Below are 144,179 nucleotides of genomic sequence, written 5' to 3'. Positions count from 1 at the left end.
ATTGCCTTTTTTTAAGGGTATGCTCATATGCTCACACAATTTTTTATTTTTTTTTTTGCTGCTGCTGCTGCTGAAAGACCTGTAAATCAGCACTGCACATTTACAATAACACATATTCAAAGCCCACGGTTATAACAGGTTAAAGTATTGCTGTCAATTTATTAATGTTACACAGTGCTGAGACCCCTCCAATTGGTCTAATTAAAGTCATTTAAGTTACTTTTGCAACAGTACAAGCGACATTAAAAAACTCTGTAATAGATTTTATTAAGCAAAAGAGTTTCCTTCTGTACTCAGAAAGCTGTTTTCCTACATCTGCCCCTCACTTGTCATCTGTTCATTATCAAGGCAAAGTTGTCTACACTACAGGGGAGCAAAGTGAAGATAGGTTTGCTCAATCCATTATAACCTATGGAGGGGGATGAGTGAGCAGGAAGAGAAGAAAAACTGCCTGTGCAGTTTGCAGACTTTCTAGCCACATAAAACTCTCAATCCACAGGTCACACGGCTCAGTGCTGTTCTGGGAACTTGGTGAGAGAAGATTGCAGGATGTTGTGCTGTGCAGGGCTGCCTTATCACCTCTCTGTGCTCACTCATCCCCCTCGCCCCCTCCCCTCTCCATAGACCATAATAGATAAAGAAAACCTTCTTCTTCTGAAGTGGGGGGGGGGGGGTTGCAAAACTGCTTTTTGAGTACAAAAGAAAACTCTTTTAAATTAATGTTACACTTTAAATATAGCCAGGTGAAGCATGCAACAGTGCACTTCACTCCGTAACTTTCTGCTCAATCCAACTGATAGCAAGAGACAGGGTACATGATAGGTCTATGGAGCCCGTCTTATGCAAACACTCAGCACATCTATTTCTAACAAGCGGAGGACGTGTCTGCAACCAATCGAGCTAAACTTTTCTTTGCCACATGTTTAAAGAGTCACTGGGGAGATTTATCAAACATGGTGTAAAGTGAAACAGGCTCAGTTGCCCCTAGCAACCAATCAGATTCCACCTTTCATTCCTCACAGACTCTTTGGAAAATGAAAGATGGAATCTGATTGGTTGCTAGGGGCAACTGAGCCAGTTTCACTTTACAACATGTTTGATAAATCTCCCCCACTGTCTTTAAAAATAATTTTTGCCATTTCATCAGGCAGGTAATACTTTAAGCTGTATTAAAACAGTTATCAAAGCAAAATGGAATACTAACGCAATATTGATGCAATGCAATCTGTAATATGGCCATATTGCATATCTGTTTTAAGAACATTAACCAATATGCTTGTGAGAAAGAGACATTATTTGATTACCATATGAACAATTTTCTACTGCTACAACTATTTTGTCCCCTTATGCTTTACCTCTTAGAAAATGACTAGGCTGTAGAGATGAGTGAACTGAACATAACAAATCAAAATGTATTACAAACTTTGTAAAACATTCCATTTGTTATCAAACTGAATTTTTTTGCAATGTTCAAAACCAGTCCGCAAAGATGGCAGCTGTACAATTTAATACACATAAAACATTTAAAAAAGAGCCTATACTTACCCATCCACACTCCCCCTGTGCCGTTCTAGGGGGCTCTGGTGTTCCCCGCTAACTTGTTTTGTGTATTTTTACTTATCACAGCATGTTTTCATTCCAATATTGCCGTTGAAAAACAAAGAACAGCAACATTGGAACGAAAACATGGTGTAAAAAGTAAATATACAGAAAACAAGTTGATGGGTAGAATGCAATACACGGGAATCACATCTATTGCTTTTTACCCTGCCAGCTTGTTTTTTGTATATTTACTGTTCCAATGTTGCTGTTTTTTGCTTCCAACCGCAACATAGGAATAAAAACACAATGTCATAAGTGAATATACACAAAACAAGCTGGCGGGCTAGAAGGCATTCGGCAAACAGTTGCATACTAATTAACTCTCTAAATTAATATAAATTCTATTATTTTAGGGCATCAAAAAAAATTTGGTTCATCCGTTCAAAGTTCAGTGAACTTTCCAGACCGAACTTTTGTTAAGTTTGCTCATCTCTAGGCTGCAAAGTTTCACAGTTTCTTTTTATAATGTGAATTTGTTTCCATTGCACGTTTTTCTGTGAAATGATTAAAAGTAAATGAACCTAATTTTTTTTTCCTGGAGACGATATAGCCTTCGGCTAGTCTGTGCCTTTGAAATGATACATGTATTGATTAAGTTGATTTGTTAAGGAAAGTTATGTAATGGAAATGTGATGATTCTTCTACTATCTATAGTTATTAACAAGATTACAGATGCATTGCAAATGGAGATTGCAGATTAATAAGGTGGATATGATTTTGCTTCATATGAAAACACAGTATGTATTTCATTCATTCAGTCATGACATATGCCTCCAGGTCTATAATATATTATTGTGACAGATTTTCCTTCGGGTTTTGTATTCAGCATTAGCCTGTTTTATTGAACATTATATTGCTGGCTCAGTGAAATATGTTTCTATGTAAAAAGTATAAGCATTAAAGCCTCTGCATTATATTTGCCACTTAAAAGGGCAGTTTTATGGGACATCAATATTGCGATGCTTTCACTTGACTTGACTTTACGTGTCATATAACAGCTAGTTTTACGACGTCTGGATTAAAGCAAGAAAATGTTTTACGGATACATGCACGTATGATGTTAGTGCGCTCAACAGGCTTAGTCATAAAGGAAAAGGAAGCTTATTCCGTATTTTTTCTCTTATAATGGATTTGCACTCTAGTTTTTCTCATGATTCCAAGAGTCAAAAAGATATTCCCATGTAACAATATTATGGGGTTCCCCTTAGATATGCCATACATTGTGAAGGTCAAAAATCTGGTCTGTATGGTAGTTCAGCAGAGCAGGTGTCCAGAAGTACCAATGTGCTATGTTCACCCACAGTCAAAATGATATTATTGGACAGTTGGTAATTGTAGAATAACGGCTGCTGGTTTTCTGCAAACGAACCTGCTGAGATTGCGGAGAGTCCAACATCCATACCCCCTGGTAATCTCCATATTGGCTCCATTGTTAGAGCTGATACAGCGCGTAACCTGTGGCTCTATTCATTTCTGCTGAAGAGAGCAGAGTACAACACTCGGCTCAATAGGAGTGAATAGAGCCGCGGGTCACATGCTGTACCAGTTGTATTCAAAACAAAGGATCCGTGGGCCGATATGGAAATCGCCGGGAGGTACAGAGTTCAAACACACACACACACACCGTGATCTCTTACGTGTCCCCTACCCTGTGTATAGGGGACAATTTATATTATCTTGGAATAACCCTTAAATTCAAATGAAACATGTAAATTAGCTCGTTAGGTGCACAGGGGACATTACTTGGCCCCCTAGTGCACCATTCGGCCCACCCGCTGCCTCCTTTGGTCACATCTATCTATGCATATTCAATTATACATAAGCAGGCCGGTTCTTAGGTAGGCATGATGGAAAGAGGAGGTGGTAGGTCGAGGAACATCCCTTTCAAAAGTTACAAAGTCATAGCACTTTTTTCCAAGTTCACTTTATAAATAATTATAGATGAGCGAAGCGAATCAAGATTTCCTGAGAATGGCGCCGTCAATTTGCTTTGTTCTGTAAAGAAAATTCCTGACGATTTGTTAAGAAGATTCACCAAAAACTAAATGTCGGGTGCACATGCTGTCTGGTGCATCACTGGGCCGGAGAAATGGATTAACCATAATCTCTAGCGGCCGTCCAATCAGCTGCAGGCCCCTCTGTGATGTCAGCACCTCCCCCTCTATATATAAGGAGGCTTGGTAATGGAGGCGGCCAGTCGGCTGTGTGTGGAGGAGAGAGCAGGATGGCAGCAGGCAGTTACAGCAGAGCAGGGAGAGACTAACAGAGGGATATAGGGACAGAGAGGAGAGGAATGGCAGAATTTTGATGAAAATTGTGATTTCCGATTTTTTACACTTTGAGAGAAGTCCGGCGAAAATTTTTATTAAAGTATTGTATTGCCCTCCAAAAGTTATACAAATCACCAATATACACTTATTACAGGAAATGCTTATAAACTACTTTTTTTCCTTCACTTAGTACTTGATCAAGGCTTTACTTCCTGGATAAGATGGTGATGTCACGACCCAACTCCCAGAGCTGTGCGGGCTGTGGCTGCTGGAGAGGATGATGGCAGAGGGATGCTCAGTGTCCCTCCAGTGCCCTGTGTCCCTCAGTGTCCCTCAGCTCCCTGCCATCATCCTCTCCAGCAGCCACAGCCCGCACAGATCTGGAAGTCGGGTCGTGACATCACCATTTGATGCAGTAGTAAGTGCAGGGGAAAAAGCACTTTATAAGCTTTTCCTGTAATAAGTGTATATTGGTGATTTGTATAAGTTTTGGGGGCAATACAATACTTTAATAAAAATTTTCACCGGACTTCTCCTTTAAGGCTATGTTCACACTGCGTACGAGTCCGGCCGCATTTCGTACGCCGTTGTACATGTGCGGCTGAAACTGCTGGTGTGGGAAAAATCGACATGCGTCCGGATGCGAACGAACCGCGAACATACGCCCGTAGTACAGTTATGCTTACCTAGCTTATTTCGAAGCGATCTGAGGCAGGTCATTTACTTGGAAATCTTTGCCCAGCCCCGTAAACCAAGCAGAACCTTTTGGATCGAAAAATCAAGTTCAATTTGGCTGAAATAAGTACTTCGTACGGGACCGCATGGAAATCCATGGCCGTGAGTTTCAACATTTCCGTCCTCAAACAATAGTCTTGTTAATTTTTCACGACGCCGTATACGATCTGGCCGTAAGCTCATACGTAGTGTGCACTGTGCGGCCGTATATCGTATACTTTCAAGCGAACGCATCAACCTCAAAACTACGTGCGTATATACGCGGTTCGCACTACGGCCGGAAACATACGTAGTGTGAACATAGCCTTAGAAGAACATACTTTAACAAATTCCTCCCTCTGTAATAGTCCCATTATTGTAGCTACTATAGTTTTGGTTGTTTTAATTAAATTCATTGAGAAGTTTGACAGAAAATTCTCAAAGCTCTCAAAAAAAATTCCAGCTGTTTCCCTCATCCCTATAAATAATATTTTTTGTGGTAGATTGAAATGAGCCATTACAAAGTACACTTCTTCCTGCAAAAAAAACAACCTTTACATGGCCCTGTAAATGGAGGGATAAAAGCACTATAGCTCTTAGAAGATGAGGAGGAAAAGACAAAAAAGCAAAAATGAAAATTGGCCTTTTGGGTAATTTTGTGATTGGTCATGAAGGGGTTAAAACACATAGCCTTAATTTACCTCCACCTTTCCGATGGACGATCCATTTTGTATAGGGGTCATCCAATAGTAGATATGCCATTGACTACAGCTACACTATGGAACACTGTATAATTTCTAATTATTAATCCCCATCTTCCTTCAAGACCTACTGGGACAATTGAACTTCCTTCCGGCACCTTTATAGATTTTTTTTTTTCTTTTTAGTTTATTGGATTTATTTTTCAAGCTGTATGCAGAGTTTCACAGCCTAAGCGACAAAGTTTGATTCCGTTTACAATTATTGTAATACGATCAATATACCACTATAGCACTCAGTTATATGAGTCACATTAGGTCACCTTCTCTGCTCTGTATGGTTTTGACAACCCTTCTCAATTTACACATACCGGTATGAATATATGCAATGTATTTTCATGGTAATGGCTGTATCTCGGCCAACCACCACCGGAGTGGAGTCACACCTCACCACCTAGCAAGTGACCAGTCGCTCCTCTGACACAACATCTCAGGGGGTCACCACAGAACGGCGCCAGTGCAGAGAAGCCGATGCCGCAGTCCTTTTTTAAAACACGGCCTGGTTACCGCATACGGCGTTGTTCTACTCTATTCACTGGATGGGGGGAAAGAGCGCCCCCAGTAGGAGAAAAACCCCACCTCTCTATGACATGGCTCCATTACAGGGAATCCTACAGACAAGGCTGAAAGACATTGGAGAAGCCTGGCCAGTTAAGTAATAGTGCAACAGCAACCCCCAGGTGCAAGGGCTTACCGTACATACTCCCCCCAGTGTAGACATGATAAAAACCTGCTCTGTAGATATTGAAATATGAGGATCTTAGCTATTTGATCAAACAGAGTGTACCATGTCACCACGTTAAGGTGTTCTCAGAGACATGGTCCTATTCTAACATTCTCACACTAGCAATGGCTTGTCCTGGGCTGAACAAGCCTACAACAGGGCAGATAGGATCCAAAAGATCTCTTTTATAGCACCCTTGGGGCATGGGTGGAGTGCAAGCCCACAGGAGGTAGCCACACCCCCCACATTCCACAGGAAAAAAAAGGGGAAACATTGGCAGCACCTCTATGCCTCTGTTCACGCTGCAGGTTGCATGCTGCATGTGGCAAAAAGTGCATAGGGGTGCTGCCAATTTTTCCTTTTTTCTGTTGAATGGGGAGGTGGGGGCTACCTCCTTTTGGCTTGCACTCCACCCATGTTCAAGGGGGCTATAAAAAGAGATCATTTGGATCCTATCTGCCCAGTTGTAGGCTTGTTCAGCCCAGAAGAGGCCATTGCTAGTGTGAAAATGCTAGAGTAGGGACCATGCCTCTGAGGACACCTTACGTGGTGACATGGTACAGTACACTCTGTCTGATCAAATAGTTTGCTAAAATCCTCATTTTTCAATATCTACAGAGCAGTTGTTTATTGTGTGAACACCGGGGGGAGTATGTACGGTAAGCCCTTGCACCTGTGGGTTGCTGTTGCACTTTTTGTATTTTTGTTTATTCTTTAGCCACATGCAGCGTGCAACCTGCAGTGTGAACAGAGTGATAGAGGTGCTGCCAATTTTTTGCTTTTTTTTCAGCTTTATTATTTTATGCACACAATCTTCAGCCATCTGCCATTATTAAACTTGCCAAAAGACAACAATGACCTGAGAAACATGGGACTTCTCGTGTTTAGACTCATTGGTGAAAAAAAGAGTCAGAACACAGGAAGTGGTGTGTCTTTCATGATAACTAAAAAATAAATAAATAAATAATGTACATTTCAAACTTGCTTTTTATCACATCTACTGTTGATTTAGGTTTTAAACGTTACTAGAAAATGTACCCGGCGCTGCCCGGGTATAAAGTGTCAGTGTGTTAATTAGATTTGTTCTAAGGTGCCCAGGAGGCCAAGCTAAAGGTATTGTTTCATCTGAGTTAATCAGTGGAATTAGTGTATACCTGTAGTGCATAGTTGGAGGGGTTCTGTATAACCAGAATGTATAGTTTTTAGGGGTCTCGCATATCTGTAGTGCATAGTTGGGGGGGCTCTAAACCTATAGTGTATAGTTGGGGGGTCCTGTATACCTGTAGTGTGTAGTTGGGGGGGCTGTATACCTGTAGTGTATAGTTGAGGGAGGTCCTGTATACCTGCAGTGTACAGTTGGTGAAGGTCCTGTATACCTGTACTGTATAGTTCGGGGGTCCTGTATACCTGTAGTATATAGTTGGTGCTGTATACCTGTATTGTATAGTTGGTGGAGGTCTTGTATACCTGTAGTTTATAGTTTGAGGGTCCTGGATACCTGTAGTGTATAATTGGTGGAGGTCTTGTATACCTAAAGTATATAGTTCGGGGGTCCTGTATACCTGTAGTGCATAGTTTGAGGGTCCTGTATAACTGTAGTATAGAGTTGGTGGAGGTCCTGTATACCTGTAGTGTATAGTTTGGGGTCCTGTATACTTGTAGTGTATAGTTTGGGGTCCTATATACCTGTAGTATATAGTTGGTGGAGTTCCTGTATTCCTGTAGTGTATAGTTTTGGGGTCCTGTATACCTGTAGTGTATAGTTTGGGGTCCTGTATACCTGTAGTATATAGTTGGTGGAGGTCCTGTATACCTGAAGTATATAGTTGGTGGAGGTCCTGTATACCTGTAGTGTATAGTTTTGTGGTCCTGTATACCTGTAGTGTAAAGTTTGGGGTCCTGTATACCTGTAGTATATAGTTGGTGGAGGTCCTGTATACCTGAAGTATATAGTTGGTGGAGGTCCTGTATACCTGTAGTGTATAGTTTTGTGGTCCTGTATACCTGTAGTGTATAGTTTTGGGGTCCTGTATACCTGTAGTGTCCTGTATATCTGCAGGGTCGTATTTACCATTAGGCACCCATGGTCTGGTGCGTAGGGTAGCACCTTGCAGAGGGGCAGTACCCTCCCATTCAGACTTGCCAGAAAATCTGGTGTCTTTTCGAGGGGGGTATGGCGGTATTGGTCAGGTCTGGTGTAGCGGTGTTATCTAGTCACAGTATGTCGGTATTGGTCAGATCTGGTGAAGCAGTGTTATTCAGTCACAGTGTGTTGGTATTGGTCATGTCTGGTATGGCGGTGTTATCCAGTCACAGTGTGGCGGTATTGGTCAGGTCTGGTGAAGCAGTGTTATTCAGTCACAGTGTGTTGGTATTGGTCATGTCTGGTATGGCGGTGTTATCCAGTCACAGTGTGGCGGTATTGGTCAGGTCTGGTATAGTGGTGTTATCCAGTCACAGTATGGCGGTATTGGTCAGGTGTGGTATGGCAGTGTTATCCAGTCACAGTATGGTGGTATTGGTCAGGTCTGGTATGGCAGTGTTATCCCGTCACAGAATGGCGGTATTGGTAAGGTGTGGTATGGCAGTGTTATCCAGTCACAGTATGGTGGTATTGGTCAGGTGTGGTATGACAGTGTTATTCAGTTACAGTATGGCGGTATTGGTCAGGTCTGGTATAGCAGTTTTTTCCAGTCATAGTATGGTGGTGTTGGTCAGGTGTGTTATGACAGTGTTACCCAGTCATGGTATGGTAGTATTGGTAAGGTCTGGTGTGGCGGTGTTATCCAGTCACAGTATGGCGGTATTGATCAGGTCTGATATGGTGTTATCCAGTCACAGTATGGTGGTTTGGTATACCTGTAGTGTCCTGTATATACATGTACTGTATAGATGGAGTAGGGGGTCCTGTATACATGTACTGTATAGATGGAGTAGGGGGCCCTGTATACATGTACGGTATAGATGGAGTAGGGGGTCCTGTATATATGTACTGTACAGATGGAGTAGGGGGTCCTGTATACATGTACTGTACAGATGGAGTAGGGGGTCCTGTATACATGTACTGTATAGATGGAGTAGGGGGTCCTGTATACATGTACTGTATAGATGGAGTAGGGGGTCCTGTATACATGTACTGTATAGATGGAGTAGGGGGTCCTGTATACATGTACTGTATAGATGGAGTAGGGGGTCTACGAGTTATTACTGTGGATGTTGTGAGGCAGCTGCCCTAGCAACCATTGCTCCATGTGAAAATGAAAGCAGTAATCCTATTGGTTGCTAAGGCTCCCAACTGCCGTTTACTGCTGGAGACATGCAGCTAATTATATCACCTGTGTATGCAGTGAGGAGATTTTCCTATTCATCTCTATGGGGCGCCTCTCTTTCCCCTCCCCCTCCCCTCCTGTACATCTGGCGGGGACAGGACCTTCGCAATAACCTTCCCGGGCACCCAATGTATCTGTGGGCCAAATTTGGGGTCAAACGGTTCAGGCGTTTGGAAGTCTATACAGGACAGACAGACAGACTTTCATTTTTATTATATAGATAACGACAGGGACACTTAAACCTTTCCAGTTATTTGTGCTACAATAGCTATTTTGTGGGATCAGACCAGATAAGCCAGCCTTCTTTCCCCACATGCATCAATAATTCTTGGGTAGCCATGATCATGTTACCGGCCAACTATCGTCCTTTCTTAGACCACTTCTGGGTAGGTACTAAGCACTGCATACACCCCACATGACCGGCGGTTTTGGAGATGTCCCGGCCCAGTAGTCTAGACATTACAACTGCTTTCTTACCCTAATTTCTCAGATCCTTACACATCAGATCCATCTCCTAACACATCGAGAACTGGCGTAATATCTCCAAACCATTGACATGTGTCATGAGATAATCAATGTTATTTACTTCACCTGTCAGTGGTCTCAGTGTTTACTGTATATCACAATGTCATTTTTATACCACAACAAGCATTTGATCTATTGCTGGATATCCTTCATGTCAATGGGTTTTCCGCTGTTTAATTATTGACACCAGTTTCTATAACTTCCAATGGAACTTCACTATGTTAGTTAAAATCTACATATATGTTTAGGTTAGTAATTCCTTAACCCTTAGAGGACCCGGCCAATTTAAGTTTTCGATTTTTCCTCCTTGTGCTTAAAAGGCCATAGCACTTGCATTTTTTCATCTAGAAACCCATATGAGCCCTTATTTTTTGTGCCAATAATTGTACTTTGTAATGACAGGCTGAATTTGTTGATAAAGTACACTGCAAAAGGAGAAAAAAAATTAATGTGTGGTGAAATTGGAAAAAAAAATGCATTTCTTTTATTTGTTATTTGCTTTTACGCCATTTTCCTGGGGTAACTGACTTGTTATATATGTTTCTCAAATTGTTACAATTACAAGGATATGTAACATGTATAAGTTTTATTTTATTTGATGGCTTGTAAAAAATTCAAACCATTGTTAACAAATATATTTTCCTTAAAATCGCTCCATTCCCAGGCTTATAGCGCTTTTATCTTTTGGTCTATGGGGCTGTGTGAGGTGAGGTCATTTTATGCGCCATAATGTGTTCTTTCTATCGGTACCTTGATTGAGCATATACGACTTTTTGATCGCTTTTTATTACAATTTTTCTGGATTTGATGTGACCAAAAATGCAGAATTTTGCACTTTGGGATTTTTTTGCGCTTACGCCATTTACCGTGCGAGATCAGGAATGAAATAAATTAATAGTTTGGGCGATTACGCACGCGGCGATACCAAACATGTTTATTTATTTTTTTTTTATTTATAACGTTTAAAAAAGGGGGGTGATTCAAACTTTTATTAGGGGAGGGGGCTTTTTATTAATAAAAACACTTTTCTTTTTTTTTACACTTATACTAGAAGCCCCCCTGGGGTTAGGGTAATTCCCCCTGGTTTTAGGGTTATTCCTCCTGGGGTTAGGGTTATTCCCCCTGGGGTTAGGGTTATTCCCCCTGGGGTTAGGGTTATTCCCCCTGGGGGACTTCTAGTATAAGCACTCTGATTTCTCATTGAGATCTATGCAGTATAGATATCCTGCACAGATCCATGAGATCGTCTCTCAATTCCTTTTGGTTGCACGGCGATCGCCGTGCCGCTAATCAAGTAATAGCCACGGTCCCGGGCTACATGCGGCAACCGGGACTCATAGCGGGGCCGCGCGTTTGCTCTGAACACACGCAAAGGATCCTGGACGTACCTGTACGCCCAGGGTCGTCTATGGGTTAAAGGGGAAGTCCAGCTAGACCCTTTTTCTAGCGAGTGCTGGGCAGGATAAAAGAAATAAAATGTTCTTACTTCTTCCGCTCTAACGCTGGTGGCTACATACCGACACTCCGGCCGGGTCCTTGTCTGAGCCGGGACCCAGGTTGTGACGTGTGAGGTCCACTCAGCAAGTAGACGGCTAAGGCGGGACCCCACTACGGACGCTGAGCAGGCTGTACAGACCTCACACATCACGACTTGGGTCCCCACTCAGACAAGGACTTGGGGACCGGAGTGTTGGTATCCCGCCACCAGCACTGGAGCCGGGGGGGGGGGGGGGGGGGGGGTGTAAGAGGGTGTTATTTCTTTTATCCTCCCTCTCCTGAGCACTTCCTAAAAAATAAGTCTGGCTGGACTTTTAACTAGAGCATAATGCCCTTAAAACTGATACCAATCACATGATTACAGTATTCACAAGAAGATACAATATAGAAGGGCAACGTTCTTGTGCACTTCAGCAATTCCTTCTAGCCTCTCACAGCAATATTGTACAATGAGGTCTTCTGGGAGGCCGTGTAATGGTATTCCCGGCTAACAACCAGAACAGCCTGTCCTACAATGATGCCCCATTTACCCAATTATAATTTTTCAAGAAAAAAAAATCTTTTGTTAACCAGCTTTACTGGTAATGATGACTGAAATCATATTGAACTTAGAAACCTAATAACCCTGGTTTATAGTTGTCTCATCTTTGGATGAGACCCTTAAGCTATGGTGAAACTGAGATTATTTACAACATGCCTGAAGCAAGACAACAGATCTATGGCTAGGAATGGCTGACGCTCACATCTACAGTTATTGTGTTATAACAACATTTAAACACTGTGATAGATGATGAGAAGTAATCTAAAAGGATATATTTCTATATGAATAATGGTGCAGATGTAAAAGAATAGAATTGTAGGCTCTAGTGAGCAGGCCATGACCCTGACTGTATGTGTTAACCATTGAATCTGATGGATATGTATTGATGAGGTGTACCTGGCACTTATTAAAACTTTTGACATGTCTTAGGAACATGTTAAAAAATATATATTGTTAACGGTTTCACTGTTCAGTCCCTGACAGAGCGGTAGAACAAGCGGGAAGATGATCCCACTGTCATGCCCTCCTGTCCCTACTTCCTGTCTATGAGACTTAGATAGCCCTATAGACTTGCATTGGGAATCCATCCAGGTTGCGTGACCCGGGAATAGGGAAAAAATATGTTAAAGGTGTACTCTGGGCAAAGGTAAAAAAAATACAGGGTGGGTAGGGGTTGGCGGGAACATAACAAAGAAGCTATACTTACCTGTCCCTGTGCCCCTGCAGTGCAGTGTCACTGCTCACAGTCAACTGCCGGGCTCCTGAAGCTCCTGATTCTGTGATGTTACTGCCTGCTCAGCCAATCAAAGACTGATACAGGAAACAGATAACACTGTCAACTGCTGGTTAAAGCGCTCAATACAGTGAAATACTAGGTGCATTGCTCCCTGGGAAATATAAATATGCAAAAGAGAGTCCGTGGAGTCTGTGAAGTCTTTAAACATGGGACTAGCCAGATATCCCTCCGGGAAGGACCCAGCCAAGGGGTGGCTCCTGTAGGGAAACCACCAAAACCATCATATCATATTCCAGGTTTAACTCCTTCAAGACAGAGCCCTTTGATGCACAAAAGTCTGGGTCAAATTAATGCAACGTTTCTCCTCGTCTTCTAAGAGCCATAGCGCTTTTATTTTTCCACCCACAGGGCTTGTTGAAGTGTCATTTTTTGCGTCAAAATCTCTAGTTTTTATTAATAACATACTGGTGCAACAGAATTTTTTTTATCGCTTTTTATTATTTTTTTCTGATGTATAATTTTAAAAAATCAGCAATCCGGTGTTTGTTTGTTTTTTTTGTTTTTTACACCGTCCACCTTGTGGGAACAATAATGTAATATCTTAATAGATCGGCAATCTATGCATAGATAGCCGAACCGACAGGACGGAGATAAGAGGCTTACCCCCACCCGTTGGTACATGCGACCAGGACCCCCGTAGCATGGCTGTGGGCTGATGGCAGCTGCCTCTCATTATCCTCAGCTCCTGGGACACTGTGTGGGGCCACTCTCACTGTAGCGGTCCCGCACTCATCAAACCCCTTCAGTGTCAGAAACGTATATCTACATATTGCTGACGTGAAGGGGTTAAGTAGCCTTGTCAGCCTAATGACTAATAAGTCACTTAATCAGAGGATGTTACAAATTAGCTGAAAGGTCTGGCCATGAAAAGTTTCAAGTGTTAGATTATTCCATTACATGTATCATGTATCTACTCCTGTATGCTTATTAATAAGACATTGTCCTTCAATGACAGAACGTGCGGCGGCTGCTAGGTGAATGAATGCGCATCCATGGCTGTGCTCCTCATTACAGATGCAAGGTTTGATTAAACGTCCTACATGAGATTGGGTTTTGCATATTTCCATTTTCATAAATAATAAAAATCCAATATGCAAAAAAATAGAAAAGTTGCAGTGATTAAAGAATACAATAAGTTACGCCATGTGCCGTATCCCATCGCTAGAAGACATGGAAGTACATAATGTCGATTTGTAAATCAGATACTAGTACGGAGAGGAGCTGAGAAGGCAACACTTCTTTTTGCAGAGTCAGCTGTCACCGGAGTCTGGTCTGTAATATTATCTGCAGATAAATGGGGGCTGGAAAAGATTGATTATTGATTGCCTGCCGCCCTATAACATCAAAAAGAGCGTGGCCAGTAGCTTCCGCATTACATGCAAATCTCTTGCCACACAATTAATATATATATATTTGGTAATAAACAAGACATATTGTCTCCCCAGAAGGTCTGATCTCCAATGCCAAGTTTACAATATTTTCTGGTCTAATCTAAAAGGTCGACACGTATGAAGTTTTCTGTAAGTTTCTCAACATGTTTTACGTATCAGTAAGTGTAGTTTTAAAGTGTCCCTTTTGTTTTATTTTATTTTTATTTTTTTTTGCAGAAATCAATAGTACAGGTGATTTTAAGAAACTTTGTAATTGGGTTTATTAGCCGAAAAATGCATTTTTATCATGAAAAAGCAGTTTGAAGCTCTCCCCCCTGTCTTCATGGTTTTCTATGGAGAGGGGAGGGGTGGAGGGAGATGAGGCCCCAAAACATGACAACAAAGAGTTAATTTACAGCTATCTCCTCTGAAGTCAGCACTGAACCATGATGGAGGGGGTACATAAGGGAGTGAGTAGGGTACCATCATTGCTATGATTACATAGGAAAGGATACTGCAGGGACAACTGAACTAAGGGCAGCCCTGCCAGGGGCGTAGCTAGGATTCATGGGGCCCAATAGCAAATATTTTTAAAGGGGCCCCCCTTCCCCTACACACAACACAAAGCACTACGCATATATATATATATATATATATATATATATATATATATATATATATATAGAGAGAGAGAGAGAGAGAGAGAGAGAGAGAGAGAGATTAATCAAACATGGTGTAAAGTGAAACTGGCTCAGTCGCCCCTAGCATCCAATCAGATTCCACCTTTCATTCCTCACAGACTCTTTGGAAAATGAAAGGTGGAATCTGATTGGTTGCTAGGGGCAGCTGAGCCAGTTTCACAATATACCATGTTTCATAAATGTCTCCCAAAGTGTATGCTCTGTAATGGTACTGGTACTGCTTAAAGTGACCCAAAGTTCAGAAGACAAAGTGATATTTGCTTTACTGCTCGTGCACTGATAACCCCCTGACCAATGCATGGAGCTCTGCACATTTTCCTTTCCTACTTTGTAGCTGGAGAACACAGGTCAGAGGTTATCAGTGCAGTGAAGCAGAGATCTCTGTCCTCTGCTTGTTAACCCTTTTTTTGTGTTGCAGCATAAGACATTACATATTACACAAACATTGGGTCACTTACACACTGCAGTACATAAGGGGTTAAGCAGAAGGACACAAGCTCTTACCTTCTCCCCTGGGCCCAGGCCCCATAGCAACTGCCTACTCTGCCTCTATGGTAGCTACGCCACTGAGACCTGCTATTAATGCTATTAAAGAAGTACTGCGGAGGGATTGAGATCAACTGGTGTCAGAAATTTATACAGATTTGTAAATGACTTCCATTTAAAAATCTCCCTTCATCCAGTACTTATCAGCTGCCGTATGTCCTGCAGGAAATGGTGTATTTTTTTTCTGTCTGACACAGTGCTCTCTGCCACCACCTCTGTCCATGTCAGGAATTGTCCAAAGCAGCAGCAAATCCCCATAGAGAATCTCTCCTGCTCTGGCGAGCATATAGATGACGAGGTCTCCAGATTCAAAGGCCTCCAGGGCTGCTATGGATATCTGGGTGCCAAGTGTCTGCAGCATATTGCACACATATCTTCTATAAAACAAACTTTTTTCCTTACCCTTTTATTTTTCTAAATAAAACATAACAAATAAAGTAGAAAATAAATAAAAACCTGAAATGTTCTGCCAGGGATGGCGTCTATGCTAAGCTAGCATACAGAAAACGAACTGTATGCAATTGCTTAAAGGGATTGTTCATCAAAAATATTTTATTTCAAATTAACTGGCACCAGGAAGTGCAAGAGATGTGTAATTTACTTCTATTTAAAAACAAATCTCAGTTCTTCCAGTACTTATCAGCTGCTGTATGTCCTGCAGGAAGTGGTATTTTTTTCCATACTGGAGAGCAGTAGAGGGTTTTTTATGGGGATTTGCTACAGCTCTGGATAGTTATGGCAGCAGAGAGCACTGTGTCAGACTCGAGAGAATGCATCTGTTACTGCAGGACATACAGCAGCTGATAAGTACTGGAAAACTTGAGATTTTTTTTATAGAAGTAAATGACAAATCTCTGGCACTTGCTGGGAGTCGGGACCAGTTGATTTGAAAGATTTTTCCTCTAAAATAATATGAATTATATTATTTTTAGAGGATTATAAAAAGTTCAGGTTCATCTGAGTCAAACTTCAATTTTGCTTCAAAGTTCGGAGAACCTGCCAAACTGAACCAAAAGTTTGCTCATCTCTAATAATTATAATTAAAATAAATAAACATATATATATATATATATATATATATATATATATATATATATATTTTTATTTTTTTTATAATTATTATATGTATATAATATATAGTCACCTATACTTGTAGTTTCTTTTTAGGAAACACAAGTTTTTTGGATTTCATATAACTCACAAATGTAAAAGCAGAAGGATTCCGTATTCCTGCTCTTTCAGGGTATTGCCATAGCTACTGATGTGGTTACTAAGAGTTTTCTATTTTCGTGCTGTCATTCTCCAGCATCCCAAGCAGTCTGCATAGTAGATTCTGTATTGTATTTTTTTCCTGCTTTATATTCCTTGTGTTATTCATTAGGAAAAACATTCTTTGAAGGTTGAACAAAAGACTTGTGGGTACTGGACAGTAATGAAGTTCAAGTCTTTCTCTTTGGCACCTTTGAAATGATCTCTTTGGAGCTACAAAATAATGGACATTTAGCCACTCGATAACATAAGCGCAAAAAAGATAAAGAAATGGTAAAAGATCACAGGTACAGGAGTCAAACCATTTACACCCCGTGTGAATAAAGAAATCTTTTTGATCAGCAACCATTCTTAAGCCTTTAAATAACTCTAAAATGTCACCAGTCTTTGTTAAAGGCCATCCGGCTGTCCTGTTTTATACGCGGACACAAAATAATATTCGTTGTCTGTATTTCTGTTGTTTAGATATATATGTATATACAGTGGTACCTCGGTTTAAGAGTAACTTGGATTAAGAGCGTTTTGCAAGAAGAGCTCATAGTTTTTTCAAAATTGTAACTTGGTGTAAGAGCATTGCTTTGGTGTAAGAGCTCCCTGTACTGGGAGGGAGGGGAGTCTGGGAGTGGTCTACAGCCCTGTACTCTGACCCAGGAAATCTCCCTCACCTTCCAAATCATAGTAGATCCACTTCAGGCTGGGGCTTGCATCAGGGGACAGGACTGTGGAGGTAATCTATTTATAGCTGTAACCCCTCTCTCCCTGGACAGAGAGCGCTGCATGTATGTGCCCACATCTGCCCTGCTCATTTCTTCATGCTCCCTGCAGTCTCTGTCCGCCCTTGTGTTTTCCATCCTCTTCATTCCTGCTATAATGTGCGCTCAGACTCAGCCATACACACTGCTGCTATAATGTGCCTGCACTTACACTCAGCCATTCACACTGCTGTATAGAAAAGTTTCTGTCACAGTCCTCCTGCACGGCTCTGTGATTCTTGCTTCCTGATTGGTCCATACTGAACACACCCCTTCCCCAGTGCTGTCATGTGACCCCACAGACCTCTGACAGCAGCCCTGCTTCCCTGCTGCTGTGTTTTCAGGTTTATGCACATACTACACATTATACTCCACATGCTGATAGTATACTGTACAGTAACTTATATATCACATATCAAGCTGATTCTTTTTAACAAACTACCCCTTTGAACCTAGATTGGCATTGTATTTGTTACACATGATTCATGAATTATGGATTTTCTTTGCAACAATAACAGTTATTGCAGGATAATAATCTAAGGGCTGAGCTACTCTACTGTATTCCAGCTCTGTACAACTTCCAACTGGCAGGGAACTGTAATACAACAGACATGGCAGGAGTCTTACAGACATATGCATACGTGTCTATTGTATCTTGGCATCCAACCGACTGTGACATACAGTATTCCAAGAGATGCATTTTTATGAAGGAGCTCTCCATTATTCTAGTTCCATAATCAGGTACCATACATTAGAGCCATACAGCAGCACATAGAAAGCTAGAGACTACATAGGTTGGAGTTACAGGGACTGCTACTGTATGCCTTGATACTGGTAGAGTAATGAGCAAAATTTCTTAGAAATCCCTTAAAGTGTTGTTGTCATATTGCACAGACATGTCAAAATTTAAGTTCAGTCGGAGTCTCAGTGTTAGTATTGTTCAGATTCACAGAAAGTCTGTAGACTTTCTATGTTTCCTTAAAACTTTCTAGTTTCTACTTTTTTCTACCTTTAACAAAGGTTTACACACTGATTCAAGGATTTCTTTTGCTGCCTGATTGATTTTACAATTTTTCAATTATTAAGCAAAATCCAACAATGTAAACTAGTAAGTTTACATCAATAGTCCTAGGTGTCTGCGGACAACCACAGAGACGGTCCCTTCTTGCAATAAGGTGACGAGGACAAGACAAACTAACATACAAGTGAAGGTAAACAGGGCAGGGTCAAAACCAAACAGGCAGCAAGGTACAAATTTAGGATCCAAGGGAATAGTCAGGTTACAGAGCTGAGGTCGGGATAAGCCAGGAATAGCAAACAGAGAGAGTACACAAGATATGCTAGCACACTTTACAAAGAAGACTAATAGCTGGCAAAGGGTTAACAGACTGATGAAGTATATGTAGGAGGTCAGAGGTCTGGTCCTGAATGTGATTAGAACAGAGTTCCAGAACTTAGCAAGAGTGATTGAAAAGACAGTGTCAATCAGAGGTCAACAGAGGGTAAAGGCCCTATTCCACCAACAGATCTGACGACAGATTATCTTCCAAAGATTTGAAGCCAAACCCAGGAGTGGATTTGAAAAGAGGAGAAATTCAGTCTTTCCTTTATGACCTATTCTCTGTTTATAGTCTGTTCCTGGGTTTGGCTTCAAATCTTTGGCAGATAATCTGTCGTCAGATCTGTTGGTGGAATAGGGCCTTTACTGTGAAGTGGCCATAAGGAACTCAGCAGGGAAGAGACGGGTGTGGCAGATAATTCAATCAGCAGAGAAAAAGGAGTAGGGCAGTGTTCAAACAGAGCTCAGACAAATGCAAAAACAAATAATTCATACACAAAACACGACTACAGGTGCAGTCTTGGCTGCATACCATGATCCGAGGGCTGCACCAAGCTCCAAACAGGCACGGGCATGACATTGGTGTTGCAAATTCAATGTTGAGGAGAATATTTATATAGGGTTTTTTTTCTCACATATATGTATCACGTAATATACACGCATGTTTAGAAGTGCTAAATTTTAATAATAAATTAAGCACTAATATATCTGTAGTTTGGCCATAAACATTTACATGATTGGGGTGTATATCCAGCTCAGAACATTGTGTTATGTAAAGGGTAAATTAGTTCCACAGTACACTTATCCAATATTCCATTGCATTTTCACATTTTACAAATCCGCAACTGGGTGAGCTTATCCATTCTAAGCTCTAACCAACTGTTCACTGTACTGTGAGTTCCTTCTTACACATCATAATGGAAATGTGCAGAAGTGGTTCGATAGCTCAAAAAAAAGCAATTTTTTACCCAGTAGGGAATGAAATATCCACAGCAGTGTTATATGAGATGGAAGTCAGGGGTGTTCATACGTTAAAATATGAATTATTTATTTACTGTTAAAATGATTAAAACTTCTTATCTGCCCTTACATAACAAATAGGTAACGTCAGTCATGGTAAAGGCTATGGACACCTTTGCACTGAACTTTTTTTATTTTGATTATTTTTACCTCCTGTCAGAATGTAACTCTCTCAAGTGCTTTTAGCAGTGATTTCCCCTCCAGCCACTAGGTGTCTCACTCTCCTCTGGGAACAGATGCAGAGTAAAGGTTTGGTTATGTTGTTCAACCAATCACAGGTGCCTCCACTCTACCCTTCTTACACTCTCTTACCCTGTTCTTGTTGCTTAGTTAGTTAGTGGTAGAGTTGTGAACTAGACGGAGAGGAGAGAGGACTGTTTAATCTAGGCTAGACTAACAGCCAGTATGCAGTGCTAAACCCTAGAGGACTTTATCTATGCCATGGATCTTCCTCAGTCAGGACAGTCACTCCCTAAGGAGAGGAATAGGGACTGATCCACAGTAAAGCAAAGATGCACTAAGCCAAAGTACTTTACTGACACTAGACTAGTTGGGGAAATTTCATTACTACCACACTTGGTGGTCTCCGAACTAGTGTAGGCAGAAGGCAGTCAGATATCTACAGACATATCTAAACATTTGTAAGAGGATTCTCCTTTAAAGTATCCTATTCAGCACACATCTCAGTAGGGTACTGTTAAACCTATACAAGGGCTGCTATACGGCCCCTATACTACCCTTGCACAAAAGTTTCTTTCTTTTCTTTTCAAGTCTACCTCAAGTTTCTATTGTATTATTGACTTTTTGCACTAAGGCTAGGTTCACACTGCGTTTTTAGCATCCGTTTAACGGATCCGTTTTTTGCAAAACAGATCAGTTTTTTGGTGTTTTTTTACGCACAATAAAGTACTGTTGACACTACCTTTTTAGCCATTAAAAAAAACTGATCCGTTAAACGGATGCTGAAAACGCAGTGTAAACCCAGCCTAAGCACTTGTGAGCAGTATTGTCCATACCTTGTATTGCACTGAAGTTTTTAAGTAAAGTTAAACCACTGTTTAAGTCGGGACTCGCTATAGGTGCGTTTCCCATAATAAGTGTCTATTAGTAATTTTCATAACATTTGTTGGGCGATAATAATCTTAAAATTGTTTCGCCTGGACTTCCCCTTTAAGTACATACAGGCTGGAAAGAGAGGAGAGAAGGAACAAGGCAACCTGCCGGTGAGAACCATATATGCTGTGTACAAATACTGAGATAAAATACAGCTTATACAGCACACTGTTACTAATAAGATAGACCCTGAAATTCTTTACATTACTTTTTTATTTAGTTATTTACTATTAATGAGAGTGGGGAATCAATGTCTCAAGAGATGGTATGTGACAACAAAGAAATTGCACTCTGCATAGCCACGTTAATATCTAAGAAAGTCTTGCATTCACGTGGGAGGGAAGTACAGAACTGGATGATCTTCTCTAAAAGGACTGTGAAAACATTATACTATAATACTGGGAAATACTATGTAGAAAAATGTATAAAGTAACATTCAAGTATTGGAGCAAAGAGCAATGGTCCGATTGTACGCTGTGGTTATTCGTGACTCAAATCTTTTCTTGTACCTGTTGCCCAAATAGCAACCAATCTCTGATGTATAACAGTGACATGGCTTAGTAGCAGTGTCGCTTTAGCAATGTCATATTTTATATGCAACTTCTCCTGAGAGTCATTGAAGAAGACGGAGCCTATTAGCAGGACAGGTTTCCTATAGATATGGCCTTCTTTTTCCCCCAAGGTCTAATTATTGAACCAACAAAAGCGAGGTTCTTCCCCGACCTCTAACATATGGTAAGGCTGCCTCTGCTCCATTACTGAGAAGGGTTGTATTGGCTTAGAAAGACATGATTACTTTCTTCCAGAAATCGCACCACCCCTGTCTATGGGCCATGTGTTAGGGTCACGGCGGCGTCCCGTGCTCCGGACCGCTGCCGCACCCTCTCTCCTACATCTGCAGCAGCCAGTGTCCGCAGGCAGGGACCCGGCGCTGCTGTTGCTTCGGCCCCGGGGGGCGCCTCACCTCACCACGCTCCTGTCCGTCGCTGTGCCGGCCGGCCCGCGCGTCCCCGCCTTCTAGGGCGCGCACGCGCCGGCTGTCTCAGATTTAAAGGGGCAGTGCGCTCCTAATTGGTCTGTTTGTCAATCACTCCCCTATAAGTTCCAGCCCTGCCCCCTTCCAGGTGTTGGAGCCTCTACATGCTTCCCATAGCGTTTGGCCCAGCTCCCTGTTGTTCCTGTTTCCTATCCGCTACCTGTTCCCTAGTCCTTGTTCCTGGTTCCTGCTCCCCTGTCACACCATTGCTCCTGTGTTCAGCCTGACTCCTGCGGTTACGCCTACAGACCTCTGCCTGCACTATCTCCTGCCTACTGCTCCTGCCACGCCTCGCCCGCCGTCACTAGCAACCAAGCCAGGGGTAGCGACCTGGGGGTCGCCTGCCGCAGCAAGTCTATCCCACCTTGCGGCGGGCTCTGGGGAAAACCAGCGGCCCCTTAGACTCCGCTCCCTGGTGAGGTTAGTGCCATCGCTGGTGACGGTCCAGTGGATCCACTACTCCAGGCGTTACACCATGTCAGCTATGGTATCTCAGCCCCATTAAATAATGATGTGATACACAGTTTGTGGTCAGGTTTAACACAGTTTTTTCCTTCAAGGAACTACTCATAGTTATGGTATTTTGTACAATGGGGACATTTATCAAGACTGGCAAACTTGTTTCCTCGGACGGTTTTACTGAAATAAAGCCGGCCGGCCCTGTGCCTGGTGGAGGCATAGCGGTACGAATCTCCAACTGCTCAGGAACAGGTGTAGATTTGTATCATGATTTAAGCCTCCATGATAAATCTGGCAAGGGGAGAGGCCACGCCTCCTTCCCACCTTGCCGCACCCTTTGCCCACCCTTCAGGGGAGCGGGGGGATACAGCTGGTGAATCTGCCCCTTCTCCGCGGTGTACGCCAGGGGCGCATCTTGATCGATCTCCCCCATTAAGTTTAATATAACAATTCATTTCACGGTACAACAATAACAGTAAATGCCTCTAACTTAGTAACTGGCTTCCCCAAATTAAGTACATATCAAACATTACTTTCCATTTTATCTTTCTTCTTTTAATGTGTGTAAATTAAGACTAACATCTAATTATTAGAGATGAGCGAACCGGGTTCAGGTTCGGGTCGATCCGAACTGGATCGTTTGGCATTTGATTAGCTGCGGCTGCTGAACTTGGATAAAGCTCTAAGGCTGTCTGGAAAACATGGATACAGCCAATGACTATATCCATGATTTCCACATAGCCTTAGGGCTTTATCCAACTTCAGCAGCCACCGCTAATCAAATGCCGAAAGTTCGGGTTCGGATCGACTCGAGCATGCTCCAGGTTCTCTCATCTCTACTGATTATCCATAATAGATACATTAATTTTATGTAAATTCATTAGAGAAACTGTAAGATTTAAAGGGGTACTCCAACATCAGAAATATATATATATATATATATATATATATATATATATTCAGAAGCATATAGCATTGTTTATCTTTGTGCTCCAGTTCTGAAACCACAAAAATCAGTTTGTTTTAGTTCTGTATTACAACAGTGGTTCCTGGTTGAACAGTTTCTCAGTCACAGTCCTCTCACCCTGCCTATTTCCCTCCCACAGCACCCCTGCCATTCCTTCAGATATGTAAGAAAATAGAGATGGCACTCACCAACGTTCAGTAGACCTTTATTCATCAAAAATCTCTAAAATCTAATTCAGGCTGCGTTCACACTACGTATATTTCAGTCAGTATATTTCAGTGAGTATTGCAACCAAAACCAGGAGTGGATTAAAAACACAGAAAGGATCTGTTCACACAATGTTGAAATTGAGTGGATGGCCGCCATTTAATGGCAAATATTTGCTGTTATTTTAAAACAACGGCTGTTATATTGAAATAATGGCAGTTATTTACTGTTATATGGCGGCCATCTACTCAATTTCAACATTGTGTGAACAGATCCTTTCTGTGTTTTTAATCCACTCCTGGTTTTGGTTGCAATACTGACTGAAATATACTGACTGAAATATACTGACTGAAATATACGTAGTGTAAACGCAGGCTCAAATTGCATAAGGCGGCAGGAACCCCAACACCCTCATAATCACTGTGACAGTGGTTTCATGCGTAACTGCACTTCTTCAGACCCTGGAGTCTGAAGAAGTGCAGTTGCACACCAAACAGCTGTCAATACGAGAGTGTTGCAGTTCCTGCTGCCTGATGCAGTCTGAATTGGATAGATAGATGAATTGGAAGATATCTAAAAAATAAAGGTCTACTGAATGTTGGTGAGAGCCATCTCTATTTTCTTTACCCCCGTTTGTAACTCCTGCCATTTAACTATTGACTTTTGAAGTGAGGGTGCAGCACCTGGTGCACTTATTCTCTGTTTGCTCTTTGTCAGTGGCATCTTTCAGCACAAGGCAGCATTCTCTAAAGGCAACTCGCACTCTATAATGTCCCAACAAAGATACGTGTGTGTATGTGTGTGTGTGTGTGTGTGTATGTGTGTGTGTGTGTGTGTGTGTGTTAAAAGGCACTAAAATCTAATATTACATTGTAACTGCTTAAGGGACTATGCTTAGTAAAAAGTCTACATGTTTAACATACCCATTATAAATGTTCTTCTGAACAATGTATTAAAAATAAAGTCTAAAGCCTCCCAAGCATCACCAGTAATACAACCTGTAAAAAAAAAAAAAAAAATAAGCAGGAAAACTGAAGTCATTTTCGCCTCGCCAAAAAGAAAATCAGAAGTCAGTTTTCATCAATGTTATTTTCACGGGAAGTGGCAGATGATGTCTAAGTCTGGAGGGAACATACAGCTCAGTGTCCACTGTATTAATCAAGTCATGTCACATATATTATTAATCGAGTCATGTCACATATATACATGTATACATTTTGCATGTATTATCAGCTTAAACAAAGATGAAACCACAAGGGACAGAGCTGCTAATGGCTATAGGGATGATCTCTCACACAATTACAATTACTTTTAGTAGGATGAGAGGAAAATAAAAAACAATGTTTAAAGACTCTTTCCGTTGCTAAAATAATGACATTTAAAGGCCTTTTACACAGGCAGATTATTGGCCAGGATTGTTTCTAGAAACGCAGTGACAGTGACAGTGATTAGCTAAAGAGCTGGAAAATGCCCAATCCTCTGCTGATTGGATCTACAAAATGTATTGTTTTCGGCCGCACATCTTCCTATGTAAACAGGGTTATGTGCGGCCGATAGCGATAAAAGGAAACTGACAGCACAGCTATGTATATATTGGGGTCTGGGATATATATATATATATATATATATCTGTGCTGTCAGTTTTCAGAACACAGGCAGCAGTGTATACTTACCTTCAGTGCTGCTTGTGATCCGGCATCCAGGTCTCCAGTCCTCCAGCTACCTTTAGGCCTCACCTCCTCAAGAATGATTGACAGCCAGAGGAGGCGGGGCCTGAAAATACAGATAGTGGCAGGAAAACTGGACACCCAGATACCAGTTCAGAAGCAGAATGCCTGGTAAGTATGGCCTGCTGCTTCTGATCTGGAAACTGACAGCACAGATATATACAGTATTTATCTTAGAACCTAATATATACATATCTGTGCTGTCAGTTTCAAGGGCTTCACGAATGATACAGGGATCGTTTGTACAGCCCAGCCATGCCGTGTAAAGGCACTGCAAATGATCATTTGTCTAAACAGACTCTTAGTTAGGGCCATGGTCATGGTGACCTGAACCCTGGGAGCCCCCAATGCAGCCCCGTTCAGCCATTTGTGAAGGGGGCAGATATTTACTGTAAGGAATGTCTATGGTCAGAAATGCTGGGAAAAAGAGAATGCAGGGACATACTAAAACATTATCAGCCATGCTTGTGTTTTGTATCAGCCTGGTGCCATATTAAGGATGGTTTTAAAGGGTGTTATCCAGCATTAGAAAAGCATAGCTACATTCTACCAGAAGAGAAACAGATCAGCAATCTGTTTCTCTTATGGCTCTACTAGACATTGCTCCCAACTAGCCAGAATCCTGCTCCACACTGATGAGGGGCAACACCACGAAACAGCTGTATGTGGATGGTTACCTGGCCTTGGTTTTTCCCTTGTCATTACACTGACTCACACTCACCGGCCACTTTATTAGGTACACCATGCTAGTAACGGGTTGGACCCCCTTTTGCCTTCAGAACTGCCTCAATTCTTCGTGGCATAGATACAACAAGGTGCTGGAAGCTTCCTCCGAGATTTTGGTCCATATTGACATGATGGCATCACACAGTTGCTGCAGATTTGTCGGCTGCACATCCATGATGCGAATCTCCCGTTCCACCACATCCCAAAGATGCTCTATTGGATTGAGATCTGGTGACTGTGGAGGCCATTGGAGTACAGTGAACTCATTGTCATGTTCAAGAAACCAGTCTGAGATGATTCTAGCTTTATGACATGGCGCATTATCCTGCTGAAAGTAGCCATCAGATTTTGGGTACATTGTGGTCATAAAGGGATGGACATGGTCAGCAACAATACTCAGGTAGGCTGTGGCGTTGCAACGATGCTCAATTGGTACCAAGGGGCCGAAAGAGTACCAAGAAAATATTCCCCACACCATGACACCACCACCACCAGCCTGAACCGTTGATACAAGGCAGGATGGATCCATGCTTTCATGTTGTTGACGCCAAATTCTGACCCTACCATCCGAATGTCGCAGCAGAAATCAAGACTCATCAGACCAGGCAACGTTTTTCCAATCTTCTACTGTCCAATTTCGATGAGCTTGTGCAAATTGTAGCCTCAGTTTCCTGTTCTTAGCTGAAAGGAGTGGCACCCGGTGTGGTGTTCTGCTGCTGTAGCCCATCTGCCTCAAAGTTCGACGTACTGTGCGTTTAGAGATGCTCTTCTGCCTACCTTGGTTGTAACGGTTGGCTATTTGAGTCACTGTTGCCTTTCTATCAGCATGAACCAGTCTGCCCATTCTCCTCTGACCTCTGGCATCAACAAGGCATTTCCGCCCACAGAACTGCCGCTCACTGGATGTTTTTTCTTTTTCGGACCATTCTCTGTAAACCCCAGAGATGGTTGTGCGTGAAAATCCCAGTAGATCAGCAGTTTCTGAAATACTCAGACCAGCCCTTCTGGCACCAACAACCATGCCACGTTCAAAGGCCCTCAAATCCCCTTTCTTCCCCATACTGATGCTCGGTTTGAACTGCAGGAGATTGTCTTGACCATGTCTACATGCCTAAATGCACTGAGTTGCCGCCATGTGATTGGCTGATTAGAAATTAAGTGGTAACGTGCAGTTGGACAGGTGTACTTAATAAAGTGGCCGGTGAGTGTATAGGGCCATTTAATATGGTGGTTTCCTGATGGAGGCTCCTCGGGCTCTTCTTTTGCACTTTCTACCAGAGACAGCACGACTCTTGTCTCTTGTTTGGGTGCAGGTTTTGCAGCTCAGTTCCATTGAATTGAACCTGACCAACTTGACCTGGAGACAAGAGCGGTGCTGTCTCTGGTAGAAAGTGGCCATGTTTTTCTAGCACTAGATAATCCCTTTAATCCTGATCTTAACCTAACTGAAATAAGTTAGGGAGAACTGAAAACATAGAAACGGTGCAAATTTTTTATATTAGTTTTGGCCATGACCACACATCTTTTCTTGGCTGTTTGACGGCCATTTTTGGGGAATGCCATGTTGCTTGTGAACAGGAGGCATTTCATAGCCCAATGAAAACAGTTTTTAAAAAATTAGTTGGAAATGGTGCATTGAATGATTTTATTTTTTTCCTAAGAAAGAAAATAAACTTTCACAAGACTCATCTTTTTTGTTCAGTGGTTTGTTTCTTTCTGCTTCTAAAAATTATGAGACAAATAACTAGAAGTGCACACATAGGTGGCGGCATGTAATGGAGGAAAATGTTTTTTTAAAGTAAATTGCAGAACCAGGCACAAAAAAAAAATTGATAAATGACCATGATGTTCAATCTTAAGGGTGAAGAAGGTGACATCTCCACAATATAACACGCAGTTAAGAAGCATATACTCCGGCAAAGCAATTCTTCCGAGAGAAATCACTTAAAACCAGTATAAGTTCAGACAGGTATTTTGCTGTAGAGATGACGTGTGCAATTTTCTCTGGGGCCGTGTAATTGAGTGCAGAAGACGGTATTAATTTTGTTACTATAATTATATGTAGATACAATAAACAGAAGGTTTTGGACCTCATTAAAGCTACTCTATTATCTTAGGGGAGAAATATATTTTTTAAAAAGTCAATATTAACCAACTTGAGTGGTGAATATATTTTAAAACTTCCAAGTTTTATGTTTCTATGTAATAAAGTTATAAATGACAGCAAACAGAGGTCTTTAAAACTAGAAAAAATTGATGCAGAACGTATACTGAAAAATGTTATATGATGAATAGTCTTTCTTAGCTCAAATAATAATACTCCTTTTAATATATGTGTATGCACAGAGGGTCGTAGTAAAGATGAAGAAAACATTAATATGTGCCGTTTTTGTGGTGGTCGTGTTCCTAGTTAATAAAGTTTTTGGAACTGCTTCTATGATTCTAGGATTAACCACATTGTGGTACAGCAATGTAAAAGAGTTCAAACTTCTCAGAAATCCATGGGGGGTAGTCTAGTCTAATATCCGGCTTTTGTCAGTGTAAGTAAAACCCAGAGAAAGTGTTCCCTACTGAAGGACTTCCAAAAATCTGTCCTGGAGGCCAGGACCCACCTTTGGGGTTCAATGCTGATTCCTGATTCCTCTTCAAGTGTTCCTGTACTAGCCATGCTGAGATAGTAGCTACTGCAGTGAGGCTACTGTAAATGGGGCTAATGAGTTATATATGCTGGGGGAGTTATTGTCCTCTTTTCTACTTCAAGAGCTCTGATAAATGAGACAGGAGCTTAAGAGTCAGCAGTTAGTTAAGAGAAACTAAAGCCGAGAACTCTGCTGATCAAACTTGCTAGATCCTATAGGGGTCGCCTCGACGGCTAACTTTACCCACAAGGTGGGGTCTGTGTTCTTGGATTTGTGTCACTCTGTGCCCTGGACCAGCAATAGGCAGAACTTCATAGCCATGGATACAGCTACTTCTCAAGTTTACAGCCACTGACTCAAGTTGATTAGAACTCCTTCCAGCTGAGTACCACATGTCTGGATAGGTCCCCCCTTAAGGAAACCCACTGTCTTTTCAGTGAAGTCAAGTCTCTTCAAGTGTCTTGAGTGTATCTGCTGCAGCAGTGATTTAAAAAGTCTTATTCCCCAAAATATACGCCTACAGCAGTGATCTATATTCATTCCAAAGTATTCTTCAGTACACCTGCAAGAAACAGTCAAGACTAAATTATTATAAGTACTAAAAGGGATCTCAGTCAGCAAACTCTCAATCTATGTATATTGCACCTTTATTGGAAAGAACTGTGATTACCGTGTACTGTGCCTTTAAGAAGTAATACCAGTAAAAGTTCCTACTGCTTAAGGAGAATTCTAGGCATTGTCATTAAAAAAAAAAACTGCCAAGGAGAGAGTGGGTAAAAAAAAACAAAAAAAAAACATGCATGGCTCCAGCACTGGTGTCCACTGTCCTCCGCTCTGGTTCCCATTCCCTAGCCACTTCCTGGTCAAGAGAGGGGACTTGGGACTTACTTTCCATGCCCACTCAGCCAGTCAGTGTCCGTAGCAGTGTCCCGCCTAACTGGCTAAGCGGGCCTGACATGTCTTGTCCTGGGTCCCCACTCAGACCTACATACGACTGGGGAAGGGGTGGGGAAAAAAAAAAACATGCATGACTCAAGTGCTGGTGTCCACTGTCCTCCGCTGCAGTTCCCGGTCCCTAGCCACTTCCTAGTCAATAGAGGGGACGTTATGTTCCAAGACAACTCAGCCAGTTAGTGGCTGTAGCGGTGTTCCACCTAACTGGCTAAGCGGGACTGGCTAAGCGGGACTGACATGTCGCGTTCCTGGTCCCCACTCAGACCAAGATACGATTGGGGACCAGAGAGGAGGACAGTGGACACCAGCACTGGAGCCACGGAGGTAGGTGCGTGTTGTTTTTTTCACACAGACAAATCAATGTTGAGGGTCTGTGGGGGCAGGGCCGATTCTGGGTTCTCTGCCGCCTGAGGCAAAACTATCTATCAAGTGGTCCTGTGTGGGGGCCACATCATCACCTCCAGGATTCCTCATTCTTATGATGATAGTTCATAGTCACACTGGCTGGATGTTGGGGGATGTCTGGGGATGTGGGGGGATGCTGGGGGTTGTTGTTCGGCTGCAGAATACCTTTGGAGCCAATCAGATTCCTCGCTGATGGGTGACCTTCTACTTTGCAGCATTTTTTTCACACCTTTCTCACAGTTTTGCACTGTACAGAGGTAAATGTGAGGATAAGGAGGGAATCCTGTTGCTTAGGGAAGGGATGCCAGTTTGTATATCTTGTGAATAGTTGAAAATGAACTTCAAGCTGTTTTTCCCTCACAAAGCTGTCACATACAGTCTGTTTTATTTTTGCATGTTTTTGTCATGACACGGCCAAGTCATGCACAGTTAATACCTTCCCCCTACATTATTATCACCATGTAAAGCAAGTATTTAGTGAAGGGAACATTACTGACTGGTTACTGTTACTAAGCACAAAGGGATGGAAAACTGCAGTGTTTAAGTGCCTTCTTGTGGTGGTAGTAGGTACTGCAGACTGTACAGCTGCCTTCTCTCCATGCATTTACTGAAAGCCTCATTACAGCAGGGAAATGAAGACAGCCATATGAGAGATATATATGCAGAAAGAACGATAGATAGATAGATAGATAGATAGATAGATAGATAGATAGATAGATAGGAGATAGATAGATAGATACAGAAAGAATGATAGATAGATAGATAGATAGATAGATAGATAGATAGGAGATAGATAGATAGATAGATAGATAGATAGATAGATAGATAGGAGATAGATAGATAGATAGATAGATAGATAGATAGATAGGAGATAGATAGATAGTAGATAGATAGATAGAAGATAGATAGATAGGAGATAGATAGGAGATAGATAGATAGATAGGAGATAGATAGATAGATAGATAGATAGATAGATGATAGATAGATAGATAAATAGATTTATTTCATACATATGACATAGATAGCAGATAGATAGATTAATATAGACAGATGATAGAGTGATTAATTAATTGATTGATTGATTGATAGAAAGATAGATAGATAGATAGATAGATAGATAGATAGGAGATAGATAGATAGATAGATAGATAGATAGATAGATAGATAGATAGATAGGAGATAGATAGATAGATAGATAGATAGTAGATAGATAGGAGATAGATAGATAGGAGATTAGATAGATAGGAGATTAGATAGATAGATAGATAGATAGATAGATAGATAGATAGATAAATAGGAGATAGATAGATAGATAGATAGATAGGAGATAGATAGATAGATAGATAGATAGATAGATAGGAGATAGATAGATAGATAGATAGATAGATCGCTATAGATAGATAATAGATAGTGATAGATAGATAGATAGATAGATAGATAGGAGATAGATAGATAGACAGATGGAAGGATAGATAGATAGATAGATAGATAGATAGATAGATAGATAGGAGATAGATAGATAGATAGATAGATAGATAGATAGATAGGAGATAGATAGATAGATAGATAGATAGATAGATAGATAGGAGATAGATAGATAGATAGATAGATAGATCGCTATAGATAGATAATAGATAGTGATAGATAGATAGATAGATAGATAGATAGATAGGAGATAGATAGATAGACAGATGGAAGGATAGATAGATAGATAGATAGATAGATAGATAGATAGATAGAGTGATATATAGAAAGATAGGAGTTAGGGTCCATTTACACAGAAAGATTATCTGCCAAATATTTGAAGCCAAAGCCAGGAACAGGCTATAAACAGAGATCAGGTCATAAAGGAAAGACTGCAAAAGGACGCTGGTTGACCTCAGGGAGATCAACCAAAACACAGCAGAGACACCATCACGTGTCTCGACGTCAGTGAACTAGCCAGACCTTCCTCCCTGAGGTCAACCAGCGTCCTTTTGCATGCACTTACTAGTCATTGCTCCCACTAGCCAGAAACCTACTCCACACTGATGAGGGGCAAACCTTGGATGGATACCTTGCTTAGGTGGTTTCCTTAATTGGAGACATTCCTTGGCTTGGTTGTTCCTTCCCGGAGGAAGGTCTGGCTAGTTCACTGACGTCAAGACATGTGATGGTGTCTCTGCAGTGTTCTTTTGCATAAAGGAAAGACTGAGATTTTTCCTCTTTTCAAATCCATTCCTGGCTTTGGCTTCAAATCTTTGGCAGATAATCTGTCAGATAATCTTTCTGTTTAAATGGACCCATAGACAGATGGATGGATAGATACTCAATATTCTCATGAACTCTTGAGGTATGTAGACATATAAGTGTGTAACCTACTGAAACAATCGTGTTCCACCACTGCATGTCATACACTCTGCATGTACCTGTGTAAATATGTATACCAAGGAAATATCAATTGTGTACATTTTTGTATGGTGCCAATTCACTTGGATGGGACTGAGTTGATAAAAGATACAAGTGTAGAGAATCAGCCAACACTTGCAAATCCTGGACAACCAATTCAATCTGTAATACATTAGTTACATATATCCATAGGCAGTGCCATTGTCCTGCTATTTATACTGCGCAGCAGCAGTGTACAACAATGGTAAGGATTCCAGCCCGCCCCGCAGCCATCATTTGCAGCCTGTAGCTGTTAATCTGCTGCTGTTTGCCTGAATTATAGCAGGAAACCTATGAGCTAACCTTCAGGCTATTTTCCCACAACATCCTTTAAGTTTAAAATAAAAACGGCAGGTTTTTTTTATAACTTCTTTTTAGTTAAAAAAGGCAGTTTTTTTTTTTTTTTAATAATAAAGGCCGTTAATAAAGATCATGATTATAAGGTCATCATTTAAAGGGGCTGTACCATCAGGCCTGGGCTCAAGCACTGGAGGCAGGCCAACCTACCCTCAGTGGGAAGAAACAGCTGCCCCTCTATGACACTACTCCTTAAGAATCAATGGTGCTGAATCATAGAGGGGCGGGGGTTTCCTTCCACTGGGGATGGGTTGGCCCGCCTTCAGTGCTTGACCCCAGGCCTGATGGTACATTCCCTTTATTAAAAAAAAAAAAAAAAAAGTTTTTTTTTTTTTTTTTTACGTAAAATAGATGTTGTGAGAACATAGCATTACTGCCTTTTTTTTGGTGGGGAGGGCTGTTTTGCGGATGTTTTTTTTTTTTTTACGATCATCAGTTTGCCAACAAAACGCGGTTGTTTTATCAACCGTAATTTGCACTAAACTAACTTATTTTAACCCCCAAATGAAAGATGTCCAAATAAACAGTCATAAAACGCCCCAAAATCCCGAGCACACGGAGCCCGTCCACGTGAAAATTTTGAAACTTACGTCAGCTCAGAGCTGGCATATTTTTCCGTATGATTTTTCCACCAGAAAAATTATAAATGCGGCGCACGCAGAGGCCGCACCCCCTCTGCATGCTGCCGCACCCCCCGTAACGCCCACTCTCCGCCCAACTGGCGAAGGTGGCACAGATGGGGCAGATGCGAAAAAAATATTAGCAAAAATACCATTTGCGAATATTTTTACGCCAATTTGCCCCATCTGCGCCTAAAAAAGGCATTTACGACTTTTCATACATGACCCCCTATGCGTGAACATGGCCATTTATATGACCCTTATCCAGGACTATTTCCCTACAAGAATATCTAAAGTTAAAAAAGCTCTGCCCAGTGTCCAGTGTATTATTACTGAAGGTGATGAATCCATATAATTAAAAGAATAAAAAAAAGTAGACGGCATCGATCTGCCTTTGCCATTAGCTCCTAAGTCCAGGGTAATAAATTACTTTCTGGCAGACGTTCTACCGACGCCAATAGGATGGCGCTTTAAATAAAACCCAATGGCATAATAAATTCATAGCGATTGCTGGACGTACTATATCCCCTTACACAAGATGTCACATCGAGATGCCTGTGTCTGAATGGATCAGTTAGAGAAAATCTCTAACCGGTCTCCTGTATCTATTCCTCTCTTGGCTGCCGTATTACCTAGTATACAGAATCAAGCAATCATGCCGCTACTATGCTTACGAGACTGGAAAACACTGCCATTAAATGACACTTCAGTAATACAATTCCAAGAAAACGAGCAGAACATGTGCCGTGTGTGAATATAAGAGCTTCATTTCTGAATCATCTAATACTCTGAACTAGATTCAGGGCAGCCGAATCACAACAGCAGCAAATAATAGGAGGAAATAAGAGTTGGGCGACATTCACATTAAGCCTTTTGTGCCTCTTTGACCTTAATTGTGAGAGTTTAATACGAAAAATAGGCAGACGAGTGCATAACATTCAATAACAAACCATAACAAAGAAAACGTCAATATTTATCTGCAAGTGAAGCAATTTCCTGTTCTATATAAACAAAATATACTCTATATACTAAGGGTACATTCACAAGTATGGTGTTTGCGGTGGATTTCCTCTGCCATACTGATTACTATTAAAGGGATATTCCGAACATAACTTTTGATATGTTTCTGCCTATGGTGAGACTAACAATTCTTTCCATACTTGTTATTATCTATTCAGTCTCCTTCCCCCAGTTCTCAGCTGCTGCTTTCTGCTGAAGACACAAAAATCTGTGTGTGAGCTTTTCTCTCCGTCTCCACCCCCTCCCCCCTCCTCACTCAGTTACAGAGTGCCGATTTCGCCGATCAATGCTATGTAGTGATGAGCGAATAGTGAAATATTTAAATATTCGATATTCGTACGAATATCTCCGAAATATTAGAATACTCGATTGAATATTCAATCCCATTAAAGTCAATGGGAACAAGTATTAGATTATTGAAAGACATCTATTCGACCACTTGGAGGTAAAAACCGGAAACTGAGGGATTTGAATGCTTAGCGAATATTTATCGAATAGTTGGCGAACTATTCGATAATATTCAATAGACCGAATACCTTACTATTCGATCGAATATCTATTAGATCGAACAGTATTCGCTCATCACTAATGCTATACAATAGCGTAGCATTGATCAGTTTAAGTAATCTAATGATTGCATGTAATAGTCCCCTATAGGGACCCAAAAAGTGTATAAAAAATTGCTTTGGAAAATATAACAAAGCCCCTCCCCCAATAAAAGTTGACATTACCCCCCTTTCCCATTTTAAAAGTAAAAATATGTCAAACAAGAAAAAAAAAAGAAAATAAAATAAAAAATAGGCTACGTTCACACAACGTCAAAAATAGAGAAATGGCGGACGATTTTGCAATTTAAAATAACATCAGTTTTTGCCGCGATTTAACTGACTGCAATGGCAATGCACTAAGGTCAATGGAAAGACAGACGTCCAATGCACACAATGCATTGAATAACGGCCGTTTTTACTGCGGACGTCAAAATAATGAACATGATCATTATTTTCGGACGTCTTTAGCAAACAGCGGACATTTTTTATTAGTTGTGCACACAGTTTTTCTTTTGTCACCGTTCTTTCTCCGTTTTTACTATTAAATTCAATAAACTTTTCTATTAAGCCGCCTCCAAAGGCCAATTAGTAACCAAACTAGAATAATGTGCAAACACCAGTCATTGCACTAAGGGCAGGCTGCTAAATAACGCCCGTTATTTTAGACTCAAAATGCCGGACGTCATTTTAAACGGAGCCGAAAAAACGTTGTGTGAACATAGCCATAAACATATTTGGTATTTTAGTGTGTGGAATTATCCAAAGTATTCAAATATAATAATATTGTTCCTGCATGATGAACAGCTTAAACAAAAAGAGGAAGGTATGGGCACAGGGTCCCAAAGTAGGGATATCAAAGAAGTTCAGTTCTAGAGATGAGAGAACTTGGAGTATGTTTGGGCTCGTCCAAACCCAAACTCTCTGCATTTGATTTCCGGTGGCTGAAGAAGTAGGATGCAGCCCTAAGACGGCCTGGAAACATGAATACAACCATAGGCCGTAGCCTTTTCCACATTTTCCAGGACTCCCTAGGGCTTCATCCAACTTTTTCAGCTACCGGAAATCAAATGCTGAGAGTTCGGGTTTGGAAGAGGCCAAAGATACTCAAAGTTCTTTCATCTCCACTCAGTTCCTGTAGAGCGAATGAGTCAAGGAACTGAGATGACAACATAGTCCCCTGATCATGAGTCTACAGACCATGAGTCTGCGAGGTTGAGATCAATCTATTATTGATTACGAATCTCATCTTTTTGAGAGATAAAGAAAGAAATACAATGAACTGGTGGGGGATGTAAAGAAAAATATATAGTAAAGTCCACACCGACCATACAACTTTGGCTGTAATTACAACTTGAAATAATCTTCTCGGGTTTTCTAATTGAAGGTAAAGTGCAGGATGTGGGAATGGTAAATGTGTTTGTTACCCATATTATAGAATTGAATAATTCATCGTAAAACATAGTTAATTATGGTTTTTAACAGGATATAACAGATGTAAAAGGCCAAATTATTATAAGAGCTCCTCTTATTCATACTGTTAATGACAGCAAAAACTCATAATGCATAAAACATCACTTACAAAAACATTAAAGTAACGCTAGCATTAAATCACACTTACATTTAGGCGGCTGGAACCGAGATAATTATTAGAGAGGAGTAAACTTTTTAAAAGTTCAGTTCGTCAGGTTCGCCAAACTTTAATGTAAAGTTCGTTCATAATGAACAGTAGTGATGAGCGAATAGTGAAATATTCGAATATTCGATATTCATACGAATATCTCCCAGATATTCGAACTTTTGATCAAATATTCGATCCCATTAAAGTCTATGGGAACAAGTATTCGATTATTGAAAAACATCTATTTGACCACTTGGAGTCCACAATGACACCTCAGGAAAAGGGAAGGGGGATTTGAACCCTTATCGAATATTTGGCGTACTATTCGATAATATTCAATACTATGGAATACTTTACTATTAGTGATGAGCGAATACTGTTCGATCAAATAGATATTCGATCAAACAGTATTCGCTCATCACTAATGAACAGCATTAAAAAAGCTAAATGACTGTAAATTTTTAACTGTTTTAATATGGTTTTTAACAGCCACTGCTTATACTTACATGTCCGCGTTCCCTAGGGGTCCTTCTAGTGTCCTTCTGCCTCTCTCCCCCTCAGCCAACCACATGCCATGGTGCTGCCCCATCCTAGTAAGCCTCCCCACGCTCCCCGGTGTCCTTCTGCCTCTCTCCCCCTCAGCCAATTACAGGCCATGGTGCTGCCCCATCCTAGTAAGCTTCTCCACGCTCCCCGGTGTCCTTCTGCCTTTCTCCCCCTCAGCCAATTACAGGCCATGGTGCTGCCCCATCCTAGTAAGCCTCCCCGCGCTCCCCGGTGTCCTTCTGCCTCTCTCCCCCTCAGCCAATTACAGGCCATGGTGCTGCCCCATCCTAGTAAGCTTCTCCATGCTCACCGGTGTCCTTCTGCCTCTCTTCCCCTCAGCCAACCACAGGTCATGGTGCTGCCCCATCCTAGTAAGCCTCTCCATACTCCCAGTGTCCTTCTGCCTTTCTCCCACTCAGCCAATTACAGGCCATGGTGCTGCCCCATCCTATTAAGCTTCTCCACGCTCCCTGGTGTCCTTCTGCCTCTCTCCCCCTCAGCCAATTACAGGCCATGGTGCTGCCCCATCATAGTTAGCTTCTCCACGCTCCCCGGTGTCCTTCTGCCTCTCTCCCCCTCAGCCAACCACAGGTCATGGTGCTGCCCCATCCTAGTAAGCCTCTCTATACTCCTCAGTGTCCCTCTGCTTTTCTCCCCCTCAGCCAATTACAGGCCATGGTGCTACCCCATCCTAGTAAGCTTCTCCATGCTCCCCGGTGTCTTTCTGCCTCTCTTCCCCTCAGCCAACCACAGGCCATGGTGCTGCACCATCCTAGTAAGCCTCTCCATACTCCCCGGTGTCCTTCTGCCTTTCTCCCATCAGCCAATACAGGACATGGTGCTGCCCCATCCTAGTAAGCCTCTCCATACTCCCCGGTGTCCTTCTGCCTCTCTCCCCCTCAGCCAATTACAGGCCATGGTGCTGCCCCATCCTAGTAAGCCTCTCCATACTCCCCGGTGTCCTTCTGCCTCTCTCCCCCTCAGCCAATTACAGGCCATGGTGCTGCCCCATCCTAGTAAGCTTCTCCACGCTCCCCGGTGTCCTTCTACCTCTCTCCCCCTCAGCCAACCACAGGTCATGGTGCTGCCCCATCCTAGTAAGCCTCTCCATACTCCCCAGTGTCCTTCTGCCTTTCTCCCCCTCAGCCAATTACAGGCAATGGTGCTGCCCCATCCTAGTAAGCTTCTCCATGCTCCCCGGTGTCCTTCTGCCTCTCTTCCCCTCAGCCAACCACAGGCCATGGTGCTGCCCCATCCTAGTAAGCCTCTCCATACTCCCCGGTGTTCTTCTGCCTTTCTCCCATTAGCAAATACAGGCCATGGTGCTGCCCCATCCTAGTAAGCCTCTCCATACTCCCCGGTGTCCTTCTGCCTTTCTCCCATCAGCCAATACAGGCCATGGTGCTGCCCCATCCTAGTAAGCTTCTCCACGCTCCCCGGTGTCCTTCTGCCTCTCTCTCCCTCGGCCAATCACAGATGAGACAGAAACTACCGTGCATAACAGAAATTCTGGATTTTAAACTTCACACTTATGTTTTAACATTTAGAAAATAAATCCAAGCCTTTTGTACTTCTTTGTATTATATGTCAGCAGTCAGAGTTTCCATGAGTTTACCGATATAAGGTAGTGTCAAGCACTGCACTACAAGCATAGTGAATTAATGATAACAATAGATGTTCTGCTTGGTTTGGAGCACATCAATATTACATTTAGGGTACAAACCCACTTGACGTATTTGCTGCGTGAATCAGTCTTAAAAATAAGCAGGCAAAACGCAGGTTGGCTTTATACGATTGTTCTGCGTTAAAATACGCAATTGCGTATTTTTGAAGCGTGAAGCTTGTTGTTAGCAAAGCATCAGTTGTTAACAACCTGTGCGAAAAACGCATGTAGCTTCACGCTTCAAAAATACGCAATTGCGTATTTTAACACAGAACAATTGTATAAAGCCAACCTGCGTTTTGCCTGCTTATTTTTAAGACTGATTCACGCAGCAAATACGTCAAGTGGGTTTGTACCCTTAGTCAGTTGTCTTAGTATCTTTCCTCACAGCTAAAAGAAACATCCGTCGGTGGTCGCGTATCATCAATAGTGCTATACAAAGTTCTACTGGTTCACGAGGTACTTCTGATTTTAGGAAGGGAGAATTTAACGATGACTGATTAACTCGTTTTCAGCGGAGTCAGCAGAAAGCTTAGGATGGGACCGTTGTTCCTTCACAAAACAAATACTTGTTTCTTCTTAACTAACTTACTTAACTAACTTAACTTGCTATGGTTATTGGACATAAGACTTAAAATAACATTTCTGTATAGTCATATACTATGCATAGTTGTTCAGGTACAAAGCACCAATGATTTGTTACATTACGCTACATTAGCTAAAGTGAGTGTAGCCAGATATCCCTCCTGTAAGGATACCACCAAAACCACCATATTAAGTGGCCCTTTCAGTCGATATCCAACTTAACTTACAAGTCTAAGGAAGTGACAAGGGATACACCAAAGCCAGGTATTCATCCACAGACAGTTGTTTCAGGGTGTTGCCCCTCATCAGTATAGAATAGGATTCTGGCTAGGCGGAAGCAATGCCTAATAGACCACTACGATAAAATGATAAAGGCTGCTAGTGAAAACGCTCAACATAGTGAAAACCTAGGCGTTCTGTCCCCTGGAAAATATAAATATGCACATATAATAGTGTCAGATTCCATGGAGCCTCATTTAAGAGTCTCAAAACACGAGACTCGCCAGATTTACCTTCAAGGAAAGACCTAGCCAAGGTCGGCTCCTGTACGGAGACCACCCAAACCACCATAATACGTGTCCCTTTCAGTCAATATCCAACTCAATTTAGGAGTCTACAGACAGATGGATGAAGCACTGTAGGTAAAGCATGTGGGTACCACCAGAGCTGTAGATAGGTTGTCTTAGGCTGTATCCACTATGCCGTTGCATCTCTCTGCACTTGGTGTCAGATTGGGCAGGACAATACATCTGGGCAGGGAGAAAAAATAACGTCACATCCTGACCACTTATTACTGCCACTTTATGACTCAAAAATACCACCAGTACTGCTACTGACTACCGTACAGAGTCCAACATAAGCCCCATGCAGTCACAGTATTATATTCTTATTATTTTCTTCTCTGTTTGCTCCGGGCCATCATGAAGACTTCTTTTAGCCATAACTTGTCTCCATGGCATCTATCAGGCACCTCACTTTTCTAGCAGCCTACTTACCTCTATAGAAACTCCCCATTCATAGTGTCCCATTGAATAATCCAGTAGCTTCCCGATGTTGCTGTGACATCGATTCCATAAGGCAGCTATTGAGCACTGCCCTCACTTTGTTCCCACTTGTTCCAGATATCACCTTTAAGTAAAAAATGTAACTTGATTCACATGTATTGTTTTAATCTATTATATGTAACTATGGTTTGATGCTAGTTAAAGGGGTATTCCGATCAAACATAACTTTTCATATGTTGTTCTCCATTGTGAGACTAACAATTCTTTCCATACTTGTTATTATCTTTACATTCTTCTTTCCCCAGTTCTCAGCTGCTGCTTTCTGCTGAAGACACAAAAATCTGCGTATGAGCCTTTTTCTCCCCCGCTCCTCCCCCCTCCCTTCTGAGATGGCTGGTGTAAACAAATCCCTATCTGCAACTTTGTAGCAATTCTGTGAGGATTAATCACAGTGAGTTCACCAGCAACTTGACCTCAGTTTAACCCTCTCAGCATTACAAAGAAGCTACAATGTTGCAGATTGTTTACTTCAGCTGTCTCAGAAGGGAAGGGGGAGACAGAGAGAAAGACTCTGGCACAGATTTTTATGTCTTCAGCAAAAAGCAGCAGCTTATAACTATGGGAAGGAGAATAGAGAATAGAATAGATAATAACAAGTATGAAAGGAATTGTTCTCACCAGCAACATATCAAACGCTATGTTTGAGTGGAAACTCCCTTAAACTAAGGTGTGAAGTGTAAGCATAGCCATACACCTTCAATAGCTGTTATCTCCCCCATCCTCCCCATACAGATGAACGTTCAGCAGAGCGGGACATTCCTGTGTTCTCTTGTAGGAGGGATAGGCCACAGCCAGACTGCACTTTTATACAACAATGGCGTCAGTTAGTGGCGGATTCAGCCGTCATAAGTATGAAGTATATGGGGACCTTTAGGGTATGTTTACATACACAAAAACAAGCTGGTGTGGATGTGGAACTCAAGTCACTTTCTGCTTCCAAAACAGCACAGTGCCAATGCCCAAAATCCCATCTCATTGACTTTAATGGGAGGAGCAGAAATGCAATAAATAGAATGCATGAATAGTAATGAATAGAAGTGACATGTCGCTTCTTTTTAACATTGTTCAATGCTGCAGCTCCAAACAAAGTCAACAGGAGCTTCAGGACCCCCACACTGCCCACACTGCCTCGGGCCTTCCCTGGTCTCTGCATCTCTTCCTTCCATTCCAGTCTCTACATTGACTCTTCCTTCCATTCCAGTCTCTACATTGACTCTTCCTTCCATTCCAGTTTCTACATTGACTCTTCTTCCGTTTCAGTCTCTACATCTGATTGTTCTCTCTATTACACGGAGGGATAATCGGCCTACTTTGGACAAATATCGCTTCGTGTAATAGGGTCCTAAGTTAAGGTCTCTGACTTTTTCAGGACTCTCTTGTGTGTGTTTTCACCATTCTATTGTGGTCTTGTTCTTCAGCTTTAATTATTTCTGCCTCGCGCAGCAATCAAATCAGTATCAGCTCGAGTTTTCGATTAATTAAAACGTTTTTCATCAGTGTTGGCACAAGTCTGTTACATGTGCGGAGTAATAATTAATAAGCTGGATAAACACCAGTCCTATTGTCACTCCTGTCTACTCGCTGAGCTAACACAAACAAAAAGAAAATGCAAAAATCATTTTATGAACCTGCAGAGATTTGGAACATCTGACAATCCCAGAAAGCGTGAGGTTAATCATTAATAGTTCATGCCTCAATTAATGTCAATATACTTAGGGTCTAAGCTCAAAAACATAAGCGACATGATAAAGTTAGAAGAAGAAGGACATGTGCCAGTGATGGCTATGACTGGGCTGATGGGGTTGTCCCAGAATTAGATGTTTTTTCCAAAAACGCAGTTACTGTAGATTTACCAACCAATTGGTTCCAAGTAGGGATGGTCCGAACCGAGTTCGGTTCGGGTTCGTACGAACCCGAACCCTCGGTAATGATTCACGCTGTCTGCCCGCTCTGTGCAGCGGGCGGATCCAGCGGGAGGACTGCCTGGAAAACTGGGATACAGCCATAGGCTGTATCCCAGTTTTCCAGGCGTTCCTCCCACTGTATCCGCTCCACGGAGCGGGCAGACAGCGGGAATATGCTGCTGAGCGTTCGAGTTCATACGAACCCGAACCTCGGCAGGTTCGGACCATCCCTAGATCCAAGCATCTACCACTGTCAGTAAGATAATATTTTCTCAGGTTGCTGTGATCCTTTCCTCCAATCAACCTTACATTGTGTCTTTGTTCTTCTGGCCAGTTTATTATTTCAAATATTTCTTTCTGGAACTTTTTCCTCTTTTAACATATTTAAAGGTTTCAATTATGTCTCTTTCCTCCAGACTATCCAGCATGAGAATGTACCCGGAACACACAACTAAGAAGCGACTCTGTAGGAAACATTTCAAGGTCCTGGAATGGCGCAGTCAGTCTCCACACCTGGACCCAATAGAAAATTTTTGGAGGGAGCTGAAACTTAAAGGGGTTGTTCACAAAAAAAATTACTTTCAAATTAACTGATGACAGAAAGTGTCAGAGATTTGTAATTTACTTCTATTAAAAAATATTTAGTCTTTTACTTCTTATCAGCTGCTGTATGTCTTGCAGAAAGTGGTGTATTCTCTCTCTATAAATAAGGAAACAATAGGGTTGGTTTGGGTCAAAGTCCAACTTAAGGTGCGAGTATTGTGACATGACAAGGGCTTGCCAAGGCAGGCATCCATCCAGAGACAGCTGTTTTGGGGTATTTGCCCCTCGTCAGTGTGGAGCAGGATTCTGGCTAGTTGGGGAAATGACAAATCAACCAACAAAACACAGTAATCAGTGAGCTCAAGGAGATCAGTGAAAAAATTGCAATGAAGTACTCAATCAAGAGGCTCCACTGATACCCTCTAAAATTTGAATATGCAAATAAGGAGTCTGTGGAGCCTCAGTTAAGAGTCTCAAAACATAGAAATAGCCAGATATCTCTAGCCTGTTGCCACGGGGTGTCTCCAGATGCGGAGAGCATCACACCACCCTTATAGGTAGCCCCTTAAGTATTGGAACATAAATAAGGAAACAACAGAGTGGAGACTCTTGAATGAGTACTTCATTGGAGGGGAACACAATCCCTGCTGCAGTGTCTGCAAAATGGGTCAAGAATTACAGGAAACGTCTGACCTCTGTAACTCCAAACAAAGGCCTCTTAACTTACCGTATTTTCCGGCGTATAAGGCGACTGGGCATATAAGACGATCCTGACTTTTAAGAACGTTGTCAGGGATTCGCCTTATACGCCGGAAAATGTTAACCCTTGCCTGACCGTAGCCCTGCCTGACCATACCCGGCGTATAAGACGACCCCCGACTTCTAAGAAGATTTTTCAGGGTTTCTGTGTCTCACAGGTGAGGTGTACCTACGATAAAGGTTTCACTTCTCTCCATTCTTTGTAGGTGGGAAAACTTGCAAGAGTATCAAATCCTTTTTTTTCTCACTGTAGATTTTTTTGCCTTTAGTCATTTTTATAGCAAAAATTACTTTGATTAAAATATTTTTAAATGGAGGATCTTTCTGACATGGGTGTTTTTAAGTAAATCGTTGTATTCTCCATGAAATAACACTGAAGCACCTTTTTTTTTACCCTTTCACAATGCATGACATAGATGTACATCATGGTGCCTCTAAGGGGGTTCAGAAAGGTGCCACATTGTGTGATCACTGATTTTAGAGAGACCAGTAAAAGAAAGCGCCGTCAGCCGCTGGTCAAAGCACTCAATATAATGAATTCCTAGGTTCATTGCCCCTTGGGAAATAAATTATGCAAAAAAAGTCTGTGGAGCCTAAGAGTCTCGAGTCTCGAAACACAGGACTAGCCAGATATCCCTTCCAGGGAAGAACCTAGACAAAGGGTGGCTCCTGTAAGGAGACCATCAAAACCATCATATTAAGTGGCCCTATCAGTCAATATCCAGCTCATTTTACAAGTCTAATGCCCCTATTCCACGAGTCGTTTGAAGGAGCAAACGAGCGCTATTAGCGCTCGTTTGCTCCTCGTTCCCCGCTTGCTGCCGCCGCTATTCAACGCGGCGTCAGCGAGCGGGTGAGTACGGGAGGGGCGGCGGGGAGCTGCTGGGGGGGCTGCCCGGGGGATCGCTGATCGTCCGGGCAGCCCATAGGATACAGCAGCGCCTGCTGCCGATGCTCCTATTCAACGGAGCGACGGCAGCAGATCGCTGCTATATCAGTCGCTTGTTTTTCAACATGTTGAAAAACAAGCGACTGCAACGATCAGCCGACATGAACGATGTCGGCTGATCATTGCACTCTATTCCACGGGACGAATATCGTTCGTAGCGGTCGATATCGGCCGAATACGAACGATATTGCTCCTCTAAACGACCCGTGGAATAGGGCCTTTAGGGCATGACTAGGGAAAACCAAAGCCAAAGGCATCTGTCTGTAAATATTGACTGAAATTGGCCATCTAATATGGTAGTTTTGGTGGCCTCCTACTAGGAGCCACTTCTTGGCTAGGTTCTTCCTTGGAGGGATATCTGGCTAGTCCCATGTTTCGAGACTCTTACATGAGGCTCCACTGTATCTTTTTGCATATTATGTTCCAGCCTCTTTTATGCAGACAGGTACCGATACAATACTTCAAGTCTATCAAAGCCTATCCCTTTTTTAACTGGCTCATTTCCATGGGTCTACACTTCCCCAGGTCAGCTGATAATTGATAATTAATTAATATTCATGTAGCTATCACAAAAATATCTTCTTTTGATCTCCAGAATTTTACAAAGAGTAGAAATAGAATTTTTGTTTTCTCCAGTATGCAAAAAAAAAAGTAAAAATCATTCAAATTTTACTTCAAGCATGGTAAAACCCTACCAATATACTGTACATCTCCAAGCCAACTTCACTTACACATTGTAACACATTACTTTCTATTTCTTTTAGATGACTAAGAACAAACAAAGGTTTGAAACATATAAGTAAATTCTGTTTGGAGATATAAATTATCCAGGAAATGGAATGGAATCAGAAAATTACTTATTCTTTTAATATTTATGTACATTTTTTATGTGAAGGAAGTAATCCCACAATATTCTTATATCCATTATGCTGCTGGTTAGCCAATAGACCTCAGCTAGTATTACCTCATTTAGTTGTTCTTGTCTAGCTGAGAATTCTTGAATCCCTTCCTTCTGTTGGGTCATGTGACTCACTTGGCAACAAATGTGTTTCTGTGCTCTTAAAGGGGAACTATCAGCAGGTTAGAAGAATATAATCTGTTGATATGTCCCTATTGCACAGGAAATGCCGAGGAGGAGGGTATGTCTCTTACCTAGCAGCCACTAAGCTTAACAATAGACTGTGACCATTATATGGATTAGATGGGATAATGGCATTCACAATAGGTGATGTTCAGAGCTCAACCTCTCCAGCTCCTTGCACAAAGACCTCTGGACAGATCACAGAATATGCTTAGAAAACTCTCCGAAACAAGTGGATAGGTTCAGTCCAGTGGCAAAGCTACCATGGGGGCAGGGTAGGCAGCTACAATGGGGCCCCTGCCAGAGGGGGGATCGGGGGAGAAGGTAAGAGCTGTCCTGTGTCCTTCTGCTTAACCTTATGTACTGAAGTGTGTAAGTGACCCAATGTTTACTTACATGCTGCAACACAAAAAAGGGTTAACAAGCAGAAGACAAAGAGATCTCTGCTTCACTGCACTGATAACCCCTGACTTCTGTTCTCCAGCTGCTGCAATCAAGTAGAAGAATGTGCAGCGGTCAGGGGTTATCAGTGCACCAGCAGTAATGCAGAGATCTCCTTGTCTTCTGAACATTTGGTCACTTACACACTGCAATACATAAGGGGGTAAGCAAAGGGTCTGCTCCTGCACCTATGTATTTAACCATAAGGCTCCTAATAGGCCCTTATAGTTATATACAGTGGGCTGACAGAGCAAGCAGCCAGGTAGGATTTTGCCTCTGGTCTCAAGAGATTTTATTTATTTAGAGGGGGCTTACGATTTTTTGCTATGGGCCCCCATGACTCCTAGCTACGCCCCTGGTTCAATCCACTATTGCCAATGGGGCTTGATGTAAACTATTTCTTCAAATGCTGTTAACAGCAGCTCAGACAAGATGGAAGCCCCTATTATAATGTATATAATAAAATCTAGGTGACACATTCCCTTCAATCATATATAATTGTATAAGTCCTCTCTTGTCTTACACTTTCAGCTTATGCAATTGACATTGAACTTTCACAGACCCAAAGGAACCGCTTCGCTATGGATGGAAGGAGAGAATAGTTATCCATGTTATTAGCAGGCAGTGAGTTGGTTTCTGTATGGATGACCTTGAGTCAGCAGGGAAAGGTCGCCATCTGACAACCAGCTAAGAAAGGTTTGAAAATGTTATAATGGGAAACCATCATTTTGCAGGGACCCTGCTGAAAAGAACAATCCAAATAGTACAGGATAGCAAACTTAATATGGGAAACTAACATCAGGTTAAAAGACTCATTGTTATGTTTCCACCTGGCTGGGAAGCTGAGAATGAAGGAAATTATCTTATCTTCATCCTCTGTTTTCAGTAAACCTTCACTTTAATCAATATGTAAATTAGGTGGTTTGGTGCACTGGGGGCGGGACTACTGTCCTCAGTGCACAGATCTGCCTTTGCCAGCCCGCCCTTCTCCTAAATGATCATCCAACTTTCTGCAGTTATGAGTGCTGGAGGGACATCACTGCAGAGCATCACCTCAATATTCATAGGGTGGGGCAGATCTGTGCACTGAGAGGGGTAATAGCATCCTCGGCCCTATAGGAACATAACAGCAGGGTAGTCTTTTAACCTGCTGTTAGTTTCCCTTTAACCAGTTGACAACACAGGATAAGCTTGTTCTGGTGCCATCAACATTGTATAAAGCAACCTCTATACATGGTGCCCCCCGACTGCTATCAGCCACCACTAATAGCCGGAACAGAGCGATCCTCCATGTTGGCTATTTATTTAAAAGCCGCTGCCAAAACTATTACCTTCCTATAGGCCACTTTAAAGAGAGTCTGTCAGTAGTCTTAGGGCCCTATTACACGGGACGATTATCGTTCAAAAAATCATTAGATTGTTCGGATTTGAACAAAAATAGCAATAGGCAACGATTAAAGACCAACAAGAAATCGTTGATCGTTTGATAGAATCTGGACTAATTTTTATCGTTGATCGTTCACAAGTCGTTAGAACATCGTACAGTGTAATAAAGCGTCTTACAGCCAGGAAAAGAAAGACGAGTGCAAAAATGACCGTAAGTAACAATCATCGTCCTGTGTAATAGGGTGAACGATAGAGATCATTCGTCATAGCAGTCGTTTAAGATCGTTTATCGTTTAAAAAAATCGTCCCATGTAATACCCCCCTTTGGCTGTCCCGTCTAAGGTTAGCATAAAGTAGTGAGAGAGGAGCTGAAAAGAATGACATATCACTTATATTGTTCTGTGCAGCTGATATCCTTCTGAATAACATGGACAATAAATAGTCCTCTCCATTATGTGCATGAGCCCAGTAATCCTGGATATTCATGAGAAGGAGTAAACTCCGCCCACCAGCTGCTGATTGGAAGTTATCCATCTATGCTGTGTATACGCAGTCAACTGTCAATCAGCAGCTGGAGGGTGGGGGGAGAGGTGCAGAAAGAATCTTTTCTCCTGCATATTAGGAGAAGGGGGGAAAAAAATAATGTAACTAATACACCAATCTATACAGCATTTATATCACTAGTTTATGCTGCCCTCATTTAAGGTGGAATAAACCTAGTGACAGATTTAACTTCAGGGGACTCACTGCACAAATTGTATTTAGACACACTGTGACTTGCTTAAGTTTGAAGAAGCAAAACACTTTAGCACCACAACGCACACTCCTATGGCAGCAGCCAGCTCTGTTTTGGTCTAAGGTGATGCTGGCATCTCCATGTACATGCTGGCAGCCAGAAAACAAACACAGAGTATATTGAGGACAGTGTACGTTTTGATGGGCCTGACCATAAGCAGAAATGTTTAAAGGGGTTTGTGACACAGTGAGACGTAGGCCACTTATCACATGTGTCCCCCAAGGGACACTCTAGGGACTCTGGGGAAGAAGGCAGAGAGTCCCAAAATGGCATAGCATCAGGAAGGTCTGGGTGACACATTCAGAGATGTGAATACTGACCAACATGATAGATAAGGGCTAATGTGATGGGTTCAACCATCTAAGGTCAACATCAACAATCTAAGGTCTATGGGGCTCTCCCAAATGACCAGCAACGAATGATGTCTTTGGTGATAGGGGTCTGATGGGGTATGATGGAAAACCCCTTTGTTTCGGGAGAGATAAGCCCTTACCCCTCCCCTACCAATGGCAGATACAGGATTGCTTGGCCGTGCCAAACGTTCCAGTGTATGGGGAGGACAGGCCATAGATGAGAGAGAGAATAGACATAGAACCCAATGTATAACAAGTCACAGTACCGGCACAGCAGAAACACTTTTTAGGAGATTAGTCCATACCAGGGATACACCTTTGCAGGTAAGTAGAAGCTAATAGAGATCAAGGGTAGTGCTCAGCTTAATGAGTCAAAAGGCTTCAACCAGAAACGGGGTCAGTGTTATGCACAATCCCCATTCTGGTCCAATAGGTCGTGGCCGTATCCATGGTTACCTGAACTTCAAGCAGCAGGAGCAACTGCACGCTTATCAGGTGAGGAGTTATCTTGACAAGTATGCCTTCATTTTGAAGTCGGATAATGTCAAGTCCCATCGAAGAACAGAAAAGAGAAGGAGATTTTAACTGCGCAAGTGGATCTTAGATAGAGGACAGGTATCCAAGAGGGTTCGGCAGATCCCAGGCCAATGTGGGACAAGATTTCTTGAGGGAAATTCCAGTCCACTTGATCATATGCCTTTTTCTCCATCTGTGTAGAGAAGCTAGAATTTTGCAGTGCACCTTATGGATCAAATTATTGTCAAGAATAGTGACATAATGAGCGTCTACCTTGGATGTGGTCTCCATGGATCACTTGTCGAAGATGACGAGTTAATTATGATAACATTTTTGCCAGGAGACTCCATTAAGAAGGGAAATGTGTCTATAGCTTGAACAGTGATGATGTCAGTATCCCCAAGAGGCCAAAGAAAAGGTGATGAGCAAGCAAGTTTGACGGCATGATGGCAGGCTCAAAAGGGATTCCTGGGAAACTGACAAGACCACCAACATAGAAAGATGCATAAACATGCTAAAACAGGTGTCAGAAAAGCTGACAGATCCTCTTTTAGTGTTAACTATCATTTTTCAAAAAGATCAAAAAGAACAACAACAAAAAAAGTGGAAACCATTCATGTGATAATACATAGAAGCGTAGAAAACACCAAATATAATCAAGGAAGGAGGGGTGAAGGGGGTGGTAGGGATTGTGAAGACCTTATAAGTCTATAGAAGAAGCTTTGCATCTCATAGAGGCGGTTGCGGTAAGGCCTCATTCACGTCTGTATATTTTTGCGGACTATATTTTGTGGCCGCATTTGTGCATCCACGATCTCCTAAAAAACATCTGTAGTGCGCATCCTTAGCGCATTTGTTTTGCTGAAATTGTACAGCGTAGTCAGTTTACTTAATAAAGGTGAGCTGGTTGTGTTGTGATTCATTGTTCATGAATTTGCAGATCCCGGAGGCTCTAATAGATTTAAATGGGTGAAACTACCTTTTTTTTTTTTTTTTTTTCTTTGTGGCATGAAAATGTAAAGCCAAAACATGGGGACATATGAATGGTCCTATTGAAAGCAATGTGTTCTAAATTTGGCCACAATTGCGGATCCATGTTTGCAGATGTGTTTTGTGGACACTAGAATGAGGCCTCAGGATATTAAAATTGTGTCTTTATACTCTGCAGAGCCTTGGGGGACTAAGTCTTTCGGAAAACCTTGTGTCGTCAGTGTCGGTGGTCAGCTTCTAGAACACATTCCTAGGCTGGGTTCACACTACGTATATTTCAGTCAGTATTGTGGTCCTCATATTGCAACCAAAACCAGGAGTGGATTGAAAACACAGAAAGGATCTATTCACACAATGTTGAAATTGAGTGGATGGCCGCCATATAATGGCAAATATTTGCTGTTATTTTAAAACAACGACTGTTATATTGAAATAATGGCCGTTATTTACTGTTATATGGCGGCCATTCACTCAATTTCCACATTGTGTTAACAGATCCTTTCTGTGTACTGACTGAAATATACGTAGTGTGAACCCAGCCCTAGACCTTGGAAGGCTGTGTTTGAGGTCATTTAAGTGAGATCAGAGATGTAGTTGCAGATCTAAGGTGGGCGCTGAAAGGGGTTGTCCAGGGAGCAGAATCCAATAGAAGAACAATGTCACCGCAAAATTGGCAGTATCATGCAGCTATTAGACATCAGGATATATACCTGCCTCCTCCAAGGCACACTTCCGAGGCGTGGACTCACAGAAAGTGAGCACTAGGGTGCAGAAGGCTTAAGTGCTCCTCTGCTCCCCTGATAACCTCTTTTAATCTCTCCTGTTTAGCTTAGAAGTCCGTTAAGTCCGGCTAAAAATACCATATTTGTGATAGTTGCAAAGCAGAGAGATGGTCATGGATCTGATCATCTGCTTATTTTGTTTCCCTTTCCCCACAGATGTATTGAAGTCTATAACCCATCATCCCAATTTTTTTTCCTGTTAACATAGGCAGATGAGTGCTTGTTTTTTGTGGGACAAGTTGTACTTTAAAAAATAAATGTAACGTTACTAAAAAGTGCTTAAAAATTCTCTATTCTGACCCCTATAACTTTAGTTTTTATTACTATTGTGTCTATGGAGCAGAGTGAGGGCTCATTTTATTGCCCTGTGATGAGTAGGTTTTATTGTAGTTTGATTTGGTTAAGATGGAACCGTTAAAGCAACTCTGTACCCACAATCTGACCCCCCCAAACCACTTGTACCTTTGGATAGCTGCTTTTAATCCAAGTTCTGTCCTTGGGTCCGTTCTGCAGGTAATGCAATTATTTTCCTAAAAAAACAACTTTTTAACTTGCAGCCCGTGCCAAATGGGAGTATCTGTGCCCTAACTTTGCACCACCCCTCCTTCCCTCCTCCCCACCCTCTTCATCATTAGGAATGCCACTGAAACATTTTCTACATGCTGAACATTGCACAGGTGGCCTAACGATCCAGCCCATATGCCGTGCTAACACAGGTGGGGAACAGGAGACAATCTGCCTGGAGCATTCCTAATGATAAGGAGGGTGGGGAGGAGGGACAGAGAGGTTGTGCAAAGTTAGGGCACAGAGTTTGGCACGGGCTGCAAGTTTAAAAGTTGTTTTTTAGGACAATAACTGCATCACCTGCCGAACGAACCCCAGGACAGATCTTGGATTAAAGGCAGCTATTCAAAGGTACAAGTGGTTTGGGGGGGTCAGATTGTGGGTACAGAGTCCCTTTAAGGTTGGGGTGTTTATTAAACTGTATTTTTCCACTGTTTATTAGTACCAAAAGGGGACTTTAACTTGCGGTCACTAAATCCCTGATATACAATGTTCATTTAGGATCAGATGAGGGAACAAAAACATGAAAGAAGGTGTGTACTTAGTAAGTCCAGTGAGCAATGGGCCTCCAACTGAAGATCCTAATACATACTACGGCTATGTTCCCACAATAGGATTTTAGCGTGAAATGAGGCTCATCTATTGATAATGACGGCCACAAATATTAATCATGATCGGTATTTGCAGCCATCGATAGATGGCCACCTTTTAAATGATGGCCCACTCTAAACATGTCGTGGAACCATCTATGGATGGATGTATAAAGGCCTCCTGACTTTCTCCCAACAAATAATGCATATGAATTTTTAACTGCCCAATTCTGTTGTTCCCGGGGAAATATGCTGCCCCCAGAGATGTGTGGAAGCAGCTTAACCCTTGGCCAAACCACTGTTCATGTGTAATGGGGGAATCAGGGGAGACACCTACTGTATCTGCCAGCTCATATGTATTTGGAAGAGTAATAAACTTACGTACCCTAAAACAGGCAGCACCAATCTACCAAAAAAGAGAAAAGAACAGCAGCAGATCTGCTAGTGAGGTGTATGATTTTTCGGAAGGAGAGAGAAATAAGTAGCTAGGTCCCAGTTTGTACTATGCACATGAGATCTGCTCAAATAGGATGGTCCTATAAATTAGAATATTGTGGTCCACATAAATCTGTAGATTTGGCGGCAAACAAAGATATGTAATCCCAGCTAAAGTGCTAGCTAGATCCATCCACATCTGACAAAACTCACATGGTGAAGTGCACCATGGGGGATTAAAGGGGGGTGAGTCATAATTTAAGACAATAAAGAGTAATATGCCCAGATCCCCCAATGCATCTTTAAGGGCCGCCTGGGCTCTGCATATGTAATGAATAATGGTGCATGAGTGAATCACACCGACTGTAAAATACACCGTAACTTTTCTAACAGTGCACACATTTAAGTCGAATGACCAGAAGGAAAAATGGGATGAGCAAATCCCAACTGTGTGAAATAGGCAACTGTGCGCATGGACTAATGAATATAAGGTTGGAGCGAAGATCCCCTGTGGGACATCACAACTCTATCGATTAGAACAAGCCTAGTTCTGGTATCCATACATTAAATGAATCATGAATAAACAATAATACAATATTATTACAGTTACTATTTACAGCTTCCTGATCACCCGAGGGCAGCAGCCAAGTTCCAACAAGATAGTAAAACCAGTGGTAGTAAGCAATGCGCACCGCTAGCTACAGTGCTTGCCGACAGCGTCCCTAGTAACTAGCTCGGCTGGCCACCGGGGAAGCGCCGACGGTGTCCCAGGTTACTCGGGCCAAGGTTGCGCCACTTTGTACTTTGACGTCCGACATTTGCCGACCCGGCTTGCTGACCCTTCTTGTATTTTGTTTTTGCAAAAGAAGAGCCCATGGAGCCTCATCAAAGAGTCTCAAAACAAAGGACCAGCCAGATATCCCTCAGGGAAGGACGTAGCCAAGGGGTGGCTCCTGTAAGGAAACCCCCAAAACCCCCATATTAAGTGGCCCTATAAGTCAACGTAATGACAAGGAAAAAACCAAGGCCAGGTATCCATCCACAGACAGCTGTTTCGGGGTGTTGCCCCTCATCCGTGTGAAGCAGGTTTCTGGCTAGGTGGGAGCAATGCCGAGTAGAGCTCAAGGAGACAAGCCAGAGACCACACTGCTGGCTTCTAGTTAAAGCGCTCAGTGCAGTGAAATCCTAGGTGTATTTCTTCTTGTATTCTATATAACAAAGAGCATTGTCTCCTGGTAAGCTGCAGAGCTGATTACATACCTGTACCTATAATGTTCCTACAAAACTAACCTGTTTTAGATTGATTTTGGTAGTTGCTAGTATCTGCCTCCCTTAAAGGGGTACTACAACGTGAGGTAAAAAATATATATAAACATTCTGGAGAACCACATAGCGTTGCTTACCTGTCTGACCCAGTCATAAAACTACCTAAAATCCATTAGTTTTGAGAGTCTTAGATCTGTATTTTGTCCCTACCTGTAACACCACACAGCACGCTATACTGTTTACCTGTAACACCACACAGCACGCTGTATTCTCTACCTGTAACACCACACAGCACGCTGTATTCTCTACCTATACCACCACACAGCGCTGTATTCTCTACCTGTAACACCACACAGCACGCTGTATTCTCTACCTATACCACCACACAGCGCTGTATTCTCTACCTGTAGCACAACACAGTACACTGTATTCTCTACCTGTAGCACAACACAGAACACTGCATTCTCTACCTGTAGCACCACACAGCACGCTGTATTCTCTACCTGTAACACCACACAGCACGCTGTATTCTCTACCTGTAACACCACACAGCACGCTGTATTCTCTACCTGTAACACCACACAGCACTGTATTCTCTACCTGTAACACCACACAGCACGCTGTATTCTCTACCTGTAACACCACACAGCACACTGTATTCTCTACCTGTAACACCACACAGCACGCTGTATTCTCTACCTGTAACACAACACAGCACGCTGTATTCTCTACCTGTAACACCACACAGCACACTGTATTCTCTACCTGTAACACCACACAGCACCCTGTATTCTCTACCTGTAAAACCACACAGCACTGTATTCTCTACCTGTAACACCACACAGCACGCTGTATTCTCTACCTGTAACACCACACAGCACACTGTATTTTCTACCTGTAACACCACACAGCACTGTATTCTCTACCTGTAACACCACACAGCACACTGTATTCTCTATCTGTAAAACCACACAGCACACTGTATTCTCTGCCTGTAACACCAAACAGCACACTGTATTCTCTACCTGTAACACCACACAGCACTGTATTCTCTACCTGTAACACCACACAGCACACTGTATTCTCTACCTGTAACACCACACAGCACGCTGTATTCTCTACCTGTAACACCAATCGGCACGTTGTATTCTCTACCTGTAACACCACACAGCACTCTGTATTCTCTACCTGTAACACCACACGGCACCCTGTATTCTCTACCTGTAACACCACACGGCACGCTGTATTCTCTACCTGTAACACCACACGGCACGCTGTATTCTCTACCTGTAACACCACACGGCACGCTGTATTCTCCACCTGCAACACCACACAGCACGCTGTATTCTCTACCTGTAACACACAGAACACTGTATTCTCTACCTGTAACACTACACAGCACGCTGTATTCTCTACCTGTAACACCACACAGCACACTGTATTCTCTACCTGTAACACCACACAGCACCCTGTATTCTCTACCTGTAAAACCACACAGCACTGTATTCTCTACCTGTAACACCACACAGCACGCTGTATTCTCTACCTGTAACACCACACAGCACACTGTATTTTCTACCTGTAACACCACACAGCACTGTATTCTCTACCTGTAACACCACACAGCACACTGTATTCTCTACCTGTAACACCACACAGCACGCTGTATTCTCTACCTGTAACACCACACGGCACGCTGTATTCTCCACCTGCAACACCACACAGCACACTGTATTCTCTACCTGTAACACCACACAGCACGCTGTATTCTCTACCTGTAACACACAGAACACTGTATTCTCTACCTGTAACACTACACAGCACGCTGTATTCTCTACCTGTAACACCACACAGCACACTGTATTCTCTACCTGTAACACCACACAGCACCCTGTATTCTCTACCTGTAAAACCACACAGCACTGTATTCTCTACCTGTAACACCACACAGCACGCTGTATTCTCTACCTGTAACACCACACAGCACACTGTATTTTCTACCTGTAACACCACACAGCACGCTGTATTCTCTACCTGTAACACCACACAGCGCGCTGTATTCTCTACCTGTAACACCACACAGCACACTGTATTCTCTACCTGTAACACCACACAGCACGCTGTATTCTCTACCTGTAACACCACACAGCGCGCTGTATTCTCTACCTGTAACACCACACAGCACGCTGTATTCTCTACCTGTAACACCACACAGCGCGCTGTATTCTCTACCTGTAACACCACACAGCACTGTATTCTCTACCTGTAACACCACACAGCACTGTATTCTCTACCTGTAACACCACACAGCACGCTGTATTCTCTACCTGTAACACCACACAGCACGTTGTATTCTCTACCTGTAACACCACACAGCGCACTGTATTCTCTACCTGTAACACCACACAGCACGCTGTATTCTCTACCTGTAACACCACACAGCACACTGTATTCTCTACCTGTAGCACCACACAGCACGCTGTATTCTTTACCTGTAACACCACACGGCACGCTGTATTCTCTACCTGTAGCACCACACAGCACGCTGTATTCTTTACCTGTAACACCACACGGCACGCTATATTCTCTACCTGTAACACCACACACCACACTGTATTCTTTACCTGTAACACCACACAGCACGCTGTATTCTCTACCTGTAACACCACACAGCACACTGTATTCTCTACCTGTAACACCACACAGCACGCTGTATTCTCTACCTGTAACACCACACAGCACGCTGTATTCTCTACCTGTAACACCACACAGCACTCTGTATTCTCTACCTGTAACACCACACAGCACACTGTATTCTCTACCTGTAACACCACACAGCACGCTGTATTCTCTACCTGTAACACCACACGGCACGTTGTATTCTCTACCTGTAACACCACACAGCGCACTGTATTCTCTACCTGTAACACCACACAGCACGCTGTATTCTCTACCTGTAACACCACACGGCACGCTGTATTCTCCACCTGCAACACCACACAGCACACTGTATTCTCTACCTGTAACACCACACAGCACGCTGTATTCTCTACCTGTAACACACAGAACACTGTATTCTCTACCTGTAACACTACACAGCACGCTGTATTCTCTACCTGTAACACCACACAGCACACTGTATTCTCTACCTGTAACACCACACAGCACCCTGTATTCTCTACCTGTAAAACCACACAGCACTGTATTCTCTACCTGTAACACCACACAGCATGCTGTATTCTCTACCTGTAACACCACACAGCACACTGTATTTTCTAGCTGTAACACCACACAGCAGTGTATTCTCTACCTGTAACACCACACAGCACGCTGTATTCTCTACCTGTAACACCAGACAGCACGCTGTATTCTCTACCTGTAACACCACACGGCACGCTGTATTCTCCACCTGCAACACCACACAGCACACTGTATTCTCTACCTGTAACACCACACAGCACGCTGTATTCTCTACCTGTAACACACAGAACACTGTATTCTCTACCTGTAACACTACACAGCACGCTGTATTCTCTACCTGTAACACCACACAGCACACTGTATTCTCTACCTGTAACACCACACAGCACCCTGTATTCTCTACCTGTAAAACCACACAGCACTGTATTCTCTACCTGTAACACCACACAGCACGCTGTATTCTCTACCTGTAACACCACACAGCACACTGTATTTTCTACCTGTAACACCACACAGCACTGTATTCTCTACCTGTAACACCACACAGCACACTGTATTCTCTACCTGTAACACCACACAGCACGCTGTATTCTCTACCTGTAACACCACACGGCACGTTGTATTCTCTACCTGTAACACCACACAGCATGCTGTATTTTCTACCTGTAACACCACACAGCACGCTGTATTCTTCACCTGCAACACCACACAGCACACTGTATTCTCTACCTGTAACACCACACAGCACGCTGTATTCTCTACCTGTAACACACAGAACACTGTATTCTCTACCTGTAACACCACACAGCACGCTGTATTCTCTACCTGTAACACCACACAGCACACTGCATTCTCTACCTGCAACACCACACAGCACGCTGTATTCTCTACCTGTAACACCACACAGCACGCTGTATTCTCTCTCTGTAACACCACACAGCACACTGTATTCTCTGCCTGTAACACCACACAGCACGCTGTATTCTCTACCTGTAACACCACACAGCACGCTGTATTCTCTACCTGTAACACCACACAGCACGCTGTATTCTCTCTCTGTAACACCACACAGCACACTGTATTCTCTGCCTGTAACACCACACAGCACGCTGTATTCTCTACCTGTAACACCACACAGCACTGTATTCTCTACCTGTAACACCACACAGCACGCTGTATTCTCTCTCTGTAACACCACACAGCACACTGTATTCTCTGCCTGTAACACCACACAGCACGCTGTATTCTCTACCTGTAACACCACACAGCACGCTGTATTCTCTACCTGTAACACCACACAGCACACTGTATTCTCTGCCTGTAACACCACACAGCACTGTATTCTCTATCTGTAACACCACACAGCACTGTACTCTCTACCTGTAACACCACACAGCACACTGTATTCTCTATCTGTAACACCACACAGCACACTGTATTCTCTACCTGTAACACCACACAGCACTCTGTATTCTCTACCTGTAACACCACACAGCACTGTATTCTCTACCTGTAACACCACACAGCGCGCTGTATTCTCTACCTGTAACATAACACAGCACGCTGTATTCTCTACCTGTAACACCACACAGCACGTTGTATTCTCTACCTGTAACACCCCACAGCGCACTGTATTCTCTACCTGTAACACCACACAGCACGCTGTATTCTCTACCTGTAACACCACGCGGCACGCTGTATTCTCTACCTGCAACACCACACAGCACACTGTATTCTCTACCTGTAACACCACACAGCACGCTGTATTCTCTACCTGTACCACCACACAGCGCTGTATTCTCTACCTGTAACACCACACAGCACACTGTATTCTCTACCTGTAACACCACACAGCGCACTGTATTCTCTACCTGTAACACCACACAGCACACTGTATTCTCTACCTGTAACACCACACAGCACGCTGTATTCTCTACCTGTAACACCACACAGCGCACTGTTTTCTCTACCTGTAACACCACACAGCACTCTGTATTCTCTACCTGTAACAACACACAACACTGTATTATCTACCTGTAACACCACACAGCACAATTTATTCTCTACCTGTAACACCACACAGCACGCTGTATTCTCTACCTGTAACACCACACAGCACACTGTATTCTCTACCTGTAACACCACACAGCACGCTGTATTCTCTACCTGTAACACCACACAGCGCGCTGTATTCTCTACCTGTAACACCACACAGCACACTGTATTCTCTACCTGTAACACCACACAGCACGCTGTATTCTCTACCTGTAACACCACACAGCGCGCTGTATTCTCTACCTGTAACACCACACAGCACGCTGTATTCTCTACCTGTAACACCACACAGCGCGCTGTATTCTCTACCTGTAACACCACACAGCGCGCTGTATTCTCTACCTGTAACACCACACAGCACTGTATTCTCTACCTGTAACACCACACAGCACACAGTTACTACCTGTAACACCACACAGCACGTTGTATTCTCTACCTGTAACACCACACAGCGCACTGTATTTTCTACCTGTAACACCACACAGCGCACTGTATTTTCTACCTGTAACACCACACAGCACGCTGTATTCTCTACCTGTAACACCACACAGCACGCTGTATTCTCTACCTGTAACACCACACAGCACTGTATTCTCTACCTGTAACACCACACAGCACACTGTATTCTCTACCTGTAACACCACACAGCGCACTGTATTTTCTACCTGTAACACCACACAGTGCTGTATTCTCTACCTGTTAACACCACACAACACTGTATTCTCTACCTGTAACACCACACAGCACGCTGTATTCTCTACCTGTAACACCACACAGCGCACTGTATTCTCTACCTGTAACACCACACAGTGCTGTATTCTCTACCTGTAACACCACACAGCACTCTGTATTCTCTACCTGTAACAACACACAACACTGTATTATCTACCTGTAACACCACACAGCACAATTTATTCTCTACCTGTAACACCACACAGCACGCTGTATTCTCTACCTGTAACACCACACAGCACGCTGTATTCTCTACCTGTAACACCACACAGCACGCTGTATTCTCTACCTGTAACACCACACAGCACGCTGTATTCTTTACCTGTAACACCACACAGCACTGTATTCTCCCCCTGTAACACCACACAGCACACTGTATTCTCCCCCTGTAACACCACACAGCACACTGTATTCTTTACCTGTAATGCCAGCATTGGAATCAAGTAAAGAATTTTTTACATTTTATTTGGTCAGTGCTGCCCTTCTTGTCCTCATCTTCACGCACGGATTGTGATCAAGCATCTTTAGTCTTTGAAGTTTTCCCCCACAATAAGGATTTTATTCAACATTATGTCAGGGTGTGTTTACACAGACAGATTTATTTAACAGACATCTGACAGATTTTTAAAGCCAAAGCCAGACTATAAACGGAGAACAGGTAATAAAGGAAAGACTGAGATTTTTCATCTTTTCAAATCCATTCTTGGCTTTGGCTGCAACACAGTGTGCAGCTGTGACCGGTAACTTTCTAGATGGTACTGTGTGACACCACTACTGTGGTGGTCGGTCGGTGGAATATAGCTCAGCAAGGTGGTAGGTTGTCGTGACGCCAGTGCTAACTCAGCACACAGGTATGGAGGCACACCTGCTTTTAGTTTTTTGTGGTTGGCTATACTTTTCCCCAATGGTCGGTGACCTGCCCAGTTGTGATGGGTCCCTTGGACGCTTATCACAGTGGTCCAGAGTGGAGTTATGAGTATGACCCACTCGGACTGTCTGCACCGCCACCCACAGAAAGGTGAGATGACCCAAGGATGGTGTAGCCTGTGTGTAAGTGCTGGTGCAATAACCACTGAGTCCCAGTAGAATAAATAAACTTGTTCTTTACTGGTAAATTTTCCGTGATATAAGTGAATGGTGTAAGACAATCTTGACTTTACTAGATCTGCACCGAGAGCTGTTTGAGGTAGAAAGTACAATTGCACTTCTGGCTTGCTTGTGTGTTGAAAAGAGTAGAGAGAGTTCAGAGGAGTGGAGAGGAGTAGGTCGTGAGAGTCCCAACCCAATGTAGTACTGTGCTCTGCCAGAACTTTAGAAGAAGAATACTTGAAAGAAGAAAAATTCTTGTTCCTGTGTTTTGACCTTTGTCTCTGTACCACCTTTTGTACTGTAGTGTCTAGTTACCTGTCCTATCAGGGTGACACAAGCCCCAGTCCTAGTTACCTAAGTTGATCGAAGTGTCCAAGGGTGTCTTGGTATCACCTGCGTTGCGAGATAAAGTACATAGGCTTTTAGCTGCTTCATTACCACATTTTTCCTTATAGTACAAGGCTTTTGCAATTACGCTGGATATACTGTTTATGCCGTTGTTTGTGCGGGTGGGATTGGCACAACCTGCTTTAAAGAAGCAGTTCAGTTTTGGGTTTTTTTGGCCCCCCGGGTAGCCACTGTCATGTATACTTACAGAAGATGATCGGTGTCCCATTCCCGTCGGTCAGTTCCCGTCCCGCGGTGCCGTTCAAATCGGGCGCGCTCACGTCCGCCGGCGCTGTGACGCCTCTTCTCTCCCTGGTAATTTGAACGCCGGAAGTCACACACTTCCATAGCGAATGCATGGAAGCGAGTGACTTCCGGCGTATAATCACTGGTGAGAGAAGAGGACTCGCAGCCGGCGGACGTGAGCGCGCCCGATTTGAACGGCACCGCGGGACGGGAACTGACCGACGGGATCGGGACACCGATCATCTTCTGTAAGTATACATGAAAGCGGCTACCCGGGGGGGGCGAAAAAAAAAAAAAACTGAACTGCTTCTTTAATCCTCTGTTCTTCTGATCCTCATTATTTCTTTGCATTACTGCATCAATTCATTGCAGTACTGCATCATTTTTGTGAAGATGCTTTAGTATTGCAACAGTACTGATATGAAACTCCAACATGTGTGAACATAGCTCTACTCTCACTGGTGACTATTGCTTTTTTCACTCCTTGTCTGCTCAGGTGTAAGCTGGAGGGGCTGGTCAGAGACAATGAATCACTCAGGATGTGGAAGACAAGATCCAGCTATGTTGTCAGGAACTTACCTGACATGGCTCCAGCGGTGTCTTCTTCTGGCTCAGCCGTCTCTCCGCCCGCCGGAGCCGAGTGACGTCACGGAGACCCGACGGCGTCCCTAGTAACCGGGGGTGCCGTGGTCTCACGTGACAGTCAGCCGGCCCGCCGGCACAGCTGATGCGGCTCCTGTGCAGGCTGAGTGACAGATAGCTCTGCCACTCGGCCTGCAGCGCCGCAGCTGTATTGTTGCTGGAATGAGGAGACCGGACCAATCAGTGTCTGGTCCCGGCTCCTGATCCAGTATAAAGTAAAGTTAGAGCCAGTTGGTTATCACTGGCTATTAGGTTCATTCTGATCCCAGCTCCCCCCGTCCTATTCCTGCGAACCCCCTCCTAATTCCTTCTGCCTGACTTACTCGTGTTCTGACCTCCGCCTGACTTTTGACTATCCCTTGTGTTACTGATTGTGTACTGCGTTGCCCGTGTGGTTTGACCCGGATTGTTCTACTATTCTATATTGTGTTTGTTTGTCCGTCTTGTTCTGTATTTCACTTACGCAGCATAGGGAACGCCTTCGTGGTTGTCCGCGACCGTTTAGGGTCGACCGAGGCAAGTAGGTAGGGTCAGTGGGTGGGTTCAGATCCAGGGCCCACTGTCTCTGTCCTGTCTGTGCTTGCCAGTCCTGATAATGTCTCCTGTGACATCCGCCGTGCCCCCTGTCAAGTCTACATCACCAGCCGGTGCTCAGCAAACAAACTCAATGTAAGACAGAGGTCTCCTTCCTGGGGGGGGGTAGGTAGGAGACCTTTTTAAATGATAAGAAGCTACCTACTGTATATTATGGAGAAGTGTTCCTGGGCAAACAGATTTAAACCTATGAGGAAGATATAAAGCAAAGTGACTGCCAGGAACATTTCTTCTGCCAATTGTACCACCAAAAAGGTGTCCCAGAGTCTCTCTAAGGCCCTGGCTCCAAGTGCAGAGAAGATACACAGCCTAAAAGAAAAAAAAAAAAAAAACATATAATACTTTTTTGCTTGGCAGGGTTCCACCTTATCAGGTAAGAGGGGATCTACTTTAAATACCCTGCATTCCCAGGTCAGCTTCTCTTTCAGCTGTATGTGCACCTTTGGGACGTGCATGCAGTTAATAAAGCCATGTCTTCCCTGAGCTGCTACTTCCTCTTGTAGGCTATAGGCTGCTTTAGGTCTGTGACTGGGAGCAGTACAGAACAGCAGCGCTCTGGTGGCAGCATCACAATGATGTATCTCCATAGTAAGAATAGGAAGCAGATGCTTCTGGAAATGTATAAACCAAAAGCTGGGTATAACTACGTGGGAGTGTTTCCCTACCCAGGATGAGACTGTCCAGCCAGTGCTGACAGTGCCAGACTATGCAAGGACAAACCCCTTTCACAAAGGGAATGGAATCACCCGGTTTCAATTATTTCATAAAATTCCTTTGGGAATATCAAAGGAATGGCACATGGCACAGCTCTAAGAAAAGAATCTCCAGAATTGTAATTTCATGGGGATTACACATCTCTACTAAAACAGACATGGGTCCACCGATCCTCTTTGACCTTTAACACCAAAATAATCCATCTCCTATGCATTTGGGTAGACATGCTTGTAGGAGAGTATATAGGAAGTGAGGAGGCACATTTGGGGGTTATGAAGCACTTTACTTTACCTTAAAGGGGTTATCCAGTGCTACAAAACATGGCCACTTTTCCCCCCTCTCTTGTCTCCAGTTCAGATGTGGTTTCCAAATAAGCTCCATTACTTCAATGGGACTGAGTTCCAAACCCCACCCAATCTGGAGACAAGAGCGGGGAAAAAAGTGGCCATGTTTTTGTAGCGCTGGATAACCCCTTTAAGCTTTTGCCAAATGTGGGGGCAACCACAGAGAGTTCCACACTGGGTGCAATTCAACTGAAAGCTGGTCTGGGATATGCCCTGAAGGTGGTGGCCCCTTCCAGAAAATGCACCCACTACAATACCAATACTGTTTGGGAATGGTATGAGGGACATGACAAAGGGTTCCAGGTTGTCTGAACCTCAGAATTCCCCAACCAAACTTAAATTAGGTATTTAAAGGGGTATTCCACTCAAACATAACTTTTGATATGTTTCTGCCCATGGTGAGACTAACAATTCCTTCCATACTTGTTATTATGTATTCAGTCTCCTTCCCCCAGTTTTGAGCTGCTGCTGAAAACTCTGTGTGAGTTTTTTTCTTCTGCCTGCCAGGGACCTGTTTACATCAGCTGTCTAAGAAAGGAGGGGGAGGAGGGAGAGATGGAGAGAGAGGCTCAAACGGAGATTTCTGTGTCTTCAGCAGAAAGCAGCAGCTCAGAACTGGGGGAAGGAGACTGAATAGATAATAACAAATATGGAAGGAGTTGTTAGTGTCACCATGGACAGCAACATATGAAAGGTTATGTTTGAGTGGAATACCCCTTTAAGTCTTATTCATGGTCACATCTTGCAACTTACAAAAACTACAACAAGGGTAAGGAACCTATTTATTTCCATTTGGTTATTTATGACATCATTTGTGAGTCTGATAACGCACTGACATATACAGTGGCCAGGCTCAGACTGGCAGACGGGCCAGGACCTGCACGGCGTACAAGAGTGTGGAATGCAGTGTCACATAGCTTTCGAAGGGGGCGCTGTCGCTCCTATGCAAATGCTGGCCCCAGCTGTGGCTGCGTGGGTGTAGGTTCACTTGGGCACATGTCACAGTGGCCAGGAGTGGTGTTGGAACCCACCCCCAGACAAACAGGTACTGCATTAGAGGTCTGGATAGCCCAAGTGTAACCTGGTGTATAGGTGCGGGCACGAGAAAAGACTAACCAGAGTCCAATGACTTAACCAGGAGAACTCGGTTTACTGATATAAACTTCATTGCAATACAAGTCAAGTACACCTTGGTAACTGCAGGTTCAGGCAAGAGGTAGTAAGAAGAAGGTTGTGACAGCAGGGTAGAGGAACGTCTTGAGGGCCCTGTCCAATGTAGCAATGTACTCTGCCGGGATAGCGGAATACAGAACAGAAATAGAAGAAAAAGGAGATACTCGTACTCGCGTATATTTTTGATAATCTGACCGCCTTTTGTCCTGTAGTGTCATGTTACCTGTCCTGCTAGGGTAGTACGAGGTCCCAGGTCCCTGCGTTGGGTTGAACAGACTTTCCAAGACTTCCCAGAGCAGCCATGCATTGCAGTAGTATACATCAGTTTTCACCCTATTTGTCCTACTGGAGCCACTACCTAACTCCAGGTGACTGCCCTGTGTGTTACAGAAGGTATCCCTGGCATGGACAAGGGTTTCCTCAGAAGACGCAACTACCTCCTAAGGTCTCTAGCACGGCTTGCTAGTAGTAGTAGTAAGTTGCATAAAAGAATAAGTCTCTTGGTCCCTAACAAGGGTCCTGGCCTAAGCCAGGCCCTGGCTTCACTGCAGCAGGAACTGTGCTCTCTGTGTCTGTCTCTCAGCCCTGACTCAACTAGAAGACCCTCCCACCAGGCACTAGCTCTTTTTTATAGTAGCCTGTGATTGGTGTGGCTGTGTGTGGGTAAGAGAGAATAAAGAGGATAGGCAGAAAAGTGAGGGAAACAAGCCTGCACCTGGAATAGGAGGAAACATAACATGTGACAAACAGTAGTTAACCCATTACTTCCTTCAGCTGTGTATAGTACAGTACATACAATACAACAGTGACACCTAGTGGGGAAAAACACATAATACAATCTCCTTCATCCCCTTTTGTGTGAACCTGAGAGAGTTACTTTACCCAGATTACCTAGGGACACTATGGGGGGATTTACGTAGACTGGCGTACAAGTACTCTGGTCTTATATTGAGCCCCGCCCCCTTTTTCCAGGCAAGATTCGCTAAGAGGCGCATGCCTCTTGGTGAATCCGGCCGGCTGGGCACCCGGCATACCAGCAGGGGTAGATTTGCGTCATGATTTACGCCCACCTTACCACACACCCCAAAGCTCCGCCAGCCTGCCCATCGGGCGAGCTGGGCGTACGGGAGGCGTACACCAGGGAGAAGGGGTGAATCTGCACCTTCTCACTGGTGTACGCCTCTGGCGTACCTTTCATAAATGTCCCTCTATATGTGCTATTTGGAGCCCTGCAGGTTAAAACTATCCCAGGTCATGGTTCCGGAGTATTATTGTGTCTTTGGTGCTACTTGCCTCCACAAGAGACACATGCAAACAGCAGAGCTGAGTTGTAAATGTAGTAAAGGTGCCATCATCACCCATCATATAAAGGTGCCATCACTCATTATGTAAGTGCGTCATCACCCATCATATAAAAGTCTCATTACCCATCATATATAGGTGTCATTACTCATCATATAAGTGTAAGTGCCTACCGTATATACTCCTCCAAGTGTACACACGGCAAACACCTGCTCTGTAGATATTAAAATTTTTTTTTTTTTTTTTTGAAAAAGTGAGAATCTTAGCAAACTATTTGATCAAACAGAGTGTACCATGTCGCCACATTAAGGTGTCCCCAGAGACAAGGCCCCTACTCTAGCATTGCTATATTTTAATTTTTAAGATCTACAGAGCAGGTGTTTGCCGTGTGTACACTGGGAGGAGTATATACGGTAAGCCCTTGCACCTGTGGGTTGCTGTTGCACCTTCTGTTTTTTGTCTGTACTTAAGCCACAAGCAGCGTGCAACCTGCAGTGTGAACAGAGTCATAGATGTGCTGCCAAAATTACCCTTTTTTTCTAATCATATGAGTGTCATATGGTGTGTCATCACCCATCATATAAAAGTGTCATTACCCATCATATATAGGTGTCATCACTTATCATATATAGGTGTCATCACCCATCATATAAAAGTGTCATTACCCATCATATATAGGTGTCATCACTCATCATATATAGGTGCCATCACCCATCATATGTAGGTAAGATCCCTCTTCATATATAGGTGTCATCACCCATCATATGTAGGTGCTATCACCCGTCATATAAAGGTCATCACTCATGATATAAAGGTGTCCTCACCAATCATATATAGGTGTCATCACTTAACATATAAAGGTGTCATCACACACCATATAAAGGTGTTATCAGCAATCATATAAAGGTGTCATCACCCATCATATATAGGTGCCATCACTCATCATATATAAGTGTCATCACCCATCATATAAAGGTGTCATCACTCATCATATATGTGTCATCACCCATCATATATAGGTGTCATCACCCATCATATATAGGTGTCATCACCCATCATATAAAGGTGTCATAACCCATCATATATAGGTGTCATCACCCATCATATATAGGTGTCATCACCCATCATATAAAGGTGTCATAACCAATCATATAAAGGTGTCATCACCCATCATATATAGGTGCCATCACTCATCATATATAAGTGTCATCACCCATCATATATAGGTGTTATCACCCATCATATGTAAGTGTGATCACTCATCATATATAGGTGTCATCACCCATCATGTAAAGGTGCTATCACCCGCCATATAAAGGAGTCATAACTCATGATATAAAGGTGTCCTCACCCATCATATATAGGTGTCATCACTTATCATATAAAGGTGTCATCACACACCATATAAAGGTGTCATCACCAATCATATAAAGGTGTCATCACTCATCATATATAAGTGTCATCACCCATCATATATAGGTGTCATCACCCATCATATATAGGTGTCATCACCCATCATATAAAGGTGTCAAAACCCATCATATATAGGTGTCATCACCCATCATATATAGGTGTCATCACTCATCATATAAAGGTGTAATCACCCATCATATAGTGTGTCATCACCCATCATATAAAGGTGCCATCACTCATCATATATAAGTGTCATCACTCATCATATATATGTGTGTGTCATCACCCATCATATATAGGTGTCATTACCCATCATATAAAGGTGCCATCACCCATCATATAAAGGTGTCATCACCCATCATATATAAGTGTAATCACCCATCATATATAGGTGTCATCACCCATCATATATAAGTGTCATCACCCATCATATATAGGTGTCATCACCCATCATATAAAGGTGTCATCACCCATCATATAAAGGTGTCATCACCCATCATATAAAGGTGTCATCATCCATAATATATAGGTGTCATCACCCATCATATAAAGGTGTCATCACTCATCATATAAAGGTGTCATCACTCATGATATAAAGGTGTCCTCACCCATCATATATAGGTGTCATCACTTATCATATAAAGGTGTCATCACACATCATATAAAGGTGTCATCACCAATCATATAAAGGTGTCATCACTCATCATATATAAGTGTCATCACCCATCATATATAGGTGTCATCACCCATCATATAAAGGTGTCATAACCCATCATATTGTCATGGCCGCGGCGGCGTCCAGTGCTCCGGGCCGCCGCCGCGACCGCCCTCTATCCCGCGCAGCTGCCGGGGTCCCGGTGCAGGGACCCGGCGCTGCGGTCTGTTCGGCCCCGGGGGGCGCCTCACCTCGTCCCGCTCCGCTCTCCGTCTGTGCCGGCCGGCGCGCGCGTCCCCGCCTCCTCGGGCGCGCGCGCGCCGGCTGGCTCAGATTTAAAGGGCCAGTCCATCCCTAATTGGTAGTTGCACCCTATCACTCCCTATAAATCCCAGCATGCCCTGTCCCTCGTGTTGGAGCCTCTACATGCTTCCCATAGCGTTTGGCCCAGCTCCCTGTTGTTCCTGATTCCTATCCGCTACCTGGTCCCTAGTCCTTGATCCTGGTTCCTGTTCCCCTGTGACACCTTTGCTCCTGTGTTCAGCCTGTCACCTGCGGTTACGCCCACAGACCTCTGCCCGCACCATCTCCTGCCTACTGCTCCTGCCACGCCTCGCCTGCCGTCACTAGCAACCAAGCCAGGGGTAGCGACCTGGGGGTCGCCTGCCGCAGCAAGTCCATCCCGCCTTGCGGCGGGCTCTGGTGAAAACCAGTGGCCCCTTAGACTCCGCTCCCTGGTGAGGTTAGTGCCATCGCTGGTGACGGTCCAGTGGATCCACTACTCCAGGCGACACAGTAGGCTCCAACCATGGATCCCGGCGAGGTGCCTGATATCCGCGAAGTAGCCCGAGTGGTTGCCCTACAGGCTCAACAGATCCAGCAACAGTCACAGCTGATCCAACAACTGACTGCAGCCGTACAGCAGCATACCACAGCTCAGCAGTCATCACCTCCTGCAGCCTCTTCTAAACTACGACTGGCTCTCCCAAGCAAATATGAAGGTGACCCCAAGTTGTGCAGAGGATTTCTGACCCAATGCACTATGTATATCGAACTTCTAAGCAGTCAGTTTGCCACCGAGCGCTCTAAAGTGGCGTTCATTATCAGCCTATTGGAAGGTAGAGCTCTGGCCTGGGCCACACCTCTATGGGACCGTAATGATCCGGTTGCTGCCAATCTCCGAATCTTCCTGGTCGAGTTCCGCTCTGTCTTTGAGGAACCTGCCCGTGCGTCTTCGGCTGAGACTGCTCTCCTCAATCTATCCCAAGGTACTTCCTCCGTTGGTGATTACGCCATCCAGTTCCGCACCCTGGCTGCGGAACTAGACTGGAATGAGGCCGCTCTGATTGCCACCTTTAAAAAGGGCCTGTCCAGTCAAGTGAAGGATGTGCTCGCTGCCCGAGACCTGCCTACCTCTTTGAACGAACTCATCCTACTGGCTACCAGAGTCTACACCAGGTTTTCCGAGAGAGTGGAGGAGGTCCGGCAAGAACGGCGTCTGAGTCTGCCCCGTCGCCATCCTCGGCTGGCACCGGTGTTCCAGAATCCCGTTGCTCCTATGTCCCAGTCGTCTCCAGAGGTTCCTATGCAGGTGGAACGTGCTCGCCTGACGACTGAGGAGAGGACCCGTCGACTGGACCTGAATCTCTGCCTCTATTGCGGAGGCGCTGATCACTATCGGCAGAGATGTCCCCAACGTCCTCAGCGTCCGGGAAACGCTCGCACCTAGGTCCGGTGGGAGAGGCCTCCCTAGGTGTAAATGCCACCTCTCCAAGGTTGACTATGCCCGTCTCCATCCAGACACCCTCAGGGCAAGTTTTCCAGACTACTGCCCTCATCGACTCTGGCGCTGCTGGCAGTTTCATTTCTGCTTCGTTGGTCCAAAGATGGCGGTTACCCGTGATCCAGCTAGCCCAACCCCGGTCTATCTCTTCGGTTACGGGGGAGATTCTTACCGAAGCTGTGCACTTCCAGACGGCACCCCTAGTCCTCCAGGTGGGCGCCTTACATCAGGAGAAGATCTCCTTCTATGTCTTGCGCCACTCCTCTTCCAACATCCTGCTGGGTCTTCCTTGGCTACAATTACATACCCCTAAGCTGGACTGGAGAACTGGGGAGGTTCTCAGCTGGGGCCAGGACTGTCATAACCTGTGTCTGAGATCTCCGCAACCCAAGTGCTCTACGAGGTCACCCGCTTATGTCAAGCCTCTATCCGGACTACCGGAGGACTACCAAGACTTTGCTGATGTTTTCTCGGCCAAGGAGGCGGACTCTCTACCACCTCATCGGGCCTATGATTGCCCTATAGACCTTCTTCCAGGGGCTTCTCCTCCACGTGGTCGAGTATACCCTCTCTCTGTGCCCGAGATTGAAGCCATGTCCTCCTACATCCGGGAGAACTTACAGAAGGGCTTCATCCGTAAATCCACGTCTCCCGCTGGCACTGGATTTTTCTTTGTTCAGAAGAAGGACGGTTCCCTCCGCCCCTGCATAGACTACCGGGGCTTGAATAAGGTGACTGTTAAGAACCGCTATCCTCTTCCGCTTATTCCTGAACTATTCGATCGTCTTCGTCGAGCTAGGATCTTCTCCAAGCTGGATCTCAGGGGAGCGTATAACTTGATCCGTATTCGTAAAGGAGACGAATGGAAGACCGCTTTCAACACCAGAGATGGGCACTACGAATATCTGGTCATGCCATTCGGCCTATGCAATGCCCCAGCGGTCTTCCAGGAATTCGTGAACGATATCTTCCGAGACCTCCTCTATGTCTGCGTCATTGTCTATTTGGAAGACATTTTGGTCTTCTCCCCAGACCAGCAGACTCATGTGGCGCAAGTGCGCCAGGTCCTACGAAGACTACGAGCCAATCATCTATACGCCAAGCTTGAGAAGTGCATTTTCCATCAGCGCAGTCTTCCATTTCTTGGCTATATCGTCTCCGACCAGGGTCTACAAATGGATCTGGCCAAGCTCTCAGCTGTCCTCCAATGGCCACGCCCAGTGGGACTTAGAGCTATTCAACGTTTCCTTGGATTCGCCAACTATTATCGGCAATTCATCCTTCACTTCTCTACCCTGGTCGCACCCATAGTGGCCCTCACTAAGAAGAGGGCGGACCCCAGACGTTGGCCTCCAGAGGCCGAACAAGCCTTCAATAGCCTTAAGTCTGCCTTTGCCTCTGCTCCTGCTCTAGTCCGCCCGGATGTCTCCAGGCCGTTTTCTCTCGAGGTCGATGCTTCTTCTGTGGGCGCAAAGGGACACTTCAGGCAAGACCAGAACCTGCGGGTTCTTTTCGAAAACTTTCTCCCCTGCCGAGAGGAAGTATACTATTGGGGACCGTGAACTCCTGGCCATTAAGTTGGCACTGGAGGAGTGGCGTCATCTACTAGAGGGGGCTAAACACCCCGTTAACATCTACACGGACCACAAGAACCTCCTCTACCTTCAATCGGCTCAACGCCTCAATCCCCGGCAGGCTAGGTGGTCCCTCTTCTTCTCCCGGTTCAACTTTACTATCCATTTCCGTCCAGCCGAGAAGAATTTAAAGGCCGATGCATTATCCCGAGCTTCCGATTTCATGGGGAGAGAGGAATCTCCTCGTCACATAATACCTCCCGACCGCCTAGTACCAGTTGGCACTTCTGCTCTGCAGAGACTGCCTCCCGGGAAGACTTATGTGCGCCCCGCACTCCGTAAACGCATCTTGAAGTGGGGGCATTCCTCTTTGGTGGCCGGGCATCCAGGAGCTCAAAAGACCGGGCAATTGATCTCCCGTCACTACTGGTGGCCCAATCTCCTCCAGGATGTCAAGGATTTTGTGGCTTCCTGTGCAGTCTGTGCCAGGAATAAGTCTCCCCGTCAAAGACCTGCCGGCCTACTTTTGCCCTTGCCAGTCCCGGACCATCCCTGGCACCACATTGGGATGGATTTCATCACAGACCTACCTCCATCTGCGGGCAATACAGTTATTTGGGTGGTGACGGACCGCTTCTCTAAAATGGCTCACTTCGTGGCCCTTCCTGGCCTACCCTCTGCTCCTCGTCTGGCTCAGTTGTTCTTCCGACACATCTTCCGCCTGCATGGACTTCCTCTTCACATTGTGTCCGACCGAGGCTCTCAATTTGTCTCTAAGTTTTGGCGTGCCCTCTGCTCGCAGCTCCAAGTGAAGCTGGACTTCTCATCGGCCTACCATCCCCAGACCAACGGGCAAGTGGAGAGAGTCAATCAGATCCTGGGTACCTACCTACGTCATTTTGTGTCCAGCCGCCAAGACAACTGGTCCGATCTACTTCCATGGGCGGAATTCTCCTATAACCATCTGGACTCGAGTTCCACAGGCAAGTCTCCTTTCTATGTGGTCTACGGGCATCATCCTCGTCCTCCTCTGCCTCTCTCTCCATCCTCTGGGGTCCCAGCTGTGGAGGAGTTGTTATCTGACCTGCAGTCGATCTGGGAACAAACTCGACAGTCCTTACTCAAAGCCTCTGAACGCATGAAGGACCAGGCTGATAAGAAGAGGAGACCTGCCACGAATTTTCTTCCAGGTGACAAAGTCTGGCTCTCGGCCAAATATGTTCGACTCAAGATTCCCAGCTACAAGTTGGGTCCTCGATTCCTTGGTCCTTTCTCGGTGCTAAAACGCATCAACCCTGTCACCTACAAACTCCGCCTGCCCCCTACTATGCGGATTCCGAACGCCTTCCATGTCTCCCTCTTGAAGCCAGTGGTCCTCAACCGGTTCTCCGTTAAGTCTTCGTTCTCTGTTCCACAAGCCGTCTCTGACGACGTCTACGTTGTTAAAGACATTCTGGCCATGAAAACTGTCAGAGGGAGACGATTCTTCCTGGTGGACTGGAGAGGATTTGGTCCTGAGGAGAGGTCCTGGGAACCCGAGGCTAACATCCTGGATAAAGATCTCATCAAGGGGTTCCTGCAGGCTAGAAAGAGGGGGAGGCCAAAGGGGGGGGTACTGTCATGGCCGCGGCGGCGCCCCGGGCTCCGGGCCGCCGCCGCGACCGCCCTCTATCCCGCGCAGCTGCCAGGGTCCCGGTGCAGGGACCCGGCGCTGCGGTCTGTTTGGCCCCGGGGGGCGCCTCACCTCGTCCCGCTCCGCTCTCCGTCTGTGCCTGTCTCAGATTTAAAGGGCCAGTCCATCCCTAATTGGTAGTTGCACCCTATCACTCCCTATAAATCCCAGCATGCCCTGTCCCTCGTGTTGGAGCCTCTACATGCTTCCCATAGCGTTTGGCCCAGCTCCCTGTTGCTCCTGATTCCTATCCGCTACCTGGTCCCTAGTCCCTGTTCCTGATTCCTATCCGCTACCTGGTCCCTAGTCCTTGATCCTGGTTCCTGTTCCCCTGTGACACCTTTGCTCCTGTGTTCAGCCTGTCACCTGCGGTTACGCCCACAGACCTCTGCCCGCACCATCTCCTGCCTACTGCTCCTGCCACGCCTCGCCTGCCGTCACTAGCAACCAAGCCAGGGATAGCGACCTGGGGGTCGCCTGCCGCAGCAAGTCCATCCCGCCTTGCGGCGGGCTCTGGTGAAAACCAGCGGCCCCTTAGACTCCGCTCCCTGGTGAGGTTAGTGCCATCGCTGGTGACGGTCCAGTGGATCCACTACTCCAGGCGTCACACATATATAGGTGTCATCACCCATCATATAAAGGTGTCATCACCCATCATATATAGGTGTCATCACTCATCATATAAAGGTGTAATCACCCATCATATAGTGTGTCATCACCCATCATATAAAGGTGCCATCACTCATCATATATAAGTGTCATCACTCATCATATATATGTGTGTCATCACCCGTCAAATGAAAACCCACTGTTGTCTAGTTATCTCTGCAGCTCGGTGGGGTAATACGCTTTGCAGCAAATAATGTTCATAATGCATTTTAATTATTTAACCAAAACACAATTTTCTACCGTTTTGCTCGATCTTGCAGGACAGTAAAATCCCAATCTCTATGAGATGTATCCTGGGCTATAATGGAAGTTTCCATATTAACATAAAATATGTATTTATCGCTGTAGTTTACTGTAATAAAAAAGTTCTTGAGTCTCTCTTAAAGCACCGCCCCCTATTGGTAGAAAAAGCCTAAAGAAAACACAACAAACAAACAAGTGAAGTATATGAGTTCTAAGAATGTCATGAAATTGTTTCTAGAGCCCAAACGTTTGATCTATAGATCCCCTTCATATCCAGTGGGTGTTTATAAGACTGAGCAATTAGTATGTGAACCCCAGCGATGAATACAGTTGTTGAAGAACACTGTGTAATAAGTTAGTGCTATGAAAATAAAGTAAATATTTATGCAATTACCATAAACATTAGATGTTTGTAGAAATAAACTGGGCTCTATATTCTGCATAAGTACAAAACTAATACACAGGAAATATAAAAAGACACATAAAAGGGAAGGGACAGGGTCAGTATCTTATAGCAGGGACAGGGTCAGTGTAACAGGGACAGGCTCAGTATCTTATAGCAGGGACAGGGTCAGTGTAACAGGGACAGGCTCAGTATCTTATAGCAGGAACAGGGTCAGTATCTTAAAACAGGGACAGTATTTCATTGCTTGAACAAGGTCAGTAACATATAGCAGGGACAGGGTCAGTATCTTATAACAGGGACATGGTCAGTAACATAAAGCAGGGACAGGGTCAGTATCTTATAGCAGGGACAGGGTCAGTATATTATAGCAGGGACATGGTCAGTAACATAAAGCAGGGACATGGTCAGTAACATATAGCAAGGACAGGGTCAGTAACATATAGCAAGGACAGGGTCAGTAACATATAGCAGGGACAGGGTCAGTAACACATAGCAGGGACAGGGTCAGTAACATATAGCAGGGACAGGGTCAGTACCATATAGCAGGGACAGGGTCAGTACCATATAGCAGGGACAGGGTCAGTAACATATAGCAGAGACAGGGTCAGTATCTTATAGCAGGGACAGGGTCAGTATCTTATAGCAGGGACAGGGTCAGTATCTTGTAGCAGGGACAGGGTCAGTATCTTATAGCAGGGACAGGGTCAGTATCTTATAGCAGGGACAGGGTCAGTATCTTATAGCAGGGACAGGGTCAGTATCTTATAACAGGGACAGGGTCAGTAACATATAGCAGGGACAGGGTCAGTATCTTATAGCAGGGACAGGGTCAGTAACATATAGCAGGGACAGGGTCAGTATCTTGTAGCAGGGACAGGGTCAGTATCTTATAGCAGGGACAGGGTCAGTAACATATAGCAGGGACAGGGTCAGTATCTTATAGCAGGGACAGGGTCAGTATCTTATAGCAGGGACAGGGTCAGTAACATATAGCAGGGACAGGGTCAGTATCTTGTAGCAGGGACAGGGTCAGTATCTTATAGCAGGGACAGGGTCAGTATCTTATAGCAGGGACAGGGTCAGTATCTTATAACAGGGACAGGGTCAGTATCTTATAGCAGGGACAGGGTCAGTATCTTATAGCAGGGACAGGATCAGTCGTTTCTCTCTCGGGTTTATCTCAGGACTGCTTCTTGATCGGAGCCTGTGCACACACAGAGGAAAGCCGCACGTCTCTCCCACATGATTCTCCCTCCGGGATCTGCAGGGGGCCCGGGATGAAGCTGCTGCAGAGGTGTCGTGAATGGGAGAGATGTGTAGAAATGGTTGTAACCTTCTAGCTGAGGCTGTTCTGCTGCTCCCCTGCTGCTCGGCCGCGCATGCGCACAACCCGGCTGCCCCCCCTTGGCTTCTCTCTCACACTCTATCACTCCCTCTATCTTGTAGGCTTCTCTCTCTTTTCCTCTCTTCCTCTATTTCTGCCGGCTGGGTGCTGAAGTCGGGCGGATGGCAACAATACATCGCGGCTAGAGAGCAGCAGAAGGAGAGCTACACGGCAGGCAGCAGCCCCCCATCCGCAGGCAGTGGGTAAGAGCCCCCCCATATCACCCCCCTCCTCCCCCTCCTCCTCTTCTCCACCTTTACCTACTACCCATTATACAGGGCTGGCATCCAGATGGGCAGCAATCACAGCCCAGTGCAGGGAGACAGCAGCAGCAAATGGCAGCATGTCACCCTGTACTGCAGTGATATACTGGGAGCCCCATTATACTGCAGAGAGCAGAGATTGTGTTATTCTAACAGGTATCCCTGCTGCTCCCCATTCATAGCTGTGTGTGTGTGTGTGTGTGTGTGTGTGTGTGTGTGTGTGTGTGTGTGTGTGTGTGTGTGTGTGTGTGTGTGTGTGTGTGACACATCTGGGTCCTGCATTGGTCTGCTGGTGCAGTAGCTGCATTCGCCTTCCCAGCATCACACCAGCAGGAATGGATGGAGAGTAGATACTAGCAGCAGCTGCAACAGATATGGGAGGGGGTAAAGAATCCCCATCATCAGGAAACATTATCAAAACGTGAGAACTGGAGGCGGTGGAGGTGGAGGAGGAGGAGGAGGAGAGGGGAGAAGAAGCAGGGAAGGGAGGCAGAGGGAAATAATCTACCAAATCATATGTGTGTCTATGAGATCAGTCTATATATATATATAACTAACAATGTAATGATAGGGTGATAATCGATAATCGGTATATGCAGCGCTGTGACAGTGAATTAAGGTCATTGTCGATTTCCCAGTGTATCCCAGTGAAGCCGGGGAGGAGGGAGGAGGGGAGATGCATAGTATTTATGTCTTCTGTAATGCATCGCAATTAAACGGAAAGAAACGCCCACTGGATCTCGCAGACGATGTTGGCAAATCCCCTGTATGATCATTGCACACTGAGCAGCCACTATGTAAATATTGATAGATGTTTACTAATGACGGAGTGATTGGTGGGGTTCTATGTAACGCAGCATCCTCTACAGGAATGAGACGCACAGCCTACTGGATAGCCAACATAGAGATGGATACACCATAGGGATGGATACACCATAGAGATGGATACACCATAGAGATGGATACACCATAGGGATGGATACACCATAGAAATGGATACACCATAGAGATGGATACACTATAGGGATGGATACACCATAGGGATGGATACACCATAGGGATGGATACACCATAGGGATGGATACACCATAGGGATGGATACACTATAGGGATGGATACACCATAGGGATGGATACACCATAGAAATGGATACACCATAGAGATGGATACTTTCATACACCATAGGGATTGATACATCATAGAGATTGATACATTCATACATCATACAAATGGATACACCATAGAGATGGATACATTGATACACTATAGAGATTGGTACACCATAGAGATTGATATATTGATAAAACATAGAGATTGATACATTGATACACTATAGGGATTGATACATTGATACACTATAGGGATTGATACACTATAGGGATTGATACATTTATACACTATAGGGATTGATACATTGAATCACCATAGGGATTGATACACTATAGGGATGGATACACTGTAGAGATTATTACACCTTAGAGATTGATACATTCATACACCATACAAATGGATACACCATAGAGATTGATACATTGATACACCATAGAGATTGATACATTCATACACCATACAAATGGATACACCATAGAGATTAATACACCATAGAGATTGATATATTGATAAAACATAGAGATTGATACATTGATACACCATAAAGATTGATACATTGATACACTATAGAGATTGGTACATTGATACACTATAGGGATTGATACATTGACTCACCATAGGGATTGATACATTGACTCACCATAAAGATTGATACATTGATACACTATAGAGATTGATACATTGATACACTATAGGGATTGATACATTGACTCACCATAGGGATTGATACACTATAGGGATTGATACATTCCACCAACATTGATACATTGTAGCAGAGCTTTGATTCCAGGCATATCAGGGTGCATTATATATGAAAACCAATGAAGAAATAGGATTTTTTATTTATTTATTTATTTTTTCTTAGATTTGTTCTAAAGACCCCGATGAAACGCATTGACTACGACATTTAACCTATTTCCATATACTTTAGGACGGTGAAGCTTTCAGAAGCAAGGTATAATGTATTATAGCATCTATAGCTAAAGCTTTGGCTGTCCAGACATGATGGGAGTTGTAGTTTGGCCACAGCTGGAGAGCCCCTGCTCTATAGAATGGCATGATACTGATTATTAGGGGTGAGCAGCACATTTGCTGTTTGTCTGCCATTAGATTACATTTGGTCAAACCGTTGGATGATCTCAGGGCGGACGTTCACATATGGAAGCCTACAATCAGAGGATCGCTTCTCCCATTATATTCTATGACAAAACCAGCAGAATAGCGAAACGCAGCGTTTGCCTGTTCGGATTATGAAATGCTCCGGCTGACCGGATATAATGTAAATATCTTTAGCATTTAATAGGATTCGATGAATAAACCGTGACGCATTAAATGTCCTACTTTAAGGGAATCTGTCATCTGTCATCCCCTTTAAATAAAGAGCAACTAAAAGATGTGAAAACTGATGCCCCTGGGTGGGTGTAAGTGCTCAGGGGCCACTTATAAGCATTCTGTGTGTCAGTGTCAGTGGCTTGGAGTGTGATTGGCCAGGAAACTCCATGTGGTTTCACTGTGTCACACAGGCTCTGTAGGAAGCATCTATAGAGAAGGATTTTGAGCTGGAGTTTTGAAACCATTGCTGGGGCAGATTACTTGAACAATCTTAAAGGGGGACTCTGACAAAAAAAACTTTTTCTTTCAAATCAACTGGTTTTAGAAAGTTATACAGTTTTGCAAATTGCTTCTGTATAAAAATCTCAAGCCTTACAGTACTAATCAGTTGCTGTATGTCCTGCAGGAAATGGTGTATTCTTTCCAGTCTGACACAGTGCTCTTTGCTGCCACCTCTGTCCATGTCAGGAACTGGCCAGAGCTAGAGAGGTTTTCTATGGGGATTTGCTGCTGCTCTGGACAGTTCCTGACATGGACAGAGGTGGCAGCAGAGAGCACTGTGTCAGACTGGAAAGAATATCCCACTTCCTGCAGGACAAACAAAAGCTGATAAGTACTGGAAGACAGGAGATTTTTAAATAGAAGCAAATTACAAATCTGTAGAACTTTCTGAAAACAGTTGATTTGAAAGAAAAAAAAAATCGCTGGAGTACCCCTTTAACTTAATTTATGCATTTGTGCATAAGGCTAGAGATGAGCGAACCGGGTTCGGGTTCAAGTCGATCCGAACCCGAACGTTAGGTATTTGATTAGTGGCGGCTGCTGAACTTGGATAAAGCTCTTAGGTTGTCTGGAAAACATGGATACAGCCAAAGACTATATCCATGTTTCCCACATAGCCTTAGGGCTTTATCCAACTTCAGCAGCCACCGCTAATCAAATGCTGAACGATCGGGTTCGAATCGACTCGAGCATGCTCCAGGTTCGCTCATCTCTACATAAGTCCCATCATGATTTCTAAAGGCTGAAAGCAGACTTGGTATGTAAGAAGGCCTTCACACCTTCCATTATTACGGTCCGTGCACGGGCAATGTGTTATGGATCGGAATTCGAGAGTCCCATGATCTTAAAGGAGAAGTCCGGCTAAAATTTTTATTAAAGTATTGTATTGCCCCCAAAAGTTATAAAAATCACCAATTTACACTTATTACAGGAAATGCTTATAAAGTGCTTTTTCCCTGCACTTACTACTACATCAAGGCTTCACTTCCTGGATAACACGGTGATGTCACTTCCTGGATAACATGGTGATGTCACTTCCTGGATAAATATGATGTCACTTCCTGAATAACATGGTGATGTCACTTCCTGGATAACATAGTGATGTCACTTCCAGGATAACATGGTGATGTCATTTCCTGGATAACATGGTGATGTCACTTCCTGGATAACATGGGGATGTTACCACCCGACTCCCAGAGCTGTGCGGGCTGTGGCTGGTGGAGAGGATGATGGCAGAGGGATGCTCAGTGTCCCTCCAGTGCCCTGTGTCCCTCAGTGTCTTTCTGCCATCATCCTCTCCAGCAGCCACAGCCGCACAGCTCTGGGAGTCGGGTGGTGACATCACCATGTTATCCAGGAAGTGACATCACCATGTTATCCAGGAAGTGACATTACCATGTTATCCAGGAAGTGACATCACCATGTTATCCAGGAAGTGAAGCCTTGATGCAGTAGTAAGTGCAAGGAAAAAAGCACTTTATAAGCATTTCCTGTAATAAGTGTAAATTGGTGATTTTTATAACTTTTGGGGGCAATACAATACTTTAATTAAAATTTTCGCTGGACTTCTCCTTTAACTCTGAAACTTGAAAGGTGAGGGTTTCCATGGATCAGACTCGTTTTGTCATGGGTGGCTCAGTGGTTAGCACTGTAGCCTTGCAGTGCTGGGGTCCTGCGATCAAATTGCACTAATGGCAGCATTTCCTTTGGCTGTCCAGGCATGATGGGAATTGTAGTTTTGCCACAGCAGAAGGTTCCCAATCCCTGTTTTAAAACAATGGCTGTTGTTTTGCTGTTGCATGACGGCCATCACTCCTGGTTTTGGTTGTAGAATACAGAGCAGAAATACTGGGTGGGATCACAGCCTTATTGTGTTCCTCAAACCTTTTCTGAACAAGGTTGTGCATTGCACTGTATGTTCTGACCCTCATTGTGGGCTGTATTAACTTTTTCAGCAGTTTGTGCTGTAGTTGCTTTTCTATGGATTAGACCAGCTGGGTTAGTGTTTGCTGCCCACAAGAATTGGTGAGCCTTGTGTGCCTATGGCCATATCACTGGCTCACCAGGTGTCCTTCCTTGGACTACTTGTGGTAGGTAGATACCACGGCAGGAACATCCCACAAGACCATTTTGGAGATGCTCTGAATAAGTTGTGTAGACATCACAATTATTATTTTTTCATTGTCAGTCAGTTACTTGTTTTAATGCTTACACCATCAACTTTAAAGGAGAAGTCAGGGGTCAGATGTTTTGGTTTTTTTTTCAAAAGAGCCGGGGAGGAGGTGGCTGAACAGAACAACATGCACCTACCTGCCCGCTATGTGTCAGGCCTGCTGACTGGCTAAGCGGGGCTGACACGTCACGACCCAGATCCCCGTTCAGGAAGCAGCTAGGGGACTCCCCTCCAACACCAGACTTCTCCTTTAAGAACTGAGTAATATATACCATGACTGATGCCACTGTAACCAGATAGTTAAAGGAGAAGTCTGGTAAAGTTTTTAAAAAATTACAGCCCGGGGGTGAAGGGTTGGGGACATAATAAAGAAAGTATGCTTACCTGTCACCATGCTCCTGCAGCACCACACTACCAGTGTGCCAGTCAGTGGTGGTGGGATACCACTGCAGTCACTGACCGGCTGAGCGGGTAATCCATCAGCCGGGTCGGGAACTTGGGGACATGTAGCTGTGGTGTGCGTCTGCATGAGCGTTTGACTGCGTTGTACTGTCATGACGCCAGTGCCAGTGGGGCACACAGGTATGGGAGCACACCTGCTTTTATTTTAGGGAGACTGGCTATATCCTTTCCCCTGTGGTCGGTGACCTGCCGGGCTTTGAGGGGGTCCCTAGGGTACTTATCATGGTGGTCCGGAGTGGAGTTGTGACCCACCCGGACTATCGGTATCGCCACCCACAGAAAGGGGAGATGACCCAAGGATGTGGTATTTACTGTGTAGGAGCTGGAGCAATAATCACTGAGTCCTGTTACCATAAATAAATCTTCTTTACTGTGAAAATACTTTATACAATAGTTGACCATAGAACAGAATCTGTGCTAAGAACCGTAGAATAGAAGAACTAAACTGACTTGTAAGCTGAGAAGTAGAGTGAGCTGTGAACAGTAGAGAGGAGTTTGTACTGAGAGTCCAGAACAGTAGAGAGGAGGTTTGTTGTGAGAGTCCAGAACAGTGCTCTGCCGAAACATTAGAAGAAGAAGAAGTAAAATACTGAAGACTTGTAATTAGAAGTATATTTGTGCCCGTGTTTCGACCTTTGTTGTTGTGTACCACCTGTTTGCCCTACAGTGTCAGGTGACCCGTCCTATGAGGATGACACAAGTCCCAGACCTTGTTACCTGAGTTGAGCAGAGTGGTCAGGATTTCCTGGTGACACCCGTGCTGCAAGATAGATTATGTAGGCTTCTAGCAACTTTTCCCTATCAAGATCAGTTCCTCTTGCTATCAGGATACTGTCCTGCACTTTTAGACGTGTTCTCGGCATGGGTTGGGGTATTCTTTGACCACTCCTCTCCTGAGTAGCTTAACAAGAAACTTGTGTCTGCGTCTCCCATGTGCGTCTATCCACTACCACTGACTAGACTACATTGGACACACTGACTAGGAGTGGGGACCTGGCAAAGCCAGGGCCCAGCTGGACTACAGCAGGGTCCGTCCTATCTTGCAACCTCTCTACAACAAGACTTAGGTAAGACTAACTAAGTGTGAGTGTGTACTTCCTCTCCCCATGTGACGACTTCCTACAGGAGGTGTAATGTGCCCTGTGAGTAGTGGAGAAGAAAGTATAAAGAGAAAGGAGGATAGAGATATTTAGAGTAGAAAAGAAAGCTCTCAATAACCCCTTAGTTACTACAGCTGTGCATTATATAGTACAGTATAGTTACCAACAGTAGCGACATCTTGTGGTAAAACTTAGGTTCTACTTCATTACCACTTTGACATGAAGTACAGACTTTTGCAAAGAGGTGTAAAGCACTTGTAACACTTGTGGTGGGACACCACATAGCCATGCAATAATACCTTTGTTCTTGAGCTCAGTCAGTTCTAGAAGGCTGTTCCAGAACTGAGCAGTTTGAGAACTGAGCTGTGTGTACATAGAGAACTATGTAAATGTGTTTAATCAGTTTTTACACTCCATGGGTCAGGTGCAGAATATTCGGTCCACACAGTGTAAAGACTAGCAGTAGTGGTACATTGTGCATCACCACTTACTGTAAAGGAGCAGGGATTCCTGTCATAATGAGGGGAGTCTCCGCTCTACACCATGCTCCTGCACAGTGATGTCCTCCCTCTCCGGGCAGTCGGCGCACTCAGCTGCATAGGAAAGCAATCATTACTTATCTCTCCCTGTGTCTTTGCAGAACTGGAGTGCCACCCAGGGACCCCTACTGGCCTGCAGGACCTCCTTCACTGCCGACATCATAAGCCAGTTGATGGACACTGCAGCAGTCACTGATTGGCTGAGCAGGTAATCCATCAGTCGGGTATCCTAACCCAAGTTCCAATGATGTCAGGAAAATGCCTTACCTGGCTGATGAATTGCCCGCTCAGCCAATCAGTGACTGCTGCAGTGCTCCATCCCACTCTCTTACTGCCTGATCAGGCAGTCCATCAGCTGACGAATTGTTCATTTTTGTGTTTATGTTTTAATTTTTTTAAGTCCACTTTGTCAGTTTCTATCCCACAGAAATTAATCGAATCAATCAACAGATTTGACAACAGAATTGCTATAGAAGCTTCGAAAGAGCCGTCCTGTATCCACATGTTTAGAGGAGTCAGATTTAGGACACAGCTTTGGCATTTGTCTGCACATTGGTAGTCTATGTAACCGCTAAAGAAAACCTCTATAGATACATTTAGTGGTATGATATAGTATGGTTATGTCTGAGATCTAATAACCGTATAAAGAACTTTTTTTTTAAGAACCATAGAAAGTACTCACTTTTACCGAACAAAATTTGTGCTGTACTCATCTTTCTCCAGCGGCTCCATTCATTCTTTATGGAGCTGCCGGAGAGAGATGAGAACAGCACTTTCCAGTGGCTCCATAGAGAATGAATAGAGCTGTGGGTCACGTACCGCGAGCTGATGCCGCAATCTCTTAGTTGTCCCCCATCCTGTTGACAAGTTAGTTTTATCTTGGCATACATGTAGAAATTATGTATCTGTAAGGGGCCGACAACTTTCAAAAAGTTTTACACTCAACAACAACTATATAACATTAGAACCAAAAATAGTGCCCAGTCTGGTAATGTGTGCATCTGTATCGGTACCATATTTTGGCCATGACTTTCACATATGAAGCCTTATAATGCTAAGACAATTTAAGGCCCGGGACTGTGTGGGTCCACCATACGTTTCCCTCCATTCCCAAGATTCCAGGCAACTTTTTTGGTCAAAATATTGAAGTCATAGAGGAGCTATAATTATGCTGTCACGTCAGTGCAAATTGACGACCTGCCATTTAGTGCCATTGGTGTTGTTAAAAAAGTTTCAAATGATTTTTGATTAAAAAATAGCAGGAAACATGCAGGTTTTTCATGTAATTTGTTATGATAGTTTTTTTACTTCTATTATATACATATTATGCATAGAGATGATGGAACAGGGACAAGGTTCAGGTTTGTACGAACCCGAACCATCGGCATTTGACTCCCGCTGCTTTCCCGTTCCGTGGAGACAGCCCGAGTACCACCTGGAAAACAGGAATACCGCCTATTACCGAGGCTGTATCCCTGTTTTCCAGGCAGTACTCGGGCTGTCTCCACCTTCCCCACGGAACGGGAAGGCAGCGGGAGTCAAATGCCGATGGTTCGGGTTCATACGAACCTGAATCTCAGCTCTGATCGATCATCTCTAATTATGAATAGAGATGAGCGCGACTTGAACATGTCCCAGTCCAATCGTTCAGCATTTTATTACCGTTGGTTGAAGAAGGGGGAGGAGTCCGGGAAAACATGGATACAACCTTAGGCCATAATCTGTACCCATGTTTTTCAGGACTCCTTAGGACAACATTTAACTTCTTCAGCCACCGGTAATCAAATGCCGCACGATCAGACTCGAGCATGCTCCAGTTTTGCTCATCTATAAACATGAACACATCAATAGAGAGATATCTCAGCACTACACACTTATCCAGTGACTGCAATGAAGACACTGCTAAGCCTTCTGGCTGGTATAATCCTTTAGGTCGTGTTCTACTTGATTCAGTCCCATAAATGCATCGTTTGTAGAATAAAGATGTGGCACTCACCCGGAGTTGGTATAAAATCGACCTATATCCCTAACATGGGAGGTGGAGTGGAGACTCGTGGACAGGAGACCAACCTTTCATGCACCAAACAGTGTGCACTTGGCCTTGACGAAATGCTCACTGTTTGGTGCGTGAAGCTGTCCGTTGCTCATCCATGAGTGCCATATCCTTATTCTACAAACTATGGGGAAGATTTATCAAACATGGTGTAAAGTGAAACTGGCTCAGTTGCCCCTAGCAACCAATCAGATTCCACCTATCATTTTCCAGAGAGTCTGTGAGGAATGAAAAGTGGAATCTGATTGGTTGCTAGGGGCGACTGAGCCACTTTCACTTTACACCATGTTTGATAAATCTTCCCCTATGCATCTATAATTATGAACCCTCCTAATCTGTTGTTCATAACAGCACTGCCAGAACCTTCTAATTTCCCAGATTTAATAGAAGTATCCCAGGTAGTCCTCAGGCTACGTCCACCTTCTCCAGGCAGCGGGATTCAAATGCCAATCGTACAGTTCGGGCCGACCCAAAATTTCGGCAAGTTCACTCATCTAACTCTTTCACAGCAAGAGACAAGATTCGTAACTCTCCTTTCATACCAAGGTTAGGCACCTAACCTATTGTAGAATTTACTGAAGTTTTGGAGCACTGGTTTTGATTTTATGTACATCTCTATTTTCTTACTTTTTTTTTTAATGTTGATATTCAGAAAAATTCCCTAAATAGGGGCAAGATAAAGCCTACGCCTCCAACTTAAAGAGCAATGGTTAAGTACGTTCAAAAAGATACGACTAGGGATGGTCCGAACCTGCCGAGGTTCAGGTTCGTACGAACCCGGACTCTCGGCAATGATTCCCGCTGTCTTAAACCTCCGTGGAGAGGGTGGATAAAGCAGGAGGACCGCCTGGAAAACTGGTATACTGCCTATGGCTGTGGCTGTATCCTGGTTTTTCAGGCGGTGCTCCCGCTGTATCCACCCTCTGCACGGAGGTTTAGACAGCGGGAATCATTGCCGAGAGTCCGGGTTCGCACGACGCCATGTAAGAGGTATTTCTCATACATTTTCTACACATCTATGTTATTGAATTATAGAGGATTAAACACGGTTGTGTTTTTTTTTTTTTTCTCTCTTTCTCCCCCACCATGGGGTTACAGCATAATGGGGAAATGTAGTAAATATTTTGTATGCAATTTTGGAAACAACATATATATTGTCAAAAAAAAAATATATAATATATATATATATATATATATATATATATATATATATATATTATTTATTTTTTTATTTTATTTTTTTTTAACCATCCAGTAAAAAAGCTTTTGTTGCACTAAAACATATAAAAACCTACCTATACTTATTGTTGTAATTCTTCAGATCCATGAAACTAAGATACCACATTATTTAAGCTGCACAACTTTAAACAAAAAAAAAAAAGATATGGAAGATAGGAAAAAAAATGTTTCATCCTTAAGACCAAAAATAAACCAGTTTTAAAGGGTTAATAATTCCCTTGAGATGTCTTTAGCCATGTCTGCCCTATCCACTTCTGAGAAGAGAAGTTTATCTTTAATTAAAGTAACCACAAGTTCTATATGCTGTAATTGTACTTCTCTACAGTAATGTGTCCATTCATCAATAGTCTCCAGCACCATTCTACCATTGTGGTCACATAATGAAATCACTGGCAGTTTTACTCTTATCTTCTGCTCTCTAAGTAAGAAAATTGTATTAGTAAAAAAATAATGCATGGTGATGCACCTTGATCACATGATACACAAAATATAAAATGTGGATAAAGCAAAGTTACCAGTCCTGTAGTCTACCGGAAATCCAAAGTCTTAGTAATGCAAAAAAAGGTACCGGCATCCAGGCAGTTTTTAATGTGCAAATTAAATAAAGTGCTTTGTTCCATAATGGCGTCTAAAGCACAAGAGACGTTTCAACCTAATACGTCTTGAGAAAGACCTATCAGGTCGAAACGTTGCTTGCTTTTTGTACGCCATGATGGAAGAAAGAACTTTATTTACTTTGTACTTTAAAGCAACTCTGTACCCACAATGTGGCCCCCAAACCACTTGTACCGTCAGATAGCTGCTTTTAATCCAAGATCTGTCCTGGGGTCCATTCGGCAGGTGATGCAGTTATTGTCCTAAAAAACAACTTTTAAATTTGCAGCGCTGTGTCAGATTGCCATGGCGTAGAGTGCCTGTGCCCTAGGCCTGCAATGCCCCACCATCCCTCTTCCCTGCACTCCTCATAATTAGAAATGCCCCAGGCAGGGACATTCCTGGGAATGCCCTGGGACATTCCTAATGATAAAGAGGGCCGTGAGGAGGGATGGAGAGGCGGTGCAAGCCTAGGGCACAGACACTCTAGGTCACGCCAATTTGACAGAGCTGCAAATTTAAAAGTTGTTTTGGGACAATAACTGCATCACCTGCTAAAGGGACCCCAGGACAAATCTTGGATTAAAAGCAGCTATCCGAAGGTACAAGTGGTTTTGCGGGGGGCTGGTGGTTACAGAGTCGCTTTTAAAACTGCCTAGATGGCGGTACCTTTTTGTGCATTGCAGACTAGAACATGAGGAGTGCTTCTTTGTACATTTACAAGTCTTCTTTGGAGTTAGGCTTCATCCAGGAAGCGTGTATTTATTTTTATTTTTTTTCCAGATTTTTGTGCCAGGGCTATAGATTCACCATATTCTGTAGTGTCTGCCCCTTAGAATGAGACTGAGAAGGCGAAGGGTCCGGCGTAAAGGTCTGAGAATAAAGGGGTCATGAGAGGTTGATTAGGGGGCTCGCGCTTAGGAGAAATGTCACCAGCAGTAAGTAGGAGCAGAGACGGGATAGTAGGTGTCAGCACTATTGGGAGGGAGAACAGTCAGAGTCAGATGAGCAGTAAAGAGGGATGGAGAGAGAAGTTCTGTTCCAGTGGTGAAGAATACTAAAAGCACATTCTGCACCTGAAAAATGTATTTCTTTTCTTTCAAATCAACTGGTATTAGAAAGATATATAGAAACATCTCCAGTCTCCCAGTACTTATCAACTACTGTATGTCCTGCAGGAAATGGTGTTTCTTTCCAATCTGACACAGTGCTCTCTGCTGCCACCTTTGTCCATGTCAGGAACTGAGAACATAAGGGCAAAAGAAGCCATTAGGCTGCTGAGTACTAAACCTCTCAGCACACTGATACGTTCTAATACAGGCAGGACATGCTGGCACTTGTAGTTCCACACTAGAATGTTCTCACACCGCTATCTTTACTGTAGAGGAATTATGCATAATGGCACATCCCGGCATTGCCTGGGAATTTGTCTGCTGCACAGTATGTCTGAGGGTGGGATACTGCCCCCCTATGTGTGCTCTCTGCTACCCAGCTATCTCTGTCAGTCCCATACACAGTAAATTAGATAGAGTTTAGGTCATGTATGCACATCCATTCACACAGGCGACACTGACAGGGTTTTGTTTTTTTAATGAACATTTCATTCAGCGCTTAGACCCCTTTTGCAGACAACTACATTATTCAACCAAGCTTTCTTAAGGGGGTATTCCACTCATTACATTTTCACTCTCCTTCCCCAGTTCTGAGCCTGCTGCTGAAGACACAGAGGATTGTGTGCGAGCTGTTCACTCCTTCTCCCCCTCCCTTCTGAGATGGCTCATGTAAACAGCATCCCTGGCCGGATGTCTCTGCTCTATGTAATGCAAGGTCAATATAAGGTCAAGTTACTTGTGACCTTACTGTGATTAATCCTCCCGGCCTTACAGAGTGCAGAAACATTGTCAGACGGAGACACTGTTTACATGAGCCGTCTCAGATGGGAGGGGGGGATGAGGGAGATGGGGAAAACAGCTCTTATACAGTTTTCTGTGTCTACACCACAAAGCAGCAGCTCAGAACTGGGAAAAGGAGTCAAAACAGGTAATAACAAGTATTGAAGGAATTGTTAGTCTCCAGAAGGGGGATGATTCAACATGTATTTTACCTTTGTGCAATACCACTTTAAAATAGTTTAAATAGAGCATAAGCAAATGTTATTGAAAAAGTTCCTGCTTTGGACAGCTAGTTTATCCATTTTAGACTCAGATTTTTTAATCCCTTACATGATCTCTGAGCATTTCAGCTTAATCTAATATTTTAAGAGCTAAAATCCCCACTAGGATAACAATGAACCAATAGCTCGCACTTGATAAGGTTTGGATAACAAAAAAGTATAACATAAAAAACGCTTGCAGGAAGTGACTATGCTTCTAGAGAAGACGTCTAAAACAAGTCTTCAAAGAGTCTTCAAAGAGTTGTGTTAAACAAAGCTGCATATGGTGTCCATGTGCCTTGTATGCAGAACTCTATCATATTTTTAGACGTGTAGTTACGTAATGGGCAAAGTTTTTACAATTGGTATTCATATGGTGTGTTTGCTCGACCAGTCACTTGCTAGATGGTACTGAGTGAGGCCACTACTGTGGTGGTCGGTCGGTGGAATATAGTCAGGTGGTAGGTTATCGTGACACTAGTGCTGAATCAGAACACTGGTATGAGGCACACCTGCTTTTAGTTTTCTGAGGCTGGCTATACCCGTTCCCCAATGGTCGGTGAGCCGGGTTGTGATGGGTCCCTTGGGCGCTTATCACGGTGGTCGGGAGTGGAGTTATGACCCACCCAGACTGTCGGTACCGGCCACAGAAAGGGGAGATGACCCAAGGACGGTGTAGCCTGTGTGTAGGTTCTGGTGCAATAATTACTGAGTCCCAGTACAATAAATAAACTTCCTTTACAAGTGAGTTTGATACAACGTGGACTTAACTAGATCAGTACCGAGAACTGTGAGGTAGAAGTGGAACAGCAGTGCTGGCTCGGTTGCATGCTTAGAAGAGTAGAGAGAGTTTAGAGCAGTGGAGAAGAGTAGGTCTTGAGAGTTCAGAGTAGTGGAGAGAAGTTTGTCTTGAGAGTTCCAACCCAATTTAGTACTGTACTCTGCCAGAACTTTTGAAGTAGAATACTTGAGAAGAAAAATACTTTTGAAGAAGAATACTTGTGCCTGTGTTTCGACCTTTGTTGTCCCTGTACCACCTGTTGCCCTACAGTGTCGGGTGACCCGTTATCCTAGGGTGACACAAGCCCCAGTCCTAGTTACCTGAGTTGAGCGAAGTGTCCAAGGGTGTCCCGGTGTCACCTGTGTTGCTTTGATCTATCCGGATCAGTTCCTCTGCTATAGGATACTGTTCTGCACTTTTAGAAATGTTCACGGCGTGGGTTGGGGTGATCCCTGACTTGTCCTCTCTGTAGGTGTTTAGCACTGCATTGTCAGAATAAGTGTTGCTTTAGGAAGGAAGGTCTCTGTGTCTCCCATACGTCTGTCCACTACCACACTCCAGACTAGACTACACTGGCCAGACTAAGTGTGTGACTACACTTCCTCTCCCCATGTGACAACTTCCTACAGGGTGTGTAACAACTCCTGTGAGTGGTGGAGAAGAGAGCACAAAGAGAAAGAAGGATAGAGATAGGCAGAAGGAAAGGACAGCTCTTATTGGTGGTGCAGATCCTGAACAAAATATTAACCCTTGAGTCACTACAGCAATGTACAGACATATATATATATATATATATATATATATATATATATAATATTAGTTACATCTAGTGGCAAATCTTATACATTATTTCATTACCACTTAAACTTGAGTTACAGGCTAGTGCGAGGGGTGTTTAGACTAGATACAGCCGTGGTGGGACACCACATTCATTGAATATAAAACTCCTGAAGAGAAAGGGCAAGCGGAGGTTAACACAATACCGAACAAAGAGGCAAAAAGGTACATAGTATGGCTATGGTCACAAAGTGTTCGGCAAATTACGGCCTTAATTTGCATAAATCAAAATGACGTCCATCCAAGAAAAGGTTGCAAAACTGCCAAAAAAGACACAGTGTGGACATAGCCTAAAACTGATATGATTGAATGATCTTGAAATGTTTCCCTTGTTGTGCAGTCTGTATTTTTTATTTGGAGAGCAACCAACTATAGAGGCTCATTGAATGCTGTAAAAGATATGTCCCTCCAACAGTGATCAGTGGTGTACATAAAGGACGAGAAGCCGTATAGCTAGTGTAAAGGCCCTATTACACAAAGCGAATATTGTCCATATTTGGCCATATATATTTCTTTCACATCAACTGATGCCAGAAAGAGCCAGAGATTTGTAATTTACTTTTATTTAAAAATCTCAGGTCTTCCAGTACTTATCAGCTGCTATATGTCCTGCAGGAAGTGGTGTATTTTCTCCAGTCTGACACGGTGCTCTCTGCTGCCACCGCTGTTCATGTCAGGAACTGTCCAGTGCAGTAACAAATCACCAGAGATAACCACTCCTGCTCTCCAGACTGGGAAAATATCACTTCCTGCAGGGCATACAGCAGCTGATAAGTACTGGAAATTACAGATCTCTGGCGCTTTCTGGCACCAGTTGATTGGAAAGAAATTTTTTCTTTAGTGACCAACCCTTTAACAAAGGGCAACAGGTTATCAAACAAAACGGCAAATGTGTGTGTGTGGGGGGGGGGGGGGGGGGGGGGGATTACTGAGTCTATATTTCTCAAATGATACATTTAAAAGAAATGCTTGTACATTAGAAATAGGTTTCATTCCCCATAATGCATCATACAGTATGTATCAGTACAGACCTAGTTTTCTTCCTGACACCACCCCTTTAAGCATACCTTTGGGAATCAATAGAGAATTTGTAGAGACTTTATTGTATATATGTAGCACCAACACTTGGAGTGGAGTGGGCGCGGACTCTGGGTCCACTTCAGTTAACATTTTTATTGCATAAAAATGATCAGGAAACCTACCCCAGCTCTGAGCTGGCGTCAGTTTCCTCGGCGCACACACTGGTGCACACGGGATCTATGTAGAGGCTGTGGGCCTCTACATAAATCTCTGTAGTGTCGGCACTACGGGGACATTTTTAAGCCCAGTGGAGAAAACGTTGGACTTAATAAATGTCCCCCATAGTATTCACTCCGGCCGGGATCGCTAGTGGCGCTGCAAAAAACTAACATGTCAGTTTTCTGTGGCAGCTATTCATTGAATAGCAGCCGCAGAAAACCTGTCAGTGCACACAATGGAGCGAGTGTCTCCGGCCGTATGCTCCATAGTGTGCAGTGAGGAATTGGCATGCGGGCGCGCACAGATGCGCCCGCATCCCAATTCATCAGGAGTGAAGATCATCCAGCCGATTATGTAGAATGGCCAGTGTCTTACAAAGTGGGAACATGGCCTTAGCCGGATAGATGGCTGATTTAATGGAGAGCATTAAAGGGGAACTCCAGCCATCCCATAAAAAATTGAATGCATTAAAAGCATATAGGTGCAATCACTGGTCCCTTATAGATCATTTGACACCTTTCCCACTTTTCTACTCTGCTTCTTGCCCTGGATTTAAACTTTTACAAATAATCCCAGTTTTACATCATAGCATCCACCTGAGCCATTAAAGAAACAGAGGAAACAACAGTGTCTCCTTTCCCCTATACTGCTCAAGAGTCTGTCACTGTTCTGTTGTTTCCCGCCCCTTGTTACAGCTTGCCTGGCAACAAAAGAGACCAAGTTCATGTGACTTCTTCACACCATCCATAAGCTTAGATGTTGCACATTTCATATATACCTGGATAACACTTGTCTGTGTTTTCTTTCTGCTCTAAAATTGCTTTATTTCATCAGCGGAAAGTGTCAGCTAGGCGGGGCTTCACAGCAGATGAGCACTTTCTCCTATACTGACAGTGCCACCTAGGCGGAGCTTGATGGCAGTTAGGTCCCTTCTATATGGACAGTGTAACCTAGGCGGGGCTTCATGGCAGTTGGCCCCCTTTCCTATATAAATAGTGTCAGCTAGGTGGGGCTTCACGGCATTTGTGCCCCCTCTCCTGTATGAAAAGTGTCACCTAGGTAGGGTTTCACGGCAGTTGGGCCATCTTGGGGAGAGGGGGCCCAACTGCTATGAAGCCCCTTCTTCTTTACTGCAGGAAAGGTTAATACAGTGATATACAGTAGGATCGTGACTTGATAATATCCTTGAATCAACCCGATCTGTGCTGTGAGTTTATAGTTTTGCTGACTGAGTTGCGTGCTGAGAGGTAGAAGAGTTTCAGAGTAGCAGAGAGAAGGATGTCAAGAGTCCCAACCCAATGTAGTACTATGCTCTGCCAGAACTTTAGAAAGAGAATAAGTAGAATACTTGAGAATAGAGAGAATACTTGTGCCCATGTTTTGACTCTTTAGTTTTTGAACCACTAATTGACCTGTCCTATAAGGGTGACACAAGCCTCAGACCTTGTTACCTGGGATGAGCAGAGTGGTCAGAGTTCTCTGATGACGCCCGGGCTGCGAAATAGAGTACATAGGCTTCTAGCAACTTTGCTCTATCCGGATCAGTTCCTTTCTTATGTTGGATACTGTCCTGCACTTTTAGATTGGTTCTCAGTGATCCCTGACTTGTCCTCTCTAAGTAGGTGTTCAGGACTGCATAATGTGTAGAAGTGCTTCTTTCAAGAAACAAGCACTAAGGTGTCTTGTGTGCATCTGTTCTCTACAGAGACCAACCAGAACTCTGTCCACAGGGGACCTGGCATAAGCCAGGTCCCTCCTTTGCTACTACAGGGAATGTTCTGGCTTGCGTCCTTCCTCTACCAAAGCCAGAGTAAGACTCACTAAGGTGTGGCTACACTTCCTCTCCCCATGTCACTTCCTTCTACAGCATTTGTAAGGTGTGCTGTGAGTGGGTGGGAAGAGAGTGCAAAAGAAAGAGAAGGTTAAAGATAGGTAGAAAAGAGAAAGAACTCCCATTGGTGCACAGATCCTAAAACAATAACCCTTTAGTTGCATACAGCTGTGCAATACTTAGGTACACAATATACATTTAGTATAGTGGCAAAACTTAGGTACTACTTCATTACCACTTTCACTTTGGAGTACAGACTTTTGCTAGGGGTGTAAAGACTAGAAACACCCGTGGTGGGACACCACAATGGGAATTGCAGTCTGCTATCCACATGGGTTGCTGTCATGGTGTGCTGATAAAGAGCACATGGGGAGTAGCCAGGGTCATAGCTAAGATTCATGGGTCCCCATAGCAAATCCCCCACACCCCACACATACCAGGCACGGCACAGTTTCCTGGCATTCCTTCATTCTCCCAGCTGCCTAGGGTAAGTGGGGTGTCTCTTGTGCTCCGGGGAGCTGGAAGAATGAACACAGGGGAACTGCGTCGGGCTTCGTGAGAATGTTGGGAGGGCTCTTGTGGATGGAGGTGCAATGCTGCCTCTGGCCACTAGAGAGACTGGCAGGACAGGAAACCAATCACAGCATTTAACTGTGAGAGGTCATGTTGAATGCTTACAGTTAAAAGGCCAGGTGCTTGCGGACCTCCTTAGTGCACAGGCCCCGTAGCAGTGGTGTGGTATGCCTGTATGGTAGCTACACTCCTGGGAGTAGCAATGTAACAGATAACCAGGTAATCATACATATATGCAATGTAGGATTAGTCCTTCACTGCTGCTTTGTGTGTAACGTCTCTCCAGTCGCCTTTTAAGTTTTTCATGTAAACTCCAAAATACCCCTTTAAATTTTATTTTTCTGTGCAAAATCATTAAAACTAATTGGTAGAAGACAAAATTTAGTATGTAACAAGAGGAGACACAAGCATTGCTCATCCTAATTAATGTCAAGAGTGACCTTGTAATATATATATATATGTGTGTCTGATGTGCCTGGATTCTCTTATATTTGCTTGTTTACTGGAGATCAGGGCACATACACACAAGTCTGGTACCCAGCCTTGGCCCTGACAAAGGGTCTGTGTGACACGACATGGCCCTTGGCTGTTTGTACATCACGAGGACCAGACCTGTGTGTATGTGTCTCTATCTTGAATAAACAAGTGGATTTTACTACGTCTGGATTTTTTTGAATTCTGCGGTTTAATGGCCGAGCACCCCCAGGGCAATCTAGCTCCCACCATGGATGACTTTAAAGGCAGTGCCAGCTCAGTAATTATTAAAGGGAAACTCCAGTGAAATTTTGTTATTCTTTTAAATCAACTGGTGTCAGAAAGTGCCAAAGATTTGTAATTTACTTCCATTTTAAAATATCCAGTCTTCCAGTACTAATCAGCTGCTGTCTGTCCTGAAGTAATTGGGTTTTTTTTTCTTGTCATTCTGACAGTGCTCTCTGCTGCCACCTGTGTCCATGACAGGAACTGTCCAGAGCAGTAGGAAATCCCCATTATGTTCTGGACACTTCCTGCCATGGACAGAGGTGGCAGCAGAGAGCACTGTGACAGACTGGAAAGAATACACCACTTTCTGCAGGACATACAGCAGCTGTTAAGTACTGGAAGAGTGGAGATTTTTAAAATGTTATCAATTACAACTCTATATAACTTTCTGAAACCAGTTAATTTAAACAGAATTTTTTTTTATTGTAGTACCCCTTTGAACAGTTACCCTTAATAATAGAACTGCTACTATGGATATGTAAACTCCTTTAGAATTTTTTTTCCCCCTGTGGAATACACAGGTAATTTCCTTATCCCTGTGCTCCAGCTCTGTGCTGTCCGCCTATGTGTAGATGCAATCCATGGAGGAAAAATAGTCCACACTATATTGCCTGGTGCTCACACTATTATGTAACCGCACAGGGTAGCTCCTATACACTGATCACTGCTAATAGTCATATTCTCCTACTGCATAGCAGAAGGTTATTTCTTCAGTCCAAATGCAGAGGTAAGAACCTGTCGCACTTGGCTTGGTCCTTTGATAACATTGCCACCTAGTGTCTTCTCGCTTTAGTAAAATGAGTTTAATACGATTTCAGAGTTTTGCTAAATCATGGCGTCTATCAGTCATTGTTATTGTATGCAGGGATGGGGATGACGGCTCATTGAATGTGCATTACAGGTTGTGTGGATTATGGAGGACAACTATTTATGAAGAACCACATTTGTATAAGAAACACTGCAAAGATCCCATTTAAGTAGGAAAAAAACAAAAAAGTTAAAGACTTTTCTTCATATGCCCCCTAAAAGTTTTACAAATCACCAATATACACTTATTACGGGAAATGCACATAAAGTGCTTTTTTCCCTGCACTTACTACTGCATCAAGGCTTCACTTCCTGGATAACATGGTGATGTCACTTCCTGGATAACATGGTGATGTCACTTTCTGGATAACATGGTGATGTCACTTCCTGGATAACATGGTGATCTCACTTCCTGCATACCTTGTTGATGTCACTTCCTGGATAATATGGTGATGTCGCGACCCGACTCCCAGAGCTGTGCGGGCTGTGGCTGCTGGAGAGGATGATGGCAGAGGGACACAGGGCACTGCAGGGACACTGAGCATCCCTCTGCCATCATCCTCTCCAGCAGCCACAGCCTGCACAGCTCAGGGAGTCGGGTCGTGACATCACCATGTTATCCAGGAAGTGACATCACCATGTTATCCAGGAAGTGACATCACCATATTATCAAGGAAGTGACATCACCATGTTATCCAGGAAGTGACATCACCATGTTATCCAGGAAGTGACATCACCATGTTATCTAGGAAGTGACATCACCATATTATCCAGGAAGTGACATCAGCATGTTATCCAGGAAGTGACATCACCATGTTGTCCAGGAAGTGACATCACCATGTTATCCAGGAAGTGAAGCCTTGATGCAGTAGTAAGTGCAGGGAAAAAAGCACTTTATAAGCATTTCCCGTAATAAGTGTATATTGGGGATTTGTATAACTTTTAGGGGGCAATACAGTACTTTAAAGGACAACTCCCACGAAAAAATTTTTTGGCTTATTTAACACACATTACAAAGTTATATAACTTTGTAATGTGGTTAAATACCCGGTCAGGCCCCCTCCCCCCACTTTCGGACCCCCGACCCCCCACCCCAGAAGTTAAAGAATGTATACATTACCGATTACGGTCACGGTCCTCTTCTCCCGGGCGGCATCTGGTGACGACGACGTCAGAGTCGGGGGGCGGTCCGGGTCTTCTTCCTCCTCGGCATCTTCATTGAAAGTGAATGGGATGGAAAAGGCTGCTGGTGCACATGCGCACCAGCAGCCTTTTCATTGGCTGGAGCGCATCACATGGCTTCCAGCTTGCTCAGCCCTGATTGGCTGAGCTTGCTGGAAGCCATGTGATGCACTCCAGCCAATGAAAAGGCTGCCGGTGCGCAAGCGCACTGGCAGCCTTTTCTCTCCCATGGACCCGGAAGTAAGAGACATCGCTGGACGGAGGACGCAGGTGGCGGTGAGGCGTACGGCGGGCGAATTGAGTGGTGATCGTCACCGGAGGGATGGTGAGTATGGTGTCTGTGTGTGTCTATGTTTTTGTTTTTTTGGGGGTCCCGCCGGAGTTGTCCTTTAATAAAAATTTTACGCCAGACTTCTCCTTTAAAGGGGTTATCCAGCAAATGCTTTTAAAGGGTAGCTTAAGAATAACATAAAATACACACCTGTCCAATTTCTTGTACCGGTTGTTCCAGTGGTGCACTGCTTTCTGCTTTCCAGGTATTTCTTTTAGGTCATCTACCTATCAAGACCTTTTAAAAGCCCTGATCATTATCCAGCTAAAATCTTTTTCATTCACATCAACTGGTGTCAGAAAGTTAAATTTATTTGTAATTTACTTCTATTTAAAAATCTCCAGTCTTCCAGTACTTAGCAGCTGCTGTGTGTCCCGCAGAAAGCAGTGTATTCTCTCCAATCTGACACAGTGCTCTCTGCTGCCACCTCTGTCTATGTCAGGAACTGTCCAGAGCAGAAGAGGTTTTCAGACAATGTGTTATGGAGAGTTCAGAGCTCCAAAACTTACATCTTCATGCTACAGGACAACAGCGCAAAACTGTTTAGTTCCTAGACGACCCTGGGAGTACCCGTACGTCCAGCGGTCCCCTAGGGGACTTCAGAACTGCCGCGTTCCCAGGTGACGCTTGTCGCCCGGGACCGCGGCTATTAGCAGGCACAGTCCAATCGCTGAGCCTGCTAATTTAGTATTCAGATGCAGCTGTCAAAGTTGACAGCTGCATCTGAAGACTTCATTACAGCCATTCCCTGGTGTCTAGTGGGATGGATTGCTCCCCCCCAACTCCCCCCCGCGACATAGTCACGGAGGGGTGATCCGCGCTGATCCCGGCTCGGCACTCGATTGCTTTTCGCTGCAGCAGCCGAAAGCAATCGAGTGCCTATCTCATTGACCTATGCAGTATAAATATACTGCATTGATCTAAATGAGAGATCAGTGTACTTATACTAGAAGTCTCCCAGGGGGAATAACCCTAATCCGAGGGGAATAATCCTAACTCCAGGGGAATAACCCTAACCCCAGGAGGACTTCTAGTATAAGTGTAAAAAAAAATATGTGTTGTTATTAATAAAAAGCCCTCTCCCCTATTAAAAGTTTAAATCACCTACCCCCCCCCCCCCCCCCCCCTTTTTTAATCAATTTCACCACACACTGATTTTTTTCTTGGTTATGCAGTGTACTTTATGAAAAAAATCAGCCTGTCATTGCAAAGTACAATTAGTGGCTCAAAAAATAAGGGCTCATGTGGGTCTCTAGGTAAAAAATGCAAGTGCTAAGGCCTTTTAAGCACAAGGAGGAAAAAAAAACGGAAGTGCAAAAATGCAAATTGGCCCGGTCCTCTAAGGGTTAAAGGGGTATTCAACTCAAACATAACTTTTGATATGTTGCTGCCCGTGGTGAGACTAACAATTCCTTCCATACTTGTTATTATCTATTCAGTCTCCTTCCCCCAGTTCTGAACTGGTGCTTTCTGCTAAAGATACAAAAATCTGTGTGTGAGCTTTTCTCTCTGTCTCCCTCTCCTCCCCCCTCCCTTCTGAGACAGCTGATGTAAACAAGTAACTGACAGGCTATTTCTGCAACATTGTAGCATCTTTGTTATGCTGGGAGAGTTAATCTGAGGTCAAGTTGCTGAAGAACTTGCAGTGATCATGCCATCTAGACAATTATCTTGTTCTTACTTCGGGATTACATGGGGTTGTGAGTTGCCTCATAAAATATCGCTCAACATACACGCCAAAAGAAAGGACAGACGACGTAACTTGACTTTTTTTTTTTAACTCAAAAATAAATCAGTGCTTATACCCCCTTGTCCCACATAACAAACCAAAAATTTTAAAAATTTTCAAAAAAGCATTTCATCTGTTTTTGAGCTATTTAAAAAAATGCATTTGAGGCTCAAAAAATGATGTGTGAACATAGCCGAAAGGTCCCCATACCCTTTATACTTTTGTCTACTGTAGCTGCAGTTTGCTGCAGGTTCACCCATCGGTATAAGGTGTCTGGGGCTATCCCGATTCTCCACTGATGTTGATAAAAAAAAGGGGTTGGGTGTGATGGAAAATTGTTCTGGGAGAGATAAGCCACAGACAGAGCTCTCTGGCTGCAGCTTTAAGCCATGTTCACATTGCGTATAACACCGGCAATTCCAGGTCACAGAACGTCTGGTGTTACTGAAGATCATCCCAGCCTGTACTGCTATACCAGTCGGATGATTCAGATGCAGGCATATTCATGTGCGCCCGCATCCCAATTCACCTCTGCACACAATGGAGCGTGCGGCCGGAGCCGCATGCTCCATTGTGTAAACTGACATGTCTGTGCGGCCGCTATTCAATGAATATCGGCCGCAGAAAACTGACATATCAGTTTTTCGTGCAGCCGGATAAAATCCTGGCCAGAGTGTATACTGTGTGTATATGCTCTGGCATGGATTGCATTCATTCAAATGCAACGTATGTTTAGCTTAAATTACGGCCGTTGTTGCAAATTGCAACAACGTCCGTGATTTATGCTAAACATACGTTGTGTGAACGTGGCCTTAGTATAGAGAACACAGGATCGCTCGGCCACGCCATTGTGTGTATGGGGAGGACGGGGCAAATAACTGATGGCCGAAGTATCCCGTCAGTTATCGAAAGAGTATGACAATCTTTATACATATGTCATCCAAGAAAGGAACTGTGCACATTAGACGGCTACTAATGGATGCTTCTGCTTGTTACTTATTACGGAGGGAAGAGAAACAATTGTGTGCTATATAATCTATGTACAAAGACTTGGAATATACAAAAAGTGTGTGTATTGCATTTCTACTTCCACCATTTATCAACATAATTAAACCCCAAATCATTATTTATAAGAATTGCACAACAGTTCGGCAAATGTTCCTTTTGAAGCGAGCGAGCGTTTTACTGCTGGAAAAAATGATGTAATTAGCAGCTGAAATTTGGAGGCAATGAATCGAGGCCGCGAGGCAGACTCTTCTTTCCATCCAATCATTCATTTATTTATTTATTTTTGTTGTTTTCATCATTTATTCTTTTCTGCCTAAAACACAACACATTGGATGGAATTCTCAGGATGACATAATAGTTTGTTGTGTGATTCTAATTAATATGTGGGGGCCCTGCTGTGCGAGAAACAAAGGGGCCGACGACTGAAGTGGCGGGATCGGGCCTGTAATAGTATGCAGCACTCTGGTCATTGCTTTTCCTTATGGGAGGTTTATTGCTTTTAGAAATACAAAAACATGAGGCCACAATGCTTTTTTCTTTTGTGTTTGAAGCGGCTGGGCTGTCTGTGTGTGTGTTTTTTGCTTTTTTTGTATGGCTGGGGTTCCCTTTTTCTCCTGGTGTTTGAATCTGGTCATATTGTGGATAAGTCCTGTTATCACTTAAAGGGGTAGTTCACCCAAAAAATGTTTCTTTCAAGTCAACTTTTTTTTTATCTTTCAAATCAGCTGGTGCCGGAGATTTGTAATGTACTTCTATTAAAAAAATAAAATAAAAAGTTATTAAAAAATGTCAAGTCTTCTAGTACTTACCAGCTGCTGTATGTCATGTTGGAAGGGGTATATCCTTTCCAGTCTGGAGAGGTTTTCTGTGGGGATTTGCTGCAGCTCTGGACAGTTCTTGACATGGACAGAGGTGGCAGCAGAGAGCACTGTGTCAGACTGGGAAGAATACACCACTTCCTGCAGGACATACAGCAGCTGATAAGTACTAGAAGACTTGGTATTTTAGTGAACTACCCCTTTAACCCCTAAACGACCCATGCTGTATTTCTACTCTGTTATGTGTTACGGCGCTATGAAGCGAGCTCAGCTCCTGAACTATCAGCAGCCAGACCCTCGTCGTTAATGACGGGCAACCGGGCCCTTACTGTTAATGACAGGCAGCCGGGCCCTCACTGTTAATGACAGGTAGCCGGGCCCTCACCATTAATAACAGTCATCCGGGTCCTCACCGTTAATGACGGGCAGTCGGGTCCTCACTGTTAATGACGGGCAGCCGGGCCCTCACCGTTAATGACAGGCAGCAGTATCCTCACTGTTAATAACAGTCAGCCGAGTCCTCACCGTTAATGACGGGCAGCCGGGTCCTCACCGTTAATAACAGTCAGCCGGGCCCTCACCGTTAATGACAGGCAGCAGTATCCTCACTGTTAATGACGGGCAGCCGGGTCCTCACTGTTAATGATGGGCAGCCGGGCCCTCACTGTTAATGACAGGCAGCCGGGCCCTCACTGTTAATGACGGGTAGCCGGGCCCTCACTGTTAATGACGGGTAGCGGGGCCCTCACTGTTAATGATGGGCAGCCGGGCCCTCACTGTTAATGATGGGCAGCCGGGCCCTCACTGTTAATGACAGGCAGCCGGGCCCTCACTGTTAATGACGGGTAGCCGGGCCCTCACTGTTAATGACGGGTAGCGGGGCCCTCACTGTTAATGATGGGCAGCCGGGCCCTCACTGTTAATGACGGGCAGCCGGGCCCTCACTGTTAATGACAGGTAGCCGGGCCCTCACTGTTAATGACGGGCAGCCGGGCCCTCACTGTTAATGACGGCCGCAGCAAATAAGGCGTTTAAGTCTAAGTAACAGGAGCAGCTCCTGTCACTTACAGATCGGGACCTCTGCAGTTTGATTATGAAGGTCCTGATCATTTTTCGACTGCCTGAGGAGTTCTACTTACCTCCAATGCAGCACAGAGCACCATACCAGGCTGGAAAGAATCCACCACTTCCTGCAGGACATACAGCAGCTGATATGTACATGAAGGAGTAAAATTTTTACAAGTCTCTTTTTGCCAGGACCACATCCCACCCAAGCAAACAGTGACTTAAAGGGATTCTGAATCCCATAATAAATGAGGCAGTAGTAAGTAATGCGAGTTCTTTCGGGAACAAATGACAGTAGAATTGTGGTGCATTAGTAGATCTGTTGCATTGTGTTCTCGGTTCGGTCACAGCCGGGGACCCCCGGGACTGATGGTTTCCTCTCCCTTTGTTCTTCAGCCACAGAGGAATTGCTGAAATGAGAAAGAGGCAGCAGTCGCAAAATGAAGAAACCTCGACGGTACCGCAAGCTCCTGGGGGGAACCAAAGGCCGAACACTTGCTGCTTCTGCTGGTGCTGCTGTTGCAGCTGCTCATGGTATGTCTTGCAGTATATTTGCTTCCTTATCTGATGCAGGTAAATAAAATGACGTTAATCATTGCCTTAACCTAATGACTTAAAGGGATAGATTCACGGGGGGATAACAGACTGCTGAGTGCGGGGCTGACCACTGATCACCAGAACGGACAAAGATTGTCCTGCATTCAGTTCATCTGGGGGAATTTTTCTCCCCGTTCTCAGGATCAGTGGAGGTCCCAATGGTCAGACCACTAGTTATCCCTTATCCTGGGGATTATAACTCTTGGAGATGAGAATATCCCTTTAAATTAGAAAAAACTGTCTTGTCAGAATATGGAGTGCCCGCAACCACTGCAAAAATTCTCAATATCTCACCATATCCCACTATATCCCACTCAATATCCTAATATAGCCCACTCAATATCCCACCATATCCCACTATATCCCACTATATCCTACTTAGTATCCCACTTTATCCCATTCAATATCCAACTATATCCCACTCAATATCCCACTATATCTCACTTAATATCCCACTCCCATGTAATACTCTAAGATTAGTGATTTGGCTGGTTCCTCCACAAATTTTAAACCAACTTGTTTTTTAGCTTCAAGCTTGAAATTATATATCTATTGATGCCAGAAAGTTATACAGATTAGTAATTTACTTCTATTTAAAAATCTCAAGTCTTCCAGTACTTATCAGCTACTGCATGTTCTGCAGGAAGTGGTATATTCTTTCCAATCTGACACAGTGCTCTCTGCAGTCACCTCTGTCCATGTCAGGAACTGTCGACAGCAGTAGCAAATCCCCATAGGAAACCTCTCCTGCTCTGGACAGCCGCCATTTTAGAAAGCAGGAAGTGTTCCGGGCAGGAAAAGCGCTTTCCCATGATGCCCGGAACACATCCAATCAGCAGGGATCTTGCACTAGTCCACCCCCGGGTATTGCTTCAAGTGGAGCGGTCACATGACCGCACGACGCAGTCTGCACAGAGAGAGAGAGGAAGCATATGGTTAGCAGTGCACAGAGCTCTTCATTGACAAATTGCTGCTGATGCTGCTGTACTACAGACTACTGAGAAGCAATTGTATAAAAGCAAAGACCAAAAGATTAGGAAAGCGAAGAGGAGAAAGATCTAGTGATTGAGAGAAAAATATAGAGAGGGCGAAAGATAGATAGATAGATAGATAGATAGATAGATAGATGGATGGATGGATGGATGGATAGATAGATAGATAGATAGGCATAGGACAGCAAAGGGTGCACGGAACAAAAACGTGCTCTACAGATATATAAGTACTATAGTTGGATCCTTGTGATATTGTCTATCACATACGTGTTATCCTGAGAGACAAATATACCTGGTGCATGTGTGTAGCATAAAACTCTAAAAAAAAAGTGCTATACAGATATACAAGTACTATAGTTGGACCCTTGCGAGAGTGTAGTGGAGAGACTGCTCCTTCACTGCATTTGTGACCTTTTTCCTGCATAGACCCTGTAATAGTGAATTTCCTGCATTGTTCCTGTAATGGTGAATATTGAAGTCTAAAAAAAAAAAAATTGACATTGAGATATTGAAAAGATAATGATGTTACTGACATGTAGAGCCCTAAATTCAACCAAATACACTACCCCCGTATCATATAGATGCTTTAAACTATGAAATCCGAAGATCGGTCAAACCGAACTTTTAAAAAAAAATCCGGAAGTCCGGTCAGAACGAACTTTTGAAAAGTTCGCTCATCTCTAGTTATTATGGTGCCGCTTCAGTCCTTTGGCCCTGCCATCTATTTGGTCTTATCTCGCTCTTGTAATGTCCTATAAAGGGACGGCACTTGGTCGTTATTATACAAATAATGTCTGTTATTCAAACAATGGCCATTATTATACAAACAGTGGCCACTATTATACAAACAATGGCCGCTATAATACAAACAGTGGCCACTACTATACAAACAGTGGCCGCTATAATACAAACAGTGGCCGCTATAATACAAACAATGGACGCTATAATACAAACAGTGGCCGCTATAATACAAACAGTGGCAGCTATAATACAAACAGAGGCCGCTATAATACAAACAGTGGCCACTATTATACAATGGACGCTATATTACAAACAGTGGCCGCTATAATACAAACAGTAGCCACTATTATACAAACAATGGCCGCTATAATACAAACAGTGGCCACTATTATACAAACAATGGCCGCTATAATACAAACAGTGGCCACTATTATACAAACAATGGCCGCTATAATACAAACAGTGGCCACTATTATACAAACAATGGCCGCTATAATACAAACAGTGGCCACTATTATACAAACAATGGCCGCTATAATACAACAGTGGCAGCTATAATACAAACAATGGCAACTATAATACAAACAATGGCCACTATTATACAAACAATGGCCGCTATAATACAAACAGTGGCAGCTATAATACAAACAGTAGCCACTATTATACAAACAGTAGCCACTATTATACAAACAATGGCCGCTATAATACAAACAGTGGCCACTATTATACAAACAGTGGCCGCTATTATACAAACAATTGCAGCTATTATACAAACAATGGCCACTATAATACAAACAGTGGCCACTATTATACAAACAGTGGCCGCTATTATACAAACAATGGCCACTATAATACAAACAGTGGCCACTATTGTACAAACAGTGGCCGCTATAATACAAACAATGGACGCTATAATACAAACAATGGACGCTATAATACAAACAATGGCCGCTATAATACAAACAGTGGCAGCTATAATACAAACAAAGGCCGCTATAATACAAACAGTGGCCACTATTATACAATGGACGCTATATTACAAACAGTGGCCGCTATAATACAAACAGTAGCCACTATTATACAAACAATGGCCGCTATAATACAAACAGTGGCCACTATTATACAAACAATGGCCGCTATAATACAAACAGTGGCCACTATTATACAAACAATGGCCGCTATAATACAACAGTGGCAGCTATAATACAAACAATGGCAACTATAATACAAACAATGGCCACTATTATACAAACAATGGCCGCTATAATACAAACAGTGGCAGCTATAATACAAACAGTAGCCACTATTATACAAACAGTAGCCACTATTATACAAACAATGGCCGCTATAATACAAACAGTGGCTACTATTATACAAACAGTGGCCGCTATTATACAAACAATTGCAGCTATTATACAAACAATGGCCACTATAATACAAACAGTGGCCACTATTATACAAACAGTGGCCGCTATTATACAAACAATGGCCACTATAATACAAACAGTGGCCACTATTGTACAAACAGTGGCCGCTATAATACAAACAATGGACGCTATAATACAAACAATGGACGCTATAATACAAACAATGGCCGCTATAATACAAACAGTGGCAGCTATAATACAAACAGAGGCCGCTATAATACAAACAGTGGCCACTATTATACAATGGACGCTATATTACAAACAGTGGCCGCTATAATACAAACAGTAGCCACTATTATACAAACAATGGCCGCTATAATACAAACAGTGGCCACTATTATACAAACAATGGCCGCTATAATACAAACAGTGGCCACTATTATACAAACAATGGCCGCTATAATACAAACAGTGGCCACTATTATACAAACAATGGCCGCTATAATACAAACAGTGGCCACTATTATACAAACAATGGCCGCTATAATACAACAGTGGCAGCTATAATACAAACAATGGCAACTATAATACAAACAATGGCCACTATTATACAAACAATGGCCGCTATAATACAAACAGTGGCAGCTATAATACAAACAGTAGCCACTATTATACAAACAGTAGCCACTATTATACAAACAATGGCCGCTATAATACAAACAGTGGCCACTATTATACAAACAGTGGCCGCTATTATACAAACAATTGCAGCTATTATACAAACAATGGCCACTATAATACAAACAGTGGCCACTATTATACAAACAGTGGCCGCTATTATACAAACAATGGCCACTATAATACAAACAGTGGCCACTATTGTACAAACAGTGGCCGCTATAATACAAACTATGGCTGCTATAATACAAACAGTGGCCACTATAATACAAACAATGGCCACTATAATACAAACAGTAGCCACTATTATACAAACAGTGGCCACTATTATACAAACAATTGCAGCTATTATACAAACAATGGCCACTATAATACAAACAGTGGCCACTATTATACAAACAGTGGCCGCTATTATACAAACAATGGCCACTATAATACAAACAGTGGCCACTATTGTACAAACAGTGGCTGCTATAATACAAACTATGGCTGCTATAATACAAACAGTGGCCACTATAATACAAACAATGGCCACTATAATACAAACAGTAGCCACTATTATACAAACAGTGGCCACTATTATACAAACAATGGCCGCTATAATACAAACAGTGGCCACTATTATACAAACAATGGCCGCTATAATACAAACAGTGGCAGCTATAATACAAACAATGGCAGCTATAATACAAACAATGGCCACTATAATACAAACAGTGGCCACTATTATACAAACAGTGGCCGCTATAATACAAACAGTGGCCGCTATAATACAAACAGTAGCCACTATTATACAAACAGTGGCCACTATTATACAAACAATGGCCGCTATAATACAAACAGTGGCCACTATTATACAAACATTGGCCGCTATAATACAAACAATGGCCACTATAATACAAACAGTGGCCACTATAATACAAACAGTGGCCGCTATTGTACAAACAGTGGCCGCTATTATACAAACAATGGCCGCTATAATACAAACTATGGCTGCTATAATACAAACAGTGGCCACTATAATACAAACAATGGCCACTATAATACAAACAGTGGCCGCTTTAATACAAACAGTGGCCGCTATAATACAAACAGTGACCCCATTGAACTTCACACAACCAGGATTCGCAGTGGATTTCACTTCAAACTCGCAGTGTGAAAAGGTTCATTCACACGTACAGATCTGCAGCAGATTTGATGGCCCAGATTAGATTTGCTCTGAATCTGCAACTTCATATCTGCGCCATCAAATCTGCAGCAGATCCTGTACGTGTGAAGGGACGGGTTATACAGCTACCCACCTTCCGCGTCCAAGGTCAGAAATAACTCTGATCCCAACCATTGAACCTCTCAGATGCTGCAATCACTCTCAGTGTACTTAGTTGACCTCTCTGTGACATAAGTCCCTATTACACGGGGCGATTCACAGGAGCAAACGAGCACCGACCTGTCAGATCAGCACTTGCTTGCTCCTCGTTCCCCACAGGTAAGAGCGGGGGGGGGGGGCGCAGGTCGCTGCCGTGCGGGGGTGGCCGGTTGATCGCTAGATAGTCTGGGCAGCCCATAGAAGATAACTGCAGTCTGCTGCGACCACTCCTATTACATGGAGCAACGGTAGGATATCACTGCTATCCTCATCGTTGACGTTTCAACATGTTAAAAAACAACAATCAGCCGACATCGTGCATGTCAGCGGATGATTGTCTTCTATTACACTAAGCCAATTAATCGCTTTGTGTAATAGGGCCTATAGTTAGATGGTGCCGAGGAGCCCTCAGGTCTGCCATCTCTACACCCTACCAGAGGCACACAGGTCATAGTAATAGGATAGGGGTAAAGATTAGACATGAGCGCAGCAGGATTTGTTTCCCTTCATACAAGGCTGTATCCTTGGGTGGATACAGCCCAAGGATCGCCTGGAAAATGATTCCATTTTGGAAACTACACAACTCAAAGATTTTATCCAGGAGGATAGCGGGTACCAGCTGCAACATCACATACCCGAGTCATTGCCCGATCAGCCAATCAGTGACAGTTTATTATTTTCCTGCACTCCCCTGCCTTCCTTCATTTTTTAATTTTGCCGGGACTTCCCCTTTAAGGCCATGTTCAGACATCGTATAACAACGGACATTCTGTGACTGCAGTACCGGCCGGATGATCTTAATTTCTGCTGTATTCAGATGCGGGCGCATCCGAATTAACCGCCCCATTGTGTGAACTGACAGGTTCTCTGCCGCCACTATTCAATGAATATGGTTTGTATAAATCACGGCCGTTGTTGCAATGGCCGTTATTTATACAAAACATACGTTGTATTAACATAGCCTAAGTGTGACCCAGCAGAGCTCAGTGACTTTTGGATTAGATTTTGTTAGAATGGTTTTTGGGCACCATGCCCCTTTTGAAGAACCCCGACATAACTTGTCATTAGGACATGGCAAAATATTTTATCAGTGGGCTCTGTGTCCATCTGCTTCTGCTCGGCACCACTTATCCCTATTTAGTAGCAGTGTGGGGGATTTGTAGGGAGTCAAACCGTGCCACTCAGTACCAAATGGAAATGAGCGGGTATGGCAGCGAATCTCCCCCCATTCATGTTAGTGATTGGCGGCGGTTTCATCACCCAGACCCCACTGATCAGACTCCTCCCAGAACAGTGGCAGTTACCTTTTTTCTAAAAAAAAAGTTTGTGTCGCCGTATTTTGCAGAACATAGCGGGGGTTTTTTTTTCTCCATGATGGAGGGCTTCATTTTTGGTAGACGAGTCAGTGTCACATTTTTCGGAAGGTGGTATGAATTCATTTTTTTTACAGAGGATTTTACGGAACGTTGCTGAACCCAACCAGTTGAGCAAGTCCACTCAACACGAGTTTTGACCCATTAAAGTGACTGTACCACCAGGCCCAGGCTGAAGCACTGGAGGCGGGCCAACCCATCCTTAGTGGGAGGATTGATTCTAATGGACATGGAGGGACTGGGGTTTCTTCCCACTGGGGGTGGGTCGGCCACCTCCAGGGCTTCAGCCTGGGCCTGGTGGTACAGTCACTTTAATGACCAGCATGTTATAAAGATATGAGAGATCAACATAAAATACGTGAAACATTGGCAGCTAAGGAGCACAGAGCTGTTTTACCATTGTAATCCCGTAGACATAGGGAGACATTTATCATTACCGGCAGCCTCGTACACCAGTCCTAGATTAAAGAGGTTGTCCAACAATATTTTCTCATTGGAATTGTGAATAATATGTAATCTGTCCCTTTCCCTAGTGGTTTTCTCTAACCTTTTTTCTCCTCTGTGACACCTCACCTCATGGCAGTCACCATTCTATCTATATCTTGCTGAGGTAACAGAATCCTGCCTCATAGAACCCCCCACCCACCTGTAGGATGGCAACTGTAGTGTATATGTAATCCAGGACTACAACTCCTAACATGTACATGTGTGCTGGGGTTTGTAGTCGTACAACAGATAAAAGAGTGGAAAAACTAGTGGATTTGATAACATAAGTAACTGGCAGACACTGAGCCACCATGCTGCTCAAAAGAGGCTTGTGGTAAGGCTAGGTTCACACTGCATTATTGCAATCCATTTTTTTTTGTCTGTTTTTTTTGCAAAAAACGGATGCATTTGTGTGCATCCGTTTTGATCCGTTTTTCCATTGACTTCCATTGTAAAAAAAAACGGATCTGTTTTTTTAACGGACACAAAAGTAGTGTCAGCTACGTTTTTGTGTCCGTCAAAAAAAAACGGATCCTTTTTGATCTTTTTTTTTTTTTTTTACAATGGAAGTCAATGGAAAAACGGATCAAAATGGATGCACACAAATGCATCCATTTTTTTCATCCGTTTTTTGCAAAAAAAAAAAACATAAAAAAAAACGGATTGCAAAAATGCAGTGTGAACCTAGCCTTACCACAAGCCTCTTTTGAGCAGCATGGTGGCTCAGTGTCTGCCAGTTACTTATGTTATCAAATCCACTAGTTTTTCCACTCTTTTATCTTGTACGACTACAAACCCCAGCCCACCTGTACATGTTAGGAGTTGTAGTCCTGGATTACATATACACTACAGTTGCCATCCTACAGGTGGGTGGGGGGTTCTATGAGGCAGGATTCTGTTACCTCAGCAAGATATAGATAGAATGGTGACTGCCATGAGGTGAAGTCTCCTCTCTCCTCTCTATATTACACACAGCAGCAGCCTCTCTCCTCTCTATATTACACACAGCAGCCTCTCTCCTCTCTATATTACACACAGCAGCCTCTCTCCTCTCTCCTCTCTATATTACACACAGCAGCAGCCTCTCTCCTCTCCATATTACACACAGCAGCCTCTCTCCTCTCTCCTCTCCATATTACACACAGCAGCAGCCTCTCTCCTCTCCATATTACACACAGCAGCAGCCTCTCTCCTCTCCATATTACACACAGCAGCAGCCTCTCTCCTCTCTATATTACACACAGCAGCCTCTCTCCTCTCTCCTCTCTATATTACACACAGCAGCAGCCTCTCTCCTCTCCATATTACACACAGCAGCCTCTCTCCTCTCTATATTACACACAGCAGCAGCCTCTCTCCTCTCCATATTACACACAGCAGCAGCCTCTCTCCTCTCTCCTCTCCATATTACACACAGCAGCAGCCTCTCTCCTCTCTCCTCTCCATATTACACACAGCAGCAGCCTCTCTCCTCTCTCCTCTCCATATTACACACAGCAGCAGCCTCTCTCCTCTCTCCTCTCTATATTACACACAGCAGCCTCTCTCCTCTCCATATTACACACAGCAGCCTCTCTCCTCTCTCCTCTCTATATTACACACAGCAGCAGCCTCTCTCCTCTCCATATTACACACAGCAGCCTCTCTCCTCTCTCCTCTCCATATTACACACAGCAGCAGCCTCTCTCCTCTCTATATTACACACAGCAGCCTCTCTCCTCTCTCCTCTCTATATTACACACAGCAGCCTCTCTCCTCTCTATATTACACACAGCAGCCTCTCTCCTCTCTCCTCTCTATATTACACACAGCAGCAGCACTGATCTCACACTGTACATCTTTACACTACAATAGTAACAATATAGGGGGAGGTTTAGCAAAGCCTGTGCAGGGAAGCAGTTACCCGTAGCGACCAATCAGATTCCTTCTTTTATTTTTAAAAAGGCCTTGAAAAATGAAACCTACAATCTGACTGGTTGCTATGGGCAACGGCTTCCCTGTTCCTCTGCACAAGTTTTGATAAATCACCCCCCTAGTTCCTGTTTATAGCTCCAACCTATGCTGCAGTGCTGTACGCAGATTGTAGTCTGCCATGCTGTCCTTACTGCTGCAGTTTCTTCTTGGCTCAGATGTAAATTAGATGTTAGGGGTGTGGCTAAAGAAATGTGGATGCATAACCCCACCCACCTGATGACTCACTGTTCCCTCACTGGCAGGAACAGGAAACAGAAAGGGAACGTGACATCACAGGAAGTAAAGAAAACACAGGCAGAGTGGTCATGTGACTGAGCCTGAGAACACAGTAAGCGCTCTAAATAAAAAATAGAAGTGTATGTAGAATATGCAACATCCACAGAGGTCAATGCAATGCTAGTTTATCAAAATATCTCGGACAACCCCTTTAAGCCCCGTCCCCTTCTCCCCTTCCGAATTTACAAAGAGGCGCACGCCTCCTAGTGTAGCGGGCCGGACCTGCGCCCAGAGCAGACGTTGTGCAAACATCTAGACCTGCTTTCTAGGCGTAAACATGGTGTAAGGTGAAACTGGCTCAGTCGCCCCTAGCAACCAATCAGATTCCACCTATCATTCCTCACAGATTACACCATGTTTGATAAATCTCCCCCGAAGTCTTTATTACAGACCTGTAGGAACTCTTGATGATACCTTTGTGGGACCCCACATTGTCCAATAGAACCAATGCTTCTACGGAATTACAGTTTTCTTGCACTTTCCCATTGACACAGATGGGGGAGATTTATCTGCGCTTGCATTTCAGCCTGTTCATAAACCTTTATCAACTGTGTCTGTAAGCCGATATTAACACAGTTGATAAAGATTTACGCCGAAATGTGTAAAAAATATGTAAAAACCTTTCCATTCATGGAATAAAGAGAAATTGCAGAGCCTTGTGAGTTCCGAGATTCTTATATGTGCATCCAACTTAGACGTATGTACTGTAAGGTCTAATAAGCCATGAAGGATAAGGGAAGGGACCAATAACAGCATATGTGAACACACCTGTGTGTGTATATATATATATATATATATATATATATATATATATAGCAAATGGCGGTTTACCCCTTTGATCGCTTTCATGGCTCATTGTTATAAAACTCATCTTTCAGTATTTAGAAGAGGTCACTCTTTTCTTTTAAATCAACTGGTGTCAGAAAGTTATATAGATTTGTCATTTGTCAGCAACTGTCCAGAGCAGGAGAGGTTTTCTATGGGGATTTGCTGCTGCTCTGGACAGTTCCTGACACGGACAGAGGTGGCAGCAGAGAGCACTGTGTCAGACTGGAAAGAAAACACCACTTCCTGCAGGACATACAGCAACTGATAAGTACTGGAAGACTTGATATTTTTAAACAGAAGCAAATTACAAATCTATATAACTTTCTGAAACCAGTTGATTTGAAAGAAAATAATTTTTGCCGGAGTACCCCTTTAACTTGAATGGGGCTGACCTGCAAATTGTTTGTTTTTGCTCTACCTTACCTTATTCCTATTCCTACCTTATGATATCTGGTGGCCTGACGTGGGGCAATAATATCCTTTGGGTATCTATTAATGAAGTGCATTTAATGATTTGTTTAAATTACTTAACTTTCTCTAGACAAAATAAAGTGTTGTACTACATTGCAGCCTCACTGTTAGGAATGAAGATAGAGGTGAAAATTCAGGAAGAACGCCCCACACCACAAAGATGGAGACTATCCAAGCTGTAGAAGAAAGGTGAGTGCCCATTTCAATGCTACTATGCAGTGTGTCAACTATTCAAATTGTTCAACTCTTAAGGGGCATTTTCCCGGACTAGTTCTTTTTTTAGGTTAACCTCAAGGCATGTGCGGAGAGATGAAAGACTGTAAAATCTGTTCTCAGCCCGAGCGTGCTGCATCTTCTCTGCTGAGCCCATCACATGCTCTTGGTTACAAGAGTCTAGTGACAAAAATTCTTCCCAACTCATATGACGGTATTTATAATGACAAGTCGATGCCAGCATAGTACAGTATGCTCATAGAAACAGGTTTTGTTTTTATTTATTTATTTATTTTTTGCTTATTTTTTTTTGCATCTCTTTATTTTAATATCTTATTTAAATAATTTGTCCCCTATATACAGGATAGAGGACAAGTAAGAGATTGCGGGGGGGGGGGGGGGGACAGGGGGGGATTGGGGTCCGACCTCTCTAACCCCTGATGATCTCCTTATTGGTCCTCGGCTCCTTTGTTTTGTGGGTAAGGCACATGACCCGCGGCTCTATTCATTGTTATGGAGCCGTTGCAAAGAACCGACTGCTGTACTTGGCTTTCTCCAGCGGCTCCATTCATTCTCTATGGAGTTGCCAGAGAGAGCAGAGTACAGCACTCGGCTCTTTCTAACGGCTCCATAGTTATAAATAGAGCCAGTCACGTACCGTACCTGCGATTCTATTCAAAACAAAGGAGCCACGGTCCGATACAGAGATTGCTGGAGGGTACTGAGATCAGACCCCCTCCAATTTCTCACTTGTCCCCTATCCTGTGGATAGAGGGCAAGTTTATTTTATCTTGGAATAGCCCTTTGAAGCTATTTGCCTAATACTCATGGAGAAACAATCTTGCATCACTTGTATAGTTAACTTATAGCCTAAATGGACGCCCTATGACCCACAAAAAGTATCTAGGGCCATGTCTGAAGCCATACAATAATTGTTGTAAGGATAAAAGAAACAAAAAAGGTAAGCTTTTCTATAATATTCAAACCTAAAGAGATTAATGGGGAAGACAAGACAAGAGACAAAAGGGAAGAAAAAAAAAAGATTTTCGATGGACAACCCCTTTAAAGAGCCCTAGTCTGTTTTTGGTCATTGCCGTCATTTGTTCCATGTTACGTACATCAAACATATGCACAAAGAGGTCATTTTGGGTTTGCGGGATGGTCTCTTCCAATGTTTGGCTATAAGACACCTTGTTCGATATATTAAGTCCCAATTTAGTGGATGCAACAATAAGAGGATAAAACACCAGATCCAATGGGATCACCAGTCCATGATCTCTTTGACTGAAGCCTTCACCAAGTTCCAGTATGGGACATTGAGGGGGCAGGGCCAATAAATATAAGGAAGAGACCCCACACCACCTTGACATCTCTAACAAATGTTAGGGTGAGTTGGATTAATAGCATGTAGGACCTCCGACATATGGTACCAGAACAGCATCAGCTTATATTGGCTCTCTTTATAAGTGGTGCAGATGGGGGTCTTAGCTACGTCCCAGATTATACGCCAGATAGCCTATGGTAACCTCCTAAGGAAGACCCCCTCCCACCGATCTATGTATGGATACTGATCTGGACACGATCAGCCAATATACGGTCCTCGGCTGATCGCTGTCACTTTTTTTACAGGCCGATTGTCGGCTGCAGGAGTATTTTTTAGCAACACTCCTTGCCGGTAATCGGCCCATGTAAATACAATGATCTTCTCTGCCACCCGTCCACTCTTTCAGGTGGGCCTGGAACTGAAGCTGCATCATAAATGTCTGAGAAGAAAATGGCTGTTCAGTCTGCAGTTCCATTCTCATCAGATCTACAGTATGATGTATTCTAGAATATAGGTCTAAATAACAGATGACTTCATGATGCCAGTTATTAAGGGTATGTTCACACTGAGGAATAGGTGAGGAATGGGCGAGGAATTAAAGAGGAAAGTTTTCTGCTTGAAAATTCCCCCTCTTCAGCTCCTGCAGGATTTGAGCGGAAAGCAGAAATTCAAAGCCCCTTTGACTTCTATAGGATTTCTCTAGCGGAATCCACCCAAAGGGCCCAATGCCACCGGACGATTATTGTTCAGATTATCGTTAAATCGTTAGAATCTAAAGGATAATCGTTCGCTTGAATAGCAGTTAACGACTAACGACCGAACGAGAAATCGTTGATGGTTCAATAAGACCTGGACCTATTTTTATCGTTGCTCATTCTCAAATCGTTCGCATTGAATAAGACGTCGTTCGGTCGTTCGCAGTAGTGACGAACGCAAATAGCGACGACAAGCCGACCGCAAGAACGATCATAAGTTTACGATTATCTTTCCATGTAAATGGGTGAACGATTTCAGGACTTTCGTAATAGCTGTCGTTTGGATCGTTTATCGTTAACGATTATGTGAACGATAATCGTCCGGTGGAATAGGGCACAAAGAATGGACATGTCAATTCTTTGGGTGGAAAATGGATTCACGGTGGAACATTTCGCGCGTAAATTCCACCATCTGAACAACAGAGCGGAAATCTCATTGACCACAATAAGACATTGCTCTGTTCCTATTTTATAGGAGTTTATTTCAAGAAGATTGCGGATTCCACCTACACATTGCGGATTCCACCTGAAATTCCTCAACATCAAGGGGAGTTATCAATTATCACATACCACCATCACGAGATCGTCATAGCAACATATATAACAAAGTCGCCCGTGACCATTCATGTGCCTCCATACATGTGATGAAACATCAAGTACAGATTAAATGTCCCAAACAAAGAGAGCTGTATAGGTGCCCAGATATATAGCAGCTCAATGAGATGATTTATAGATACTTCAAATTTGATGATAAAATAAAATACTTAGAAACGCGTATGTAATAAAATAAAATGAATGCCGAATGAAAAAAGTTTTTACAAGAGGGCGCCAGATCCACCAAAAGGGTACCTACATCCAAAAATATCAACAATATGAATTCTATGTACATATTTACAAAAAGTAGCACTATAGGGGGCGAGAGAAAGTGGAGACAATGGGGGAGATTTATCAAACATGGTGTAAAGTGAAACAGGCCCAGTTGCCCCTAGCAACCAATCAGATTCCACCTTTCATTTCTCACAGACTCTTTGGAAAATGAGAGGTGGAATCTGATGGTCACTTTACCCCATGTTTGATAATTCTCCCCCAATGTGTCAGGATATCCTTCCAAATTCAAATAATGTCTATGAAAAGATTGTAAACATTCCTATATACTGTAGTCTTTCATGATTCTCTTCTTCGCAGTCCTTCCAATCTCATCTTCTTCTTAAGGGTAGCTTCACACGTACCGTATCGCTGCATTTTTATCGCTGCGTTTTTATCGCTGCGTTTTTGGTGCGATTTTTACATGCGACTTTTGATTTTCACATGAAAATCATGTGAAAATCAAAACGCGCACGTAAAAAAACGCAACAAAAACGCAGCAATAAAAATGCAGCGATAAAAACACAGCGTTAAAAACGCAGCGATACGGTACGTGTGAGGGCACCCTAAGCCTTAAGATGTGCAATACCGTGCAGTAATTTACAACGCTTTGTCTTTAAAGGTGTTCTCCAGCAAAAAAAAAAAAAATCTTTAAAGTCAACTGGTGTCAGAAAGTGCCAGAGATTTACTTCTAAAAAAAAAAATCTCCAATCTTCCAGTACTTATTAGCTGCTGTATGTCCTGCAGGAAGTGGTGTATTCTCCCTAGTCTGACACAGCGCTCTCTGCTGCCACCTCTGTCCATGTCAGAAACTGTCCAAAGCAGCAGCAAATCCCCATAGAAAACCTCTCCTGCTCTGGACATACATTAGGGAATTATCCATTGTGACATTTTCTAATACAATTAAATAACTTTAAGGTGAAGCTTCTGCATCTTCATATACAAACCCACTTCATGCAATATTAGGACACCTTTGTGACATTCTTTGGAGTTTTGGAATGAACTTAAAGATGCAGTTTTTCCCCCCAAATGTCTTATTTATGGGTCATTGTCTATAAGAACACATCCTGGATGCCCACAATAATGACCAATTAGCTCCTGTTGCTATTATAGCCCCCCAGGAGATATTGTATCCTCCGGAATATTGCACCATTCTGTGGTGTGCACGGCCGCACACGTTATGTATCTGGATTCCTCAGAGTTCCCACAGCATCTCAGTCTGGGAAATCCTCATGCTCTGGGAAGGTAGAGCACATCTTTATTTTGGCCTGTATCCAAATTACAATTTAACCTCATATAGAGAGGCAGCCAAAAAATCAGAAATCAGACTGTTTAAAATAGCTATTTTAAACTCAGTGTTTCTTGGGAATCAAATATATGTTTACAAAGCAAGAGCTTAAGCTATGTGCCCACCGAAGGGGAATTATCAGTGGGAAAAACCTTCTCTTCAAGCAGAATGCAGTGTATGCCAGCTATCTGCATGCACATGTGTATGTGTATGTATGTGTGTGTGTGTGTGTGTACATGTATGTATGTATATGCATGTGTGTATGTAAGTATGTACATGTATGTCTGTATGTATATGTGTACATGTAAGTATGTATGTATGTATGTGTGTACATGTATGTATGTATGTATGTATGTATGTGTATGTATATAGGTATGTATGTACTGTATGAATGCATATGTATGTGTGTATGTATGTATGTGTATGTATGTACGCACATGTATGCACATGCATGTATGTATACACATGTATGTATGTATGTACGTACGTATGTACATGTATGTCTGTATGTATATGTATGTGTGTACATGTATGCATATAAGTATGTATTTAAGTGTGTACATGTATGTATGCACATGTGTGTATGAATATACATGTATGTATATACTGTATGAATGCATATGTATATATGTACATGTATGTATGTACTGTATGTATACACATGTATGTATGTACGTACGTATGTACGTATGCACATGTATGTCTGTATATTTATGTGTGTACATGTATGCATATAAGTATGTATGTAAGTGTGTACATGTATGTATGTATGCACATGTGTGTATGAATATACATGTATGTATGTACTGTATGTATGCATATGTATGTATATGTATGTATGCAAATGTATGTACTGTATGGGAATGTATGTATGTATGCACGTACGTGTATGTGAGTCCACAAGAACATGGTGCTTGGCAATTCTGAATACTTGAACGGAATATGTCAGTAATTCACTTTCACACCTTTAGGTCAAGATGTCTAAGCGAGGTCTAATTTTAATGGACAGCTTCCATATAACCTTATAAACTTACACAATAGAATTAACTTTAGGCTGAAACTTTATTGTTTTGTAGAAAACTTTATACAGCAATATATCCTGTTATAATATAAACTATTATTTCTCCTAAAAGGAGAAGTCTGGCCAACATAAAAATGGCCGGGGGGGGGGGGGGGGGACATAATAAAGAAGCTCTACTTATTACCTATTACTACCTATGACAAGGAACGATTATCGTGCGAATTATCATTTTATCTTTCAAATTTTGTTTAGTTTAAATGCAGGCAACGATCGCACTGCCAACGAGAAATCGTTCATCGTTCACTTGTTTCTGACACCGAAATCACCGTTAATCGTTTGCTAATGATTTCAGGTTAACGATAAAAGATCTAGTTTATCATTACAAATCGCTTCATCTAATAGGACCCTTACTCTTTCCCGTGCCCCCGCAGCACTGCCTTACCACTCACAGGCCCCCCTGGCCTCCTGGATCTCCTGCTTCACTGACGTTACCACCTGACCGATAGTCTGTGACTGGGCTGCAATCCATTAACCAGGAAGGGCACTTTCTCCCGGGTCGTGACAATGCAGAAACCCGGGAAAAGTTTTATTCCAGTGGCAGTCAGTGATCCTGTGATTTGTGCTGCGGGGGTACGGGGATGGGTAAGGAGAACTTCTTTATTATGTTCCCCCCTGCTCCAGCCTGCAGTTTCCCCCATAAATATGCTATTTTGACTGAAGTTTTTACTGGTCAAGGTCCTTGAGCCAAGTCATCTTTTGATCTTTAGAATAAAGAAGTCCCTGCTATTTGAGATGCCATGCAGTTTCAGGCTGGGCAGCATACCCTAGATGTCTTTAAGATTGCCAAGACGATCAACATTAGCACAGATTTGCATGAGTATGGAAAAGAGTAGTAGTGGTGAGGAACCACTCACCTGATGATGTTGCACTAACACCTACAGTAGCAGAATAATGGTAGTCATTCGGTGCAAGCCACTCCATGTGGATCCTCCAGGAGACGGGGAGCCAGCCAAGATCCTAGGGTAGACCATCATCGTTCCTTGGTGTGCCTTTAGTCTCCAGCATATTGGTAATGGTGATGTACTACTACATGCACTCTACCTAAGGTGGAAAAGCATGAAGGAGTATCTGTCAGCACCTGGGCCATACCTAAGCTGCGGACAGTGTGCTGTAGATGGCAGTCTCCTAGTGAGCATGTTCCCTTTTGGTACTTTGTCTGTTGAGTGTATTATGCACAATCTCGCGTCTCTTGCTGTAATCTAGAGTCAAAGAGGAGTTGTGGCTCAATGTTTATGCTGCACTCTGGCACATCTCACCACTCCTTCCTTCTCCCTCTCCTCCATGAACAATCAATGCTGCCCTGCCTCCTGCTCATTTAGCTGTCAGTCAGTACCTGCCAACAGAGAACTGATCTGAAATCAGAAATAGTTGAACCACCTAATCTGTGTTGGAACTGTGGTCTAGGGGTAAATCACCTGTCTAGAGACCTGCAGCAGGTTTTGCTTTGGTTCGATTCCCCTGACGGAAATGAAATATTTTTTTTTTTTCTTTTTTCTCATCATTTTATCAAAGTGCAAAGAATTCCCAATCAGGTTCATATTAGTTTTTTCTCCATCATTGCAATGAAAGATAAAAATAAACACAATATATTTATTATTTTTCTTCTAATTATTGTATTAAAAAAGAATGAAAAAATAATAATTTTGACCTCTTTGCACTTGGGGGCTAGGTTCACACTATGTAACTGTGCGGCTGTATTTTTTATGCGGCTGTAAATGTGCGGATGAAACTCCGGCCGTGGGAAAAAATAGACATGCGGCTCAAAACATACGGTCATTTACTTTGAAATCTGGTTCAACTAAAAATAACAAATAAAATCTTAAGAAAGTGATGCAAACACCTCTGGATGCATCTGGGAAAGCAGAGAACACAGTTTACATGAATTGCTATTACCGGGGTTTGCGATCCTCTGCACTAATGCCGATGTCTCTCATGGTTAATCTATTAAAATAATAAAACACATTTTCGTTGTAATAAAGTCCCTTTCGTTGTTCAATAATTAAATTTAAACTAATCCATCATTTTGCAATTAAATATACTGTTAAAATAAATATATATATAAATAAATGTATATTTATATATATATTTATTTTTTGACAGTATATTTAATTGCCCAATGATGGATTCGTTAGAATTAAATTATTGACCAACGAAACTGAATTTATTTAATCGAAAATGTGTTTTATTAATTAAATATTAATTAGTACAGGAAGCTCCATAAGCCGTTAATTCATATTGCCGGTAATAGAGCTTTCTGTACTAATCATCACTTTACTTTAATGAAAACATCAAATGTTTCTTCTAATTATGTTATCACAATAGCATTATTAGAAGAAACATTTAGAATTATATGTGCGCTCAGCTGATTGGCTGATCAGCTGAGCGCACATATAATTAGCGGGTCCGCAGTACAGTGACTTCATTGTGCTGCGGACCAGCGAAGAGGACACATCGGGGTGAGTATAGAGCTCTCCCCCTCCCCAGCACTGCACCCCTCCCAGCAAGGAAGGGGGGGTCAGTTAACCCCTTCCTTGCTGGGATGGGTGCAGTCTGACATCAGTCTGGCCCCCAAGAGGTTAAGGGGGATGCAATACATCCTCCCTTAACCCCTTGGGGGCCAGACTGTAAGCAGCGATCTGTAAAGATGCTGCATACTGTAAGGTGCACAACACCGCTCACAATGATGGGTGTTGTGCTCCTGTTTGTGTGTTTTTTGTGTGTTTCTCCCTTTTTGTTTTTCAGATATCGGTATCCTGTGGATTACGTCGGATTCCGTGGACTACGTCGATGACCAGCGTTTTTTTAATGTTTTTTTTTTATAAAATGGTCAATGAGGGGTGTGGGGGTGTTTTTATTTGAATAAAAAAAATGTTTAACTTGTGTCTTGTCTTTATTTCTTTACTTTATAGACTTAGTAGTGGAAGCCGTCTAATAGACGGAATCCATTACTAAGTTGGGGCCTAGTGTTAGCCGGTATAAAATGGCTAACACTAACCCCCCATTATTACCCCAGTACCCAATGCCACCAGGGGTACTGGGAAGAGCCGGGTGCCAGTGGTCCCGTAGCGTCAAAATTTGCGCTCCTGGACCGGGCGGCAGCAGGCTGGTAAGATTTAGGCTGGGGAGGGCCTAAACCAATGGCTCTTCCCACCCTGGTGTTACCAGGCTGCTGTCGTTTGGTTTTTAACCCGGCTGGTTATAAAAATAGGGGGGACCCTATGCGTTTTTTTTAAATTATTTATTTATTTAAAAAAAAACCGCATAGGGTCCCCCCTATTTTTATAACCAGCCGGGTTAAAAACCAAACGACAGCAGCCTGGTAACACCAGGGTGGGAAGAGCCATTGGTTTAGGCCCTCCCCAGCCTAAATCTTACCAGCCTGCTGCCGCCCGGTCCAGGAGCGCAAATTTTGACGCTCCGGGACCACTGGCACCCGGCTCTTCCCAGTACCCCTGGTGGCATTGGGTACTGGGGTAATAATGAGGGGTTAGTGTTAGCCATTTTATACCGGCTAACACTAGGCCCCAACTTAGTAATGGATTCCGTCTATTAGACGGCTTCCACTACTAAGTCTATAAAGTAAAGAAATAAAGACAAGACACAAGTTAAAAAATGTTTTTATTCAAATAAAAACACCCCCACACCCCTCATTGACCATTTTATTAAAAAAAAACATTAAAAAAACACTGGTCATCGACGTAGTCCACGGAATCCGACGGAATCCCCAGGATACCGATATCTGAAAAACAAAAAGGGAGAAACACACAAAAAACACACAAACAGGAGCACAACACCCATCATTGTGAGCGGTGTTGTGCACCTTACAGTATGCAGCATCTTTACAGATCGCTGCTTACAGTCTGGCCCCCAAGGGGTTAAGGGAGGATGTATTGCATCCCCCTTAACCCCTTGGGGGCCAGACTGATGTCAGACTGCACCCATCCCAGCAAGGAAGGGGTTAAGTGACCCCCCTTCCTTGCTGGGAGGGGTGCAGTGCTGGGGAGGGGGTGGGGAGAGCTCTATACTCACCCCGATGTTGCCTCTTCGCTGGTCCGCAGCACAATGAAGTCACTATGCTGCGGACCCGCTAATTATATGTGCGCTGAGCCGATCAGCCAATCAGCTGAGCGCACATATAATTCTAAATGTTTCTTCTAATAATGCTATTGTGATAACATAATTAGAAGAAACATTTGATGTTTTCATTAAAGTAAAGTGATGATTAGTACAGAAAGCTCTATTGCCGGCAATATGAATTAATGGCTTATGGAGCTTCCTGTACTAATTAATATTTAATTAATAAAACACATTTTCGATTAAATAAATTCAGTTTCGTTGGTCAATAATTTAATTCTAACGAATCCATTATTGTGCAATTCAATATACTGTCAAAAAATAAATATATATATAAATATACATTTATTTATATATCTATTTTAACAGTATATTTAATTGCAAAATGATGGATTCGTTAGAATTAAATTATTGACCAATGAAAGGCACTTTATTACAAAGAAAATGTGTTTTATTAATTCAATATATTAACTATTAGAGGCATCGGCATTCGGCATCATTGCCGGCTATTTTTGAAGTACTCCGTACGGACCGCCTGTCAATCCTCGGCCGCATGTCCAGCCGCAAACAATGGTCTTGTTCATTTTTTACGGGTCCGTTTACGGTCGGGCCGTAGATTCATACATAGTGTGCACTGTGCAGCCGTATATCCTATACTTTCCAGCGTACGCATGAACCACCAAAAATACCGCCGCACAATTACATGCCGCAAATACAGCCGCACAGTTACATAGTCTGAACCTGGCCTTAAAAATGATACAATAATGAGAAAAAAAGAATTATTTTTCATTTCCAACAGGAAATTCGACCAAAGAAAACAAACAGGTGCACAATCTGGACAGGTGATTTACCCCTAGACCACAGTTCCTACACAGGTTAGAACATTCAACTATATCTAATTGCAGATCAGTCCTCTGTTGGCAAATACTGACTGACAGCTGAGCAAGCAGGAGGCCGGGCAGTATTGATTATTCATGACGAAGAGGAAAAAGAAAGTTGTCGTGAGGTGGGTTGGAGTGCGGCACAAACACTGAGCCACAACTCCTCTTTGACTCTTCATTACAGTAGGAGACCTGAGATCCCTATAGATGTATTTGTATGATGCAGATCTAACAGTACTATTTTTTTCTAGCTATAACTACTGTTAGTGGTACAAAGTTCACACAAGACTATATACTAATAAGACATTTTGACTTTCAGCCAAATTCCAACCGATGAGGAAATTCTAACTTGGTCTCACAACTTTGACAAGATGATGAGGAGTCCTGGAGGAAGAAATCTCTTCCGAGAATTTTTACGCACAGAATACAGTGAAGAAAATCTGCTTTTCTGGCTGGCATGTGAAGACTTAAAGAATGAAGAAAACAAGAAACTTGTCGAAGAAAAAGCTAGAACTATTTATGAAGATTATATCTCCATACTTTCGCCAAAAGAGGTAGGTCGGCACAAAACAAACTTTAAAGCTGAACCATGTCTATTTTTAGGCTATGTTCACACAACGTTATACAATGGCCGTTGTTTGACACGGCTGTTGGTTTTAGTGTGAAACATTGGCCGCTGTATTACGTATTCCTCCAGCAGATATTGCATTGTCGGCCGTCGGAAAATTCTTTTGAATCTGCCAACCATAAGTCAACCATTGACTTTCATTCACACTACAGCCAGCAGGACGGCCACACAACATGTGAACAGTCTATTTTCTGTGGTCATTGTTCGCGAATTGGGACCATAGAAAATAGACATGTTCATTATTTTGTAAACAATGTATTAAACAACGGCCGTAGTTCTATTAAAATCAATACAAATCAATGAATTTGGAAACCATGCGGCCATTGTGTTTGATGATGACTACAGCTGTATTTTCCCAAATTCATTGCAGTGTGTGAACATAGCCATTGGCTGTATCTGGTATGGCAGTTTAGTCCTATACATTTAAACCAGACACAGCTTATAACAGACTTGCTTGGACATCTTTTTTTTTTGGCTGCTTTTCAGCCATCTTTTTGGGCGGACATAAAAAAAGCCATATGATAAAAATTGTGGATGTAATTTGCATAATAGCTGAGACCCGCTGCGATCAGGAAATATAGCCGGGGAAAGGGCATGGGGGCCATGTCATCCACTCCCCAGCCAAGCTATATATCCTGATCGAAGTGGGCCGTCTGAGCAGTGAGACTCGCTGCGATCAATAACTTTCGACATGGATGCCAGTCAGAAGTTATTTTTAAGGACAGGTAGTCTTTAAGATTTAGGTTTTGTTCAGCCAACATTGTTTTTCGGACATATTTTTATAGACCTGCATTTTTTCGGCATAAAATAAGGCTGTAATTTAATATTAACGTGCAAAAATAAAGTGCATGATCGTTATATATGGTTGTAATGATCAAAAGATGCCCATATTTTTGCCTCAAAATGACGACCTTCCAATAATGCAGCAGAACAAAAAAATATGCCCTCAAAGTGTAACTTTGTCCACACTGGAAAAGATGTAAAAAGAAGCTCCCCCCCCCTCCCTCCCCCCCATTTTAGGGAAAAATCAACAGTGTCATTACAAAGTACAATTGATCCCACAAAAAACAAACCATCGTGGCCACGTAGCTCTGTAGATGGAGAAAAATCTAGAGTTGACTTTCAAGTTGAAGTTCAGTTTCGTTATGGATAGGCCAATCAGACCCCTGATAAATACCCCATGTACATTATAGCTGTGTTCCCACAACTTTTTTTTATGTGGCCATTTTGCACCCATTTTTTTCTCTCTAAAAGCAGCCAGCAGCCATTTGGTATGGAGAGAGCTCCCGAACCCTCTCTGTATCTCCTTAACAGGGCCATTATATAAAGTTACGTCCTGGGTCATTAAAGGACTAAGAACAGCCTAAACTTATAAATCTCGACCCTGACTGCTGGTGTTTCGTATGTTTTGCTTATAAATCCTTTTTTCTTGTTTTACTAGACCTGTGCTGCTGTGTACTTTGTATTACTGTGCTGCCTGGAGCTTGTACAGGCTGCAGCAGAACTAAAGATAATCACTTATTTCAGAAGTATCTCCCGATGATATACCTGGATATGAAAGAGCTGACACTAGAGTTCAAAGTTTTTGAAAACTGCCAAACTTTAAAGCCTCTAATTTTTGTCTTTGGTGCTGACATCCAACCAAGTTTCTGCAAATCTGTTTTGTGTTTTATTGTTATTTCCATTTTATTATGATCCTTCCCGAAATGGTTTTAAAAGATGGAAAAGATATTAGCTCTAGCCTGAACTGGAGCCTTTAGAAGCGTCTCCCTGTAGTATCACCTCTGCCTCAGCACAGCTTGAGATAAACACTAGGGGCCTAAGAGACATTTAAAAAAAATTTCAAGAATAGTTTTTAGTAACCTACCAAAAAAAGAGAAAAAGATGAGTACCTGAAGTAAGATGATGCACTCACAAATATCTAAATTAGAGATGAGCAAATACGGCAAATACGGCGAATCAAAATTTACTGCAAATCAGGCCGTTGATTCGATTCATTTTGCAAAGCGAATTCCTGTGCATTTGTTAATTGAAAATGGCGGCCGCACAAGCTGCAGGCCCCTCTGTAATGTCAGCTCCTCCCCCTCTAAGGAGGTTCAGTAACGGAGGTGGCCAGTCAGCTGTGTGCGGAGGAGAGAGCAGGATGGCAGCAGGCAGTTACAGCAGAGCAGGGAGAGACTAAGAGAGCGATATGGGGACAGAGAGGAAAGGGGGGCTGATTGTGGGGGATTGTTTGTTGGAGCTGCCAATTTAGGACACCACTCCTGTCCTTGGAAAAATATTGCTATTACGCCGTTGATCCACCAAGGTCCATTGCTGTCCATGGCAAAAATTGGATTGCTGACTGGCTGATTGACACTTTCGTAAATTGCTATTTTCCGATTTTTGACACTTTTACAAAACTATGCTTACAGTGACTGTGTACCCACAATCTGCCCCCTCCTAACCACTTGTACCTTCAGATAGCTGTTTTTAATCCAAGATCTGTCCTGGGGTCCGTTAGGCAGGTGATGCAGTTATTGTCCTAAAAAAACAACTTTTAAACTTGCAGCCCTGTTTCAAATTGGCATGGCCTAGAGTGTCTGGGCATTAGGCTCTCCATCCCTTCTCCCCGCCCTCTTCATCATTAGAAATGCCCCTGGGCAGAATTTCCTATTCCTCAACTGTGTAAACACTGAACATGTGCTGGATCGTTAATGCACCTGTGCAGTGTTCAGACAAGTGAAAAATAGAAGAAATTCTGCCAGGGCCATTTCTAATGGTAAAGAGGGTGGGGAGGAGGGACGGAGAGGCGGTGCAAGCCTAATGCACAGACACTCAAGGCCACGCCAATTTGACACAGGGCTGCAAGTTTAACAGTTGTTTTTTAGGACAATAACTGCATCACCTGCCGAACAGACCCCAGGACAGATCTTGGATTAAAAGCAGCTATCTGAAGGTACAAGCGATTTGGGGGGGTCAGATTGTGGGTACAGAGTTGCTTTAAACAAATTCGCCCTTCTGTCATAGTCCCAGTATTGTAGCTACTAGAGTTTTTGCTGTTTTGATGAAATTTGTTAAATTCACGAATCTTATCGAGTTTCTAGCTGCTTCGCTCATCTCTAATCAGAGTATCAAAAATGTTAATACAGACTAAACAGACATATTAAAACCAATTAAAATACACAAACCCTCACTCCGAGACCTCAAATTATCCTCCAGAAAATGCTGTACTCGTCTCTCTCCGGCAGCTCCATAGACCGTGCCAACCTACGGCTATATTCAAAACAAAGGAGTTGGGGGTCGATCTGGAGATTGCTGGTACCCCCTGCGATCTCTTACTTGTCCCCTATCCTGTGTAAATATCTACATGACTTTTTGATGTTTACAGTCCAACCCCAGTTCCCTTATTCTCTTTGTACCCACAGGTCAGTCTTGACTCCAGAGTCCGGGAAGTGATCAACAGGAATTTGCTAGATCCAACACCTCACATGTACGAAGATGCCCAACTTCAGATTTATACACTGATGCACAGAGACTCATTTCCAAGGTTTTTGAACTCACAACTTTTTAAGACTCTTCTCGAAAGTACAGAAGGTTCCACCATTGACTCTTAGCCGAAATCTTCGGACAAACTATACCCGGGGTTTTGTCTCAACAGAACAAATATGTAGTTTAATAACATCAGACACCGAGTTCCTGGAGAACTCCAGTTGTGCACTACTCAGGCTACTGTGAAAAATAAACAAGAAAACTGCTTTCTGTCTCCATTTCCCCCCAAGGTCTTTCATGCTTGATTTTGAGAGGAAAAAAAAACAAAACAAAAAACAACAACACTGGAATTGCCACGTTTGTTTTATACACAGTTCACTTGAGCATAAGATCTATTTGATGGACTTTGAAAATACAAATTGTTTTATCTCATACAGCATGTGTACAAATAGGCATTCTCCGTAACTCACAAACACGTTGCAATATATAGGCAATTACATTTAACACTATTTTAGGTGGAACTCCGTCTAAAGCGTAACCAGACCTTGGCTTGGTTTGCATATCCCTACTTGACGGATGTGTATTGGTCAAACCATTATAACATGAAATGATACTTTCGTCTAGGGCGTTAAGACAATGGATATTGTAAAGGCAATACACGAGAAAGCTTCATCAGGTGCGCGATGAAAGCAAAGGAGATAGAAGTCGGGTTAGACACAGATATTCACTGCCAAATGTGGCTTTTTTTTTATTTTTGTTACAGAATTTGCAATGTCAAAGAAGCACAAACCACATAAAGGATATATGTCTGGATGACCAAATCTCTGAGCTGACATTGTTTATTGTTATTTAAAAAAAATAGCATATTTATGTACATTTCAGATGTCATATACATAGGATGATTTAATAAAACTGGTCATCCAGTTTTAACAGTGTTGTCTAACATACTGTATTACAGCGAGAGAGAGAAAAAAAAAAAGAAAGAAAAAATTAAATAACAAAGAGCTTGATACTTTAATATTTTGAATAAAATATAATAAAATGTTTACCTATATGTAGCATTTGAAACATTTTAATGAAAAAAAAATTCTGTCTTTTAAATTAATATTACTGTGTGAACAATGCTTTGAATGCTTTGGTTTAAGTTTGAGAGTTACATAAACGTAACGGTTAATCTCTCGGCTTCTTCGCTTATTGTACCTCTCTTTGAAAATAAGGGAAGCTGTAGAGGTCAACAAGTAAACCAAATTTTTTTTTTTTAAAGAATTAAAAAAAAACAGTGTTTTTGCTTGTAGCTGTTTAAATTATGATTTTATCACTGTTTTTTTTTTTTGTTTTTTTTTGTTTTTTTTAAACCTGCCTTTTATATTTAAATGTGTGTGGATCTAGGTTTATAGGTATACACACATATACGGACTTGACTGCTGGCATTTTACTTTTTACATATAGTAAAACATAGTAAAGCAAAGATATAATACAGTTATTCCTTCTGCTATTAACAATAGTAGGGGGAAAAATAATATTAGTTGCATGAATTTTAAGTGGCAGACTGGGCCTTACATTGTTTTAAAATGTTATTGTTAATTACATGTTACTACCTCTATTTTTTATTTAATTTTTTTTTTTTTTCAATTCATACAGGTTTAGTATTTTACTTGAAGCATTACATTTCCGTTTGCATGATTTCACCTAAATGACGATGTGTACCACAAATACTTTACATTTGTATCTTGTACAGAAATCAGGAGAAATGGATATAAAGGGCTATTATATGCTCCCTATGCAAATATTTTACTTATATTATATTAGTATTAAAAAAAAAAAAAAAGATAGCATTTAAAGTAACAATAAATTAAAATAGATTAAAAAAAACTAGATTCTGTTTACACTGAGACTACTGAATATTCTGAGTTTAATATTCAGCACTTTTAAAATGTTATTATTTATACAGTTGTAGATAAAGAGAAAAAAAATGATATTTATTACAATAATTTCTTTAGTATAAAAAGTTTTGACATGAAAATGTTATTGTGCTATTCAATATTATATTCATATTGGTTTACTTGCTCACCAAATAAATAATGGTGAAATATATATATACGTAGCAAAAAAAAAATTAACTTTTTTTTTCCAAGAATGTGAAAAATCAACATTTTTCCTAGAATCTTTTTTTATTCTCTGGGGTTTATGAGCTACAGATACAATACTGTAGTAGACTTTTTTTTTTACCTAAATGAACTTGTATTTGCTGCGTGTTTCTATTTTTTGGTGTCAAAGCTGTTATGGTGCTTGGTGCGCAATAACACAATACAGATGGAAACTCTGTATAGACATTGGAAAATATGTACAGAAACAATGGCAGGATTTGTACTCAGTGGTTGTTAATGGCATTTGTTTACAGTATAAAACTTTACACTTGAGAGGGAAAAAAAGGATTTTTTTGCATGGAAAAAAAAAGTTCTGAAAGGAAAGCTTTACTGTGCCATATGGTGGGACCAAGTCTCATATTTTTAAATAATAGAAGTATATGGGTTAGTCCACCACAAATCCTGAATCTTTAACAGGCAGATTTTGCTGAGTTTCACTGCAGACTTCACCCGATGAGTCTTCAAAAGGGGGTGAAACTCGCAGTGAAAATCCACAAGAGATTTTAGATTTTAAAAACGTGCACTTTCCTTGTGGAACATTTCCACAGCATGTGGATGGGATTTGTAAAATCTCACCCACTCGCCTGCTACTGCATTTGGCCGTGTTTTTTACCTTCACGAACGCGCTGGTAAAATCCACAGCATTTCTATGACATGTAAATGAAAACTTAAGTATCTCGAAGAGAAACAATAAAATAAGGGCATGAGCTCTCAGCTGAATTTTTTTCCCCTTCCTTTTGTGACACAATTAATGATAATGTTAACAGCTAAACATTTCATTGATAATTTCTGAATCCCTATAGTTTGAAGAGCTTTGAGTGCATGATAATTCTTTTTATTACAAGGCATTTATTCTTACTGCTGAGAAAAGTAAAACTGCATGGGTTGTGCTTGTGCCAGAGTATTCCTTACTGGTTATGAAAATGCTCATGTGTTATGTTACTGTGTCCAACTTTGGAATAGGGCACATATTTTTAAGAACATGTATGAAAAGGTGCAGTCACACTTACGTGATTTGACTTAATTTAAAAAATTTTAAAAGTTTTTGAATCCGCACACAGACACATCCAGAAGATCCAAATGATGGCTCCAGATTAGCTGATTGGTAGACATCTGACCTCCGGAACCCTTACTGATCACAAGAACAGAGGTCAAATGTCCCCAAGTGAATGGAACAGCAGTATATATGTTCGGCTTTGCTCCACTCGGTCTCTATGGGGCTTCCAAGTACTGCGTTTGCCAGTGTTTGTAAGTCACATAGAGAGTAAGTGGAGCAATGTCCAAGCATTCATGCTGCTGCTGTATCCACTTGGGGAACATTTGACCTCTATTTTCTAGATAATTAAGGGTCCCAGTGGATGGACCCCCACCGATCAGCTAGTTATTCCCTATCCTGTTTATAGAGGTAAATATATTTTTAGGATAACCACTAGAGATGAACGCAACTCGAGCATGCTCTGGTCTGCTGCAGAAGTTGGATGCAGCCCTAAGGCTGCCTGGAAAACATGGATACAGCCATAGATCATAGGCTGTATCCATGTTTTCACGACTCCCTAGGGCTGAATCCAACCTCTGCAGCCACCAGTAATCAAATGCTGCAGGCTCGGTTTCAGGTGGAGCCAGGTGTGCTCAAGATTCCCTCGTCTCTTATAACTACTTTAAAGGGCTATTCTGGACTTATGCTGACAATAATATTGTGCTGGGACCACTCCAAAATAGAAAAAAAAACATACCTAGTCCCAATCCCCCACTGATTCCTCACAACTCCCATTCAGCTCTGTCCAGTCCCCTGATTTCTCTTTTTCCAGTTTTCAAGATGAACACTCAGGAGCAGGACGTGCAAGCTCAGCATCGGTGTCCTGTCCCGGCCAGTGGTTGGCTGAACTGGCAGGGCCTGCTTCTGAGCACCGTCTCGAAAGCAGGAAGAAGAGAGAAAGTTGGGGAGCAGAAGGGAGCCAAACGGGAGCTGAAGGAGACCAGGGCTAGGTAAGTATGACTTTTTCCACCATTTTGTAAGAGGTCTGACTCAGTATTAACTTTAAGCCCAATGCCTATTGTAAGCCATGTGTCTAGAAGAGACGCAATATGTTCTAGAGCACAAATGATATAAGATTTTTTTCTGTATTCACACTACTATGATTGCTTCCAATTGTAATAGAACAATGGCCAGTATAATATTCTGTCTTTCAATAAATTCCAATGAATCATGATAGATCCTATCGACTTCTATAGTGGGGTCCTTCAGATTTCCATCAGTGTTCTAGGGTTTTTGTTCCTGCTATCAATAATATAGTAACCTTGATGGAAAGAAATCCTGAAGTAGGGCAAACAAAGCCTTCAAGTCAAGGTTATTTTTATTTTTAATACTTCTTCGATGAGATATTTGTAATGGAGAATCAAATTATACTTCAAAATGTTGGTATAAAAATATTAGTATACAGCTCTTTATAATTTATTTACATAACCCAGGCCGAATAATTTATAACAATATACATATATATAACAATATCTGTTCTACCAAAGGGGTCAAAATCATGGATTCATTCTCTGTTTATCTTGTTCTTTTATGTTGGCTTGATTTATGGTTTTGTTTTTGTTTTTACATTTTTTGTAAGTATGACTGCACCTTTGTATGGTAGAGATTAGTTGACCTCAATTGTCCTCCTAGGCCCATGATGTATCTCTCCACTTTTCTTCATGAGCTTCAGAAGAACAAAACCTTGTGTGTGTGTGTCTCGGGCCACAATCAACTTCTCATATTTTTTGATTTGACAAGATTTTAATTTAAAAAAGTCCTGACAACAGGTATCCTAGGAAAGGTCAGTATCTGAAATATGTCGAAATGATTTGTATGCATGAGGGCTTTCCTACTTGTGTACCCATGTAAATTGAGGCCAACAATCTCATTCCTTTTAAACAACAAAGCTCCGCATTCAGATGGTGCTAGATTTAAGCCATTTGCCTTTGCACTGTGGCTATTTTGATGTCTCAACATAATAACGTAATGGCTGGGGTGCCAGTTATGCCAAATGTGCTACATTGATACAACAGCATATCCTAATCCTTCAGAAGCAGGCTTAGAAATTAGTTTCCCAATATATTGTGTGGTCCCCATTTGGATTTTTAACTTTTTATCACAATAGACAACTACTCAGAGCTGGATCAGTAAGATCTAATAACATGCCACATCTGCCACAGATTTAGACCATAGACAGCATTAAAAAATTCTATAGACCATTGACCATAGACAACATTGACAAATTTCCATTGACCATAGACAACTTTGACAAATATCCATAGACCGGTGATCGTGGACAAATTTCCATAGACCATTGACCATAGAAAACATTGACAAATTTCCATAGACCATTGACCATGGACATTAAAAAATTTCCATAGACCATTGACCATAGAAAACATTGACAAATTTCCATAGACCATTGACATTAAAAAATTCCATAGACCAGTGACCATAGATAATTTTTTATACACCATTAACAAATTTCCAGAGACATCATTGACAAATTTCAATAGACCATTGACCATAGACAACATTGACAAATTCCACAGACCATTAACAAATTTCTATAGACAATTTTCATAGACCATTGACCATAGACACCATTGTGGAAAAATTTCCAAAATAATGCCACAACTCCGGATAATTTGCCCAATTGGTCTGTTCGATTCTAACTCACAGAAAGGTCTAATGCTGATACATGTGTCATGCAGCGTTGTTTCAGTTTAGCATTCGGCATATACTGTGCTATTTTCCCAACCGAAAAATAAAAAATGAAAATCTGCAAACCAAATAACTTACAGTATTCTAGCAATTTCCATGATATTTATTTATTTGATAGCACTTTGATTTTGGAAATTTTCATGATGGGAATTGCTGGCACTTTTATTCAAATGGAAATATGAGTTGTATTTCCCTTTAAATGTTTGTCTAACAATAAAATAAGTACGGTATTTAAAAATGATGTAAGTGCTTTGTGCATTAGTCTAGCCATCGAAGTTTCACTGCTAGGAAGTTCCGCATTATAACCTTAGCAAGATTTTTGTTCTATTATCACAAATGGATGTACTTTGTTGCGCTGTAAAAGTGGATTTGTCACTATTGTTGTAAATTCAATTAAGATGTGAAACAAGCAAAAAAGTAAAAAAACAGATATAGAAAAAGTATATAAAACCATATTATATTACGTTCTGAAATGTTATGCTTAAAAACAGTTTTGCACCTTTTATAATATAATAAAGTATATTTCTTTAAACTGCTCACGTTCTTAGTGTTACAGATTGTGTGCTTTGAAAGGAACAATGGTTCAAGTACACAAACCGAGAGACGATCCTTACATAACAATGGTTCCTGCATTTAGTATCCAACTATTGTAAAGTTTATAAAGTTTCGATAGAGCCAGTCTACAGAAAAACGTTTAGTAACCTTGTAAGCACATTGTATTACTTATATTGCATTGGTCCTGAGTTACAGTCTGTATTAAAGGGGCATTCCTATCTTTAGGCTATGTTCACACAACACATAAACAACAGCCGTTGATTTAAAGGGGTACTCCGGGCCGGGGGTATTTTTGAATATCACCGGGGAGGGGGTGGAAATTGAAGCCGGAGGTCACTTACCTCCCCTGTTCCTGCGCCGTTGCCCGGATCCTGCCGCCCCGGCACTCCCATCCTGTGTCTGCTTCCTGGTCAGAGCTGCCGCATGAGACATCACGTCTCATGCGGCAGCTCTGACCAGGAAGTGGCCGAGGGACAGGAGTACGATCCAGGCACCAGTGCTGGAACGGAGGAGGTAAGTGACCTCCGGCTTCAATTTCCACCCCCTCCCTCGCGATCCTTAAAAGTACCCCCTGGCCCGGAGTACCCCTTTAAATGAAAAGTGCATTGAAGTCTATGGACATTGTTCAATACATCGTCTAAGTCAATGGCCGTTGTTTGCATTGACCTCAATGCAGATCATTGCATTATGAAAAGAATGGCCGTTGTGTAGATTGAAAATAACGGCTGTTCTTTTCATAATAAGTACGTTGTGTGAACATAGCCTTAAAGTGTTACTCCAGCCATTTATTTTTTTTTCTTTCAAATCAACTGGTTTCAGAAAGTTATATTGATTTGAAAATTACTTCTATTTAAAAAATCTCCAGTCTTCCAGTACTTCTCAGCTGCTGTATGTCCTGTAGGAAGTGGTGTATTCTTTCCAGTCTGACACAGTGCTCTCTGCTGCCACCTCTGTCCATGTCAGGAACTGTCCAGAGCAGCAGCCAATCCCCATATAAAACCTCTCCTGCTCTGGACAGTTCCTGACATGGACAGAGGTGGCAGCAGAGAGCACTGTGTCAGACTGAAGAAAATACACCACTTCCTGCAGGACATACAGTATGAGAAAACTTGAAATTGTAAATAGAAGTAAATTAAAATTGATATAACTTTCTGAGTACCTCTTTAAGATCACACATCATACACCCTCATTCATCCATCAGTTATGTCTCTCATCTGGGAAGAAGTACACCACAGCTCTCTCCCAGAACAAAGAGTTATTATTGATTTTCCATTGCGTTTAACTGCTATCTCCACCGACATCATTTGTTGGTGGTCGGAAAAGTCCCATAAACCTTATGCTCGCGGAGTCTGGTCATCCCTTTGAGTAGTAGTGCACATCAGGATACACACTAATAATTACAGTGCTGCCCCCGCTTGCTGACAGCTCCTTGTCTAGGTTACTGACCACTGCTCCTCTATATAAGCAGTGGCCAGGCTGGTGAGGATTTGTCTAATTGGAGAATGATGTACAATGTCTTCTGAAAGTTGTGTGGATTGAATTATGGATCACACTACCAGTCTTTCTGGAGAAAAAAAGATGTGTTAGTAACCATAATAATAATAATGATAATATTTATTTATATAGCGCCAACAGATTTCACAGCGCTTATGAGTTATTAGGAGGCGATTACCTAAAGGAAAAGTCCAGGCAGGGACATTTTTTCAAAAAGTGCAGAAGAGGGGGAGGATGGAAAAAATAACATGTACTTACCTCTTCGGCTCCAGTGCTGGTGGTTTGAGAGGGGAGCTGGGACGTGATGTTCCAGGCACACTTAGCCAGTCAGCAGCAGAGGTGAGACCACACTATGGCCGCTGACTGCTAAGTGGGACTGAACTCTCCCGTCCCAGCTACCCTCTCAAACCTTGAAGTGGCCGGTGACCAGAGCAGTGGAATGCGGCCACCAGCGCTGGAGTCGGGGAGGTAAGTACGTGTTATTTTTTTCATCCTCTCTCTCCCCGGCACTTTTTTCAAAAAATGTCCCTGCCCAGAATTCTCCTTTAACCCCTTCAGGACCGTGCAAATTTTCGGCTTGGTGCTTCCGTTTTTATCCTCCTCGCGTTTAAAAGGCCGTAGCACTTCCTTTTTTTCACCTACAGACCCACGCGAACGCTTACTTTTTGCGCCACTAATTGTATGTTTATAAAACATGCTGCGAAGCCGAAAAAAAAAATTGTATACAGAAGTCCTCCAGGGGACTTCAAGTTACAGTGTAAAAAAAAAAAACCGGTGTAAACGGTGAAATGTAAAATAAAACGCAATTATTTTTATTCCCCCCCCCCCCCCAAATAAAAAAAAATTGTGTTTTATTTCAAATTTCACCGTTTACACCGGGTTTTTTTTTTTTTTACACCATAATTAGAAGTCCCCTGGAGGACTTCTATATACACAGCATTAATCTCCCATTGAGATCAATGCTGCATATATAATAGAGCACCGATCCATTAGATCGGTGCTCTATTGGTCTGGTCTGGTGAAGAGCAACCCCTTTGCAACAGCCAACCATGAAGAATAAGATTGGACTTCGTTGTGCTAACCTGCCTTAACACCCCAAACAGCTGTGGATAGATACCTGTGTTTGGCATTTCCATCGTCATATACTCATGTGAGTAAATGAGTCGGATATTGACTGAAAGGGTCACTTAATATAGTGGTTTTGGTGGTCTCCGTACAGGAACCTCCCTTGGATCGGTCCCTTCCTGGATGGATATCTAGCTAGTTCCATGTTTTGAGACTCGTAACTGATGCTCCACTGACTTTTTTTACATATTCATGTTTCCAAGGGGGCAATGCACTTAGGATTTCACTGCATTGAGTGCCTTAACTAGCAGCCGACAGTGTCTTCTTTAGCTGGTCTCTCTGAGATCAGTGATCTGTTTACAATTAGAAAAAAAGAAACCGTTTAGAAAAATTAAGATTTTAGTATCTGATTATAATTGGTTAAAAAAAAAAAAAGGTTGAACTTTCCTTTTATGTAAGGGTCCAATTAGACGGAATGATTTTTAATGATAAAGGTATTGCAAATGATATTGTTTATTGCTAACCTGAAATTGTTTACCACATTACACAGAACAATAGTCGTTAGTTACCATTGTTACTACAATCGTTTACTCCACCTGATAACAGCAAAAGAAGGAACGATTTAGAATAATGCTACGTTTACTCGGAACGATAATTCGCCCGATTCTACGATTTCCGATGTCGGAGTAACAGGTTTTTTTTCATAACGATCAGCGTTTAGACGGTACGATATATCGTATGGAAATTTGTTTTGCGATCGTTTTAAGCCTATCTCACACATTGGTTAAATCGGCGAACGACTGTTCACATGGAACGATCTGCGGATTTTTTGCAAAGGATCAACGACGATTTGAGAACTTGTTGAAAGATCAATCAAAGATCAATCGTTCACTGCGTTTACACGTACGATTATCGTTAGAATTCGACCGTTATCGTGCGAATTTGCACGATAATCGTTCTGTGTAAACGCAGCATTACACTGAACGATTAGTGAATGAATGCAGAACCACAACGAACAAATGCGGAATTACAACGAAAGATTGGCAAATGATCAACAATAATTTTAGGGTTAGGTGTAAATGAACATTCAACGACACATGAAACGATTTTTCGATCATTGCCTGAAATTACACGGAATGATTATCGTTCAAATTCGAACAATATAACGATTTTTTGCACAATAATTGTCCGTTGTAACAGGGCCCTAAAAGCTTCTCTCCCTTTGTCCATGCATTACACCTAAATGGACACTGTACTCAGAACTTCCCTGAAGGTAACAGCTGATCTCCAAGATTCCAGGAGCCGGATCTGCACCGATCAACTGATTGTGGTGGTTGTTATAGAAGAAGAATTGTTCATGAAACAACCCTGTATAATTTATCATTGGTAGGATTGCCAGCAGTTATATGGAAAACCATAAATAACCATTCTGCTGCATCTGCATTTGCCCTTTAAATAAATTATTTAACGTCAGGTACAATTATCAACAATCTTCCATCTCGAGCAAAAAGGAAAAAAAAAAGAAAAAAAAATCAAAGCGATGACAATTTATTGGAATAAAGAACATCAACTAAATCAAGGCTGGTGGAGATTGTTTATCCCAATGGTATTAGCCGTAATTTGACAAGGTTCCCTCAACAAAGTGAATCGGAGCTGTACGCGGAGAATGTAAAATATGGAAACCTTTTAATTAAGGCTTTTACTGACAGCTGCTGCTGCCGCAATCTTTTCCAGACTCCTCGCTACTCTTTTTTAGCTGTCTTCTTAAAACATATGTTCATCGATTCAGTTCAGTAACTTGAAAAGTGCTATTTTTCATTCTAATGAGGAGAAGGATGCTACTGATAAACAAAAGAGATCCCATCTTAACCCATTCATGTATTGGGAATAAAGATTACTGAACATGCTCACTATTCGCTCAAGTGTCTGGCTACTGGAAAGTACTGGATACTCGAACGAGTACTGTGTGGTGTTCAAGTAAAATTAATAGTCTCTTCCCGGCATGTTTGTAGCTTCAATTAGCCAATAAACATGCAAGGAAGGGGCTGGCACATCCTGCTATGCCCCAGCTATGTTTGCTGCAAGCAAGGTTGTGATTGGCTGGCCGCATCAGGTGACCTGGGTATATATAAATCCAGGTCTCCTGATGATTGATTTACTTTCGGTTTGTTAGCTGATAGGGAGAGCTGCTGGAGTAGGGACAAAGCAGGTGGAGGGCTTAGGTTGCAGGAATTATGCCAGGAGGTGTTCAGAAATATAACCAGAAGGTGTTGCAGGGGTAATGCCAGGAGGTGTTGCAGGAGTAACATCAGGAAGTGTTGCAGGAATTGTGCCAGGAGGTGTTCAGTAGAGATGAGCGAACTTTTCAAAAGTTCGTTCCGACCGGACTTCCGGATTTTTTTTTTAAAGTTCTGTTTCGACAGAATTTCGGATTTCTTCGGATTTCAGAGTTTAACGCATCTATATGATACGGGGGTAGTGTATTTGGTTGAATTTAGGGCTCTACATGTCAGTAACATCATTATCTTTTCAATATCTCAAAGTCAAATTTTATTTTTTAGACTTCAATATTCTCCATTACAGGGTCTATGCAGGAAACTCACCATTGTAGGGTCTATGCAGGAAACTCACCATTACAGGGTCTATGCAGGAAACTCACCATTACAGGGTCTATGCAGGAAACGCACCATTACAGGGTCTATGCAGGAAAAAGGTCACAAATGCAGTGAAGGAGCAGCAGTAGTCATTGGAGGCCAGTGGAGGTACAGCAATAGTCATTTGAGGCCAGTACAGGAGCAGCAGTAGCCAACATGGAGGCCAGGCAGGATCAGCAGTAGTCAACATGGATAGCACTTGGATATCTGTAGAGCACTGTTTTTAGAGTTTTATTCTACACACATGCACGAGGTATATATTTTTGCCTCAGGAAAACACCTATGTCATATACACTCTCGCAAGGGTGCCAGTATTGTACTTGGATATCTGTATAGCACGTTTTTGTTCTGTGCACCCTTTGCTCTCCTATGCCTAATCTATCTACCTATCTATCTTTCGCCCTCTCTCTTTTCGCCCTCTCTCAATCACTATATGTTTCTCCTCTCCGCTTTCCTAATAATCTTTTTGTCTTTTGTCTTTGGAGAATATCTTCTCAGTACAGCAGCATACAGCAGCACCGTTTTGTCACTGACGAGCTGTGTGCACTGGTAACAGTCTCCTTCCTCTCTTTGTGCAGACTGCCTTATGCGGTCATGTGACCGCTCCTCTTAAAGCTATACCGACGTCACACAAGGGGGGGCTAGTGCAACATCCCTGATGATTGGATGTGTTTCGGGCATCATGGGAAAGCAATTTTCCCGCCGGAACACTTTCTGATTTCTAAAATGGCGGCTGTGATTTTAGAAAGCAAGAAAAAAAAAATTCGGAGTGGACTTCCAAAAATTTGAATCCGATCGGACTTTTTGGAAAATCCGACCCGGATCCCATACCGGCCGAACCGGTTCGCTCATCTCTAGTGTTCAGGAATATAACCAGGAGGTGTTGCAGGGGTAATGCCAAGAAGTGTTGCAGGATTATAGCCAGGAGGTGTTCAGGAATATAACCAGGAGATTTTGTAGGAATAATGCCAGGAGGTATTGTAAAAGTAATACCAGGAGGTGGTACAGGAGTTATGTTAGGAATTGTTGTAAGAGTAATACCAGGAGATTTTCAGAAGTATAACCAAGAGGTGTTGCAGAAGTAATGCAGGAGTTGTTGTAAGAGTAATACCAGGATGTGGTACATAAGTAATTTTAGGAATTGTTGTAAGAGTAATATCAGAAGGTATTCAGAAGTATAACCAGGAGATGTTGCAGAAGTAATGCCAGGAGGTGTTTCAGAAGTAATGCCAGGAGATGTTATAAGAGTAATACCAGGAGGTGTGGCAGAAGTAATGCCAGGAGGTGTTGCAGAAGTAATGCCAGGAGATGTTATAAGATTAATACCAGGAGGTGTGGCAGAAGTAATACCAGAAGGTGTTCAGAAGTAATGCCAGGAGATGTTATAAGAGTAATACCAGGAGGTGTGGCAGAAGTAATGCCAGGAGGTGTGGCAGAAGTAATGCCAGGAGGTGTTGCAGAAGTAATGCCAGGAGGTGTGGCAGAAGTAATGCCAGGAGATGTTGTAAGAGTAATACCAGGAGGTGTGGCAGAAGTAATGCCAGGAGGTGTTGCAGAAGTAATGCCAGGAGGTGTGGCAGAAGTAATGCCAGGAGGTGTTGCAGAAGTAATGCCAGGAGGTGTGGCAGAAGTAATGCCAGGAGGTGTTGCAGAAGTAATGCCAGGAGGTGTGGCAGAAGTAATGCCAGGAGGTGTTGCAGAAGTAATGCCAGGAGGTGTTGCAGAAGTAATGCCAGGAGGTGTTGCAGAAGTAATGCCAAGAGATGTTATAAGAGTAATACCAGGAGGTGGTACAGGAGTAATGTTAGGAAGTGCTGTAATGATAAAGCCAGGAGATGTTGCAGAAGTAATGCTAAGAGGTGTTGCAGAAATAATGCCAGGAGGTGTTGTAAGAGTTAATACCAGGAGTTGGTACAGGAGTAATGTTAGGAAGTGCTGTAAGAGTAATGCCAGGAGGGGTTGTGAGAGTAACTTTGTGGCCCCTGACCTGGCATTTATAGTTTCATTGGTTCCGATCACAGCTGTTATGTAGTCCTGCAGCTCAGCATGGTCTACTATATTGCTCCCTCTTATCCAAAGGTCCTTGTAATACAGCGACCTGGGAGTCTTAAATGCATCCATTTCTGTGGTGTTTCCATCACTTTCTGAGGTTTTTAGGTTCACCAGAACCGCAGTACCGCATTGTAGAGGTCCTCACACCATGTGCAGTTCAGGGGTCGGCCTATAGCCTCCATGCCCTACACCTGCAGCACCTCTCTCCCCACCACGGATGCTCTTGGCCACGCCAGATTGACTCCCCGCACCTCCGCAGCAATAAAAGTTTTTCTTCAAAATGCCATCACTGACCCCCGAAGCGGACACAGCATGAGGATCTCTACAATACAGTACTAAATTTAACCTGCTAATAGCCCCCTATTGTCCACGGGGCACTGAGGATGAGGGTATGCCTCTTAACTTCATCCTGAGCACCGTTCTTGTGCAGATTTTAATGTTGTCCTGTAAGGCCGTTTGGAGCACGGCCCCACCCCCAGAACACTGATCCAGCCAATCCCTAGCCGGCCCGCTCAGTGCCCGGTGCCCACTGGGGAGCTATCAGCAGGTAAGTTTTGTCTTGCCTGCGGATAGTTCCCCTTTAAACATATTCCTCAGCAGTGTATAGAGGTTGTCACCATTCCCTCCCCCTATTTGGGCTTATAAAACAATTTCTTTATCTCATCCAAATTAGGGCTAATTTTAATTGGGAGTCTATCTCCTATCTATCTATCTATCTATCTCCTATCTATCTATCTATCTATCTATCTCCTATCTATCTATCTATCTATCTATCTCCTATCTATCTATCTATCTCCTATCTATCTATCTATCTATCTATCTATCTATCTATCTATCTATCTCCTATCTATCTATCTCCTATCTATCTATCTATCTATCTATCTATCTATCTATCTATCTATCTATCTATCTCCTATCTATCTATCTATCTATCTATCTATCTATCTCCTATCTATCTATCTCCTATCTATCTATCTATCTATCTATCTATCTATCTATCTATCTATCTCCTATCTATCTATCTCCTATCTATCTATCTATCTATCTATCTCCTATCTATCTATCTATCTCCTATCTATCTATCTATCTATCTATCTATCTATCTATCTCCTATCTATCTATCTATCTATCTATCTCCTATCTGTCTATCTATCTATCTATCTATCTATCTATCTATCTATCTATCTATCTCCTATCTATCTATCTATCTATCTATCTATATATCTATCTCCTATCTATCTATCTATCTATCTATCTCCTATCTCTCTCCTATCTATCTATCTATCTCCTATCTATCTCCTATCTATCTATCTCCTATCTATCTCCTATCTATCTCCTATCTATCTCCTATCTATCTACTATCTATCTATCTATCTATCTATCTATCTATCTATCTATCTCTTATCTATCTATCTATCTATCTATCTATCTATCTATCTATCTATCTTTCTATCTCCTATCTATCTCCTATCTATCTATCTCCTATCTATCTATCTATCTATCTATCTATCTATCTATCTATCTATCTCCTATCTATCTATCTATCTATCTATCTATCTATCTATCTATCTCCTATCTATCTATCTATCTATCTATCTATCTATCTATCTATCTATCTATCTTTCCATGATGCTGATTACGTATTATTACAATGGTGTAAAAAGGACAGAGGTGGCAGCAGAGAATACTGTGTCAGACTTAAAAGAACACACCACTTACCGTAGGGCATACAGCAGCTGATAAGTACTGGAAGTCTGGAGATTTTTTTCAAATAGTAAATTAAAGTAAAAGTAAATTACAAAGCTATATAATTTTCTGAAACCAGTTGATTTGAATGGAAAAAAAGTGTTTACCGGAGTACCCTTTTAACCTCTTAAGGAGATATGCTGTACCCGTACTCTGAACTGCAGCGATCCCGACTGCTATGTGCAGCATGGGACCGCGGCTATTAGCGGGAGTGGTGATCGGCCCGCTCCCACTAATAGCCGAGACAGCTGCATGTAACAGTGTTATTTGTAGGCCATCCCTGGTGTCTAGTGGCAGGATCCCCCCCCCCGCGATGCAATTGCTGAAGGGGGATCCCTTCATCTTACCGCGCCGGAATGACACTGAGCCCGGCTCGGTATTCTATTGCAATAGTCTGCAGCAGGCCAAAGCAATAGAGCACCGATCTCATGGATCGGTGCTGTCCAATAGTTGGACGACAGGATCAGTGATAAGTTTATGGATGTGCTGCCATGTCTGTTTTTTCTCTCCATAGAATTACTGAGCATAGCCTCTGGCTGTATCCATGTTTTCCAGGCGGTCCTCAGGCTGTCTCCACCTTCTCCATGGAGCGGGCAGACAGCGGGATTCAAAGCTGTTCATTTCGCTTCGTACAAACCCTAACAAATCCCGGGTCACTCATCTCTAC

At 43.0% G+C, this 144,179-nt stretch overlaps 1 protein-coding gene across 5 annotated transcripts; it reads left to right on the top strand.

Annotated features, from left to right (window-relative positions):
• Positions 1 to 49,096: 49,096 nt before the first annotated feature.
• RGS17 (regulator of G protein signaling 17) lies at positions 49,097 to 129,019 on the top strand. 5 transcript variants are annotated; one of them, XM_069954619.1, is made up of 5 exons: positions 49,097 to 49,141; positions 102,726 to 102,863; positions 113,578 to 113,667; positions 124,278 to 124,512; positions 127,994 to 129,019. In XM_069954619.1, exons 2-5 carry the CDS (start codon positions 102,745 to 102,747, stop codon positions 128,180 to 128,182), a joined length of 633 nt encoding a protein of 210 aa, XP_069810720.1. In that variant the 5' UTR covers positions 49,097 to 49,141; positions 102,726 to 102,744; the 3' UTR covers positions 128,183 to 129,019. The 5 variants fall into 5 exon arrangements, with proteins under 5 accessions (XP_069810720.1, XP_069810721.1, XP_069810723.1 ...); XM_069954620.1 differs by lacking the exon at positions 49,097 to 49,141 and adding an exon at positions 76,193 to 76,270; XM_069954622.1 differs by lacking the exon at positions 49,097 to 49,141 and adding an exon at positions 78,714 to 78,719.
• The last annotated feature ends 15,160 nt before the right edge of the window (positions 129,020 to 144,179 follow it).

This window comes from Dendropsophus ebraccatus, chromosome 15 (genome assembly GCF_027789765.1).
Source record: "Dendropsophus ebraccatus isolate aDenEbr1 chromosome 15, aDenEbr1.pat, whole genome shotgun sequence".
Taxonomy (NCBI): domain Eukaryota; kingdom Metazoa; phylum Chordata; class Amphibia; order Anura; family Hylidae; genus Dendropsophus; species Dendropsophus ebraccatus.
The sequence above is the reverse complement of the archived record's forward strand: the minus strand, read 5'-3'. Positions and strand labels throughout refer to the sequence as shown.

Bases quoted from the DNA above. Each gene is read 5' to 3' on its own strand.
- RGS17 (XM_069954619.1), top strand. From the start codon at position 102,745: ATGAGAAAGAGGCAGCAGTCGCAAAATGAAGAAACCTCGACGGTACCG. The intron at 113,668-124,277 runs GTGAGTGCCCAT...TTTGACTTTCAG, and splicing joins ATCCAAGCTGTAGAAGAAAG to CCAAATTCCAACCGATGAGG. The intron at 124,513-127,993 runs GTAGGTCGGCAC...TTGTACCCACAG, and splicing joins CCATACTTTCGCCAAAAGAG to GTCAGTCTTGACTCCAGAGT.